Source organism: Heterocephalus glaber, unplaced genomic scaffold (assembly GCF_053883595.1).
Source record: "Heterocephalus glaber isolate CG9 unplaced genomic scaffold, H.glaber_assembly_v1.0 deba00001460, whole genome shotgun sequence".
NCBI classification, from domain to species: Eukaryota; Metazoa; Chordata; class Mammalia; order Rodentia; family Bathyergidae; genus Heterocephalus; species Heterocephalus glaber.
Genome location: NW_028258307.1, coordinates 9905488 through 10029764, shown reverse-complemented (window position 1 = coordinate 10029764; position 124277 = coordinate 9905488). Strand labels below are relative to the sequence as shown.

The 124277-nt window shown below is 49.6% G+C and overlaps 1 protein-coding gene and 1 long non-coding RNA gene across 6 annotated transcripts; one reads left to right on the top strand and one right to left on the bottom strand.

Moving 5' to 3' along the window:
* Positions 1–7992: 7992 nt before the first annotated feature.
* Lzts1 (leucine zipper tumor suppressor 1) lies at positions 7993–57871 on the bottom strand. Of its 3 annotated transcripts, XM_004848259.4 has the most exons (5): positions 57648–57871; positions 21279–21439; positions 15215–15685; positions 12625–13434; positions 7993–11292 (listed from the first exon to the last, which is right to left on the bottom strand). In XM_004848259.4, the coding sequence occupies exons 3-5, from the start codon at positions 15557–15559 to the stop codon at positions 10627–10629; spliced, it is 1821 nt and encodes a 606-aa protein (XP_004848316.1). In that variant the 5' UTR covers positions 15560–15685; positions 21279–21439; positions 57648–57871; the 3' UTR covers positions 7993–10626. The 3 variants fall into 3 exon arrangements, with proteins under 3 accessions (XP_004848316.1, XP_004848315.1, XP_087072999.1); XM_004848258.4 differs by lacking the exon at positions 21279–21439; XM_087216873.1 differs by lacking the exons at positions 21279–21439; positions 57648–57871 and adding an exon at positions 17729–17926.
* A 70-nt stretch (positions 57872–57941) lies between these two features.
* Positions 57942–82691, top strand: LOC101705386 (uncharacterized). Of its 3 annotated transcripts, XR_001183726.3 has the most exons (5): positions 57942–58132; positions 58280–58436; positions 58799–58886; positions 67290–67329; positions 71064–72567. It is a non-coding gene; the product is annotated as an uncharacterized LOC101705386 (long non-coding RNA). The 3 variants fall into 3 exon arrangements; XR_002396301.2 differs by lacking the exon at positions 71064–72567 and adding an exon at positions 81669–82691 and having other exon boundaries at positions 57942–58436; XR_205407.4 differs by having other exon boundaries at positions 57942–58436.
* The last annotated feature ends 41586 nt before the right edge of the window (positions 82692–124277 follow it).

The following is a 124277-nucleotide window of genomic DNA, read 5'->3' as shown; positions in this document are numbered from 1 at the left end:
AACTGGACCTCTGGGCAAAGTTTCGCAAGGCCCTCTCTGTAGTAGGGATCTACCGTGAGGCTGCCTTTTGTGGTTGAGCGATCAGCCCGTCCCCCTTCTCCCCTGCTCCCTAAGGAAGCCGAGCCCACTGTAACTGAGGTGCGGCCGGAGCCCTGAAGCCACATAATGAAATGGAAGGGGGATTGGGCAGCCTGGAAGGCGAAGGCCCCACCCCCGTCTGCCGCCCCTCCTCTTGGTCCTGCAGCCCTGGGGTGTAATTACTTGTGTTTGTTTCTTCTTAATCAGACGTGAACTCTGAGGGCAGAGCCTGGAGCTCATCCCCACCCCCACTTGGCTCTGCATTTGCCCGTTTAATTCGGGAGCCTGGGGCGCTTACAGCGCCGCACTGCGCCCTTCCCCGGGAGGCAGCGGTACCCAGCCTGGCTGCTGCAGAGCAGAGCTCAGCCTGTGGCCGCTTGTCTTCGGGCTGAAGCTGCCCTTCTTGCAGGCCTCGCACAAGGAGACCTTTGCGCGCTGTGCTGCCACCGTGGACCGTGGGGTGCGGTGGCCGGAATGAAGGCTGCTGGGACCCACGGCGGGTGAATGTTGCCAAGCCCTCCAGTGGCCATTGAGCCGCCCTCTTCAAGCTGCCCGCTGCGCTCCTCTTCCATAGATCCTGCAGTCAGGCTCCCAGGAGCAGAAGCAGGCTGTGGATACCCGAACCTCCGAGACAGACGCGGTTAGCACCTTGGTGGGCCAGGGGGCGTTTGCCTGCGCTCACTCTGAGGTCAGGTGTCGCGCGCAGAGTCTCTGCCTGCCTGGTCTGACCTTCCTCCTAGGCCCAGGCAGACCGGAGCACAGCGAGGGGGAGACAGGCACTGGCGCTGTTACTGGCACCTGTGAGCCGAGGGTAACAAACCTCCCGGCACCAGGAAGTCACGAGGCTCCTAGGGTGTCTGGCCTGAAGCTGCTTTAAAGACTCCACACAGTCCTGTGCTTGCTCCAAGGTCACCTAATTGGGACACAAAGCAGGGGCGTCCACCCCAGCCCCCCCCCCCCCCGCCCCTTGCCAAAGTGGCTTCCTGATCTCATTGCTTGTTAGGCTGCTGAATGCAGAGCTCCACGCCCTCCCCAGGCCTCTCCACTGCTGTGTCCTTTTGTCTCCGCCTTTTCCCTGTCCTCTCTGGAGAGCACAATAGCCTGGAAATGGCCACTTCCTCTGTCATTCTCCGCCTAGGAAAGCCTCACCGAGCAGCCCAGGGCTAAGAGCCCTGCTTGCTCATACCACCCAGGCCACAGTGGGCAGAGGGAGCTGGGTCCCTGGAGATCAAGGGGCTTGCTCAAGGTCGATGGAGAGAACCCAGAGTGGAGTGGATGGGAAGATCAGTGTCCTCCTCAGAGCCCTTTCTGCCTCAGTGCTGAGCACCTACCATGGCTGTGCTGGAGTGCAGGCTGGGCCAGCTTCCTGGGAGGCACTGAGGAACGCTAGAGTCTTGGTCTGGAACGTCTCCCCCTGTTAAGGCTTGGTGGCACTATTGGGAAGTGGTGGAGGCCAGGCTTAATGGAAGGTCTTTAGGTTATTGGGGGCGTGTTCTTGAAGGGAATTGTGGGACTTCCTGTTGTAGGGGAATAGCTTTGCTCTGACATAAGCTCCCACCATGATGCACTGCTTCTCTACAGGTCCAAAACAATGGGGCCAACTGATCATGGAGTGAAACCACTAAAACTGTGAGCTAAGATTAACCTTTTCCCTATGTTAGTTGATGATCATCTCAGGTATTTGTTATGGTGATGGAAAGCTGACTAGCACAAAGGAAAGATGGGGCCACTGCTCTGAGGTGGCTTACAACTGAACTGGCTCTGGGAAACTTCCCCAAAGCATTATAATCAACCACCTGACCTTGGCCAAGCACCTCCCTGGCCAATTCTGACTGGTCACCTGGGGACGCTGGAGATATCCCACAAATACTTCTTCTCTGCCCTGTGCTTTCCCTGAATTCATGCACCACTTTGGCTCTGGGCCGTGGGGGTCACTGCACACCCTCATTGTTGGATTTAGGGACAGGATGAGGGGAATCAGGAGGGGAACTCATACCTCAGCTGTGCCCCAGAACTTCCGGATTGGTCGTGGTGCCATCCATGGAGGACTCAGAGGGCGGTGCTGAACCCTGCACCACCACCCCCCATCAGGATGGTACAGGGTTCACAGGTAGAGGGAGACAGTAATGAGAGCACACATGGGACACAGGAGAAGAGAGGCACAGGGAGGTGGTGCAGGCCGTGGTGAGACTCGCTTCAAGATGAGGCTCTCCTTCCCTTCCTGTTGGGAGTGTAGAGGAGGCAACTCAGTTGCTTCCCTCGAGGGGTGTGCTTGGCTCCCTGGTGCAGGCATGGCCCTTCCCAGGGTGGCGCACAGGCCATGGCTGTGCTGTGGGATCAACATAAGTGTCGGGCCACACAGACCGCTCACCCCAACCTGACCTCTGTTGTGACCAGGTCACGGCTACCTCCACCTTCTGCCCAGCCTGCTGGCTGCTTGTGCCTAGGTGCAGGCAGGACAGCTCCCCAGGAGGCCACACGCCAGGATGTCCAGGCACTGTGGGGAGCTGGGGACAAAGGGAAGGTGAGGGAGGAAGTGAGCCCCTTCCCTCCTTGGGAACGTGCTCCAGTCCCTCCTGCACCCACGCACTCCCCCCACATACCCGTGTGCACTCAGGCCAGCAGCCAGGCATGCATGCACACCCACAGCCGCGTCAAACCCGCTCACGCCCACACCCACCTCCCACGTATACACCTCTCTTAAGCTCTCCTTTTCAATATCAACTCTGTAAGGCGTCTAAAACCTAGAGAAAATGAGCGCTATTTACTGTTGTGTGGGCATAAGGAATTGGTTTATTATACCTTTTCCTTTTCGATATAGCTGTGCCTGTGGGTGCCTATAAGTAGGAAAATCCTTGCCCGTCAGAGATGTCTCCAAGATGGCCATGTGCAACAAAGCCAGAGAGCAATCACTTCCCTTGGCCACCAGCTGGGGTGGGGAGGAGAGCAGGGCTTTGTGTTGGGGCCCTGATCTGGTTTCCCTGTCGCTTGCATCTTTCTGCAGTGCAATGCCAGCTCTCACTTGGAGCTGGCCAGTTGGCATTGCTGCAGCCCCTCCTGCTTTCTAAGTTTAGCCCTTGAGGCCCAGTCAGATGGCAGCGGGAGCCAGAACTTCCCTGGAAAGCGTCGCCTGCAGTGGTGGGCGGGAGGCAGGTTGAGTGCGGTAGAACTGGGAGGGCCAAGGTGCTCAGACTGCCCTCCTAACCCCTCTCCACCTTGGGCCTGGTGCAAAACGACCTTGCCCGTCACATCACTGAACAACTGCTTCCCCATCCCGGGCCACACCGAGCACCCCCAGGAATGTAGCCCAGCAATCTCTTCGTCTCTGTATGGGGAGCTGCTTCAGGGATCTACTGTATTGCTCCCCATCGTGGTCACACTTGGGAGAACTCAGCCCAAAGAGGGGGCGTTTTCAGGACTGTTGAGGGGAGGGTGGGGCTCCTCAGACAATGTCCCTGGGCTGGGCACATGGGGCGGGGCTGGAAGGAAGGCAGGCAGAAGCCACTTCCTGTGCGCACCAGGGACAGCTGGGCCCTGGGGGGAAGCAGTGAGCTCGGAGGGAAGGGGCAGCCTGGCACTGGGCAAGATCTGGCCTCGGGACTGGGTCCAGGTGACACAGTTCTCTCTGAGCCACAGCTTCCCCACATGAGAAGCACAGAGCTGTTCCACCTAAACACAGGGGGCAGGGCCGGGCAGCGCGGCCCCAGTGACCCTGGGAGTTCCTGACCAAAGAGCCAACCTGGGACAGGGACGGGGGGAGCTGGGATCTAGAACTGCAAGCACCTCACTGCAGCCCACAGCCCCAGCGGGTGCCTCTAAGTGACGCCAGGCAAGCAGGGGAGTCGCCTGTTATTTTTGGAGCAAGGAATTTAATCTGCCTCACCTGTCACGGGTCACTCTTGCTGTCTGTCGGGAGCCATCTCAGCTCTCAATTAGCTGTGCTCAAGGCTGTGGGGGTGGGGCGGGGGAGCAGAAGAGAGGACCCGTGAGCTCTGTGCACACGCACACGCGTGTGTACAAGGTCTGCCCAGCATTGCAGCATTGCAGGGGAAGAGCTGAAAGGGGATGGGGAAGGGAAGCCCTCAGGGAGGCGGGAGTGCAGTTTCAAAGCCACTCCGGGCCCAAGGCTGCTCCTCCACACCCCTAGCAGATCCTTTGGTCCCTTTCTTCCCTGGCTGTGCCCTTCTAGGGGGTCCCCAACCCCACCAACCACATTCTGAGGTCCAGAGCGGAGGGGCAAAGGCTGCAGGATGCTGGAGACAGCTGATGCACCTAAGGAAGCAGTAACAGTTTAGGAACAAACGGCAACAGCTGCAGCAGCGCTAAATCGTGGAGTAGTGTTAACAGTTGAGGCAATACCTTAGCTAGCATTTTTAAAGTATTACCTCATTTAACTGTCAAACCTCTGAGGCGGCATGGAAAGGTTAGGTCACTTATCTCATGCCACACAGCTCAGCAGCAGGGGACTCTGGAGGCGAACCCAGCCAGCTGGGCTTCTTCCAGTACGGGTTTCACCCTTGCACCGTGCTGCTGCTCAGGGTAGAAGCCAGGACTGGGTGGCAGGGTGGGATGTGGTCTTGAGCACTGTGAGAGCAAGAGGAATCCTTCACGGTGCTCGGGGCTTGATGGGGGCTGCTGGAGTGTTTTAGGGAACCCTCTTGCCCCTGTGCTTAGATTCCGGTTTGCCATGATGGCTGCTGGAACTGCCACACCAAGAGACCCTGAGCACCAGTTAGGGGACTGAGCTTCATTCTGAGGTCAATGGGGGGGCACGGGAGGCTTGGAGTAGCAAAGGGGGCCTTGTGGGAGAGGCACTAGGGCTTCACGGACCAGCGGGCAGAGCCACCAGCAGGCTCCTTAGAGCTGTCAAGGTGACGGGGTCTGTAGCGGAGACCTTGGGGAAGTTCTCTGTCCTGCTGGACTCTGCGTTTGTACATCTGTAAAGTTCAGGCAGCTGGATTGAAGCCGGCCTTGCTGTGTGCTTCTTTAGATGACCTCAGCTGGGACAACAGGTATCAGAAGGAGAGGGTCTGGGGAGGGCTTTCCAAAGGGGAAAGATCCTGGGTTCAGGCAGAGCTGGGGGCAGGGTGCTTGCCTAGCACATGTGAGGCACTGGGTTCAAGCTCAGCACTGTGGTGGTGGAGAAGAGGGTGAATCCTACAGGATTTGGGATCTGACTGCATAGAGGATGATGGACAGGTAAAGTTCAGTCACAGTGCCGGCAGGCAGGTAGAAGGGAGATACTGTGAACAACGTGTGGATTGTATGGCAGGCCAGGCAAACTTCTGCGTGCAGACCTTTCTCCAAATGAACAGCTGCAATAAACTTGTATGGACAAGTTCCTTGAAGCCAAACATTCTTTTTTATTTTTTTGGTTTTTTGAGACAGGGTCTCACAATGTAGTGCAGGCTGGCCTTAACTCACTATGTAGCCCAGGCGGGCCTCAAACTCGAGGCAATCCTCTTGCCTCAGCTTCCAGAGTCCTGGGATTGCAGGCATGTGCCACCACACCCAGCTGAAGTTATGATTGATTAATCAAGTCATTTTGATTTCAGTATTTCTCTAAGGATTTTGCCATTTCACCTTTAATTTTCATGTATGGAAGAATGTTTAATTCTTAGGGTTTTTTTTTTTTTCTTGCTGGAGATGAGACCCAGGGCCCTTGCACTGAGCTCCATCCCCAGGATCCCACCCTACCCTTTTGAGACAGGGTCTCCCTAAATTACTAAATTGCCTGGGCTGAACTTATGATCCTCCTGCCTCAGCCTCCTGGAGTGCTGGTATTACAGGTGTGTGCGCCGCCACACCTGCTTTAGTTTAGTTTTTCACAGGCCTCTGCTGGGAGGCGGTGGGTGTACCCTTCCCTTGCTTTAGCGGGGAGGAATGTGATGTTCTAGGTTGCCAGATTGGAGACATTCAGGGGTCAGCAATGTGGGAAACTGAGGTCAGAGGCTGAAAGCTGCAGTCTGTTAGGAAGACAGGTGCTGGGGTCCTGAGAGGAGAGGGGATCCCCGAGAAAGGGCTTGGGCGGCATCCGCCTTAAGAAAGGGGGGTGGCTGGCTGGTTCCCTCGTAATGCTGACATCAGGGGACACGTGTGGCTTTCTCTCCCTGTCCCAGTACCCCAGCACACCTCTGCAAACACGGCACTCACCCAGCCCGCACATACCACCCTGTTTGTGTCCTGCGCCACACCCCGTATAATGGAACAATATCTTGTTTAGTGTGAGCTCCATAAAGAGACAGGGTCTCGACTGTTTTTGACCATCTCTGTATTTCTGGTCTCTACAATAGGGATCGGCAGAAAGCAGTTCAAGAAATGCTTGTGGAAGCCAGATATGGAGAAATACCCCTGTAATTTCAGCACTTGGGAGGCTCAGGCAGGAGAATCACAAGGAGGATCCTGCCTAGACAACTCAGTGAGACCCTGTCTGGGAATAAAAGATAAGAAGAGGCAGGTGTGAGGGTGCATGCCTACAGTCCAGCAGTCCGTGAGGCTGAGGCAGCAAGACCACAAGTTTGAGCCCAGCCGGGGCAACTTAGTGACTAAGCAACACTATCTCAAAATTTAAAAATAAAAGGGGAAGGAGTGTTACTCACTGTGAAGGCCTTGGGATTGATCTCCAGCACCACAACACACACATAAGCTAACTAGTTAAATTAAATTAAAAGGGCTGGGGAGGTATTGTGTGAAGACCCTGAGTTCAATCCCTGGTACTGAAGGAAAAAAAAGTTTGTTGAATGAATGCACGCGTGCAAGGCTGAATGAAAGGCTGATATTCCAGGCCTGGCGACATCTGGGTCAGGGGGGAATTTGGGGGCCTGAAGATCTTCCTCAAATAACTGGAGCACCTGCTGTGAGGAGCCTCGAGGTCCGCCCTCCTCACAGGCACCGTTGTGCAGTCTACGGCTCAACAAAAATACCCGAGACGGTGCTGTGGAAGCAGCAGCTGAGGACTGATCTGCCTGTTGCCAGGGGAAGGAGTTCTCCCTTTCGGTTTCCCTTGTTATTAATTTTATTTTTCTAGAAGAAGAAGAAGGTTGGGGTGCTCCGGAGAGGCTTGGGTCCCCAACAGGATCCTGGAGGAAGCAGTGGGGCCGCCCAGTGGGGGCCTGGCCAGAGCCTCTGCTTTGATGGGGTCCATGGACCCCATGGGAGGTGCCTGTCCTGCTCCCTCACCTCTGCCTGCCTGACCTCCCGGCCGCAGCCACTGCCTGTCTGGCTCCATCCGGGCGCCTCCTGCTCCTGGTGCGATGCCATCTTCTCCCTCCTCCTCGCACCTGTCCCAGCCTGACCCAGGTCCTCCCCTGCTTGTCACCCCCACTCCCGACACCAACCCTGTGGCACTGGCCCCTCAAGACACTGCCACGTGCCCCTTCCCAGTTCCCTCTTCATCCACCCATTCTGCCTCCAGTTACCAGGCAGCCACCCTCTGAGCCCGGGGCCTGAGCCCAGGGGAGTAAAGAGCACATGTCAAGGTAGACCAGGCAGGCTGGTACCAGGCAGGCAGGACAGACGGCCACGGTGGTGACAGCACCTCCCGACTTGGGGCCTGAGATGTGGTGACCATGGCCACTCTGGTCTCCTGCCAAGACACCGCATGCAGCAGGCCACGCTTTTGCCGGGAGCTGAGCAGCTGGAGGTGGGAGGACAGCGGCCTTGACTTCGGAGGCACGTGTCCCCCAGCCACCTCCCTCCTGCGCCTGGGCCACCCCGGGCCCACTTCACAGGTAAGGTCACCAAGCTGGTGAGGGGCTGCGGCCTCTGCTGGACTCCGCTGGACACCAGGCCATAGTGTCCCCTGCCCCAGGTGGCGGTCGGCGGCCTCCCCAGCGCCTCTGTTCCAAAGGGAAGACCTGCAAGAAGCTGCCCCCCCACAGCAGGGGGGAGCACAGCAGCTTGAGGAGGCAAAAGTGGCTGTGAAAGGCATGAGAAATGGCATTCTTTATTCATAAATAAATCACAGAATTACCAGAAATAGTTTACATGACCAAAAAGTGACATCAAAAATAAAATAAGAAGTCACCGAAAGCAATGCAAAGCAAACCAGAAACAGAGAAAAATAACTATGTACAGCGTCTTCAAAGGGCCAGGCACCCAAAGCCAGCTTCTGCCAGGCTCCAGCTTTGCCAGAGACAGCACAGAGGGCAGGTGCCATGGCCTTTGGGAGGGCAGGGCCACAGGGAACCCCCGGCCGGAGGCTGCTGCTCCCATGGCCCAGCCTGGCTTCTCCTTGGGCAGCGCTGTCACCTGAGATGGCCCTGGCTGGGGTCAGGGACACAGCTCAGTGGATGCCTTCTGGGGAGATCTGCCAATCGCTGGCCCCCACCCTCGCTCAGTGCCATGGGGGCTAAGTGCACCTGGCTGGAGCTCACAGAACACACCCAGGAGGTGCCCGTGGGGTTTGGTAGCCCTGATACCCAAAGTGACCCCCTCCGTGGAGAGGGGGTGCTGATGCTCTCTGCGGAGACCAGAGCACCATCAGGCCCAGACCTTTTGGGGAGCAGACAGTATAGGTCTAAGTGAGCAAGCACCCCCAGGCCGCCTTGCTGAGCTCAGCCTCCCCAGGCCCTGCTTGGCCTCTGCTGCCCACAGCCTCCCTTCAGAGGCTGGGTTTGGTGCACAGGTCCAGTAATAGCGAGGGTGCTTTCCGATGGCAAGGAAGGAAGGAAACACACAGGAAGGTGAGGGGCAGCACCCTTGCATTCTGGTGCCACCTCGGCCGGGGGGGGGGGGGCATGGCCCGGGCAGGTGGATGTCTGAGATGGGCAGGGGCCACAGGGCCATGGAAAGGGAAGGCCTAGCTCCCAGTGAGTGTGTCTGATGTCTGCCCTGCCCTGCCCAGGGTACACCTGGGGGCAGGGGGCCTCAGGCCAAGGAAGAGCAGCTGGCTCCATTCTCACTCTCCATGGGATCGACTCAAACAAGGTACAGGGCATGTCTGATCCAGGTCTGCAGCGTCCCCAGTGGAGGGGACACGGAGGGGCCCTTGAGCCTGGCCATTCCAGGTTTCAAAGCAACCTGTGACTAAGAACAGTGGATTGAGACTCCAGGGGATGCCCCTGTCCTGGGAGCACAGCAGGACAGGCACGGCCTGAGCCAGGGAACAGGTGACTCGGGCCTTAAGGATGGTGCCCCACTCAGGGTAGGGCTGGATGCGAGTTCGAGCCCCATTCCTGCCCGGCCTCTGGGATCAGCTTGCGGAAAGAAGCCAGGACCGGGGACTGTTCTCGGACCACCAAGTACCTAGACTCTGGTGCATCTGTCTCTCCTCCACCCTGGGCCCTCTCAGCAGGCAGGCGTGAGGAGCAGGAATCCAGCAAGGGCTGGCTGTCCTGCCAACGGCAGCTGCAGCTATGTCAAAAATATAACTCGGAGCAGCCTGGCTGCCTGCTAGATCTGGCTTGCTTCTGAGAAGACCAGAAAAGAAAGAAAGAAAATTCCCTGAACCAAGCAACTGAGAAACTGCTGTTCTTCCCCCCTTGCTCTGGACATTTCAAGAGAAAGCCTAACCTTCCACAGGCACTGGCTGTGTCCCTGGACGGCCACTGCTCTTGGCAGGGACTCACAGCCCACGGCTCCTGAGGGCGAGAGGTAGCGGGAGGGCAGTGATAGCCCCGGCTGTCCATAAGGCTGTGTGTGCACCCCACACACCCAAGGACGCTGGGCGCCCGTCCCGACCTGGGCAGACCCAGAACTGAGTGCTGAAGATGTTGTGGGGAGGAGAGGACGCTGACTTGGGCCACAGGTGAGGGGCGAGATTCCCAGATCACAAGGCACCCTCAGCCCTAGCTGGCACATGCAGGAGGCTCCCTGGGGCAGCTGGAAGGCCAGGCCTCAGTGTCCCTGTCCCGGCACCCCACCCAGAGCCTCTGTGTCTATGGCTTTGAGAGGGGTGGTCACCGAGGCAAATGTCACCAGATGTTCAGGGGCTGCACAGCTCAGTTAGATGTCAGACCCCACTAATCTGCTGCCGGTCCTCATTCCTCAGCCCCGCTGTACCCCAGCCGCTCCCCGAGCCCCATCCCGACCCCTACACCTCCGAGGCCAGAGGAGAAGGGCTCAGGTCGTGAGGACAGATCAAGGCTTCTGGGCACACATGGCTTCTTTCTATTCCCAAGGCATCCTGAAGTGTCCGGGTCGGGGGTTTGGGGAAGTGACGCAGAAGGGAGCTTCTGTCCTTGGTGTGGCCTTTTGGCCTTCAGGGCAGGCACTCGGTTTCACGGCAGAGGGTCTCTCTCACTTGAGCAGAGGCCAAGGTTCAGGGAGCCCTTAACCGACCACAGGGACCCTGTGCCGTCCCATCTCGGGGAGAGCTGGGGAGTAGAGCCCAAAGTCCCGTGCTCTGTAGAGTTGGGGAGGAGGGGTCAGAGGAAGGAGGCGATGTAGTGACCCCTGCCCACAAGCAGCTCCAGGGGCTGAGCTCGGGAGGGCTGAGCTCGGGAGGCCGGAGCTGCTGTGCAGGGCAGATGGCACGGGGGCCTCCTCGGGAAGACTCAGCCCAGCCCCCGCCACCAGGTCCCCAGCCCCCCTCCCCCAGGTGGCCCCTCAGATCTCCGTGGCTATGATGTCCTCGTAGGGGATGTCGGCCCCTTCCAGGTCAATCTCAAAGGGCTCCCCGGCCCCTTCCCCGCGGGCCAGCTGCTGCAGGGCCTTCTCCAGGCGCTGGTTGCGCTGGTACATGGCCAGGTAGCTCTGCTGCAGCTGCTTCTGGTACTGGATCACCTTCTCCTTCTCCTCCCTCCACACCAGCCGCTCCTGCTGGAAGCCGGAGGACATCTGGTCGTGGCCTTGCCGCTCCTCCTTCAGCTCCGCCCGCAGCTGCTCCAGCTCCCTCTGCAGGGCGGGGATGTCCTCTGAGAAGGTGGGTGCAGCTCCCAGCCTGGGCCCCAGGGCTGCGCCCTCCCGCTGCAGGGTAGCCTGGGCCCGCAGCTCCAGCAGCTCTTGCTCCAGGAGGTTCACCTTCTCCCGCAGCAGCTCCGCCTCGTTCTTCTTGCGCTGCAGCTCGTTCTCACACACCTCCAGCTCCAGGCCCTTGGTGCGCAGGGCACTCTCCAGGTCCTGCGTCCTCAGCTCCATGCCCTCCAGCTTGCCCCGGGTGTCCTTCAGCTGCGCCTTCAGACTGAGGATCTCGCTGGCCTTGGCGTTCACCTCGGCCTGGGACTCCTTGAGCTGCTGCTTCAAGAGCGAGATCTCGCCTGACTTCTGGCACACCTGCGGGGTGGAGGTGGAGGGAGAGACACAGGTGAGTGTCACCCCAGGTGAAGGAACATCTGGGCCTCCTGAAGGGATCAGGCTGCACCTGACATGGCGCCCTGGCCACAGTGCCCAAGCGTGCCAGTCTGGGCAACTGCGAAGGCCAGGCAAGCCCCTCTTCGAGGCTCATTTTCCCATGCATCTTTGTTTCTCCATGCGCCCACCTCACCCCCGATGCAGAGGCCCCACCTTCTCTCCCCTCCCTGCTGGGGTCAGGCCACCTCACACAGTCCTGCTGTGCTCAGTGGCTCATCTGCCAACGCTGCCCTGCTGCCTCCCTCCCTGCCTCTTCACCACTTGCATACCCGAGGTCCACAAGTCTGGCCAGGAGCAGTGAGGAAGAGCAAAGCCACTGACTCAGAGACCGAGGCCAATCAGGCTGGCTGAGGCACAAGAGTCATGGAAGGCCAGGACCAGGGACCTGCAGCAGGGACTCCCAGAACAAGACTGGAGGCCTCTGTCGAGTTTCCTCTCCCCCCTGATCCCAGCGAGACACTGCACCTACTGCAGGACACTCAGCCCCAACCACCATGCAGGGCTGGCCTAAGAATCTTTCCAAGGCCAGGCGCTGTCATTCAGACCTTGAATGTCGCCCCGGGTCCATGTTAAAGGCCTGGTCCCGCGTCACGGACAGTGTGTCCTCAAAGGGCACTGTGGGACCCTGGCCTCCTCCTCACTCTCTCTTTTGCTTCCTGGCCACGACATAAGCAGGTTTGCTTTGTCACACACTCTTGCCATGATGTGCTCCCTCATCAGAGCCCCAAATCCAATGGGCCAATTGATTATGGACTGCAACCTCCAAGACTGTAAGCCAATCAACGTTTTTTCTTAATAGGTCAATCTTCTCAGGTATTTTGTTACAGTGACAGAAAGCTAACATCACACCGGCATTTGTTTCACGGAGGGAACAGGAGTCACGGTGGAGACGTGGGTTGGCTTTGAATCCTGGCTCCACCGTCTAAGACCTGGGTGATCCTGAATACTCACAACGGTGGCAATATGGTGGGGGTAGTGATTGCAAATGTGAGCTCTGGGCCCACACTGTTAGAATGAAATCCTGGCTCTGATCTGTAATACGCATCAGACCTTGGGCAAATCCCTTACCCCCTGGGCCTCCCTGTCCTTAACTGTGAGTTGCGGAATAGGAATACCACCTACTTCATAGTGTGGCTGCAAGGATTTGATGAACTTGGCACTTAGCAAATTCTCTACGAATTATTAGGATAGTTTTATAATGTATTTTGAGGGGAGGGGACTGGCACCACGCACTGAACCGTGGCACTGCCTCACCTCCCACTGGGTCTCCTCCAGTGCCGGAGCAAAGTTGGTCTTCTCCCGCTCGTATGACCGCAGCTTGGTCTCCAGCAGGTCCTGCTCCTTCATGAGGCTCTCGAGCTCCTGACGCAGCTGTCGCTTTTCCTGCTGCAGCTGGAGCACTTGCAGGTGCAGGACCTGCTGTGTGCGCTGGCTCTTCTGTGACGCTGCCTGCTTCAGCTTCCCGCCACCACCTTTGGGCTCCACGCCGTCCACCTCGTCCCGGCTGCGCCGTGCCCGGTCCTCGAAGGCCTGGCTGGAGGTGAACTCCTTCTCCTCAAAGCTCCGCTGCAGCTTCTGCAGCTCGCTCCCCCTCTGCAGCAGCTGCTGCTCCAGCTCCTGGACGGCACACTCGTCCGTGGAGATGGGGGAGCGCACGCACGAGGCGCCCTTGTCCACCTTGCCTGCATGCGCCAGCTTGCTGCCCCCATCAGAGAAGGACAGGGTCTTCAGGCTGGTCATGTTGCTGTCCTGCAGGAGGATGCCCTGCATGATGTTGTGGGCTGAGCCTCCGAAACGGCTGGCAGGCCCCACGGGTGTGACCAGCGGGTCCAGCTGGTAGCTGCTGCTGGTGCTGTGCGTGGGCAGGCTGGACATGGAATTGCGGCCAGAGTCAGACAGTGCCCCGGAGCACAGGCCCGGTTTCACCTCCGGATCCTTGGACTTGTCTGGAGGGGCTGGGTGCAGCTGGTGGCTGGCACTGTCTGGGGAAGAGTGCAGGACAGCTCCGGACCGCGGCAGCACCGGCTTGAAGGCTGTGGGCCTCACCGGGCCCTTCTCTGAGCCCTGGGGAGGTAAAGAACCATATTGATCCCAGATGCACCCCACTCATCCCCGCCTTGGGATGTGAGCCAGCTTGAGTGCGAGTCCGAGCCCAGAGCTCATGTGGCAGCCTTCTCGCTCAGCAGCCTTGGCACACCTTGCCCTCCTGGAGACAGAGCCCTCTGTACCCGAGGAATGTCCTGAATGGCGGCTGGGACACCGTGCCAGCCCGTGCCAACCCCCTGAGATGGCAAACCCGACCTAGGTTCACAGGCTGAGGTCAACACCACGCTCATCGTGTCTGTGTGGTAAGGGAGGGGTTTAGGTTGGACAAGCTCAACCCCTGCTGTACATCAGTCCCTTCTTCCCCTTCATGGCCTCTTCCATCAAGCCTGGAGCCAGAAAGCTAAACATGGCTTCCTCCCAGGGTCAGAGGATCACCAGATATAACCACTCATTTTGTATGTGTGCGTGGAACTAGGAATTGAACCAGAGCCTTCACACTGATCTACATCCCTAGCCCTTTTAATTTTTTTGAGCCTGGGTCTTGCTAAGTTACCCAGGCTGGGCTTGAACTTGGACCCCTCCTGTCTCAGCCTCCCAGAGTGCTATAATTACAGGTGCACATCACCATGCCCAGCTAACCATCCTTTTTAAAACTTGTAATTTCCACTGTTAAGGCACTCTGCAATTTACAAGCCCTTTGTTTGGAAAGCTGGAAGCTGGTGCCTGTGGTGGTGTATGTCTGTCATCCTAGCACTTGGGAGGCCGAGGCAGGAGGCTCATGAGTTACACCCCAGCGTAGACTACAAAGCAAGACACTGTCCCCCCAAAACCCAAAAAATTTTTAAAGAAAAATCAAAAGTAAAAGCTGGAAGCTCTGTGCAAACACAGCAGGCTCTTTTCTGATACAGGTTAAGTATTCCTAATCCAAAAATCCCAAATCTAAAATGCTCCAAAGTCCAAAACTCTTATGAGCTCTGACATGATGCCACACATGGAAAATTTCATACTATGAAATTTTGTTTTGTGCACAACCTGTTAAAAACATTGCATAAAATGATCTTAGGGCTGCGTGATATGGTGTAAATGAAACATAAAATGAATTTCCTGTTTAGCCTTGGATCCTAATGTCAAGATAACTCATTATGCATAGGTAAATATTTCACAATCCAGCCAAGTGGGGTGGCACAGGCAGGCTGGATACTAGGGAGGCTGAGGCAGGAGGATTGCAAATTCGAGCCCAGGCCTGGGTGACTTAATGAGACCTTGCTTGTCTCAAAAATATAAAGGGGTGCAGATGCAGTAGTAACCCACTGGTAGTACATCTGGATGTGATCCCCGGTGCTACACAGACACACACCCGGATCCCAAATCCAAAACAATCTGAATCCTGGCCCAAAGCATTTTGGATAAGGGATACTCCACCTGCCCATCAAAGCCTGGGCTCCTTCTCACAGGATGGGGTGTGGGGACTGAGTAGGAACAACGTTTTCACATCCTCTGGTGGCATTCATGAGTACCTGAGCTGACTTAAGGGCTGGATTTCTGAGCACCACGGACTTTGGGCTCTTTTCCGGCAGCCTTGATGATGCTAACAAAATCCCAGCCCTTATTCAGCCAAAGACACCTCCGGCCCGGATGGAACCAGGAGTCACAGCACTCCAGCAGCAAACAGCACTCGCCACCACAAGTATCTGCAGGCAGAGGCTGCTAACTCCCCCTAAATGCTCAGGCCACCCCTCCCCTCCTCCCCTCCTGCCCTTTCCTGTCCATCTGCCCTTGCCAGAGCCACTCCACTCACCATGTCCAGCTGGCTGGAGAAGGGCATGAGCTTGGGTGGAGTAGACGGGTCAAAGTCCACCCCGGCCGGGCCCCCTACGTCCCCACTGGACAGTGCCGTGTAGTCCGGGCGGTGGGAGCCCCGGCCCTTCTGGCTGACCTTGATGTAGAAGAAGTCTTCGCTCTTGCCCATTTTGGAGCTGGACTTGCCATGACCAGAGTCCTGGGAGAAGCCGAACCTCAGCAGCCCATCCGAATAGCGGTTGAGCTTCTTGAGGTGGGAGGGCTTGCGCAGCTTGTACTGCGAGGCCCGGCAGTGTTTGCTGTGGAAGCCGTGGCCGGAGATGAGGCTGCTGACACTGCCCATGGTGACAACAACACAGGGACCAAGAGGCGGGGGCCGGGGGTGGCTGTGGCAGCGAGGGGCAGACCTGGCTTTCCAAGGAGACTGTGGTCATAGCAAATCCCTCACAGAGCTCAGACAGCCATGGACCTGGAAGGAGACAGAAGACAGAAGTCAGCCCGGGCAGAGCAGGCTCTGCACGGTCCACACAGTGACTTCCGGAGTGTCACTGAGTGCTGGGGCCGGACTCGCTCATCCAGAGCCAGCTCTGTCAGTGCTGCCCAGCCCCCACTCATTCTCCACCACCAAGTGGCTGCCTGGGAACAGGCACCATTCCATGCCCTGGAGATCCGAGACCTGCACATCCACACATCAGCGTGGCCTGTACCAGACGCTACGGAGCATGGTGGGTAGGAGAGGAATCTGCAAAGGGCCTTGTTTGGTGCAGCAAGTGCTGTGCTTTGGGTGCGTCCCTGGAATTTCATTCTCAAAGTCATTATGTTGGTGGTATTTGGAGGGGAAGCATTAGAAGTTAATTAGGATTAGGTGAGGCCATGAGGGAAGGGTCAGCTTTATAAGAAGAGGAAGATCACCAAGTAATGCCCTCCACCACCTCTGGAGGCTACAGAGTCTCCACCGACAAGAAAGACATCACCAGAGGTGGGTGCCCGATCTTAAAAGTCCCAGCCTTCAGAGTCACGAGCCCAACCTAACTGTCTTGTTTATAAATTATGTAGCCTGGGGTATCCTGTTAGAGCAACAGAAAACAGACTCAGAAAGGAGTAGCAGGGTGGCTTCTGAAGAGATCAAGAAAATGAGAGGGGAAAAAAAAGGCAAGCCATGTGGGAATCCGGGAGATAGAGCTCACCAGAAGCTCGAGTCCCCGAACCCTGAGTCCCTGAGGTGGAGCATGCTGGGCTATGTGACAGCAGCCCGGGGACCAGCAGGGGTGGAGAAGGTTAGCAAGGCAGGTGGAGAAGCAGCAGTCAGGAAGGCAGCATGGGCCTGGGTGGCAACAAGGGCTTTGGCTCCACTATGGCGGACAGGAAGAGTCCAACTGGCCCTAAGCAGCTGAGAATCCCATCAGATTCTCAGGGGCAGGGACACGGGGCAGTGTTCTCCCGCTGCAGGGTGAGGAGGAGGCTGCTGAGGGGCTGGGGTGGAACTGGTGGGGCAGCTAAGTAAGTAACTCATATACCTCCTTGCTTGGCAAGGCTGGTAGGTGTGGGTTAAATTTTAGATGCAATTTGAAGGCTGAGCTGTAGGATTTGCTAAAGGATTGGATGTAAGGCAGTAGAAGAAAGAAGTTAAGAATGTCTCAGAAAGGAGAAAAATTAAAGTAAAAAGAAAAGCAAAAAAGACTAATGTTTTAATGCCAGCAATGAGAAGCAGAAATGTGCCATTTTACTGAATGGCCACAAATGGAGCTGGTGTAGGGCGAAGCAGGTTGGAGAGTGAGGGGTGGCTGGGACTGACTGAAGACATCAAGTTTGCAAAGCCTGCTGGGTATCCAAGGCGTGACGGGGAGTAGGCAGTAGCGAGCAGGGGAGGCGCTGGGGCTGCAGATCTACAAGTGAAGGATGCCAGTCTCCAGAAGCCAGCTGGGAGACCACACACTGTCACTGAGAAACAAGTGCAGAAAGACAGGAGAAGCTGGAGCACCGGCTGAGGAGCAACCCCAGGCGGTGAGAAAGGTAAGAGGGGATGGAAAAGGGGAAACTCAGCCGGCTCTGATGGTGCAGTCGGAAGGAGAGCAGGAAAAGAGACTTTTCCTAAGGGTGGTGTTAGTTGCTGTATGAGATGACAACTGATTGTTGATCAACGGATGTGGCCATTCGGAGGTCGCTGGCAACTTTGACAAGATGAATACTGGTGGAGTGGTGGGAAGAAAGGCTGTGTTGGAGAGGGTTCAGGAGAGAGAGCAGGGGGAGGCGACTGTGGCCTGACTGTTGAGAAGTACAAGATTGGCTTGCTTTGGATTCCCATTCACACCACTGCCGGTTGTGCCGTGGGAGGTAAAGATATGCAAACTCATTCTGCAATGCACTTAACAATTTGTAGAAAATAGGGTCTTCTCCTCCAGTCAGTGCTTAAGCACTAATAATCACCGTGTCATTCCCAGACAGGAAGAAGTGGAGATGTCAACAGCACACACGTTTGGTAGGGGGTAGGGTTAGGAGAATCTCTACTCACCGATAACACAATTTCCACACCTAGGAAGGTGTGCGTGCATGTGTCAGACAGAGAAGGGAGAGATTTCCCAGTCACAAGACCTGTGGCCCAATGAAAGGGAAAACAATCACCAATTTAAAAAACAATAGGAGATGCAGAAGGAACTGGGTGCTGTCTGTTCTTCCCTAAATTATCCTGTTGACCCTAAAGGGGTCAAAGAAGCCCCGGAGCGAGGGGGGGGGTTGGGGGGTTGGGGGGGGCACGGATCCTGGGGAGCAGCACTGACAGTAAGGCCGAGACAGTCAGAGCCTCTTAGACTGTCACCACCTGGACCCAAACTTGCTCTGTTAGCCTGGAGAATAAAGAGACTGGGCTACGAATAAGTGTGATCTCTGTTCCCTTTGTCAAAGCATGAGACAACCAAACTTCGTTGTGTACGTTTAATTATGTTTTCGAGTGTGTGAAGAGCTTTTATTAAATTAATGTCCTCTTAGCCTCAAGGAAACACAGCAAAGCCTGCCCCACAGACTCGCTAGAAATGTGTGCAATACCACCGTCAGATGAGGGCTCTGCTAATTGAACAGTCAGCAGGCACTCAGTAAGTGGCAGGTATTTTCACTGGCCTCCAGTTTTTCTTTTCTTTCTTTTTTCGTGGTACTAGGGGTAGAACCAAAGGCCTTCAAGCTATGTTCCCAGGCCTTTTTCACTTTGAGACAGGGTCTTGTTAAGTTGCCAAGTTGCCCAGGCTGGACTCACACTTGTGTTCTTCCTGGCTCAGCCTCCCAGAGTGCTGGGATTACAGGTGTGTGTCCCCTTGCCCAGTGCGTAGCTGCTATTTTTACCATGACCAGTGTCCTTGCCACCATTCTTCATTTCTGTGGGATCTTCAGTCCCACAGTGCACTTACCAGAACCAGTCCTCTGTGCCAAGCACCTTCCAGCATGGAATTCCCACACTGCACTTCCTAGGCGCACAGGGCTCCTCTGCCAACCTAACGGTGGGCACAGACAAATGTGCTTTTCATCCACCTAGGACACTGATCACCAGCAGGACACTGATCGCCAACTCACTGAGGTCCGAGAAGGTGAAATTCTACCTGAGGAAGCAGCTTTGGGCCAAAAGCCTCTCCTGTCCTCTCTTCATGGTACCACTGGGGCAAGGGGCTTCTTCCTATTTGTCCATTTGTGAGCACTACCATGCAGAAGCCAGGCCACTGGCTATGGAGCCAGCCAGATCTTGGTGTAAAAATCAACTTCTCTGAGGTTTTTTCATTGCAAAATGGAAATGTCCAGTCTTAAATGGGACCAGTAAGAAGATGAAACACAAGGACAGAAATAAAGTGGGATGCTCGGCCAGGCTACGTGTTCTCTGATGTGTGGGTGACAAACACAAGGGTAGACACGCGTGGCACCTTCGCGGAGCCTGTGTCATAGATGGGGTGCACCTTATGGACACTTTTATAGCCTGGATCTGGGATGCTCCCCAAACTCACGTGCTGAAGGCCTAAGTGGGTGGACGCTATTGGGAGGTGGTGGGGACTTTAGGCGGTGGAGCCTAGTTTGAGAACTGGGTTGCTTCTCTCTCTCTCCCTTTCTGCTTCCTGGCCATCATGAGCCTTTGCTCTGCCACCATGATTGCCTTACTGTAGATTCAAAATCCTCCAAGCCAAGCAACCATGGACAGTGGACCAAAATCAGTCTTTCCTCCTTTAAGTTGATTTCTTCAGGTATTTTATCACAGCAACAGAAAGCTGACTGACCCATATGCTAAACGAATCTGTTCTTGGCTCTGTGGCTTCACCGCCATCTCCTCTCACGTGACCTGAAAGAGCCTCCAAAGGAGACTTCCCCCACCTGTTCATCACACACACCTGAATGTCCAGGCCATGTCCCCTCGATGCAAAGCCTGGAGGTCTCCTGTAGCTCTTAGCATTAACAGATTCCTCCACATATTCTGGGAGCCCGAGCAAGTGGGACTTGGTTCCTGAATATTTCTCACTGCCGAACTTTAGCTCGCAAGATCCCTTCCCTGCTCCCGTGTACACGGCAGCCACACTTGTTGACGCACAAAGCCCTTCTCCACCCACCTAGAGCTTTGGCCCTCCTGCTGCCCCGCCTCTTCCCTTGGTTCCTCCTCCCCCTTACATCTCACCTCCAGCCTCACCTCCCTAAGTGAGGTGGCTTTCCCTGGATACCACAGAAAAATTCAAGCTCCTCCACTACTTCTATTACACCAATCTGTTTTGTTTTGTTCTTTTCTACAATCTCCTTGCCTTCACCTACCAGACTCTTATTTTTAAATGAGATTGTTTACTGTGTGTGTCTCCACCAGAATATGAGCTTGGTGACAGCAAAGACTTTGCATCTGCAGCTCCTAAAACAAAAACAAGGAACACAAGACACCAACTCAGAGAGGTTCAATGCTATGGGCCCACTCAACTGACCAGTGAGCAATGCAGGATTTGAACTCAGACCTGAATGCTACCCTCTTCATTCTCCAGTATGCTGCTGGGGATGGTAGATGTTTGGGCTCCTGTCCCAGAGAGCAAAGCGAGTCTCCAGGGTTGGAGAAATCAAAATCTGCTGACCCCAGCCATTTCCCTTGTGACAAATGCCAGCAAGGTTTCAGGGCCCCATATGCGCGGGCATTCTCCTGAGCAGCAGTGTGAAGGACTCTCATGCAGGGGGGCTGTGCCGGGAGCTCAGGGATTGAGAGAGAGATGACAAAGGCTGCTGAGAGTAAAGGAGAGGAGTGAGGGGAGGAGTGGCCAAAGGACAGCCACCTCTGGTCCCCTGGAGAGCATTCCTGTCTAACCCCAGATACCTGCGAGCTAACCCCAAGTCTTGACACGCACAGCTGCTCTGTGGTTACCCCGGGTTCTACTGCGGCTAAGCTTTAAGTGTCCGGACTTGTTCACAGTGAACTTGGAGAAACCACCGAAGAAAGCTTGCGGGGGAGCCCTCTCAGCTGGGCTCCCAAGCCTAAATCTTCTCACCCACCCTACCCAACTGCTGTCTCTGTCCCTTCTAAAGGTGGGGTGAAGGGGGCAGATCTTAATTTCCGTGAAGCCAATGTCCATGGGCTAGGCGTAAAGCCAGCCATGGCACAGATCTTGGAGATTCAGGAGCAGTGGCAGAGCGGGAGGGAAGGAGGAAGGGGTCTCACACTGAGGGCAGCAGAGCAGCCCACAGAGGAGGCAGGCAGAGGTAGATACTGAGTAGAGAAGAAAAGGAAGTCAAGGCCTTCTGCCTGCACTTCTCAGAACCTCGCCCCAGGGAATTCAGACACAACCTCGACCTTTTCCCCAGGCCCGCCCTGCACTGGGCAGCCACTTCCCTAGGACCATCCCTAGGGATGCTATCACTTCCGAGAGGCTCCTGCTCCCACACCCTTAGGTGGGAGCCTGCCCAGGACATGGCCCCTCACGTTCCATTCTGCATGCTCCTTCCCAGACACCAGGGCTCAAACCAAACAACACCTTCCTCTCATCACCACCTTCCGCAGCATGGAAGGAGAGGCATGGAGCTGAAAGGGGTCTGTCTGGACTCAGGGAAGTGAGAAATAAGCTTACCGTCCACTCTGAGTTCTGGGGTAATGGGAGCGACTGAGCAGCACTGGACAGACAGGGCACAGAACACGATCTCCCCTCAGCCCTGCACAGCCCGCGCAGTCCCCTCCGGTCTATTTCTGACCACGACGTGGGTTCCTTCTGGAGCTTGGATTTGTGAGTACCTGAGGATTTAATGAGACAGATCCACCCCTCCAACATTGGGAATGCACCCCTCTAACATTTTGGGTATGGCCCCCGAAGGCTCCTGGGCCTGATGCCCATCCCTCCACTGACCAAGTTTGAGTGACACGAACATTTCCTGCTCTGGGGGATCCAACGCAGACTTTGGGGAGGGACGGAGACCTTGTCCGAGGTTACTGACTGGACTTTAAATGACTCCCTGCTTCTCTAGGGTCTGCAGAGACGGCAGAGAGGGTAGGTAGTGAAAGCACAGGCAGTGAGAGGTGAGCCCAGGCCCAGCGCTCCCACTCCCACTCCAGGTGCAGCTCCGCAGCATCCCAAGACCTGGGCGGCTTTGGGACTGACTGACAACATCAAACGGGTCCCCAGGTGGTCGCTGGGAGGCCACCCAGACAGTGGACAGAGATCAGGCCAGAGCGCCTCTTCTTGGTTCCCCCAGGGCCCAACGCGCCACTACTACACCGTCCTTCTTGTGTTTAAACATTTTAAAATTTACTTTAACTTTAGTACTGGGGCTTGAACCCAGGGCTTTGGCACTGAGCTATGTCCCTAGCTCTTTTCCTATTTTTTATTTTGAGTCGGAGCCTTCCTAAGTTGCACAGGCTGGTCTTGAAGTCGCCATCTTCCTGGCTCAGTCTCCCAGCGTGCTGGGGTCACAGTGGCGCACCACCACTCCCAGCTTAACAAAAATGTTTAAAGCTGTGAAACTTATAAAAACAACCCAAGGCTGGGGATTTAGCTCAGTGGTTCTGGTGCCTGCCTTGTGAGCAAGGACCTGAGTTCAATCCCTGGTACCAAAAACAAAAAACAAACAAAAACAAAACAAAACAAAAAAACAATCCAAGCACCCGATGCAGCACTGACAATTACGACCATGTTGTGATACTGGCTTCAGACAGAAAACATCTCCGAGGTGAAATCCCCATTGCCTGTCCCTTCCCAAGCCCCACTGCAATTCCTCTCCCTAGGGGAACATTCTCATGAATTTGGTGGGAACATTCTGGGGTCATAAAACATATTTTAACACGCCCTATATGACCACCATGTATATATTATATAAATGGTATCACACTGAATGTATCAGTCTGTAGTCTTGATTGCTTTACTCAATCTTATTTCACACTGGGGACCCACTCGAATGGACAGGGGTAGCAACTCCTTCACAATACAGGGTCTGTGCTGAGGTCCAGAGAGGGGAAGGGACTTACCCAGGCCACAGCTCAAAGTCCAAGCTGGCAACTAGCGTTCCACGTGGTTACCAGTAAGACAGGGCCACCTGGGGCCCATTCCTGGACAGGGAAGAGGAAGCACTACCTGCTGTAGCCACGTGGGCCCCCATGTGGGAGGGGGCTGTGTGCACAGCTGTCTAATACAAATGGGGTTCCAGCCCATAGGGCTCACGGTGCTGCTCCAATCAGAGAAGACTGGCTTGGGGTCTTCAGAGACCCCAGAAGGCAGAGCAGCTACTGCAGGTAGCCCAGGGTGGGAGAGCTGTCCCACCTCCAGGAATAGCTGGCTGGTGGCTGCTGGGAGGCCACAGGGCTCTGTCGCAGCTCCTTTCCTTCCAGGTGGCATGGCCAGCCCAGAAGAGTTTCTCATCTGGGCCATGGGGCCACACCCACCCTCTCTACTTAGTTCTATCTGTGGAACTTGGAGGACTTCACCCTCACCACTACCCAGCACATGGTCCCTCAGACAGACCAGGGGTGACCATCAAACCCAGTTCTCAGGAGAGGAAAGTAGGACTCTCGTGAGCCTGATTCTGGCCCTGCATCCTCAGCTTCCTCTCTACAGGAAGCAGCAGCCCACTACCCAGCTTGACTCTACTCTCACTATTCTGAGCTGATGACAGGAAGCTCGCTCTGGACCCATGGGGACCTCCTGGTGCTCAGCTCACTCGACCTTACAGATAGCTCTTACAAAACTTTTCAAGGTGATGGTTCATCTCCTCAATTATCTTTCATCTTCCTTGAAGGCGGAGATGGAACTAAGGCTTCTTTGTATCAAACACACCATTGAGCACAGTGCTAAAAACATAATACATGCTCAATAAATATTAAGAAATCAGCTCCCAGGGAAGCATAAGGATTCCTGACCTATGCCCCAGACAGGAAGGTGAGGTATGCGGGGAGAATGTGCGACTTAACCTCGATCCTCACTACATGCACATACTGAAGACAAGTTGACAAAATTAAAAATCCAAGGCTCATTTCCAACCAAGGTTTCGTGACTTTAAGACTTTTGAGTCAATGGTTTACTCGGGGGAGAAGTAAATGAACCCTCTTTCCCAATAAGCAATCCTGTGAAAAGCTTTTGACCAAGATGAAGAAATATGAGCAGGGTCTCTGATTCCAAGGATGTGTTTGAGAGATACGACAGGTACAGGCACCGAAATCAACAGAGTGTAAATAGCAGCCCTAATCAGCGGAAAGCACAGGATGCTCAGGAGTTTGCCTGGTTAGAGTTCATCCTCTCTGTCCCCAGCATCTGAGTGGTTTTATACTTTTTCTTTCACAGAGAAAGAGGCGAGGGCCGGTGATTTAGCTCAGTGGTTCCGGCACCAGCCCCACAAGCGCAAGGTCCCGAGTTTGATCCCTGGTACCAAAAAAAAAAAAAAAGAGGCAAAAGTTCTTGTGACATCCTCTGCCCCATCTCTCAGATGCTCTGGTAGGAGACGCTATGTAGGTCACCCCGTTTGTGGCACTGACCTTTCATGCTGCCCTCTCCTCCTCTGCCTGCAGAGCCGCATGGCGGGGGGATGCTAGGCTGGGTGGGAGTCAGGGAACTAACGGACCTAATTCTGGTTCTGCCCCACTCCAGCTCTGGGACTCTCATTTCCCTTTCTGAGCCCGTTACAATCGCTTGTAGCTGGGAGGTTTAAGTCCCTAGGAAGTATTGCAGATAGCTAAGTTAGAAATTATCAGGCAGCTGGTCAAGGCTGTGCCCTCAGCATAGAAAACAAGTGAGGCACATTCATCGCAGGTTAACATTAAAAAGAGAGAAACTACAACACCCACCTACTTCCCTAGGGTTGAACAGCAGTGACTGATATTCTAAGCAGACCTCAGTCACCTTAACTGGGGACCCAACCATCCCTACCTAGCCCATTCCTGCCAGGAAATCCAAGTATGAGCTGCGTGAGTAACTTCCCCATTTGATCTCCATTTAATCACTATCACCTGGGTGATTTACTTATAATCTTACTGGTTGATTGCGGTTTTGTCCCACCTCAGGCCCACCTTGTGATTTTGCCGTTGGGTATTACAGGGTTGTCCCGCTTTGTACCCACCTCACCTCGTGGTTCTGCCCCGTAAAACACCTTTGAGAAGCAAGGTCGGCGGGCAGCCCACTTTCCGGTGCCCCTCTGGTCTCTCTTAGGCAGAAGCTATCTTTCTCAATAAATTTTCCCTACTCTTAACCTCTGTTCTTCCTAGAATTCACTCTTCGATTTTAGAGAAGATGAACTTGTGTTTCGGTATCGAGCAGGTTGGGAGTTACAATATTTCCCTTGTTTGGATTAGTTTGCTTATTTGGATTACTTGCTGCCCTGTATCAAGGGAACCCTAGGCACCCTGCATCAGGCCCATGCTGTCGCTCACTTTCCCTGCATCATCACATCAGGCTCTCAACAAAGGGTCACAGGTTGAGAGGCCCGTTTTGTCATGTGGCCTGATTCCACCTCTCACCATCTCTACTTCCTTACATGCTAGATAAGCACAAGCAATGCAATACACAGCCATTGTTGGGATGCAGTGAAATCAGATGTATCAAAATGCCTGCCCACTGTAAGGGCAGGACATGTGCACAAATGTCAACCAAACCCGCTGAAACTGTGAAGTAGCTCGGAAAGCTGCCGGAGCGTCATTTTTACACATCCAGTTAAAATAAAAGCACTCACCAATCTGCAGGTCTTTTGGGAAAGGGCCCCGCCCCCCTCCCAGGCCCACCTCTCCGGGGCTCACAGGGATGCGTTCAGGGGAACCTTTTCCTCAGGCAGACTGGCCTCAGCTCAGGGCAGGACAGCAGCTGGGGCTTGCAGGGATGTGAGAACAGCCCCGAGGCGCCTGCCAGCTGGGGCTGGGGGCTCCACTGCACCAGACTGGTGGGCGGGCCCCCAGCCAGCTGGGGCAGAGGTCTCTGTGGCTGAATGGGGCACGTGCCTAGGGCTAATTGAGTCCCCTTTTAGGACTACCCTCCCTGCGCCCTCCCCGCGCCCTCCCCCAGTCCATACTTAGCCAGAATCAGCTTCCTTATCTGGAGTTCCTCCCAGCCTTTGTACTTCTTGTTCTTGACCCTTCCTCCAGAGTGCTGCTCTAGACTGGGGGTCAGGGGGCCGTGGCCGGGGCAGGGGTGAGCCTTTGAGCTGGTTAATCATCTCAGTTCGGTTTGCAAGCCTCGGCTGGCCGCCCGAAAGGACTCGGTGTGAGGAGTTCGGTACACATTTTCTGAGTGAATGGCTGAAGAGGCAAGAATGGAGGAGGCCGTGTGGTGCAAGGAGAGGCTGAGGGTGCTGAGGTGCTAAAGGGGTTCAGGCTGCTGGGGTGTTGGGAGCCAGGGCCCACGCGGCACCCAATTAAGTGCCCTTGGATTCGGAGGAAAGGCAGAAAGTGAAAGCGCAATCGCTGGCAGGCTGAGTCACTCCACCGGCGACAATCGGAAGCAATTCCCCTTCCCACTGCTCAGGGAGGAATCAAAAGCCGCTCAGCCAGGCAGCCTTTGTGTGCGGGCTGTCAGCGCTCAGCTGCCGGCCTTCCTCCTTACCGGTGGGCAGCTTGTGTTTTAGCGGTGCTGATTGACAGTTCTCCCCAGGAATAAGATTACCCACCAATGCCGACCTGCCCTTCCCCCCTTCCAAAAATAAGGCCCTAGTTACATGCAAAGCCCATGCAGATTGAACCCGCTGTGAGTGCAGGCGATGCCCACGTGTGAGAGCAGAAGGCAGGCTCATGCACATTCATGACTCGGGCATGGGCCTCGTGAGCTGGCTGGGCAGCAGTGACGGACACGGGAGCTACTTCTGAAAAACTGTGACTGAAGCTAGGCAGGGCGGTGTATGTCTGTGATCCCAGCACTCTGGCTGGGAGGCTGAGGCAGGAGGATCGCAAGTTCCAAGTTCGGCCTGGGCAATTTAGTGAGTGAGACCCTGACTCACAGTAGAAAAATAATTCAAAAGTGGGACTGTAGCTCAGTGTAAAGCCCTGGGTTCAAGCCCCAGTAGCACAGTAACAACAAACTGACTGAGATCTTCTGGGAGGAAGGGGGTGAGAGCTTCCGAGGAGAGCGGGCATCCAGCTGGACTCCTTCGCAGGTGGAGCTAGAATGTCTGGGCCAGATGGTGCCCTGCCAGCCAACCCCTTCCTGCCCTGGACTGAAGCCTAAGTGGGTACCTGCTGGAAAGGGAAACTGAGTCACAGCCGAGTCTGGGTGAAGAGGCACCAGAACCAACAGGGTCTCCTCAGGCAGGACGAGAAAACAGGTTTTTGCTTACTTATCAATTTTGCAGCTCCCTGAAGTATTCTGAGGTCAACTTCAGCTTCCTTTGGGAAGTCTTGTGAAAACCATGCCATGCCCGCCATGTGGGGAAGGAGGGTGGTGACATACTGTCGGCTCTGTGATGTGCTTGGTCCAGGTACCCAAGGCTGGTACCTATCTAGTTAGCATTTGGCAAATCAGACAACCCTCCACTCGGAGGGGAGATGTCTCCAATTCTTAGGGTCTCTGACTCAGAGTAATGGCTCTCAGGCTGGCTCCCTTTCCCCCAAATTCTGGCCCTTCATGCACCTGTCCCCACGTCTACACGGAGATCCTCTTTCATACTGCCCACACAGAGGAAATACACCAGGTGAGCCAACACACACTGCATTTCATCCCAGCAGCCAGGGGCAGGGACATGTCTATAACTGTACACCTTGAACACTGAGGGTGCCGGGGCCCATCAGTGGTGCCATGGAAGCAGACACCTCCTTATTCCCCAAGGTCTGCCTAGCTGGCAGGGTCCAGAGACTACAGAGGTTGACAGGAGGAGAAAGAACTTGGTCCATGCTGCACTGTAAGAGGTCACGCAGGCCACAGGGGCTGGGTGACTTGGACCAAGCCACACAGCAAGGCAGGAGCAGAGCTGGGCCCTAAGCCAGGCTGTGGGGCTCCTCCCAGCGCTTCCCACTTCAGTCTTTCTTCAACAGTGAAGCAGGGAGGAGGAAGCTGGCGGGTGGGGAGTCACTCTCTGCTGAGGGGCTCCACTTTAAAAATACTCAGACCAGATCAGACCAAAGAAGAAACCAAGTGCCTACCCTGCACCTCTCTAACCTGTGACTTCCCATTTGACCCCAGCTAGGAATGGGGACTGGGGCCAGGTGATGGGGGCATCTTTCCCTACTAAGATAATCTGGGGAAAGCTGGAGCTTGGAAGTGTGGTTGGTGCTAGGGTGTGGCCAGGGAAAGAAGGGAGAAAGACGCAGAAAGCACTCTGCCACCTACAAGAGCCCAGGCAGAGCTCTGCTTTCAGCAGGGGAAACCAAGCAGCACTCCAGCAGGTGGGCAGAAGGCTGCGGTGGGGAAGGGTGGATGAAGATGCATGCACTGCCTGAGAAAAGCTCCTCGCTCTTCCTCATCCTCACAGCCTAGCTCCTCCTTCATATCCACTGAGAGAGAGACTGCTCTGTGTAGTAGGGACTGGGATTTGGGGATGCCCTGGCAAAAGGCACAGCTCAGATGGGGAAGGAGGTGGAAGATATTGTTGCTGCTTCAGTTATGTTGCAAACTCTTCAAAAACCTTTGAGGAGCCAGGTGTGGGGACACAGGCCTGTGATTCTAGTAGTCTGAGAAGCAAGAGGGTGACAAGTTCAAGCCCAGCCTGGACAGTTTTTAAAAAACGGTTGGGGATGTAGCTCAGTGTGGAAGCTCTAGGTTTAATCTCCAATATCACTAAAAACAAAAGCAAACCTCTCTGTGAGGACAACTCAGGCCAGAAAGCATTTCAAAGTGCAAAAACACAACTCTAACCTGCTGCACACAAACCCCTTCAAGGACACCCCGAGCAGCCTGCTCATTGTAACCTGTGACACCACAACCAGGTGGATGAGAACAGAGGGTGCAGGACTTCCCCCTTACACTGCCCCTCTTCCCTCTACCAGCTACAGAGGTTCCTCCCAGGAACAAGGAAGGTGCGGGAAGGTGCGGGTAACTGAGGCCAGCGGGATATACGTGCAGTATGAACACAGTCCTGCGCTGTCCCAGATCTCTGTGCGAACCGAGGACACTGACTTTGCAAACTCAAGCTCTCCAGGAACACGAGAGCTGTGGACACAGCGTGGGTTATCGCCAAGGCAACCAGGTCATCTGGATGCTCAAGAGTGAAAAGGGCCACAGGCTGGGCTGTCTGGTCTCCTTAGCACAGTAGAGCAGCCATGTTTCTTCTGTGGGGCCAGACCAGGGGTGAGGAGGTAGAGGAAGGTTTGACATCACCCAGCCCCTTGTCCCTCCCCTCAAACACAGCGCCAAGAAACCAGGGAGCAACTAGGAAGTAGAGAGCCCCAGCTACATGGCCCTGCTTGCCGAGTGCTTTGCCTACAGTGACACCAAGAGTGCTGTTAGCTCAGGTGCTTTCATCTGTCCTTGCAATAGCCCCGGACACACAAGTATGACAAACTCTACTGGAGACGCAGAGTTCCAGGGGCCCCAGCTGCAGGAGCTGATTCTAAAACCCACGACTTCTGGCTCCCAGGCCAGGGCCCCTCCTTCCCCACACACGGCCTTGTCAAGGACAGGCAGGGTGAAAGATGGGGCCTGTGCCAGCCTCAGTTCTGGGGCAGAGACCTGTCACTGGAGGGGTGAGCCGCTGGGTGCGCTGTGCATTAATTCAGCATTCAAGTACTTACTGAGCATTTACTGAGTGCATTCAGCAGCAGGGCCCGGTAGACAATCTGCCCGTATAGTCATGAAGTCATGCCAGAAAATGAAATTAAATTTGGCATTTAAGATTGGGTCTAAGCCTCATCTTTCTTTCCCGCTTATCTCCATTACTGCAAGCTACATGGACTAAGCTGGCTCTCAAATGATCCACAGGACAGAGGCACTGCCACTCACTCCAAGGTTCCATCGGCACCTAGGGTGACGTCCTGCGTGGCCAGCATCCCTGACCACCACTCCAAAGGCCCTTTCCCTCCTCTCTGTCTTTGCTCATGTCACCTTCTCCGGCCTGAGGTCCTACCTCCTTCCTTCCTGGGTCCGGTCCTCACTGGTTTCTCCTGCTGTGTAGTCTTTGTGGTATCAGGTAAAGCATGCTGATAGGAAACTCTCTGGAGCCCAGCTTCTGATGGGCACACGCAAGCACCATGAGCCCCTTGCTCGCAGGGACTTCCGCTGTCCTTTATTATTTCTTAAGTCCTATCTGTCCAACCTCTCCTATTCTCTAAGCACCTCCAAACCCAATTCTGCTCCCAGACTCCCTGCAGGCAACTTCATCTCTACAAGGCAGAGAAAAGGTGAGTCAGTGGGAGGGAACTTGCCCCATTTCCTGAACTCACAAACCTGCACTTGCAGGGATTTCTGCCTCTGATGTGTCTGCCACCATGAAAGAGACGTCTGTTCTCAATCAGGCTCACCCTTCCAGCATGACATGAATACCCTCAGCTCTAGACTTCTCAAGGGCTTGCTCCAAGATTATATCCTCGTCCTTGTCTGTCTTCAAGTTCCTGCTTTCCAGTTAACATGCACAAGTCTTCCCATTCAAAATCAGCATACCATCTCCCGAACTCCACTTCTCTCACCAGGAACAACCATCTTTCTTTTTTTTTGGTACTGGGGATCAAACTCAGGACCTTAGGCTTGCAAGGCAGGTGCGGGAACCGCTGAGCTAAATCCCCGGCCCCAGCCATCTTTCTTATTCATGGCCAAGTTCTTGAGACAGAAAGTGGTATGCACATGGCTCCTACTCATTTCCCACTCCTCTTCAGTTCACAGAAGCCTGGCTTCCACCTTTGCTAGAACTGCTCGCCACGGATGCTGTGAAATCCAACAGGTCTTTTCAATGCAGGTGGTCTTAATGCAGGAAGGTTCAATTTATGACAGTTCGAGTTACAATATAAAGTGGGAAGTACTCTGCATTTGGTAGAAACCAGAGTTTGCACTACGAATTTTGGTCCTCTCTTTCTCCCTCAACTTCTCTTCTCCTTCTGCCTTTCCCTCTCTCTTTGTGTGTGTGTATGTGTGTGTGTGTCTGGTACTGGGGATTGAACCCAAAGGCTTTTCACTGAGATTATCTCCAGCCCTTTTTTATTTTGAGACAGAGTCCTGCTAAGTTGCCCAAACTAGGCTCAAATTTGCAATCCTCTTGCCCCAGCCCCCTAGAGTGCTTGGATTAGAGGTGTGCACTACCAGGCCCAGCTCCAGTGCTCTCTTCAGATGCTGGGCAGGTACAGTGGACTGCAGTTCCCAGTCAGCCCCATGATCACCAGGAGAAACAACCCATGTCCTACAGTGCACTGTGCTGTAAGCTAGGATGTTCAGGAGATTTGGTATTAAATGTCTATTTAACTAGTGATAGTATGAACTTATGATGGGCTTATTGGAAAGTAACCTCACTTGAAGTCCAGGTGCATTTGTAGGTATCAGACAAGATTTCCCAGTTACTCCATCTTTGCTTTTTTTTTTTAAACTCCATTCTTGCTTCACAATGATACTACTATGATCTCTCGGTGTTCCTCCTCCTCCTGTCTCCCTGGCCTCCGCTCCTCTGTCCCCTTGGCCTTTCTCATCCATCAACATGGATGCTCTTCGGGGTCTGTCTTGGACCCTGGCCTTGCTCCTACTCTGCTGAAGCCTTCCACATGGCTTCAGCAGCATGCAAATGTTGATGACCTTCTGACCTTCAGGTCTAGAGGTACAACTCAAATAATACAATATAATAATATAATACAATAGTTAGAAATAATACATAGAAATAATCAATAGGACATATGTATTATTCCATGGAATATCCTGTTACATATATGTATACATACAAATTTATTATATTGGCTCAAGTGCTCAGAGGCTGATGAGTCCCACTGTGGCTGTCTGCAAGCTGGAGAGCCAGGGAAACCAGCAGCTGCTCAGTCCAAGAAGCTAGAAGCCTCAGAATGACAGGAACTAACAATGGAGCCCCAGTCCTTGGAGAGCTACTGGTGCAAGCCCAGCTCCAAAAGCTGAAGCATCTGAAGTCTGATGTTGTCAGGGGCTGGAAGCAGCCAAGAACGCACCAGCTCTAGAAGAGCTGAGGAGTCACACGCACAAGCTCCTTTCCCCACTTTTTATCCATTCTGGCCCCTGCAGACTGAATGGCGTGGCCTACATTCAGGGTGGGTCTCCCCCTTTGGGTATGTGATGCAAAAGCCAAGTATCTCTGGAAACACCCTCGCAGGCACACCCAGAAGTGAGCTTTCCCAGTTCTCCAGGTGTCTCTCAATGCAGCCAAGTTGACAACCAAGATCAACCATCACCCCATCTTCCCCCACCATGCTGTTCCTTCTGGGCTCCCTGCCTCAGAATGGCACAGCTGGCAGCCAGCTGAAAGTGATCCAAAGCTGTCCAAGCCTGGTCAGCCTTGATTCCTTCCTCCCCTTCCTCCTTGCATCTGACCCATCTCCACGTCCTCTCTCACACTCATTTGCCTCAAAAGCCAGTTCCCCTCCATCTCCACCACAGCTGATGTTGCTATCTTATTTCCCTTGGGATACTCATAGATCTGTTATTTGCTCTTTTCCACGCTCTCCCAAGGATTCCCTACTGCCCCCAAAATAAAGTTCAAATTTCCTACCACGATGAGAAGGCTTTCAGGACTGAACTGTGTACTGTCATATCCTGTAACATCACTGTCTCCTTTCCTGCTCTTCACCCCTCATCTGCACTTTCAATGACCAGGCTTCATTTTCTCCAGGGACCCTCCCTGGGTTCCCTACACTTCTCCCAAACCCAACAGAGGGGAAGCGGTCCTATGTCCCTCGAATTTGCAAGGCAGCCTCTCTGCTCATTCCTATAATGGGATTAACCACACCACAGTGCAGCTCCCTACTTCATTCAACATTGTATTTCCAACTTCGAGCTAGTATCTGGCCCAGGGCTCAATACATGTTTGTTGAATGAATGGATAAAGATGCAGTTAAAAATCATTTTCTATTTTATGGCGTGTGGCTTCCATGAGCAGGTACTTACAAATCTTTTCATCCTAACCCCTGCCCTAGGGGGCTTCTTGGGGAATACACCAGGCAGTCCCAGCTTGCCACAGGGAAAGCTTCTCCGTGGGGCCCTTGGGCCTCAGTGGCACCCTCTTGGGGGCACCTCGCCATGGCTGACAGGTGCTGGAGTCCGCCGCTGGACAATGGGGTCACACACAGGGCGGTGGTGTGAGCTTTCTGTACTCGACACTCAGAGGATCTGGGCTGCACACAGCAGGCACCCTCCTGATTCTCTGGGGCTGGGGGAACTTCTGGGACGTAAGACTTCAGTACCAGGAACGGGGAAAGTCGGTAAAACCTACTGAGGCCAGAGAAGTTGGGATGTGTAAGAAAGAAAATTAAATGAGTCCTCAGTGACCCCCCTGACCTGACCTAGTGGCTCCCCGGGGTGATGTGACCAAAAGTAGTCAGTGGCTGCATGTGTGAGGCTCAAAGGGGCTACCTCTGGGGGTGTGAGCTTGGGTTTGGAGCACAGAGTGCTGGATAAAGAATACTGTGCAGGGAGGGGGTGGGAAGAATTGCATCTCCCGGGGGCCGATGACATTCCCACACCACCCTGCCCGACCTGGAAGCCTCACTGGAAGACATAGGGGGGCGTGGAGGTGCAGGAGGATCTGTATGGAAGGGAGAGGGCTGAAAGGGTACAGGAAGAGAGGGAGGGAAGAGAGGGAAGCAGAAGGCATCCCAAAGGGTGCAGGGAAGTGTGGGGGAGGAGCAAGAGGCAAGGGGAGGAAGCTGCAAAGAGCTGCTAGGTGTAGCAGGTGGCAGCTGAGGGAGCGACCAAACTGGGGCTCAGGGGGAGAGCTCATTGTGATGTAAATGGAGGGACTGGCAAGGAAGTGGGCTGAGAAAGAAGGGTGAGGTGCACCCCCAAAGCGGGGCGCAGGGCGAATGTGAGAATAGAGATTGTATCCTGGCACCTGGTTATGGAGATCTGATTTCTTTTGTGCTGACTTCATGTGCAGGCTGAATTGTAAGTAAGGAATAAGAGTCAGGGTTGAGTAGCAAGGAGGTGTGGGGTTGAGTGCACCACAGGATGGGAACAAGGAATCAAGTAGTCTACAGAAATGAAGGCATCAGGATTGGAGCACTAGCTATCTCTCTGTCTCTGTCTCCATCCATCCATCCATCCATCCATCCATCCATCCAACCATCCATCCATCCGATGAATATAACACCACTTGAGTGCTAGGCAAGCACCCTATCACTGAGCTACACCTCCATCCCAGAGCACATTTTAAAGCAAACACAAGTCTGGTAAGCTACCTTACCCATTCCTCCATCACCCTCATCTTCAAATGGAAAAAGAAGATAAATATTTTTAAAAACTTCAGCGTATGTAGAAGTAGTAGAACCCTGGGGTAGAAAATATTTAATATCCTCCAGCTTATGGAGAAATAATAGACTCTTGGGGTAGATTTGTTTTGGTCGATTCATCTGAAGATACAGCAGTTTGAAGAGCAGATAAAGATGTTCCTGATAGTGGGCATTGGGACTGAATGTGGGCATATGAGGTTATGTGGTTGAGGCTGGCCTTCCCTTTTGGTTTAGGGTAGGTACCGGGGGTGGAAACCATGTATGCTGTTCCACCAAGCTATATCCCCAGCCCTTTCTACTTAGGTTTGGACAAAGGTCTCCTTAAATTGCACAGGCTGGCCACAAACTTTTGATCCTCCCATCTCATCTTTGGCATTTTTCCCAGTACTGGGAACTGAATCCAAAACCTCCATACTGAGCTATCTGTCCAAGCCTTTTTATTTTTTTTATTTTGAGACAAGGCCTTACTAAGTTGCCCAGGCTGGACTCGAACTTGTTAACATCCTGACTCAGCCTTCCAGAGGGCTGGTATTACAGGCATGTACCACCACATCTGGTTTTGACAGCCATTTGAACAAAAGAGCCCAAGAAAAAAAATGGTCTAAGAACTTGGCTTTTGCTGTGGATTTTTACCCCAAAACATACTCTATGAATTGGAAGGAGGAAGGTAAGGCACTAGACCATCCCAGCAATCCCCACAATGGAAGTGCTGGAGAGTTGTCCTAAAAGCACCCTTTTCTCTGTTTTTATCAGCACAGAGCCAAGAATTGAGTGCAGCATCTAAAACAACAGGATTTGTCAGCATCCTGGCAATTTCCCAGCGGGGCTGTCCATGTCTGCTGCCAATCTGGCTCGGAGCAGAGTCTGGAAATTCTGATACTGGAGGGAATCTGGGGAGAGACTGGGAGCTGGGACAGACTATTAATTGTGTGTACCAGGGGCCATAGCACTCAGCCCAGCGTTGTTTAGCTTGGGACTTGGCACATGAGTGGAGCTCAGTACATGTTCACTAGATGGATGATGGATGGATGAATGGATGGATGGATGGATGGATGGATGGATAGATGGATGCATGGACAAACTTCCTGCCTTATATGTCTCCTTGCTCAAACATCTACTCTGCAGAAGCTAGAAGCTTCCTACCTAAAAAACAGACCCAATTACTTCAGCTTGAGGTTCCCTGCAGCCTCTCCTCTCTGAAAGAGTTGTCTAACATCCTTCCTCAGAACTCCACTCATTCCTCCCAGCACCCCCAGACCCTCCTTGGCCTGGCTTCCAACTCCTCGCCCTCCTCTGTGTGATCTTTTCCCTTTCACTGATTCTCACTATTTCCTCCCTGCACCAGCCAGTACTGACACCCTCACTCTTGCTCAGGCTGTGGGCTCAACTGAGAATCTCCTTCACATCTTGTCCCATGGCCCCAGCCTCCAGCCTGTGAAAACCCATTCCTCCTACCCAGGTCAAGTATTGCTTGGTCGAGGAAGACTCCCTGTTGGTGCTTTGTGTGATGCTTCTCAACAGAGGCCTGAGACTTTCACAGCATAGACTACATCCCATTTCTTAAGTGCTTTGTTTTTTATCCACCTTTCCCCCTCTTTGGGCTTCTTGAAGATGAACACTGATTTATTTGCCTCCATACACCCAGCTAAACTGTCCAGAGAGGGAGGGAGAGGACTCAGGGAGACCCTGAGAGATTAGAAGAAATGTTAGTGGGAGGCTATTAGAAAAATTAAAAATGGCAGATACTACCTACCTGTGGCCTCATGAATTGCACCAAACACCCCTGAAGTCTTCTTTTCCTTATTCAGCCCCAGTCCCAAGAAGCAGAAGAGCCACTGATAGAAGGACTCATTAGCCCATCTCTAGAGGCCAGGCTTCCCCTAGGCACTGCCACCACCCTCAAGTTTATTAAGAGAAAAGACAGCTTGGATTTCCCTCCTGATTTCAGCCTTTCTTTGGAAGCACTGGCCCTGACCTTGGAACATCCCACAGTAATGGATGCTCCCTTCTGCTTCCTCTGCCCAGTAATCCTGCTAATTGGAGGGACTTCAGCTCCTCCTACAGCCTTGCATCCTCTGGATTTCTGGATGGGCATAGTGCCCCCTCCTTGGGAGCTCGCTTGTCATTCAGGCCTTGTGAAAGGCCCCCTTACAACTGGCTCATTCACTGTACCTCTTTGTTCCTGCCCATTCATTGATGTTCATGGGGATAATTCTTCCTCCTGCCACTTGCACCAGGGCGCGTGCACGTGTGTTCAAACCCTAGGTCCCATTAGCAGTCAGGACACTTGAAATAAAGGGCACCACCGCCTGCATGAGCATTGCCCTCCCCTCTAATGGCTGGGGAGTCTATTGCACTAATGTTATTTCAAGAACCACAGGAGAGTGGGAGGTGGTGGTCGCAGCAGAGCACGGAACGGGGAGGAGCCTATCGATCTTGGCAGCTCCATTCTGTAAAGCACTGTCAGGAACACTATAGGCTTCCCTCCCCAGCTGTCCCAGAACCAGCCCGCCTGGAGCTGCACCCTGGCTTCAGCCCAGCCTTCAGGGCCCTCCAGAAGACTGCGGTCTAGTAAGTACCTCCAGACATCTACCTTCTTGCCACACTGACTCCTGCTCCAGCCAGCCAGCCAGCTCTGCTGTCTGTCTCCAGCTCATGTTTTGGTTATATATTCTCTCAAGTCATTGCTTAGGAGCTGGGTGCCTGCAATGACAGGAAGAACAGGTGTTCTCTCTGAGCAACTCAACAGGAACAGCGTCTTTTCAGCAGTGTTAAGGCGATGATGGTTGACAAGTCGGCTGTTAGGACTATGAAGCAAGTCACTAGAGGAAGCAGAGCAAAAGACAGACGTGAAATAGAAGCCAAGAGAGAAAAGCACTGTGGAAGGGAGGTAGTAGACTATCATTATAGTCTATTTTCCTACTGCCCCTCTACACCTGCAGACTTCTTAGCAATACTCTCCTGGCACTTGCAAAGCCCTTCATGATGTGCAGTTTTGTTTTGCTTTGATTTTTTTGAGACAAGATCTCACTATATAGTCCAGGCTGGACTTGAACTAGGTATGTAGCTCAGGCTGGCCTGGAACACATGATCCTCCTGCCTCAGCCTCCCTATTGCTGGGATTATGGATACATGCACAGATCATAACTACTCAAAAGAAAAATCTCCTGCCTCTGTAACCTTGCAGAGCACTGGTGGGAAAGGTTGGGTTCCGAGCAGCTGTTTCCCTGAACCTGCAGGTGCAGTTCAATGTTTGTTTGTCTAATGAGAAACAGTGGAATGTGTTCTGTCCCAGGACAGAGTGGGCCTGATGGGCAGTTGTTCCCAAACATTTCTTTTTCCTGCTATGTAGCTCAGGCTGGTCTCAAACTCAAGACAATCCTCCTGCCTCGGCCTCCAGAGTCCTGGGACTACAGGCGTGTGCCGCATGCCCAGCCATAGCCAAACGGCATTTTTAAGCAAAAATCTACACTGGCAGAGGGTCTAGGGGAGGCCACTTAACTGTTTCCAACTGCAGATTTTCTTTGTGCATTTGTAAATTGTGTTGCGTGTGACTGACAAATTGGGCTAGATACCCTCTTATGGCCACACAGCTAGGCTTGGAGCTGGGGTTGCTGGCACATGCCTGTAGTTCCAACACTTGAGGGGGCTGAGGCAAGAGGACTGACTGCAAGTTTCAGAACAGCATACTGAGTTAGCAAGACCCCATCTCGAAATGAAAAATAAAGAGTTGGGAATCTAGCTCAGCTTCGAGGCCCTGGGTTCAATTTCCAGTACCACAACAAAACGACAAAAAACTCCAACATTTTGGCCAATAATGGACCACATATACAATGTGGTCCCATAATAATATCCTAATGGAGCCGAAAAATTCTTATTGCCTTGGGCCGGGGATTTAGCTCAGTGGTTCCTGCGCCTTTCTCATAAGCACAAGGTCTCGAGTTCGATCCCTGGTACAAAAAAATAAAATCTTACTGCCTACCCATGTCCTAACCCTAACAATGCAGTATAACACACAACTGATGTATTTGTGTGACACTGATAGAAACAAAGCTGCCATGTCGCCAGTCATATGAAAACATGGTACATACAACTACGTGGTACAGTCTCCTTGAGCATGAGGCTAAAGACTGATATATGCATTTATTATATTAAACTTCTATCAGTATTTCAGAGTGTGTTTCTTCTACTTGTGAGAAACATTTTGCTGTGCAACAATACGCTGTATTAGGACAGCAGCAGCCTCCTGTGTCTTGTGTTCACGTTTCATGACTGCATCACGGAGGGACTGACCTGTACTTCTCAGTTGGTGTGAGCACACTCTGTGATGTTCAAAAATGGATGATTCACCTACGGACACATTTCTCAGAATATGTTGGACGCTGGATGTAACAGCGCATGAGTGTAAGTCTTTGCTGTGAAGGGCTGTCCCGGGCACAGAGCATATTAGCAGTGTCCCTGGTCTCTACACTCTGGAGGCCAGTTGTGCTCTCCCGCCCCTCCCTTCCCTGCCCCCATAGCTGGGACATTGAAAAACATCTCTGGAGACCCAGGTGTGGTGGTGACACCTGTAATCCCAGTACTCTGGGAGGCTGAGGCAGGAGGATAGCAAGTTTAAGTCCAGCCTGGGCAACTTAGTGAGTTAGCAAGACTTTACCTCAAAGATAAAATAAAATGGGCTGGGGATGTAGCTCAGTGAGAAGGTCCTGGGTTCAATCCCCAGTACCACTAAATAAATACATCACAGGGAGCTAGAACTTTTACAAGAGTGAAAGAAACCAAGAGGTGGAGGGAAGTGAGAGAGGAAGGTATTAAAAAACAAAGAATTAAGATATGTTACGTACAAGTACCAATGGCCTACAAAGAATGCAATCATTATGTACTGCAAACTCTGTGTACTAACTAGCCAGCTAAATAAATAAAATGTCTCTAGAGCCAGGCGTGGTGTTGCACACTTGTTATCACAGAAGTAGGCAGGAGGATTGCAAGTTTGAGACCATCCTGGACTGCACAGAGAGATCCTGTCTCAACAACAACAAAATCTACACAGCTAAATATTCCCAAGGGAGTAAAGTCCTGCCAGGTTAAAAACCACTGTATACACACTTTGGGGTTTTATCTACAGATACAGATTGGATGATAGGAAATGCAAAGTGTTTGAAACAGCTTCTAGCACAACAGTAGGTGCTCAGTAAATGTAAATTCCATTTAATTTAAATAGAATATGGCAGTTTCCCTTCCAGATCACTGCCCAGGGAGGGCCCTGGGGGTCAGGAGTGGTGTGAAGGGTTCTGGGGGAGGGGTCTGAGCCCAGGTCCCCTCCAGGGGTCTCAGGGGTGAAAAGTGAGCTATCTCACAGATGCTCAGCCTTGTTTGGACCTGAGTGCTGGGAAGAAGTGGGTGTGGCCAGCTGTCTGCCTTCTGCACGCTCAAGTCAACCAAAGATTCATATGTTGAAACCTGATCGCTAATGTGATTAGGGGCTTTGGGAAATGATTAGTTCATGAGGGTAGAGGCCTCAGGAATTTGAATTGTATCCTTAGAGAGGATGTCTTTGTCCCTTCCACGTCTTGGGGACACTGCAAGAAGACACCATCGGCGAACCAGATTCGGGCGCTCGACGAACACTGAACCTGTTAGCACCTTCACCTTAGACTTCTCAGCCTTCAGAACTGTGAGAAATAAGTTTGCTATCTGTAAGGTCCCCAGTCCCTGGTGCATTTTAATTACCATCAGAACAGACTAAGACATAGCCGGGGGCCCAGACAAGGTCGTGGTTTCTGCAGTTCACATGGAGAGCCTTTTTCTAGGAAAACTGTCTGCTCTACTTCATTTCTTCTCACACCCCTGGCTGTCAGGGGAGACAGATGGCCCATTCTAGATGAGCGTGTGGCTCCTGCTAAGGGGCACCCTGCATCAGCAAGGAGTGTGTGGAGACTGCTGAGATGCTGGCCTGGCTGGGTGGGGACAGGAGGGAGGACTTGGGGCTGCAGGCTGCCATTCCAGGCCACAGAGGAGAAACTCTGTCCAGCTGTTCCCTAAGCACATCTGCCCTGAGCAGCCGTGATATCTTGCCTGCCCAGAGTCTGGCTACTCCATAGGCAGAGGAAGAAGAGGAAAGAGAGAATCCTTTGGAAGTTGCACTCCCTCCCATCATGGGATCAGTTGAATCCTTCCAAGACAACAATCGTAATACCAACTAAACACAGTAGTCCCTGGGTATCAGCGGGGATAGGTTCCAGGACCCCAAGGATTCCAAAATTTGCACCTGCTTGAGTCCCTCCATACAACCTATGTACAAATTCCTCTATATTTTAAATTTTCTCTAGATTAATTACAATACTTCATATAATGAAAGTTTTATGTTAAGTAGTTGTTGTACTCTAGGGAATAATGAGATGAAAAAGTTACATGGCAGTATAGACACAACCTTTTCCCCCAAATATTGTGATCCACAGTGGTCAAGTCCTTGAATGCAGAACTCACATATAGCAGGGCCCACTGCACAGGCAACCTCAGAGTGGCTCAAGCTATTGATGCCCCAGCCCCGCTCTGGTGGCTGTGGAGGAGCAATGACAATGGGGATCCTGGGTTTTTTCAGCTGGGCCACCAGCCAGCAGCAGCGTGGGCTTCTCAGAGTCATTCCCTCTGGGGCTTCTGTTATCATCTGCTCATGGGCAGCAGCATCACAGCTCCTTCCAGTGTAGGCACTTTGCGGGGCACTGGTGCGATCAGTGACCAAACGCACCTTGAGCAGAGAGGAAGGACTGCAGGGGAATGAACGCTCACTGTCAAGCTCGGCCTCACCCCGAGGGAGCAAGGGCGGGCAGGAGCCACTTAAGAAGGAGTCCTGGGATGAACGGGCTAAAGTGACAGGATGGCACTGACCGAAGCCAGCTGCCTCCAGGAGGCTGAGGGGGAGGGCGTGGCAGGAGCTAGGACCTGCTGCCCTCAGGAGGTGAGGCGAAGAGTCACTGGTTTTGTTTTAATCATGAGATTGGCGGAGAAAAGTTTTAAAATGGAGAACTGAGAACCCAGAGCAACATTCTTCAGGGGTATGTGTGGGATTGAGGACATTCTGTGGCTCTTGCCCTCTGGCATTTGCCTCTCTGCTCAGAGCCACATCTCAGGGCCTGCAGCATTGTCTTTGCCAGTAGTGACAGTCTCTGAGCTGCCCCACCCACCTCCCCTGCCCCCAACTATTCTGCACACAGGTCAGGCCCAATGATTTCAACAGGAGGGAGGGAGCCACTTATCTCCAGATAACCTGTCCCACTCCCTGGCTTATCTCCTGGACCCACTCTACTATCTGACAGTGTCAGAAAACCTCTCCCAGAAGCTACGAATCAAAAGGCAGTGTCCAAAATCTATCTCACCGCATGCTCACTTCCTCTCTGGGTGACCTTGACCGGGCCTCCAGAGGCCCTTTTCTTTACCTCTGAAAATGACATGTGGTGACCCCGCAGGAATTCAGCACAGATCAATGACACAGGAAATGCAAAGGGCTTCAACAACTGGAAGGGCCTTTCATTCCTGTTGTGGAACCTCTCTCAGGCCCATTCAAGCTGAGATTTTTATGGCTCTCATCAACCTCCCCATTTCATGTCTTCCTTCAGTAGTGAGCTCATCCCTGCCCTCCTTAAGCTCTTCCGGTGCACAGGTAAGGGTGGCTGAGCCCTGCTTACCCATGATGGTAATCCTCACGGTAAACACAGTAAGGTCTCTGGATACAAGGTTAACATTTAAAATGCAATTGCACTTCATGTGCTATGATATGAATAGTATCAATACATAGAAAAAGAAACCATAAAAGCATACCATGTACAGAATGCTTATGCTTGGGAATAAATATGGAGTTATATACGACCTCTACCCTTAAAACTGTGAGGTATTACTATGATAAAATAAAGAAGCTCTAAATGAATACTAAGATATGTGAGGTTCATCCATGGATCAGAGGACTTGATGTTCTAAAATATTAATTCTTTCCAAATTGCCTTATAGGATCAATAAACTCTCAATCAAAATCTCAGCATCTTATACCTTAAAATGCAGGGGGCCAAATCCATCTTGATAAAGAGCAAAGGTGGAGGGTGTCAGTTACCAGACATCAAGACTTACTATGTTTTTTTTTTTTTTTTGGTACCAGGGATCGAACTCGGGACCTTGCACTTTCGAGGCAGGCACCGGAACCACTGAGCTAAATCCCCGGCCCTCAAGACTTATTATGAAGCAACCATAATGTGGATAGACTGGCCAATCACTTGACACAGATGGTCATTTGACTTATGAAGAGGGATAGTAGCAGAACACTGGGAAAAAAACTGCTGTGGGGTCAATGAGTATTCATTTAGAAAAAATAAATCCTGACTCCTACTTTATATCACACGTAAGTCATTCTAGATGGGCTGTAGATATAAATACAAAAGATAAAATTCTAAACCTCCTACAAGAGAACGTAAGAGGGTATTTTCTTGACCTTTGCATAGGTAAACACTTCTTAGCAATGACATAAAAAGTACTAAACATACCTGGGGATTTAGCTCAGTGGTGCCACCACCTGCCTCACGAGCACAAGGTCCTGAGTTCAATGCCTGATATACAAAAAGAAGTACTATGCATCAAGGTAAAATGTTGATAAATCAAGAATTTCTTTGCAGAGATCTCCAATGAGAGTAAAAAGGCAAGCCATGGGTGGGGGAGAAACTTACATACACATCCGACAATGTCTTATATCAGAATACAAAAAAGAACTCCAATAAAAAGACAGATGTCAAATTCAAAATGAGCAAACAATCTGAACATAAGATTCATAAGCTAGGCTATGCAATGGCTAAAAAGGTCTAGAAAGATTCTCAGCATGATTAGGTACCAGAAGAGATACATATTCAGAGATCATAAATAAATACCCGTAGATAAACACTGGAACGGCCTGAAGAAGCCTGATCATGCCAAGTGTCGTCAAGATAGAAAACAGGTGAGCACCCATCCACCCCGCTAGGGGAAGACAGGCGCAGCCCACTGGGAAGTGCTGCAGGGTCTATGCAGGCCACGCATGTGCACCCCGCAGACCCAGGAGTCCCACGTCAAGAGGTTTCTCACATGGTATATAAGAAGAGGTGCTAAATTAGAGATGTCGGGAAACCCCAGTGTCTACTGACTGCAAGATAAATGATGGGTGTATGTTGCAGAGGACATTACAAAACAATGAGAACAGTGGAGGGCGTCCTAACCATTCACAAAGGAGGGCACACAGTGCAACTCCATTAAAAGAAGTTTAAGAGGAGGTAAAAGGGGCCAGGCATGTTGGTGCACGCCAACTCTGGGAGGCTGGAGCAGGAGGACAGCAAGTTCAAGCCTGGCCTGGGCAACGTGGTGATACACTGTGTTTCAAAATAAAAAAAAGTGCTGAGGATATAGCTTAGTGCAAGGGTCCTGGTTCCATTCCTAGTTCTAAAAGAAAAAAAAAAAGAGTTAAGAAGTATGGCGTCAAGATGGAGAGAATTTCTGGGGTGCTTTTAAGTCTCTCTCTGCTCTCTGTTTTTAATGAGATAGGATCTCGCTATGTAGTCCAGGCTGGCCTTGAACTCACAGCAACCCTCCTGCCTCAGCTTCCTGAATGCTGGGATTACAAACGTGAGCCCTCCATGTCAATGTACTTTATAAAAACTTTGTGCACACCCATGATTTGTGTACATTCTATCTGTATATAATATTTTTTTTATTTTAAAAAAAGATTCACATAATAAACCTGTAAGAGAATTCTTTCTTCCTAATTTACTACTGAGGAAAGGCATCTAGGGACAGAAGCAGATCCAGGATTCAAACCCATGCCACATGAGTTCTTAAGTCCCAGGGCCTGACCTTCTTTAGAGAGCTCTCATTCTTTCAGAGGCTCACTCCTACCTGGGGTTTGCAGGTCACTTGGGGTCTCTCATAGCTCTGCAGATGCTCCATAGGGCCAGAAGGGCACTGTTCCTCTCCCCCTGGCCCTAGGGCGGCTTTCTGAGCTCACCCAGACTCTCCGTTACCACTGGAGCTGGGCTGGTACCCATGCACAGCCTGGGGCCTGCTAGCTAAGCTGTGCTCCCCCAGCACACCCTGCTGTGCCCTGGTCCCTGCTCCTTCTCATCTCCCTCCTTGGTAGAACTGGTGCCATCTGCCGGGCAGCGGTGGCAGGGTGGCTTCAGCCGCGTTCACTCAAGGTGATGCAGAGGGAGAAGAGAGAAGGCAGAGACTGAACGCAGGGTGGCTCCTTCCTCCCTCGGGCCACTCTCGCAGTGGCATCAGCTCAGCCCCAGTGCCTTCCCTTCTCAGTTCCAGCCTGGGCTGCTCCCTTCTCTGTCTCTGGAAAGCTGATGGCCGCCTCCCCCGGATCAGGCAGGGGGTCAGAAAGGACCCTGGCCAGAGGCGATGCCCCAGCAGGAGCAGCAGGATGTGGCATCCAGCAGGGAGATGGCTCTCTCGGAGGCTGCCTTCCCCAAGTGCCTCTGGTGCCCGAGGCCTGGGACTAAACAGGGCACAGGAGACCTGGGGCCAGCCTCCCCCCAGGCTGTGAGGAGGCACAGGGGTCACCCTAGAAATGGCAGCACCCTGGTTTTGAACCCAGGCTGCAGTCAACAGTGCCCAGTGACACTTGGTGCGCAGTGGCTTCAGGTGCCAGCTCTGCTCAGTGCAGACCCCCCCAGAGAGGACCCCTGCAGGCCCTGGCCTCTGTCCCCTCCACTCTGGGACTGAGTGTCACCCCATTCCCCCTTGGCCTCATGGCTGACTTGCACAGCTTCCATTTCTTTGCCTGTAAACTAGAGCTCTCTGTGGTCCCTCCAGCATAGGGTTTTCGTGAGTACTGAGTGAAATCTCTCTTGTAAAGGAACCAGGATAAAATTAAGAGCTCAATGCATGGCATTTTTTTTTTCAACATATGGGACTTGGTGACTCAGGACATAGTGGGATTGCTGGGGCTCAAATTCCTGATATATTTTTCTCCAGCTTCACAGGTTCACAGGGCCCTGGACTCTATTTCTTGTCCTTCCCGGATCTAAAAGAACAGAGAACATTTCTATTTCAGAACATTTCTATTTGGGGCCTTTGGAGATTAGACTAAAAAAGATTAGCATCAGAAGTACTGGGAGTCTGCAAGATTAAGATCAATTGTTTGCAGGAATTGCTTTTTTAATGCCTCAAAATCACATAAGTAACAATGGATGCAAAGCTCCCTAAGGACCGGGCTGGGGCTGTTAGGTTCCCTGTGGTGTCCCCAGCCCTCCCCAGCCTCCGGGAAGAATGGGGGGGCACCTCCTGCCCCCCAGTCTCCGCCAAGCTGCAGTAGCTGCCCAGCCTCAGGGCTGTGGACCAGACAGGTGGCTTCCTGTCTACCTTCCCCGGGAGCCCTCATCTTGTGTCTCTGGCAGACACCCTCTTGTCCAGTGGCTGACGCTCTCCTGGCCACTGCACTCATAGGGTTGGCCACCTCCTGTCCCTGGACCCCAGCATTGCACCCAGTCCTGCACCCTCCTTGAAGAGGCCTAAGCACCTTGTGGTGGCATCTTTTCACCTGGGTCTGGACTGTGAGGGAGGAGGGCAGGGTGGAGGAATCTAGGGTCTCATCTCACCTCCAAAGCTTGGCTGGGAAGAATGAACAAGGAATAAGTACGTAGCTCAGGGTCAGTTACGGCGGTGCACACCCGTAAACCTAGCTACTTGGAAGGCTGAGGCAGGAAAATCGCAAGTGTGGTGCAGCCTGGGCAGTTTAGTTTTGTATGTTAAAATACAAAGGCAGGGCCGGGGATTTAGCTCAGTGGTTTCGGCACCTGCCTTGCAAGTGAAAGGTTCCAAGTTTGATCGCTGGTACCGGAAAAAAAACCCCAAAATACCAAGGTAGCTCAGTGCTCCCTGGCTTCAATTCCCATCATGGTGAGAGGAGAAAGAAGGGAAAGAGGAAGGAAGGTCTGCTACTGATTCTGGGTCTGCTACACACTGAATACCATGGTCTTCCGGCAAGAGAAACCCGCAGTCACCACCTTAGATAGCGGACTCCACTTTCTTCTGTCACGCAGAGTAGAAGCAGATTTGCCCGCCAAGGCTGCGCTCCCGAAGGCCCTTCTCAGGGAGAGCGGTATCGGGCAGATCCTGGTGCTCACCGCCACGCTGTCCCTAGGGTCCCGTCCTGACTGCCTCACCAACTCAGGTCAGAGCAGGACCTGGAAGGGCACCACAATTAAACCAGACCACCCCGCCTCCTGGTCCCTTGTGCCTAAGCTGCTCTGGGACCAGGCCATGGAGCACAGAGGACAGGGAAAGAGGCTGGGCTGTGGCTTCTGAGTTCCAGGCCTGGGCCGCACCTCCCCTGGGCCCCTCTGGGTGTAGACAGTTGCAGCCCAGGCCTCAGCGTAGCACATTGCTTCTCCCCGAGAGCATCTTACACCCGTGGGAGCGGAGCCTAATTCTAGGCTGGCTGCTGCTTCTTTAACAGGTTCCCCCTTTCATCAGCTTCGGAGTGAGTCTGAGGCAAGGTCCAGCGGGAGTTTAATAGCTGCCCGGACTGTGCAAGGGCAGCCCTGTGAACTGTCGGAGCCCACAGGTGGGAGGTTCCCACCCAGGCATAATTGAAGGGGCAGGGCTGACAGTGCCCGAGGGAAGTGCCACAGCTTCCTTTTTTTCTGGGCAGCCGTGGGAGATCTCTCAGATCACACTGGTCCAGGTCCACAAATGAGCTCGCACAAGTATCACAGTGATCCCAGGCAGAGCCACTGCCCTCTCCCCTGTAGATGCCAGCTGTTTGAACAAAGCAACCACCACACACTGACATACAGGTTCTAAGGTCAGAGCGTAGTCACACTGGACACCCGGATAGCTGTGTGCCTGCAGGAGCCACACCACTAACAGGGAAAAGCTGCCTCCACCGGGGAAAACAAAAAGGGCAAAGCCAGGCAGGATGGCACAAGCCTGTAATCTCAGCACTCTGAGAGGCTGAGGCAAGAGGACTGCGGGTTTCAGCCGGGCCTGGGCAATTAAGAGACTTAGTAAGATCCTGTCTCAAAATAAAATGTTAAAAAATTGCTGGGGGGGTCCAGGGATTTAGCTCAGTGGTTCCTGTGCCTGCAGTGCTAGCACAAGGACCTGAGTTCGATCCCTGGTAGCAAAAAAAAATTGCTGGGGATGTAGCTCAGTTTGGAGGCTCTGGGTTCAATCCCCAGTACAAAAACAACAAAAACAAAGAAAAGGAAGGAAATAAACATGGAGCCCTCCTGGAAGGTGCATTAAATGCCAGCCTGCCCTTTATGTGGGAAGACTCACCGATGTGGATATGTCCCCCGCAGGAAAGTGTGTCCCAACAGGACCAGCTTGGCTCCTTGGCCCACCCGGGCTGCCCCACCTTGTTTAGTGTCAGTTAGCTGAATAAACGTTTCTCAGGTTTCCTGTGGAGAATCACTCTCCAACCCGCCTGTGCGAGCACCGAGCTTCCCACTCCAGCCACCCCCAGCCCCGAAGCCCCTGCAGGCTGAGCACACAGGAGAGGTTTCACTTGATTTGTTTTCCTTTCTCTCTCTTTCCTGTCTTAGGTGCTACACAATCCAGAGAGCCATCCAGCTGGGAAAGACCTTGCCTTGGAGGCAGGCGGCAGGAGGAAGGAAGAAAGAAGCAGGAACCCCCTTCCGCCCAGTGCCCCGAAGTCTTCCTCCCCTAAGTCTGAGCACGCGCTGGCTGCCAGTGGCGTCCAGGTCTTTCCGAAGCATGGCTGGTGCTCCTCCTCCTCCTTCTCCTCCGGGCTCCAGCGTGCACGCTTGGCTCAGGCCACTCTGACAGCAGGTCCACTTCCACGGACATTCAGGGCTGCCCCAAGCACCGGTCCTATGTCCACTGTAACCGAATGACAACACAGATGGAGACCCAGGGAATCAACGCTGGACCTGATTCCCCTCCATACCGGTTTCAGTCACAACCACCTCCCTCTGCCAGAGTAAGCCAGTGAAAAGGCAGTTGTCAAGGCAGCACAGCCTGACCCTGGAGTCCTCCCTCCGGTCCGCAGGCAGGGGCCTGTGCCGAAGGCTCAGGGTTCACCTGCAAAGGCAACTAACTCAGTGTCATGTGATTTTACTTATATTGCCTCACCTCATTTCCATAAGAATGCTACCTGAGCCGGGTGTGGTGTCCCACACCCACGATCTGGGGACTTGAGAAACTGAGGCAGGAGGATTGCTGCAAGTTCAAGGCCAGCCTGGGTATGTACAGAGTGAGTTTAAGGCCACCTGGATTACATAATGAGATCTTGTCTCAAACAAATCAAAAATGCTACATGAGACACAAAACAGTTTACAGATGAGAAAACCAAGGTTCAGAGAGGCCAAATGACTTGCCTAGCATCACACAGCCAAAAGAAGTCAGAGCTGGGATCCCAACTCTGATGCATCTGATTCCCCAAACCGTGTTTTTTTTCGACTGTCTACTCCCAAGCTTCTCTACGCTGAGAAACCCCATGCTGGGCCTTTATAAAAGTTCTTAGCGTTCTCTCTGTTGGGAGGCAGGCTGCTGTCCAGTGAGCAGGAAGTCTTCCTGGAGACCCCGGGAACACAGCATGGGCAGCATGGCTGCCAAGTGGGCAGCAAGTAGAGGAGGAGCCAGCACTGCTCTGGCACTCGCTCTTCTGAGACCCTGGCAGCCACATCCAGCTCGGCACAGGGCCGGCATCTGCCTCCTGTCTGGGGATCCCTCCCTGTGTGTGCGGCTGCTCTGGGGGGGTGGCACCCCACAACCGCCCCCCCTCCATTTTGTTTGGGTTTCGTTTAAGCTGTGCACATGAGACAGAGGCAGAGAACCATTTTTTTCATTTTTGAAAAATACCAACTGGTGGCAACTGTGACTGGCATACTAAGCCTCTGCTGTCACATGATCTGGGCACATCTCAGAACACTGAGGAGGAGAGAAAAGGCAGAGGAACAGGAGGAAAGAGATGTCTAACACCCAGGGAAACAAGAAACCTGGAGACAGAGGGGACCGGCTGTCACTGCAGTCCAGGGCTCTCCTGACTTGGGTGGGGAGGAAAATCCGCAAAGACTAGAAACATCTCACTACCCATGTGTCCTCCTGTGTCCCCAGGGAAAACCTGCCTAACATTCAAGGACTGAGGATCTGGGCTCTTCAGTCCTAGTCCACAATTAGCAGTGGGGTGTGGACCAGCCCTGGAGTGGTAACTCCTGTCCTCCGCTCTGCCATTCACCAGATGAAGTAGCCTGAGCGAGTCCCTTCCCCTCTCTGTCTTCATCTGGGTTTTTTGTGTGTGGGGGGGGAATGCACCCTGCTGTGATTTCTTACACGTCCAAAGTGGGGAGGCAGGATCCACCTAGCCTGTTACAGAAATAAGTCCTGAACCCAGCACCTTGACCTTGGTCTCAGAACGTTCCACTGCTTGAAGCTGCAGCCACAGTAGAGACTTCCAGGCTACACTGCATCTCTGGGATGTGCTGTCAACCGGGAGACAGAGTTGGAGACAGAAAAGCATTCTATTAAGTCAGGTTATTTCTAGAAAGAAGTCTTCCCACCCTCAAGTCTATTCTATGTGCCACTGCTAGATTAACTTCCTTCAACCAAGGTCTGCTCTCTACCTCCCTCCCCATCTGGGAGGCGCGGGGCTCTTCCGATGCCTCCAGCCAGACCCCTAGGTTTGTCCCCCCCCAACTCAGTCCACCACACCATCTGTGTCAGTGATATGCTCAAGCTTTACATTTCCTGGGAAGGCTATACTAATTCTGTTTCCCAAAATGATTTTTAAAAAAATGTATTTGTCTCCTCCGCAATACCAGACCAGTGACTCCTTGTGGCTGATCTGGGTTCACACTCTTCTGTCTAGCACAGGGCGTGGCACAAACTCTATGACTTTAAGAGTGGAACTAAAAATAGAAAAAATTGCTCTGAGACTACTAAGAGGTGAGGAGAGAAAAGATAACAACTTGGGGAAGAAACTTTTGTGGACAGAGGAGGGACAAGGAGAGGGGGGTGTGGTTAGAACCACATTCAAGGTCTTTTCAACCCTGAAGTTCGCGTTTCTATGCAGGCTGACATTTCTTCAATGCAGGCTGTAGTTTCCTGACAAATCTTGGAACTCCAGCCTTGAACCTAGACTCCAGCTCCTGTATCCAAGTAAGTACATCATCAAGAAAAAGTTTCTAAGTCAACAAATGTCTGCAGGTACTGCTAGAGGGCTCAGGGAAGCTGAAAGGCTGGCAGATGAGAAAATCTAGTCTCAGGAACAGCCAGGCATCCTGCCCACACCTGCCCCATCAGCCACCCGCCGGCTGGGGCTGGGGCTGGGGCTGCGGAGCCTTTGAGCAGGGGCAGCTGCAGGCCTGGCAAGAGGAGGGGCCCGAGGCAGCTGGGGACGCCTTCCTGGCCTCCCTTGGCGGCCAGCTCCCTTTACAGCACAGGTGGAGGTGGGGGAGGCTGGAGGGCTTCTCTTGTTTTCCCCACCTGGCGGCAGAGAGGTTTGTCTGCTGGCGCCACAGAGGCGTTGGGGCTGGGGGAATCTGATCAGCTAGGGGGTGAGGGGTTGTCTCATCAAGGCATGAGCACAACCCAACCCTCCCTCCCTCCTGCCCTGCACTGCTGGGATATCTTTCCAGGGGGAGCAAGGGGAGTCCAAGTGTTTAAAGGTTGCAGTAAATAAGGGGAGCTGTTCTGAGTGCTCAGCTTGTCCACGCTACTGCCCATGACCTGGCTGCTCAGAGGTGACGCAGCCCAGGCACCCGGCAGACACAGGGGCCCAGTCTGCCCTCGAAGGACTGGCAAAAGGTCAAGGGCATCCTGACCCCCTCCCCTGACAGTCTCTTACAGCATGGTCCCCTCTTGGCCCTGCCTCCCTTGCTGTGTGGGGGCAGCTGTTCTCTGGGTCTTCTCATTATTGTCTTCAAGTAGAGGGTGGGAGGAAAGGAACCCGGGTTGGGGAGCACACCAGCTTCTAAACCAGCTTGAGCTGGCACTGTGTTCCTCTTCCAAACGCTCCCTGAGTGACCAAACAAATGTTATCAGTGACTTACAGAACCTTCCGTCAAGGTCAGTCTGCCCTGCCTGATGCTGTCCCTGGGGCCTGACAAGGAACCTACTCTGTTCTCCACCCCCTGCCAGCCCCAGTGCCATGCCCAGGCATTGGATGTGCCATGGGGAAAGCCCCGAGCTTTGGGCGGAGGTCAACGGGAGGCCAGGACTGTAGGCTGAACCACCCTGTCTGTCGTGTGTAACCCTTTCCCTGCCGATAGCTGCCTTCCTGGTATGGTAGATGAAGCCCTGCAAATCCCCTCTATTTGTTCTCCTCTTGCCTGCCTGGCTTCTAAGTTATCTGTCCTTGGGTAGCACAGGGAAATCCAGGATGGCCAGTCAGGAAGGGCCCCTGTGGGCCTTATAACCATCAGTCTCTGCCAACAGGAGCTGAGCCAAGATTGCATTCAGGGCCTGGTGCTATGCATCGGAGGTCCAGCACACTTTCTCTTTAGGGGCTGGAGGGAGGGTGGAGACGGAAAGCTAAAGCCCAACACAGGGGAACAAACGCTCAATAGCAGTGACAAGTGGAGACTGTAGAATTCAGGGAGCAGGTGTTCGCAGAGGGCAGGATCCTTCTCTCCCTGGCTGGCATCCTTCCCTCCTCCCAGGTCAGCATGGGCAGCCCCTCAGAGTTGAGCAGACCTCACCATCCAGTGTCACTGGGGTCACCGGCAAAGGCTCTGGCGAAGCCCCAATCCTTGCCTCTCAGACTCCTCCACTCTTAACCTCCTTCCCTCTCCCTACTCCTTGCATGTCTATACTCAATTCTCTCTTTACAGCAGGAATATAATGTTCAGCTGCTTTTACACCCACTCTCTGAATGCTGCCAGTGAATAATGACTAAGGTGGTGGGTGGAAGTACAGCAAGTTTAGACCAATTTAGCAGTCCAGGGTGCCAGGAGGAGGGTGATCTAGCAGCAAATGGCTTTGCAGCAGCAAGGGGTATGAAGCCCTTGCCGAAGCCGGCAGGCCAGTGAGCCTAGCTCACAGTCCCGCCCTTGGGCAGGGGTTGCCTCGGCCACCTACGAGTCTGCAAGGTCAGACGCATGCACACGGATGGGGCAGCTTTGAGAACAAAGCCTACCACCACCCCAGATCTCAGCTCCACTCCTGGTGACCCTTACGTGGCCCCCTTTTTTGGAGGCCCCTGTGGCTGGGAGTCCCACTTAGACTGGTCCTTCTGGCAGATGCTGCTCAGCTTAGAAGGATCTGCAGCTCTTCAGGGCTCGGGGTTACTCCAGACTGCTCTAGGTAGAGGAGAAACTGAGGTTGTGTGGGGCTGGGGAGGGGAAGCCTGAGCACACTATGATCATGGCACAGGATGCCAGCCAGGGGCCATGTGTGGCTCTCCTCGGGGCTGGGAACTGGAGTCTCTGCAGATGCTATGTGTGATGCCGGGATGGGTGTCACAAGGAAGCAGTTCTCAGAGAGGAGAGTCAAGACAGTGGATGAATGAACTGCGGTGTGCGCGTGAGTGTGCACAAGCTCTGGCAGCCGGCCCAAAGGCAGCGATCTTCTCCCACGGTGATTAACTGACGCAGAGGCAAATCTATTAGTGATCCGCAGAGGGGCAGGTACCAGACACAGACCATATCACATCTGTTCCCATAGCCACTTGGCCTGTCACTTAGTAAAAAAAACAACAAAAAAACATGCCCTTGTGCTGGACTGATGGGAACAATTAGCTCTAGCTGTCGGCTAACACGTGCTTTCCCTCTGTTCCCTGTGACCTCCTCCCTCTCCCTTTGCTACCTGCTTTGTCCTCCTTCCCTCAAGGCTACCCAGGCCTGTCCTCCTCTGGGGGAGCCTGGCCTGAACTCAGGTTCCGTGCAGGGCTTAAGGTTCACACCAAGAGTGGGCTGTGCAGTTTTAGTTTGGCACTGGGCTGTTTATGGAGCAAGAGAAATAGATTATAGAAGCAAGTTTGTTCAGTATGTGATTAATTCAGATTCTGTGGAGAGAAAATCTGCTCTAATTTTTATCTGGAGTGGACTAATAAACCTTATGAATTGACTAACTCTAGAGAAAGAACTGACATATGTCCAATCTCATTCCTTAAAGCAAACCCCACGTACCACTGCCCTACATATATAATACATATGTATGAGGCACAGAAAAAGTGAAGAAAATTATCATGTCCCCATATGCTTGAATTACAGTAATTATGAAAGTAACTGAGTTCTTATAATTTTTTTAAAAAACTCTTCCTTTTAAATAATTAGCAACTCAGTGAACACAGCCTGTTTAATTTATAAGGCACAGAGCAGGAGATGTAGCTCAGTGGTAGGGCACATTCTTAGCATATTCCAAGACCTGGGTTCAATCTCCAGCACCAACACCCCCCAAATGGAAAAGAATCAGTAAGGCTTGGTGGACGTAGTGTGACTGGGTGTCAGGACAACTGGATTTAAGTCTTAGCGTTCCTATGACGACTTGGTAAACGCCTTCACCTCTGATGGGTTTATCTGCCAAATGGAGTCTTCTCAAGTCTCTGTGAGATATTAATAATGACGATATATCCTTTTTAATGTGTAAAGTCCTGTGCAAATGAAAAGGGCCCTTAAAAACATCATTCCAGCCAGCCTGGTGGTACATACCTATAATCCCAGCATTCTGCAAGGGTGAGTCAAGAAGGTCACAAGCTTCAGCCCAGCCCGTCAACTTAGTGGCTTAATAATACTGTGTCCCCAAATAAAAAAATATGCTGAGGAATGTAAGTTAGCATGAAATGCCCTGGGTTCAACCACCTGTACCACATACACACAAAAGCATCATTCCAGGCAGTAACACAGAAGTGACTTTGGCAAATGGCCTGTGAGGCCAGCCTGGCCAGGCTTGAGCTCAGCTACCATGTCTCTACCCACTCTTGATCCTTTTGGAGGGGAAGCTTTATGGGGCAATCGGCACATGGGCTGGGCGGCATAGTGGTGAGTTACCTCCCACTTGTCATTCACCAGCTCTTGTGAAGGGAGGTGACAGACTCTCCCTGGAGATCCCCTAGGTGGAGAATTCCCTCAGCTCGCACTTTGCATCTTTGGTCTAGACCTCGGTGTTTGCTCCACCCACTCCCTACTCTCCTTAGGTTCGACTTGCAGGTTCAACCCACAACCAATCCACGACCTCCTTCCAGTGTCTCCAGTTCAACCTCCCTCCTGCTGGGTGGCTGCCTCATCCAAAGTTAGTGCGACAAGGGACTTGTCACTGATTCATGTGTGCAGGTTCTTTTTTCTAATTAGCATCACAAATTTTAGCTTCAAAGTATCATTCAGCCTTTTGTTAAAATCACCCATTTCCCTGGCACCTCACATAGAGAAGATGTTTAATAAGCAGTGAAATGCGGAGTTTTTCACACTTGAATAATGATCTTTGAAAGGAAAGCTAAATTCATCACTGACCCCTGAGAGGACCTGGGGCCACTGCAGGATGGGAAATGGTGAGATGAGGCAAAGACACATGAAGAGATCCACCAGAGTGTGTGGCTGCGGAGGGATCATGGCCAGATTACTTCCTCTAACACGGCAGCAATTCATGCTCTACTGCAGTGCATAAAGGCCCATTCAAGAGCAACCTCAAAGAGCAAAGATGAAAATCCCTATCCAAGTCCCTCAAGCACTTGGATACTTCTTTGTTGGCAAAACCCCAGAAACACCTCATCATTACCCTGGAACCATCTGCCCTTGAGGTCCTGAGTACACAATTAAAAACCCCAGGTATAAATCATGTCTAGCACCTTCCCCTTCTGTAAGTGTACTTCTAGTGCACAGACTGCAGAGGGAGGGTAGGGGCTAGGTTCCCTCCTGCTCCAGAACTGTTGGGGGAAGGGCTGGGCCTAGAGCAGCCCTGTCTAGGCAGAGGCCCTCGGACAGAGGACAGGAAGTGAGAGGCCACACCAGCAATGTGTGACCAGACAGAAGTGACCCTGGGAACAGTGCTGGCTGCCAAGGCTCTGGTACAGCCCTCTCCTCTTTCCCATCGCTTTTTTAAACAAGTACTCACTTGGGCCCTGCTTGGGGTAGCCAGACTCTGTATTCTGAGCTGGGAATTTCTGGCATCGCCCCACCTCTGCAGTTCACGAGAAGCCAGTGACATGGGAGAATGCTGGTAGGAACTCAGAGGAAGGTCCCTAAAACTAAGGAAAGGATGGAGGAAACTTTCTTGGAGGAGTTGATCCTCATAGTTAAAACCAAAAGTGCATGTGGGAGCTGCTTAAGGGGAGAGGGTCAAGGGGCCGGGCAAGAATATTCTACACAGAAGGAAGAATGTGTTTCTTTGTTCAGAGGCAGCAGGAGAATCTGGAAGGAGCCAGGGTCTGAAGTCTTACTGCCCTGAGTTCAAATCCCCACCCCTTCATCATCCAGCCTAGCTAAGTTATTTAATTCTCTTTGATGATCATAGATGCCCTGCAGGGCTGAAGTGAGAATTAGAGGAGATAATGAATAAAAGTACTGGGCACTCAGTGTACTTACTGGCTGGTATTAAATCTCATTACAATATTATCCATGACACTAGTCTATATGCTGCTTAACCACAGGTTTTTCATCATCACCTTAGTCATCCTTGTAGCCTCATTGCTTAGCCCAGAGCCTTTTGATTTGCAGGCACCAATGAAAACGGATTAAATGAATGTTGAATAAGCCCAAAGGCCTATCAATAAGTTCTCAGGATTAGAGAGCCATTTGCAAACTGCTGGAGCCCACCTGTCTCTTCATCCACACATGCAGACCCTTGGCTTCCGAACAGTAAATGGTGAATCTGGTCCTCACTCACCTGAAAAGCACCAGCACTCTCCAGAAACACGCCATTCAGCACCCTCCTCGGATGGCAGCCCCTGCTACCATCTACACATAGACAGACAGCCACACAGTCAGACAGGGCACCACCTACAGACACACAAACGCACACCCTCAAGTGTTACAGCCGCTTAACTTCACCAAGTGCATAGTGACTGCTGTAAATGCTAACTAACCACCTGCATCCAGAGCAGACATCTGGTCTCCCCCTTGCTGGCACACAGGCTCCTTCCTTCTTTTCCTACTGTTTTTTTTTTTTTTTCTCACCTCCAGCAGGGTAAGCACTTCACACTCCTTTGTATTCGGCTGAGCCCTCTTTCTGGGACTCCTGCAGCCTGATTTCACTCCCATTAGCCCTGGGAACACCCTTCCCTTCTGCTGTCTCGGTTCCTTCACTGGCAGACAGAGAGTAAATGGTCTCATGCCAACCTGGTAGTTATGTTGTGAGGACAAAGGAGATAACAAATGAGATAATGTCTATGATGTGTAGAAACCGCCTCAGAAGAAAGGTGCTGGATAAATACAAGGTGCAGGGCCACACCGGATTAGTGGGGATGCTCTGCCCACAGACTCCTGCCCACAGATGATTCTCCAGGCTCGAACACAAACACTGTAAACGCTAGCTCTAATTCTCTTAGGGACACGTCCTACAAACACCTCCATGTTCCCTCCTCCTGCCTGAAGAAAATTGTTTTTGAACTTAGAGGAAGCTCAGGTTACAAACCCTGTGTAGCTCCTACCCAAAGCACAGGAAGGACTGCCAAGCAGGCAGCTCATCTCCATAGCAGAGCTCCTCTGGAGGCGCCCGCAATTAGGAGGCTGCACTTTCAGTAGAGGGGACCCTATCGAGAGCAGCCCACTGTCCAGAACTCTGTGCTTTCCCACTAGCTTGCCAGCCCTGGGAGACCAGAGCGAGCGAGGGGCTGAGAGGAGAGTGGGTAGGTGCTCCAATCTCTATGCATCCCTTAATCCTGGGAGACTCGGGAGTCTGAAGCCATCAAGTCTGTCTGCAGCACTTTCCCAAGGCCTCACCCTCGTGGGCGAGCGGAACGCTCCTGTGCTCGCTCCACAGTTCAAGCCTTTCCACTTGGAGCAGGAAAGAGAAACATCCCCGGCCCTTGCGGTGTCAGTGCCTGTTGCTGCCCAGTTTTGCTGCAGGGAGTTAAGCCAGGGGGTGAGGGGCTGAGCGCCTCTGGCGAGGAGGGAAAGGAGTTCCTGAGACACTGCCAGGGCCGACCCTGGGAGACCTACAGCTCCGGGAGGCCCTCCCGTAAGACACCCTGGCTCCTCTTCTTCCTTTCTGACGACCTCATCTCCATGTGACTTACTCCTTCAGGAAAGAATGCCAACCCTCTAACTGTGTCCAAGCCACCCGCGCGGTCACAGCCCATTTCCAAAGTTCCGGACGACGGAGTTGAGTGGCCGCTCCCCAACTGCCCGACAGAGCTCCTCTCCCGGGGCCCTGTAGCCTCACTCCCCACCCCACTCCACCCCTGCTTCCTCACCTCCGACACCAATGTCACTCAACACTCAGGTCCTGGAGATCAGACTCGGGGCTGGGAGTGGATAACCGTGTCTGCCCGAGACGGAGACAAAGGCAGAAGGACTGACTGACGCACCATCCTCCCCTCCGGGCTCGGGCCAGGTCGGCGGCACCCACGGTGGCAGCAGAGGGTTAGACCCTGACAGCCACACGCAGAGACAAAGACACCCGGACAGACGCGGACCCCGACAGACAAAGACGGAAGGACGGACGGACGCTTGGACGCACGCCCGAAGAGGCGGGCGGGAGCGGGTGCAGCTCCCCGAGCGCGCGGACCCCGGCCACCGCACCTTACCTGCCCCCTGCGCCTCGCGGCTGGCTTGGGGTTTTGTTTCCACTGTATTTTGCTGTGCGATCCTCTCTTTTTGCGGAACTGCTCGGCCGGGCAGGGCCCGCAGCTGGCGACGCCGGCTCGCAGGACGAGGCGGGCGGAGAAACTTTCCGCCTCCCCGCGGTGCGGTCCGCAGCCACCCGCAGCCCGCCAGTTCGCAGCTCGCCGGCCTCTGCTCTGGGTCCAAAGCCGCGGGCGGGGCGGGGCGGGGCGGGGCGGGGCGGGGCCAGGACCGGCGCCGCTCATTGGCCGGCGCTGCCGGCAGCCAGGTCCCTGGCGCTGCGCGGCCTTTGTTCCCGGCTGACAGCTGTGGCCCAGTGGACCTCCCCGCCCACGAGCGCTCCGGCCCAGCGGCCCGGCTGCCCGGCTGCCCGGCTGCCCCATCTCTCCACGCTGGCTTCGCTCAGACCCCGCCCGGCGGCCCTGCGTGCTGAGTCTGTCTCGCCCTGGTCTGACTTTGCCTGTCGTGCTCTTTCCTCTTTCCTTACCTGCACTCCCTTCTTGCTCCTTCCGCGTTTCCTCTCCTGCTCCCCTTTCTCTGCGACCCCCTTCTTGATACCCCTTTCTCTAGCTCACCAGTTTCTTTTTCCCAATAGATTCCATCTCCCCACCCCCTGCGCTCGCTCGGAAAGGCTGGGCTTCTCGGGTCTAGGACCTAGGTGGGGGGTTTCTTCCCCACGTCGGGGACCCCGGCACTCCTGTCCCCGGTTTCAAATCAACTTTTCCACCTCTGTCACAGGGGCAGAGTTTCAGGTGAGGGCGAGGGCCTACTTCCTGTATAGCTGTACATCCCACCCAAGCTTCCAACCTCATTTTCTCTTTCACCATCACTTAATGTCTAGCAGTGGGGCCAGGAGGGAGCTTACAGGTTGGGGCCTGCGGACAAAGGGTTAGTGAACAGCGGGTGGGATGGGGGGGGGGGTCAGGTGCTGCCGGGGCTGAGCCCAGAGCTGAGGCTAATCCACCAAAACCAAGGGTTAAGGAGGTGGCAGCTCCACATCAGGGTTGCGGTTATGGAAACGGAAGAGAAAGGGAGGGAATAGATAGAATGGGGAAAGACGGGTCAGAGGGTGAAGTCATTTTGTTTCTGCCACTTCCCTCTCAAACCCCCACAGGAGATCCTTGCTGCCTTCTGGACCGGACCCCGAACCTTCAGTTCCAGGCCTCCTGGAAGGCAGTGCAGCAAAGGGTTTAAAAACACAGGTAGACTTTGCTTTTTGTTTTCATTATTTATTTATTTTTTGGTACTGGGAATTGAACTCAGGGCCTTAATACTGAGTTATATCCTCAGCCCTTTTTAATTTTTTTTTTTTAAATTTTGAGACAGGGTCTCCCTGAGCACTAAAGGTGGGCTCGAGCTTGTGATTCTCTTGCTTATCCTCTCAGGAACTTGATACTCATTATTGAAGGCAGTGCTTTAATCTCCCGTACCCCAGGTTTTTCATTTGTGAATCAAGGTGACACTTCCCAGAACATAAACTCCTCGGGGGCAGGGATTTGTTCTCCTCTGTTCACGTAGGAAGACTTGGTCTGTTTTGTTCATAGATGTCTCCCCATCACCTGGGACTTGCACATATAGTAGACCTCCATACATTTTTTGTTAAATGAATGAATTCCTAGATTATGGATTTGTTGTGAGAATCCCTGGCTTATGCTAAGCACCTACACATGGTAGCAATTACAGCCCTACAGTTTCCATGTCAGCTGCAGAGTACTCAGCCTTCGCTGCAGGACAGCACTTCCTCACCTGCACCTGAAGAGATTTCCCCCTGCTCTGGTAACTACCTCCCAAAGTCTGAGGCCTAAAGTACAATCTCCACACACCTTCTCTGATCATCCTTGGCAGAATACCTCCTTTCTGGAAAGCCCCAGATGTCCTTGTGTCCTGATCACCGACACGGGCTGGGTGTGCTTCCTCACAGTGACGTGAGTGTCTCAGGAATTTTTGCTGAATGAGTGGACACAGATCCAACATTCTGGCACACCAAGGTAACAGTACAGTAGAGGATCGGTGGGCCCCAGACTTCAGTCAAACTCCTTTTTGTGCCTTTTGATGTGGAATTTCATGGAACCAGGCAAAGGATCCTGGGTGTCTTCTCCTGGTTCTGACCCTATCACTGGTTGTTTATTTAGATGTTTTGGACAAGTCATATCCCTGGCAAGGCCTCAGTTTCCTCATCTGCAGAAGGAGTGGCTAGGATGAGCTGCTCTTCAAGGCCCTCCTGCTGGGTGACATGCCTGTCAGAGGTGCTCTGGTAGGAGACTGGGCATGAGCTGAAGCATTCGAGTGACTGAGTCAAGCTGGTGTGGGCAGTGTGCTGGTGTGGGCAGTGTGCTGGTGTGTGCGTGCAAGGCAGACCTGGGATATACTAGAGATAACAGAAACACCCTAGAGAAGGGATGCTTCAGGGCCAAAGTGGGGTGCATTGAGATTGGGGATGGGAGTGAGGATGCACAATGAAAGGAGGAGGCCTGTGACTCATAGTATGGCTCTTGTGTATTGTGATCATGTGTACGTGTGGGGACACGTGTGTGTGAGCAGAAAGGCCCCAGGAATGTGATCTCCAGCAGGACAAAGCCATAAATACCGCCGGATTCAGCAGTGGAATATGGTACTGCAATGAGTGCATGTCTAGTCCTCCCCTTAACACACACACACACACACACACACACACACACACGCACTGGTGAACTCTCAACATAGCCCCTCCCCTTTGCGGTCTATGAAAGTGTGCTGCCCTTTCTGGGCATCTGGCTCCTGAGAAGGTGTCCCATGTGGGTCTCTGCATCCTTCAGGCTCTCCGTTGCCTGACTCAGGTCTAGAAAGTGTATTCTTGCAACAATCCCTGACCCGCCTCATCTAGTCATCACTGGAGTTGCATTGCCTACTGCTCTGGCTCGTAATCTCCTTCATCCCTAGGATGAAGGCTCCTCAGTAAAAGAGGCCTAGTAATATTTACACGATGTATCTTGTGGCAGTGGTGGGTAAGGAAAAGAATTAAGCTGAAGGTGGTATGAAAAATAGAAAGTGTCACTTTGTGTGTGTGTGTGTAACTGGGAATCCAACCCACCGTCTTCTCACTGAGCTACATCCTGAGTCCTTATTTATTTGCTTCAGCCTGGGCAACTTAACAAATTATTCAGATCCTGTGTCAAAATAAAAATTTTAAAAAGAGTTGGGTATGTAGCTCAATGAGAAGGCTCTGGATTCAGTCCCCAGCACACAGACCCACAAAAACAGCAGCAACAACAACAACAACAAAACAGTTCCCTAGGATTTGTCCTGGCTGTGCAGCTCTTTAACCAGAATTTAATTTTCAGACCTGTAAGTGCTGGGGCACCTCACACCTCCTGTCTGTGAGCTTTGGTAAACTCTGCTTTGAGTGGGAGAAACACCTCTTCCCTGCCTTCTCCCAGCATTCTGAGGATAAAGGAGATAAATGCAAACAGTACTTCTAATTTCCTAGAAAGTATTGCCTGACTTCAAGGAATTGCTTTGCATCATCACTAGCCTTATTATCAGTAAATTCATTCTAGGAACTTAACTGGAATCCAGGCTAGAGAAGCCCTAGAAGGAAGAAGCACTCTTAGGTCCTGGGAGAACTTGCTAACATCAGAATTTCTATCCCATGATGACTCCGCTCCGCTTTGATGCTCACCCCACCTTAGGAAATATGTCCACCTTACTCTTCCAGTGCAGGAAGGCCTGCCACAGAGCAAGATGAGCACTGGCTCAGAGTGGAAGTGGTGCACATGCCTTTGCTCCCAGCACTCTGGGATACGGGGGCAAGAGGATCAAAAGTTCCAGCCCAGCCGGGGCAACTTAGCAATTTAGTGAGATCCCTGTCAAAATAAAGAAACAGGAAAGGAACTGGGAATGAAGCTCAGTGCAAAGGCCCTGGGTTCAATCTCCAGTACATACAAAGCATTGGTGGGGGTCGGGGGGCAGCTTCACTGGAGCTGGGATACACCAGAGTTTAATGGCACATGTCCCAAGGTTTTGTTTTGTCCTCCAAAGCCTTGTAGCTGATGCAGTGTGTGACTGTGGTTGAATTTGGTACCCCTGGCCGCAGCAGGCAGAGTATAGTGACCCAGCCGATTTGTCCAATGCAGTACCAGGGCTCAAATGGCCGTCACAGACTCCTAGCATGGACAGGCTTTTCCCCAAGACTCCTGAGATACTCCTGGAGTCTTGAACTAAAGTAGTTTTGAACTAGACTAAAGAGAAATATTTAGGAAGTGTTTGGGATTGAAACCCCCACCCCCTTTTGTAATGGCTATAAAAGACCATTTCTAATTCAACATCCAATCTTAGAAAGGTCCAAGCCTAGTATCTGTTCTCAAATGCATCTCTTTTGTGGTTTTGACAGGCTGCCCTAAAACTGTGAATCATGAGGCTGCTTCATTTATAAGTAACAGAAAGGCCAGCTCAAACTGGCTTAAACTATGGCAAAACAGATCTGCAGAGTTAAGAACTTCAGAGATCAGCTCCCAAGGGTGCTCGTACCTTGGCTTCACAAGAGCATGGGGCTTGGGTCTTTCTTCTTTTTTTTTGGTACAGGGATTGAACTCAGGACCTTGTGCTTGTGAGGTAGGCAGTGGAACCACTGAGCTAAATCCCCAGCCCTAGGGTCTTTCTTTCTCTCTGTTCAGCCTTCCTGGGAGCACAAGATTTGGCCTCAGGATGGTTGCTTCATGATAACAAATTGGAGCTATCAGTCCAGATGTCACACCCAGAACCAGCAGTGGACTGAGGAATAAAGGTTCTTTCTGCATTTCCTTCCTCACAGCAGAAAACCTTTCCTGGAAGGCCTTGAACTAACACGGAGTAGGCCCGGCCATGTCATCCAGCAGCCATCGGCAGATTCGATGAAATCACCTTCCTTGGTTTGTGCAGTTGCTTGGGGGTAGAACAGATGTTGGGATGCACCTGTGCATCTCACCTGTGAATGCAAGAAGGGGCAAGTCCTGGAGCTGGGGTAGTGGCAAACGCCTATGTCCCAGTGCTCTGGAGGCTGAGGGAGGATGATTGCAAGTTCCAGCCTAGCCCAAGCAAATTAGTGGCTTAGTGAGACCCTGATTTAAAATATAAAACATGAAAAAAGACCTGAGGATGTAGCTTAGTTTAATGGCCCTGGTCTCAATCCTCAGTACTCTGACAACACACACACACACACACACACACAAAGAAGAAAGTGGGGAAAGGAGGAGGAGGAGGAACACCCTGGAGAGAACTAACCGTCACCCATTTCTGATGAACACTACCCACAGTATCTTATTTAACAATCATAGACGTTACAGTTTAGCATGGCTAAATAATTTGCCCTCATTCCCACCCTTAGTAAGCAGAGGTGGAAATTCAGGCCCACCTGACCCTTTGCTCTCTCTCCCTCTAGCCAATCTCTCCTGAATCGACTCCCATCTACTCTACCCACACTATAAATGAGAGTCTTCCAGAGCCACTGGAAGCACAAATACAAAATAGCTTCCCTCTCTACCACCGCATTTACACTGCTTCTCAACTCTCAAACACTTCCCACTTGCCCAGGATGGGTCTCTTCCGGTCACGGTCAGCCCCGAGCACCCCACTGTCTTCCCAGGCCCACCGAGGCCACTTCCTCATTCATACCCTCACCCTCCTTCAAGCCAGAACTTCAGAATTGTCTTGTAAGACTTTCTCCAAGCCCTGGCTGGCCCTCCTTTATGTCCTACCGCACTCCACTGATGTCCTATTGAATAGCACACCCCTGTACTGTTCTCCATTCCTTTCTTGTGCAACATGTAGCTTGTGTACAATTATTTCAGGTGGACAAATCTTACTTTGCTGTAGATTAATAGCTCAATATTCAGCACATGGCAGGCGCTCAACAAACATTTAATGATAAATTAGGGCAAAGACCATCTCTTATTTTTCTGTATCCTTAAAAACACTCAGCCTGCTCTTGAGCACATGGTTGGTGACTAATGGACTAATTGACTTCAGGCTAATTCCTCCCCAGGGCTGGGGAAAGGCAGGCATACAAAGCAGTTGGCATGACCCTTTGCAAATGGGCCCTGTTATGCTTGCATTTGCTCGAAGCCCTAAACTCCTTTAAACAAATAGACCATATGAGACCATGGCTTCTGGGAAACCACTTGGCTCCCCTATGGGGAATGTGGCACATTCATTTCCTCCCCTGGGTGGCAGAGAAAAATAGCAGAGGCTTTGGAGACCCTGTGTGCTGCAATTTAATTTACTCATTTACTCAGGCCTGGTGTCTCGGGAGCTGCTCCTGGAGTCCTAGGTGGAGAGGTGATATTGTTTCCTGAGGGTTGTAGGTCAGGGGCTGGCACTTGGGAGGAGGGATTGCCATGGCTGGGGCTCCTGCTGGCCTGCACAGTTTGCTAACTGAGCCCTCCAGATTCCCAGATTTGCACTCCTCGGCCTCTCTCCAATCTTCTCTGCAGCCTTCTGGTGTTAACTGCACTCTGTCTACTCAGCATCCCCAAGTCTCCATTTGGTAATTATATATTTCACTTGGGTTCCCAACCTGAACTGTCATCTCCACCACATGGACTCAAATGATGGCCTGCAAAATCAGGGAGGAGCAGAAGGAGGCAGTGTTCGAGTGACAGGTCAATGCCTGAGGTTGTTCTCAACATTTTCCCAGCAATTTTAAGAGAAAAGACTCTGAAGAGGCAAGTGTGGCAGCCAGGTTGAGTAGTCTGTCCAGGAGAGGCTCTTGGTTAAGGTTGACTGATTTTGCCTTCAAGGTTCAGTGGAGACAAAATTGTGAAGTAGCATCAGTTTGCTTGAGGCTTGCTAGTGATAATACTGTTGTTCTTGGGTACCTGCAGCTTCAATCCCTGGATTGAAAATATTTTAAAAAGTTATGGGCTTGGGGTATATCTCAGTGATACTGCACTTGCCTAGCAATTGTAAGTCCCTAGATTTGAGCCTCAGCATTGAAAAAAATATATATCTGTATTGTACATGTACTGATTATGTTTTCCTGCTATTATTTCCTAAACAATAATGTATGAAAACTATTTCCATAGCCTGTACATTGTACTAGGTGTGTAAGTCATCTAGAGAAGGTTTAAAGTCTACAGAAGGATGTGCCAAAGCTATATCCAAATATTATGCCATTTTATGTGATGGACTTGAACATCTATGGATTTGGTTATCCTGGAATCTTGGAACCATTTCCTGTGGATTGGAGAAATAACTATACCTGCCTCAGTACTCTGTGCTGGTCAAATGGTGTGATGGTGTAAAGGGCTAAACAGTGCCAAACAGCAGATAGAAAACCTCCCTCCCTCTCTCAATCTCTCTCTCTCTCTCTCTCTCACTCTCCCTTTCTTTCTTTCTTTCTTTCTTTTTTTTTTTTTTGACATAGGGTCTTGCTCTGCAGTTTAGTCTGGCCTTGAACTCACTGTGTAGCCCAGGTTGGCCTTGAACTCACAGCAATCCTCCTGTCTCAGCCTCCTGAGTTCTAGGATTACAGGCATGCAGCACCACAACAAGCCTGAAAAACCTTTTCTAAATGTTAGTTGTTAGCTGGGCATGGTGACATACACCTTTAATCCCAGCCCTCAGGAGGTTGAGGCAGGAGAATCGCTGCAAATTCAAGGCCAGCCTGAACTGCATAGTGAGACTCATCTCTGCCACCCACTTTTCCAAATCAGAACCCTATTAGAAATGACCTCAAGATTTGGCCTAAAGCCCACCAGCATGATGTAACAGAAAAAGCACCATACTTTGAGCCTGCAGACCTGGAGTGTGAGACATAGATTTGAATTCTACTCTGTATGTATGTAGCAGCTGTACAACTGTGGCCCAGTCTCCTGCCTCTTAATGCTCTGTCTCTTGACTTCTTGAATGATATTAATGATATCATTCCAGGGGATTGGACAGAGGAAAAAAATAGGGTGGACTAAAACAGCACCCACCACAATTCTAAGGAGCGGTGATTGCTATAAAATCAAGCACTTCCCACCAAGGTGTGCAAGATTCTGACAGCTCAGTGTTGCCGCCTTCCCAGCTCCATTCCACCCCTCCCCAAGCTCTCTGGATTTGATCAAAGGAGATAATTCATCTAAATGAAAGAAGCTGGCATTCATAGAGGTCAAAGCAGGCTCTTGGCGGGACAATAGGACTTCATTTTGTCCTTGAAATCCCAAGGTTAAATTTAGAGCAGAGCGGGCTACCAAGCGGAGTGCAAAAGCCTTAAGTAGAAGTTAGAGGGAAACAGCCAGGGGAACTCATCCAAAATGGCAGCTTGGAAGGAAGTAGCCAGCTGCTTGTTCTGGAACCTCTCAGAGCAGTGTTTAGAATGTTCTCGCTCATTAATCCTATTTAAAGCCTAGTTGCTGAGAGGGGAGGTGGGGAGTCCTGTTTCAACTTGCAGCAGTGAGGTTCCCTGCTGCCACCTCCCACCTCTGTTGCTCTGCTGCTGCAGGGCTAAGCTCAACCCTGGGAGGAGCAGGGGGCCTGGGGGCCAGCACTGCTGGCTGTCACCTCCTCCTAGGAGCTACTCAGGCTCTCCTTTCCCTTAGACCTGCATTTGACTGCCAGGATGATGGCCTGGGTCTCTGCTTGCTAAGAGGGCCAGAGGTGTGGGCTGGCAGGCTGGCTGCTGTGGTAATGAAGGGGTGCTGGGGAGAAGTGACTCTCCATTGAAGTGCAATGGAGGTGGGGACATGCTACAGTGCTTTTGGGGAAAGTCCTTCTTCCTCTGAGCACGAGGAGCTCTCTAGCTGATCTTTAAAGCTGAGAACAAATATTCCCAGCTTCTGTCTCTGGGATTCTCTTGGAAAAGCCAGATCCAGGGAGGAGACACCTTTCCCTGGGAAGGCAAATGTGTGAGCCAACCTGTTATTAATAATGTAGGTTTAGCCTTTGGCAGAAAAAGAATAATGGATAGTGTTGATCTCTATGGTATTATTTTTGGGAGGTCAAAAAGGGACTTCTTTTTCTAAGCATCTCCTTGTGATGGAGAGTTAATGCTTGAGATTCATCTAAGAGCAAAACACAATCTCCCAGTGTTGCTTACAGACCAGAGTTCTCAGATAGCTAGCTCTAACATTTACTAGCTGCATGACCGTGGATAAATCATCCGACACTAGCTGATTTAAAGTAGAGTACCAGCCTCATCATATATATCTATATCTCACTGGGTTTTCGTCAAATCCAAATGAAATGAACCTACTTTAAGTCACTGTGTACACAGGGAGAAGCACTTCATTCAGGGCCTCCTCCTCCCTCCTGCCCTTGCCCCTCAATATCCCATAAGCTTTAGGGCAAAACATTCACGTTGCACTGGGATAAGCTTACCCTTGTGGTTTCTTCTTCCATGACCAAGGTCAGAACCTCTCCCAGCAAGGGTGGCCGGCTGTTGAGCGACCTCTATGCCATGATCAGGAAAGCACCTTGGGAGTAGAATCAACCTATGAGAAAGGTAGAATCTTCAGCAGCAGGTGTACTATGGCAACAGGAAACCAAACTCACTAAACTCAGGACCCATCCTGGTCCAGCCGAGTGGCCTTTGTGAAGGCACTTAATTGTTTTGTATCCTGGTTTTTCCTCTCAATAAAATAAATCTCTTGTCTCCATTTGGCTTGCAGAAAGGTGGCAGGAGACTGAATGAACCGCTGCAAATATAAGGTAATTTAGACCCCTGGGGTTGTCAGGCTGTCCTTGATAAACACTCATTTGGCGGCATTCTTGTTATCTTGAAGCACAGCCAACTGCACTGTGATTTGCATTAAACTCCCACAATGCCAGGCACCATTCTCATTGCCTTGAAAGCAGTAAAGCGTTTGGGGGAAATATGCTATTTTAGGACTTAACATTGAAAAGCAAAAAAAAAAAAAAAAAATCAATGTGCACATAAAGGGATAATTTAACAGGATGTTGCTGCGAGGGAAGGGGAGAAACAGTATATGTTAACTTCTAGTCAAGTGGAACCTGACATTTATGCAGCAAGTAAAATCACCACCACTGTAAAAACAAGTTAACAGCCCAATTATGACCAAGCAAGGACAGAGAGAGTGCCTCAAACTATCTCTGAGTTGTCTCAGGGGTTTGAGAACAAACACTTGTTTCAGACAGACAGAATCTTGGCCTAGGCATCAGGAGATGTGTCCTGTGTGTTTCTTTTCTTCCCAAGAGTAGAGGCAATAATTCATAGAGCACTTCATATGTTCAAAGTCTGAACATTCTCTCATTTGATCATTGGCAATATTAAAAAAGAGCAGGTGTCAGTATTCCTACTTAGAAGGTGGGCCAATTGAGGCTCTGTAAGATTAAGCCACATATTGAGCCACAGAATTAAGCAGAAATCACTTTTTTCTTTGGTTTTATATTCTTGACACCCCAACTGAAACACACTGACTTTAATTAGAATTGATGGAGCTAAGTGTCATCCTGACCAGCATCTTACCCAATGCAAGAATTCTCACCACAGCATGCATAGCAGGTGGTTACCCATCTCTGCTTGAAGATTTACACAGACATGAACAAAAAACCCTGCTTTCTGAGATAAATCATTCTGTCCTTAACACCTGTAAATGTTGGGGAGTTTTGGTGAGGTCAAATTAATAATCTCCCAGCAATGACTACCCAACAGTCAATAGTTCCTTGTATGTTGAAGCAGGAGCAGAGTTTAGAAAGAATGCAGTGATGACCCAAGTCTAAGTGGTGGGTCCAACTTGAGCTCATGGGTGAGCTTAGGCCTCTGCCACCAGGGTGATTATCTTACTCCACCATGTCATGATTCTGTCCATTGGAGCAATCCTAATAAGCCTACTCCCTCTTCCACTTCAAAGTCTTGCAGATATTTGAAAACCACAATCCAGGCTGCTTGAGTTTCTTCTTTTCAAATATAAGGTTCCCACTTCACTTCACCATTGCTCACGTGATGTAATTTGTTCACTCACTCAACAAATGTTTCAAGAGAATCAACTTTGCTTGATACCATGCTAGTAGCTAAGAACAGAGTAGAGAGCGAGACAAGATTTGTCATTGTTTTTGTGAAACTTCATGGGACAGTTTGGTAGAAAACACAGTCATTGAACAAATAAAATGAGGTGTAGTGAGTGAAACACTATAGCAAATAAAGTGAATGAAGGTTTATGCAGTAGCAGGTGCATGGACATCTAGGTCATATCAGGGAAGGCACCTGATCTGCGACACCACCAACCATCCTTGGTGCTTCTTAAGATCTCCATAAAGTGTTGGCTCTTGTCTCCATAAAGTCTGGGACCCCAAAGAGGTCACATTAATCCAAATATTTGTTCAAGACAAGCAGAAGTCATTTCCCTTTCCTTCTCCCTCTTCTCCCACACTAAACTATTGTGGAGGCAAGTGAAGGCTGAGTTTACTTTTCCACCAGATACACTGTGTTGCTAGCTTCTCGCAGTCTGTGGACACCTAAAATCCATTATGATCTACTGTCCATTCAGACCTGTTTAGTGCTTTTAATGGAAATGAAGCAAATCACAATTTACTCCTCTTCCATTTCATCTTTTGGGCTTGGGTCCAAGATGTAACATTCTCTTCTTGTGTCTGTTTCTATTAACAAAGCTATGTTTGCAAGACCTAGAAACATGCTTGGGTTATCTTGGTTCATGGGAGTTTATTGTTAAGGACAAGAAGAGCTTCTGCAGGGCCCAGGGAGGGATTCGAGAGAGGGTACTACTGTTTGTACCCAAGGAGGTGACCATGGCAGCTGTAAAATGGGAATGACACTGGGCCCATCTGCCGCGAAACTATTCTCCCTCCTCTACCTCTTCTTCTCCCTTTTCTGCTCTTCCTCATTCTTTTGCCTGTGGTTTCTTTCTGTTCATGACTTCTCCTTGTTGTCTTTTCTCTGTGTCTTGCAGTTCTACATTATCTCATCAGCTGCACTTTCCACTTCTGAACACCCAGAAGATCTGATAAGCCTTCCTTATCAAGAATCTTGTGCTTGCATAGCCCAGACTATTTGTATCAGATACTGCCCCTGATCTAATCAGCTGTGGACAGGACGGCAGCATCATGTCGAAATACATATACTCATGAAGCACAAAGAATCTCTCCTGAGAGAGGTGTGGATGTGCAAGTCTCAGAGCACAGATTCTTCAACTCACCAAACATGTTTGGGGTCTTGATAACTAGCTCTTCATTCATATCAAGATTTCATTCCCTCAAGTACTTGTTTTATATTTTCTGGGTCTTGTCCCTTTGTGTCTTAGTTTCAGACCCAGTACCTCCCTCACAAAGTGAGCTGTTTCACTTTTCCTCTTCATATGTGTACTGAAAGCAAGAAACATGACCCCAGCCACATGTCACTTGAAGCAGAGATTTATTGCCTTTAATCTAATTGATATAATGCTTGTTATAACAAGAATGTCTTATGCATCAACAAAGGTATTGTCCAAACTTGTAGTGGAATTGGCAGTCATTCAGTGTCTCGCCATGTACCTTTTCTTCTTGTTTCTATATCTAGCTTTTGATGAGCAACCAGGAAGGGAGACTCAGAAGCTGCTCTCTGAAAGGGTAGAGATATATAGATCTGTGGCCCTGGTGGTCAGACATTCTGGCATCATTTTTTTGTTTGGCAGAGCTTTATAGGAACTGTGGAATGAGAAGGCTGCCATTCAACACGACACCTGACAAGTGTTCATTGTCTACTCCCAACTACACACATGGAATCCAAGTACTCTCTCAGTTGCTTGCAAGTGGAGTCAACTAGTGCTGGCCTCCATGAATTCTGAGCTCGGCTCTAGTCACTACAACATAAGCTGGGATCAGTAAAGAGGATCTCAAAGTATGAAATAGAAGCTTAGTAGTCCCCCTTATCTACTAGATATGTTCCCCAGTAGATGCTGAAACTGCATGCACTGCATATAGAAAATATTCTTCTTATCCATGCATAGATATGATAGAGCTTTATTCATAAATTAGGCATAGTAAGAGATTAACAATAACTAGTAATCAAATAGAGCAATTATAACAACATACTGTAATAAAAGTATGTCAGTGCAGTCTCTCTCTTTCAAAATATTGTATGGTATTGTGCTCACTTTTCTTCATCTCCTGGTGGTAAAGTGAATGATAACAATGCCCATGTGAAGAGACGAAGAGAGGCAAATGGTCTAGGAATTATGATCTAGCATTAGGTCATATATGATGTAAAGGCTCCTTGAACACAAGTGCTGTGATACCACATCAGTCCATCTGATAACCACAATGGCTGCTAAGTGACTAACGGGAGGGTAGCACATACAGATGAATGTGCTAGGCAAAGAGATGATACATGCCTGGTGGGGGTGAGGGTGGTGGAATGACATGAGATTTCATCACACTACTTAGTACTGAGTACAATTTACAATTTGTGATTCTGTTTTTTGAGACAGGGTCTCACTGTGTAGTTCAGGCTGGCCTTGGACTCACTGCATAGCCCAGGTGGGCCTCGATCTCTTGGGAATCCTCCTGCTTCAGCCTCCTGAGTGCTGGGATTACAGGCATACACCACCATGCCCGGCTCAATTTGTGAATTTTTTAACGGAGTTTTCTGTTTAATATTCTTGAATATCAGTTGACTTTGGGTAACTGAAACTGCAGAAAATGAGAGGGAAAATGTGAGGGACAAAAATATTTGGCTGCATGATCGATATACCCTTATTGTCTACTCTGTGATTTTTAAACTATGGGGATTTGTTAAAAATGCAAAGTCTCTGTAACACCTCCAAGCTACAGAATCCAAAACTCAGGGTGGGACCCAACCATCTGTGTTTTAGCAGGCACTCTAGGTGGTTTTCATGCCTCTCAATTTGGAGATTCCTTGCCTTCAATTTGAGAAACCAAGGTTATTTTTACTTCTTACACGTGACTAACCAAGGTAAAGGGCAAGTGACGTGCGTTCTAAAAGTTTAGAATAGCAAATGACACAATTTTGTATATGTAAATGTTTCTGTATTTTATATATAAACTTCATATGTGTATATGTACTTATGTATTACATACTGTATGCATAAACATGTGAATATACCTTGTAAACTACCATGCAATTTAAAGATTCTGTTCTTTTGAGAGTTTCTTTTCTGCTTTGCACTCAGAACTAATTAATCAAGGGACAAAGAACCAGTGGAAGTGTACCCCCCCCCAAAAAAAAATCAAAACACCACCTTTATTACTCACAGACTAGGTGGCAGGGATAGTTAGTGGTAGCTATCCCAAGAAAGCCACTTGTGAGGAGACAGGGAATCAGAAATGCCACACATCACAGGAAAGGAAACATTAAGAACAAGTAAGAAGCATTTTTCCATAGCAACTCCTGGACGCTTAACCCTGTCTGGTCATTGAGCCAAGAGCCAACCAAGAGTGTGGCTCCTCTTGTGGCCGGAGATCCACACTAAACCAGAGAGTGCTGCTTCCCCCACTTCCTGGGCACTGTCTGTATCTTTGGTATTTTCCTGGGGTCTCTTTACGACAAGGTACCCTGGAGGTTCTGAAATGGGTCATAATAGTCCACTAGTTAAATAAATTCCAAACCACTCTGTACCCATGGTTAAAAACTAACTCCCTTCCTCATCCCCAAATTATGTCTAAACACATTTTCTAACATAGCACATCAAAAGTTCTTCAATTGGCCGGGGATTTAGCTCAGCAGTTCCGTTGCCTGCCTGGCAAGCTCAAGGACCCAAGTTTGATCCCCGGTACCAAAAAAAAAAAATAAAGTTCTTCAATGAAATGAAATGAACTGCTAAGAGCTTTCAATTATAAACTACACAAAGACAAATCAATAATCAAATGCATACAATTTGGGCACATCCCCAAATAATATAAAATATATTAACTATAAATTCCTCCTCACTGTTGGATTCCCAGGGAGAATTTAAAATTCAAAGACTTAAATTCCTTCACCAAGTCAAAGTTCAAATGCTCTAATCTCCACAATCAAATTCTCTTACTTTTGTGAGTTATAGTTCAAGGAAATGAAAGTCTGAAATTTATCCTCTTCAATTTCTTATTCTGCTCAGACTCAGCCAGAGGAGATCCTGATGGTCAGGTTGAGCTGGGATTCCTTCATTTCCCACAAGCTGGGCTTCTGCTAGATGGTGTAATTCCTTCAGGGGCTCAGAAGTTTTATTAATGCAATGCCAAGTCTCAGACACCTCATTTTGAAAGGGCTTGATCAGTTAAGAGGACACATAAGATAATCAGTACAGCTTCATGTACTCCCACACTGCCAACTAAGTCTATTAGACAACGTCCAGCACTTAGCCCAGGCGAAACAATCTCAGGCTCCAACATTTAGTGCTGTCTCAAGCCCATTCTTGGGAAAGGACCTTGGCATCCACTTCACCACCATACCTTTCAGCTGATTTCCAATTTTCTGGAATCCACAGCTGATGAACTTAATCCCAGTTGGAAGAAATCTCCTAGCAATAGGTTATTTTTGGAGCCTTGTATTATTTTCAGCACTATGAATTTACCTAAAAAGGACTGAGATGCCATCTGTGTAGAAGGTCTGTGCTCTCTGAGGAGGGCATAGAGGTACCACCGCCTTCTTACAGAACTTGCAAACCTGCATTAGTGTCATCCCTCCGCCCTGAGTTTCTGGAGTCTTTGTGCTTCATGAAGGGTGAGCCTTGTCGGGCAGCTCCAGCCTCTGCTCTACTGAGTGAGTAGGTTTTTTTCAGTTCTGGATCACAGAGAAAATAGCTATGCCGTTTGGTTTTGTAAATTTTTTTAGGAGCAAGAATCTTATAAAGAAGGTTTTATTTTATTTTTTAATTTTTTTGGTACCAGGGATCAAACTCAGGACCTTGTGCTTGCCTGGCAGGCGTGGTGCTCCTGAGCTACATCCCCAGCCCAAGAAGATTTTAAATTTAATTTAAAAAATGGGAACAAGATCTAAATAGCCATTTCTCCAAAAAGAACACAGAAATGCCCAGAGACACGTGAGATGATGCTCAATATCTCTATTAATTTGGAAATATAAATTATAATACAATGATATGCCACACTCACCGGGACAATGATAATAAAAGACACAGTGTTGATGAGAAAGTGGAGAAATCAGAATCTTTTGTATTGCTAAAGGTAACTTAAAACGACATAGCCATTTTGGAAAATAATCTAGAAATTTCTCAAACACCTGTACATAAAGTCACCATATGACCCAACAATTTCATGTCTAGTTACATACCCAAGAGAAAACAAAGTTACATCCACCCAAACATTTGTACGTGAATGTTTGCAACTGCACTCTTCAAAGAGGTTGAGAGGTAGAAAGAGCCTATGTCTATGGTTGGTTCTGGGTAATGTAAATGTGGTATATCTATACCTTGGAATACTATGATTCAGTACAAAAAGGAATGAAGTACTGATATGTGCTGCAGCACAAACCTTCCTGCTAAGTGAGAAAAATCAGTCACAAAAGACCACATATTGTGCTACGGTTTAGATCTAAAATGTTCTCCAAAGGGGTTATATGTTTAGAAGCTGGGCTTTTGGAAGCTGATTGGATCACTGGGGCACTAAACTCTTCAATGAAGAGCTCAGGGCTGAATGTGCTGTAGCTGGGTAGGTCTGAAAGGAAGAAGTGGATCACTGGGGGAATGATCTGGAAGGGTATATTTCTCTTCCTGGCTCCTCCTTCTCCTCTCTCTGCTTCCTTGCTGCCAGGACCTGCCTGTCTCCCTTTCGCTATGCCCCTCTGCCTTGGAGCCAGCCTACTATGGGCTGAAACCTTTGATAACTGTGAGCCCAGATAAATTTCTCCTCCTTTAAATTGTAGGTGTTGGGTATTTTGTCCCTGCAACAAGAAAGTGACTGAGACATATTGTGTGATTGTGTTTATGTGAACTGTCCAGGGCAGGCAAATGTATACAGACAGAGATAGACTGGAAATTGCCTAGGGCTGGGGACCAGGGATGGTTTGAAGGGAAATAAGGAGTGCCTACTAATTGGCTGGAGTGTTTCTTTCTGGGATGATGAAATGTTCTAAAGCTGACTGTGGTGATAATGTCACAATTCTGTGACTGGACTAAAAAACACTGAAAGGCATGCTTTAACTTGGGGAATGATGTGGTTTGTGAATTATATCTCAATATAGCACCTAAAAAATGAAACAAACTGAACAAAAATTGCATGCTTCTTGAAGGCAGAGACCATGTTTTATACTTCTTTATACAGTGAAAATGAGTAAAGGTGAGTAAGGAGTGGGCTGGACTGATTTTCCTGATAGTTGGGTTTCTACCAAGCAAGGCTCGGTAGCATTGAAAACAATAAAAGATCCCCTTTCCCTCTTCCTCTCCTCCCCTTTCCTTTCCTTTCTTCCCCTTCTATTTCATTCCTTCTCTCTCTCTCTCTCTCTCTCTCTCTCTCTCTCTCTCTCTCTCTCTCTGGGTATTGGAGATCAAACCCATGGCCTTCACACTGAGCTAAATTGCACCCCCTTTGTAAATTTTGTGACAGGGTCTGGCTAAGCCTCTAAGTTCTAATCCTCCTGCCTCAGCCTTCTGGAGTGCTAGGGATGCCAGCATATGCCATCCTCCCCCAGCTGAAGGTTCCATTTCTTAATGATTTTTTTTCTGAAGATCACACTGGGTAGAGGTAGAGTTCATCTCTCCAGGATCATCCTCCTCCTTTGCAATTTCTTAAGGCATTTAGAGAAGGGTGGCTCCAGAAATACCAAGAGAAATAGGCACCAGAAAGCCAGTTTCATTCTGTATGTGCTTGTGGCTGCTGAACAATCCATCACAGCTGATTGCCCTGACCAACTCCTTCACTGTCAGTCCCTTCTTATTGTCAACCTTGCTCACTGTGGTGCAGGGGCTCTGTGCAGGTCCTCAGTCTACTCTTCTGTCCCAGAAGTTAGAGTGTGTTCACAGCTCCGGACCAGGAAAGGGCTCTCCCAGGGCCTGTGTCTGCTCTCTGGTCCTGGAGAGTCTTTGTCCAGAACCTTCTCTGTGCACATAAAGATACACAGGAGAGGCCCCATGCCTGTGTGCTGACTCCCAGCCTAAAGGCCAACTCTGGGGAGTGAGTTTGATCCTGTTCTAAAGCTGAGGCTCTCACAGTGTTGGACCCAGATCCTCAGCCCTCCTGCCCTCTGCCTCTGTTGTAACTCTCCCTCTCCTCCTTCTTCCTGGGGTTTCTAGCTTCTGTTCTGGCAAGTCCTATCAGCACAGAGGACAACAGCATTTGTAGTTAGAAAAAACCAATCAGCTTCTCCCCTCCTCTTCTTGTTTCTGTAAATTTGGCTGAGTCCCTTAACCCTTGTGAACCTTTACTCCCATCATTAGTAAATGGAGATAATTACGGCTCCCTGGGGAGTGGGGATGGTGGAGCAAAGATTAAATAAGATAGTGCAAGCATCACATTTGGTGCAGTGTCCAGCCACTGGGAAGTGGTCTGCAATTGGGAGCAGCTGTTCTTATTTCCTGCTTGCACTGGGCAGAAAATGCACCCTGGACAGTGGGGTGTTGAGGTGCCCTCGCGTGCTGAATCCCCAGCCTCTTGTCTCTGCTGTCCGGCATGGTCCCAGTTGTCTGGACTCGAAACCTCTTCCCTCTCATCTTTTCATGAGTCGTCTCCCCTGAGCCCGGTGATAGGGGAGAGACAGCACATTCGATTGTGCACACTGCCTTGGCGCTTCTAGGTTTGTTCCTGAGTTGAGGCTGAAGGGGAGAGGAAGGGGCTGTGCAACTGTGGCTTTATACATTCCTTCTGCCTTGCTTCTTTCTGAGAATACATTTGGTCCACCACACTCATCTACACCCTCCACATCATTCCAACTCGGAGAAGGTCAGTTTCAACATGGGAACAAGTTTAAATGCATGAGTGCACTGAGGCCTCTTGGTCATAAATGCTTTCTGGCAACCTCTGTCCCAGGCCTCTCCCCACCCTCACGCACTCCAGCACAACCCAGGTGATCTTTCTCAGGGCTAGACGCCTTCTTTAAGGAAGTCGGGGCATGACAGCCTCACCAAGTCCTCAAGCAGCTCTCAAGCTTTGGGCTCTGGAGTTTCCTCCTGTTTGCCCACAATGCACAGTACTTGGAAAGTGCTCAGCCAGTATTTCTTGACTGGCTACTCAGTGTGGGCTGCTTTCCTTCCCTTTCCTTCCCGAGAGCCCAGCTGAGTACAGAAGGAAAGGGAAATGAAATAAACATCTCAGGCCCTGCAGCCCACCAGGGTCACAGTATTCACAGCGCTGCTGTGAGTCAGAGCTGGCCCTTTGTCACTGACTGAGGCTCTGGAACTAAGAATATAAACAGAGGCAGGAGAGGAGGAGGGTTTGGGAGCAGAGGGATTTGTCCCTTGGTAACACTTTATCGAAACTCACAGCTTTCAACAGTCTACCTCCAGTGGGAACTCTTTGGAGCCGGAGTGTGGTTTGTGAATTCTCCCTCACAGAATCACACTAACCCTCATAAGCCCCTGCCAGGGAGGGCTTTTGACAAGTTAAAATTGAGCCATGAGCAAGTCCCCAAAATGATCTATTTCAGTTTATTTTCAGGCAGTCACACTGCATCAGAGAGGAGGCATATGGTTTGTCTTTTCCAATATGCAAGCAGGGATTGGGAAAAGGGAGCAGATGTTACCCCCATTAAGTATCTATATTAGACAGCCTAGGGTCTGGCGCTCAAAATTAGGGTTCCAGTTTTGGCCACCAGCACTAAATGAAGCAGGGTGCTTCCTTGGGGACTGACAGTGAATATTGAATTTTAACCTTTTCCTTCTGCGGTGGTTGGGTTAGAGTGCTAATTTGATTGGTTTGGAGGCATTGGTAGAGTGTATTTCTGGATGGGTCTGTGTGGGTCATGGTGGTATGGCCTTGGGGTCTATCTGACCCCTCTTTTTCTCTGGTGCTGCTCCCCTTCTCTGCATTTTGGTCTCCATCAACTGAGCAGCTTTGCCCCACCAGTCTTTTCCACCGTGATGTTTCCGCCTTGCAGCCAGATGACCAGGGACTGAATCCACTGAAACTGTGAGCTAAATTAAATCTCTCCTCCTTTGAGTTGTGGGTGCCAGGTACTACATCCCAGCCATGGGGAAGGTGACTAATATACCTACTCACCCTGTCTTACAGATGCCCCAAACTAGGGCATCCTGCTCAACACAATATGGTGAGTTAAAGTCAATGGAAAGACTGGACTGGGGTCTCCTGATTTCCAGTTCATCCACTTTTCAGTTCGTCAGGCTGCTTCCTCCTTGGTCTTAGTTCCCTCCAAGTTCTGTGTGTCAAGAATATAAAATGTTTGTTTGTCTCTGCTCAGTGGGAGGGGCATGGTGAGGTAGCTCAACTCCTTGTTGTTTGGCACTGTGGGTGGGATAGTCACAAAGGAATGCAGATTAAATCATCTTTCACAGTGAACTTTGATGAACTCTATTTCTGAGTCTTGGCAAATGGGTCAGAAATGCAGGGTTCTGTTGATCTGCTTGCTGCCAGTTCTCTATAGCAAAGAATCCCATGCAATAAGTGATTCTTTTGGACCAGGTCTATGAAATATTTTGTAATGCAATACCATGAACGTTCGAGCTTGCACCCAAGAAGATGCATTTGCAGCCTCCGTCACTAAGCGGGCACGGCCATCAGTGCCTCTGGTGTGTTGATCTTTGTGTCCTAAATAGATCATCACTTCTTGACTGCAGGGACTTTTCCTCAAACTTCTTTGTATTTCTCACAGTAGCTAACAACACTGGACATTGTGAATTTTGTATTGTACAGAGCTGGATTTTGTTGCAGAGTAAATGCTGAATAAAAATGAAATAAATGGCTTATAAAGAGAGCTGAGATGTACTCTCTTGTGTCCCACTATCAATTTGTGCTACTGATGCACTTCCCTTACTCTTCTCTACCTCATACATCCCAAATGCAAACCACTATCTAAGGATCAATTCTGAAAACCTTGAGCTAGGTTGGAAGAGGAAAAAGAAAGCTAAGGGCTATCTATGGAGATTTATAGACTTAGAAGATGTTGGAGGTTGAAGACCCCATAGAGAACATCTTGCTAGGTGCTTCTCAAATATTTCTCTTTTTTTTTTTTGGTACCGGGGATCAAACTCCAGTCCTTGAGCTTTCGAGGCAGGCAGCAGGACCACTGAGCTAAATCCCCCGGCCTCAAATATTTCTCTTGAAGACAGATGTCTTCAGAGGAGTGTCATAGGTGAATTTCTTTGGGTCCGTGTGCTCTTTATTTTAAAAATCCTTGTGTGTATACCCATTGTTCCACTCCAACTACTGGATCATAGGACCAGTGTCTTAGTTTGTTTGGTGTTGCTCTACAGAATACCTGAAACTCATTGATTTTTAAGGAAAAGAGATTTATTTAACTCACAGTTCTGGAGGTCCAGGAGTAAGGTGATGGTGTCAATTGACTTCTCATGAGGGCCTCATGGCAGATGGCATCACAGTATGGGATCACGCAAGAGCACGAAAGAGTAGCAAGCAGTACATATGGAAGACAGCAAAACACCAAGGATAAACTTGCTTTACAGCAGTCTGCTCTAGTGATAACTAATACAGTCCCAGGAGATCTAGCTTGCTTCTGACAGACTTAACTCAGTCTCTAAAGAAAGACATTAATCCATTTAGGAGGGAGGAACTTCTACAGCTGGTTATCTCTTAAAGGTCCAACCACCTAGCTCCATCATCACACTAGGAATCAAATTTTAATATAAAGTTTGATGGAAAAAAACCTTATCCGAATCATAGCAGCCAGCATCTAAGAAGCCTTCTTCCCTTAAGTAAAGCATTGGCAGACCCATTGCCCAGGCAGCATCAAGCAGATACCCTCCATCAGGGGCTTGGGATTCAATCTGAGGCAGACTAGGAGTTAGAGCTATAGAAGGAGAAGCAAAGGCACTCAGCTCACCTGTCTCCTCCTCCTGCCAATTCCACCTGTTCAGGCAGTGAAGGCCCCCAACATCCTGCCAACACTTGCCTTTCCGAAATTTTTATTTTTGATGAACTTGCAATAATTGTACATCTTAATGGGGTACAGCATGATATTTTAGCCTATGCATACAGAGTGCGCTCGTCAAATCAGGGTAATTAGCATTTTTCTCTCCTTATCATTTTTTTATGTTTGGCAACTTCAAACATTTCTCTTCCAGATCATCATAAAATAAGCTAGCTTGGCTCGAGTGGATGCACATTTTTTGCATGTACAGGCTCTTTAACAGATATAAGCCTGTTTTACACTCAGTTTTCCCACATGTAGTTATCTGTGACAACATTTTTATTTAATTAATGAGAATCCTTTGTTCCAGATTACTGTAGGTATATCTTTGAATGGAATGATGTATTTTGTAGAGGGTAGTTTGGATTAAAATGGTATACAGAATGTATAAGTTTGAACCATTTGAAATTCCTGATAGCTATTTTTTTTTTTTGGTATTGGGAATCGAACTCGGGTCCTTGCTCTTGTGCAGCAGGCGGCGAAACCAATGAGCTAAATCTCTGGCCCCAGCTATTTTTGACCTACAGCTATTTCACATGGTTTAGATGAATGCATTTTAAATTAACTAGCAGGAAAAACAAGGAAGATAAAGGCGTGCAATCATTCACTCACTGGTCCCCTCCATAACCTTCAGTGCCCACTCTTATGTGCAGCTCCATGGCCTAGATACTTACACAGCCATAACGACGTATCCAGTACTGACTCTGAGGCTTCCTGGAATTGTTATAAGGCACACAGTGTTACATATAATAATAAGGTTCAGAATAAATACAGCGAGAGAAGAAAGAGTTCTTCCAACTAAGCATAGGAAAATTTCCATGAATGTGATAGTGTTAGAGTGGAACATTTTGGGATAGGTGATGTTTTTATGTTCAAATATTTGTGAAAAGGAAAGTATTTTAGGGAGATGGAAGAAAGCATGAGCTGAGACAGAAGGAAATTCTAGGTCATGCACATTAACCAGAAACAAGTCTTGGCTGGAATGCAGTGAAGGAAAATCACGGGACAAGACATTGGAAGAGAAAGTTAGGGCCAGATTATGGGGAGTTTTGCAGCAATAAAGAATTACAAAGGTTTTCCAACTAGAGAACAATATAATTAGATTTGAGTTACAGGCAACATTAGCAAACTCGAGGAGTCCAAAGTGGAGTGGGAATGACTGGTGGCCACAGCCTGGGAGTAAGGTGGTAGAGAGAAAGCAGGGCGGCAGCAATGACACACTCTTGATTTAACCAGCCCAAGCAATCACACATAGTGCTAATTGTCTGATAATTAAGAAATGAAGATTGGTTGTATCTCCTCTGTTCTATGGGATCTTTATAGAGAAGGGGATTGAACCTCGGGCCTTCACACTGACCTACAACCTCAGAACTTTTTAAAGAAGTTTTTTGAGATAGGGTCTTGTTAAGTTGTTAAGTTGTCCACACTAGGCTTGAACCTGTGACCCCCCTGCCTCCGCCTCAGAGTGCTGGGATGACATGTATTACCACCGTGCCTGGCTAGCTTGATATCATTTTAAGCATTTATTTTTCTTTTGTTATTCTTGGACCTTTCAAAATGTTAAGTATTTTGTGTTTTATCATTTGTGCTATCAGGAAAAATAATATAGAATTTGTTGAAGAAAATTTGGCATAGTATATCAAAAATAGGACTGGGGATTTAGCTCAGTGGTTCCACCGCCTGCCCCATAAGCAGGCAAGGATCCGAGTTCGATCCCCAGTGTCAAAAAAAATTAAAGTCATGCACACAAATACCAAATTCATTTCTAAGATCAAATTGTTATGAATTACCTTTTTCAAATTGCCATAATAATCTATAAAGAAGTTTCCACAATGGTGTTTATAAAAGCGATATATTAGAAACTACAGTATGGGAAGGGATTGAAGAAAATGAATTCTGGAGTATATCACCTAAAATAGTGGTGATTCATGGGATATAGGGTACTTCTAATGAAAAGATTTAAAAATATTTACAGTATATGTTAAATGAGTCTGTAAAACCATATAATTAAAATATTTTATTTTTATTAAAATGTAATTTTTAGCCAGGTATGGTGGCGCACACCTATAATGGAGGACCACTGCAAGTTCAAGGCCCGCCTGCACTATATAATGAATTCAAGGCCAGTCTGAACTACAAAGGAAGACTCTGCATCAAAAAGAGACGTGATTTACATTTTTTAAAAGACTGAATCATATGCAACAAACTACTCATAGCAAGAGTGACAGGTGATTTTTTCCTGTTTTGGGCCATGTAGATAAGTATCAGTTAAGAATGTTCTTATCTGCCCGCAAATCACAGAAACCTGACCCGAGTGCTTCATTTAATAGGGTCCCGCATCATTCTCTAGAGGTGTGGTGGCTTCCTGACCTGAATGCTTCATTTCATAGGGGCCCCCATCATTCTCCAGAAGTGTGATGGCCTCTGGTTCAGGGTTTTAACAGTGTCAGGGGAGATGGCATTTCTGGGAGGATTAGGGCCTTTTCTTTATGCTTGTCACATTAGCCACAAGATACCACAGTCCTAGCCATGCTGTCTGCATTCCAGCCAGAAAGCAAGAGGAAGGGGCAAGAGTCAGTGTGGCAAATCAGTCTTCGGTCTTACTGATCAGAATTGGAATGTGTGCCCTCTCCTCCCCAGGTTTAGGGGATGCTGGGATTGAGCACCTTAGTTTTTCTAGCCTTGTAGCTAGGGAGGGGCAGACAAGGGAAAAATTGTGGAGAATGTTGGGTAGGGTCAACCTCTGGCGTCCAATAGAATATATACTAATTTGACAATAGGATTAATTTTTAAAAGAAGTTGTTAATAATCAATAGATTATTTTAATATAGGCCAAATAAATACTGTAGACAGTAAGTATTATACCCATGGATTATTCTGTTAATAATATTCGCCATATGTACAGCACTTTACAAGGTCCTTGTAGAGGAAAAGGGGATTTGTGACATAATCAATCATCAGAAGACTCATAGTCTAGTGCAGACAACATGTCCCGCATTCAGAAAAAAGTACAGGATAGAACACAACTGGGAAAAAAGTGTCAAAGCCAATGGCAGAGGCAGGGATTGCCCTGAAATACCAGCAAGGACAGGTGTGGCCAGAGCCACTCCCTGGAGGAGATAGCACCTGTGTGTGGTTTTAAAGGATACGAAAATTCAGAAGGATGGACACCAAGAAGGAGTCTTCAAACAGGGCAACAACCAGGCTGAAGCCCAGAGGTGGCAATGGATGTGCCACATGTGGACTACTGCAGAGACTGGGTGAACCTGAGGACTAGAGAGTGCCACAGTGAACTTGACTAGGCTTTCAGACATCAAAGTCTTTTCCTTCCAAGGTAAGGGGAAGGCCACATGTCCCTCCAGGGAGCTCTGAGCTCATTCCTGTGACATTTGTCTTGCTGAGTCAGCTCCTCTGCAGGCCTGTTCCTGTTGTTTTTAAGGTGTCTGGATGCCAAGAGTCTGGTTCCTGCCATCAGGCACCTGCCTGCACTTTCCGTCCCACCAGGGGCTGCCCAGCTCAACCCCCTGCCTCCCCACTTGGTGCACCTGCTTTGCTAACTCCGTCATTTGCTTTTAGGAAGAGACTTTGCCTGTGCCTTTGTGACTCGAGGCCACCTCAAGTGCCAGCATCTGCAAATTAAGACTTGTGATACATGGCTGGGATGCTTTGAGAGATGCTTGGAGAAGGTGATCCTAGGTCCCCTGGATAGAACAGATGAGTGACAGGTGTAGTATTAGCCCAGGAGGTGTGAGGAGAGGCCGTGTGGATGTGCCCTGGGAACACTGCCAATGGACTTGCATGCAGGAGGACCCGTGGGTCAGGGCTCCTTGATGATCACAGAAGGAGCACTGGATGGGGAGCAGACTCTGCCACCAACTTGCCTTGAGACTTAGGCCTCGGAACCTCTGAAGACCTCATCTGTTGAGTGGCAACTGCAACACCTGCCTTCCCTCATCCTGGTTTAACTCTCCGTATCAACTGAACACACTGTGTGCCATACCATTTCTACCTAAGGAAAAGACTGAGAAAACTTCAGGACCACAGACTGACACACGTCCATGCAGAATGACCTTCCCCTGTGGGCCTGGGTGGTGGATCAGGTGACTGTAGGCAGAAGCAAAGCACAAAGGTCAATGAGCCCTGGGTATCAATTAATCACAGATGAGGCAGGAGTAGGAAATGTGGGGTTTCTCTGCAGAGACTCACCTCAGAACACAGAACCCACCCTTCCCATTCCTCTGCATTCGGGATGCAACTCTGACGGGACCTGGGGTCTGCTCTCAGCTGCTCACAGCCCAGCGAGCAGGCAGACACATTTAGATAATTACAACCTAAGTGACAAGCACGGAGACAGCTCTAAGTCAGAGAGCAAGGGAGCGTGGGCATTCCGGAGGGCTCCCAGAGCGGGTGATGTCTGAGCAAAGACTACTATGAGGGATAGCAGAGCGGTGATCAAATCAATCCCACAGTTTTCTTGAAAATAGCTGCCAGGGACAAGGACCATTGATCATTCGCTCTCTGTGAATTGTCCTACTTTGCCTCTTTCGTACTAGTGGCTTGTTTCACACCTAAGTGAGTGGAAAGAGGATGAGTCATGGAGCTTAGATTCTTTTTTTTTTTTTGGTACCAGGGATCGAACTGGGGACCTTGCACTTCTGAGGCAGGCAGCGGAACCACTGAGCTAAATCCCCGGCCCTGGGGCCTAGATTCTTATTCTGTCACTTACAAAGTGACCAGAAGCATTTACTCCATCCGTCTGGACCACCACTGTGTGTGCGATGGTATGAGGAGGACAAGGACACAGCCATTGAACCCATCTCCTGTTTGGGAAACTTCCCTTCTAAAGAATGGGGGTCAGAAGCAGAATCCCATCTCACTAAAGAATGTGAAATATGCATTTTCCTGCCCTGCTCTGCAGCCAGGGTGGAGACTGTGACCCATGGTGTCCCAATCAGATGCCACCAGTCAATGGTGAGGCCTCTGGAGGTGAATACTGTCACACCCAGGGCTGCATCTCTCTAATATGCAGTCACAGAGCCCAGGGTCCATGAAAATGGCAGTTGTTTTCTCACCTGCCATCTTATATGGCCTGTTTCTGGGCTTTGCTCCTAAATGCTGGTTCTTGGGCCCTCTCCCTGCCCTTTGGCTCTGACTCTTTCCTGGCTGAATTAAGCCCATGCCAGTTTCTGTTGCCTGCAACTGAGCACCATAATTGATATGAGGGCTCAGGCCAGCTGCTATGCAAGCTTCTTCTACCTCAGGGACCTGTGATTCCAGTTTGTGATTAGATTGGTGAGTGCAGTGCTGGACCCGGCATGGATGTTTACTAAGTGACAACCTGTGTAGCAGGATCCTTGCCCAGTCTTTCTCTCTGCTGTGCTTTTCATTATCTGTCCCAGGGATCTAAGAGACACCTACAGGGAGGTAGCAGGAGCCACTTCAGCGAGAAGGAGAAATGTTCCACACTGCCCTCTGGTTTTATTTATTTTCTGACAAACGATCAGGGCAGAAGCACCATCTCCCTGCACGGTATTCATCTGCAGGGGGCCGCAGAAGATGTGGAAGGTATGTTTCCTGACCCTAGAACTATAGTCTGACTCGGAAGAACAAACTAGCATGTTTTAACCTCTTGGTACTAAACAGTGTGGAAGAGACATAGGACTCAGAGAAAGGAGAAATTGGTGAATAGATGGGAGCAGGTGGAATACGGAGTAGGAAATGTGGTAGGATGTAGATAAGCTGAAGGGCATTCATATTTGGTGAGGACAGCACCAGCCAGCACTCAGAGGCAACAATGAGGGGGAAACAGGTTTGTGGTTGGGGGGCTTTGGACTTGCACAGGGGAGTGGCAGGGATAGAGGTGCAGCCTTGTGCTGCAGGCCCTTGATCACACCACAGGATGTGAGGAAGGAAGAGCAACTTCTACAGCTTTCTTATAGGTTTAAAAAACAAATTCACAAACAGCGTTATTAACAACAACAGCAGCAGCAAAGACAGAAGTCACCAGCTTGGTTCAGAAGGTGTCTTAGTCCACTTGTGCTGCTTTAATCAAATAGCCCAAACTGGTTAATGAACTCATCATCCTGCAGACTGGAGAGTCCCAGAGCAAGGTGCTGCTGAGTTTGGTGTCTGAAGTTCAGTGCTCTCTGCTTCCAAGATGGCTCCTTCGCCCTGCATCCTCACGTCAGGAGGGACAGAGCAGGTGAGCTGGCCCTGTCAAACCTTTCACAAAGGCATTAATCTGTTCCTGCGGGCTCTGGCCTCATGACAATATCAAGAATGCTCATTTATTTTTGTTCACTAAGTTTATTGGTACATTTTTAGGTATACATAATGATCATATCCATCATTGGGAATTTGTACCTGTACATGATATATCTTGGTTCTTCTTTTCTCCCCAGTCCCTTCCACCCCTCCGCCTCTCCCTATTTACAAAGTCTTTGTCTCCATTTTTTCCTTCTTTTCTATTTTTTTTCTTTCCCTTCAAGAAGGCCTCATTTAATACTATCACATAGGGGCTTAAGTTCCCACATGGAACTCAAATGCTCAAACCTTAGGAGAAGGAATCTTGCAGAGCCTAAGGGGAGATCGTTCAATCCCATTAGTATTTTGAGTGCCTACTATGGGCCAGGCACGTGTAAGGCAGAGAGACACAGCAATAAACAAAAGGCAGTCTGTTCTCACAGGACTTGAGCTCCATCAGGATCAAATGGATGATACATACACATGCACACATGTTTATATATACAAATACAGATATTGGGTGGTGATAATCATCTTGAGATACAGAGCAGGGCTGAGAGTACCCAAGAGAGTGGGTCTGAGCGAGCATGCATTGTTTTGGGGGCACTCAGGGAGATCAAGGTGATGGCTGAGCAGAAACGAAAAGGAAGAGAACAGGTTATTTGGCTATCTGGGGAGAGGAAAAAGCAAGTTCAAAGGCCCTGTGGCAGGAGCATGCTTGATGGATGCTTCAAGGGCAAACAGGCCGGTGTGGCTGAAGCAAAATGGGCCAGTGTGGCTGAAGCAAAATGGGCCAGTGGAGAGCAGTGAGGGAGAACATCAGGGAAGCAGCTGTGGGGAAGGGAGATCCTGAGAAGCCACGGAAAACACTGGAGGAAAATGACTCACATGGTTACCAAAGAAAACGTTACTGACGACAAACCCTCCTGCCCTGCCTTTGGGTGCTTCCCAGGGGTGAGCTGCATTTGCAGCAGTTGAACCTCAGAAGGGCAGGAGGGTGCCGAGAACTTGGGGCACTGATTGTGGCCCTTTTGGTGTGGAGCCGTCCTCAGCCGTGCCCTAGGCAGCTGCTCTTTAATCCTGGTCCCATAGCATCTGGTCACGAAGCTGCCTGGGGCTCCTGCTCCCTCTGAACTTGGGCTTAACTTTGACTGCATACAGTAAGTGCAGACCTCTCACAAGCAGCTGGAGCACTAATGCTGAAGTTTCTCCAGGAATTATGCTTTTGGAAGTCAAGTTGGGCAGCGCTGACAAGAGTGGGAGAATCTCCACTCTCACCGGCGTTTGCCGGTGTCGTTCTTGTGTCCCGTTCATTCTGCTCCTTGCTGCTCACTTGGCTGTGTCTAAAGGCAGTAGCCTAGCACCCGGCCTGCATCAGTGACAGCACCAAGCCTGACTTTGAGCCCAGCTCTGAGCTCTCCCCTTGCCCTGTTTAGGAGCCCCTCCGAAGTGCTGTTTCCCTCCAGATCAGGGGAGGCGGGGCCCTTGCCTGCAGCTTCCATTTTCTCTGCAGCTAATGCTGCACATCATCCCCTTTCCAGTGGTGTCTGACTCTCTGGTCCTTGCTGGGCTTCTCCCTCTGCATTACCACCACGGAGATGCCAGCAGACAGAGAACACAGACTCTGCAGTGGTCACTGTGCAATCTGAACGTAGAGGCGTGGTCTTTGAAGATTTTACAAGGTCAGTGCAGAGCAAAGTTGCCCTGGAAATGAAAGGGTGGTGTATTAAGGTTCTCCCAAGAGCCAGGACCCATAGGATCAATTGATGAATGGATAGACGGAGAGATGAAAAGGGATCTTTAGGGGAATTAGCTCATGCAGTTATGGAGGCTGAGAAGTCCCGTGATATTCCAGGTGCAAACTGGAGACCCTGAGAGTCTGGTATTGTGGCTTAGTCCAGGTCCAGAGGCCTGAGAATCCAAAGACACCAACGGGATGAGTCCTGGAATTCAAAGGTCAAAAGCCTGGAGCTCTGATGTTCATGTCCACCTTTGCTGAGAGTCCAGCTTCCCCACTTAGACACACGCCAGTCTCCTCTGGAGACACTTCACACACACACACACACACACACACACACACACACACACACGCACATGCACATGCACACCAATAATGGCTTAGCAGTTATCTAGACTCATTAAACCAGTCAAGCTGACACCTGAAGTTCACACCATCACAGGTGGGTTTTGCAGAAAGCAAGGATTCGGTGTCCTGGGCCTGGTTAGTTATAGGCTGAGTTCCAAAGATGGCTTTGGGAGAGGCTCAGGATGTTCTTGCAAGGAGAGGGCTCTCAGTGGGCAAGGCAGAGCAGGAGCTGGGCCACTCCAGAGGATCCGACTGAGGAGTAGCCCCCTCCAATCTCTCCTGTCCCCAAGGTCCCTCAATGAGTCCTTCCCTGGGTCTCTCCAGCCTCAGACACACAGTGGCTATGACCTGAGCCTCAGGTCACAGTGGGATGCCTCACTCAAGGTCCTGGCAGGCTTCCCTCCTGATTCTGACTCCCTAGCACGGGGCCTGTTATCTCTCTAAGTCTCAATTTCATTATCTGCAAAGTGGGGGTAACAGTGGCTCCCACTTTGAAACACAGTTAGCAGTTCCCCAGGTATGGATAGCCAAAGGCAGCATTGTACTGTACCCTCTACATGGGTGAATTATATCGCAATAACCCTGTGTTTCTAAAGGAGGGCTTATATATGTAAAAATACAAAATCTCTTAGAATCATTGATGTACACAAAGTGTCCAGCACTGATTATTGATATAAAATGACTCCACAGGATTTGTTGGCTCTATCTCAAGATATGAGAGAGTCTCTCAGGTTTTTGCCAACCTCTGGCAAGAGTCCTTCCAGCATGATTTATGCCTGTGAGATGCAGGCATTCCCCTGTCCTTGAAATGAAAAAACAAATAAAGGAATAAAAATAGGAAACCTCAAGTCTGTCTTCAAGCAAGTAGACAAGTCCTTCTTTATACACATGTCTTTGGAGCTATAGCTCCATTTCGCCTCTACGTAGAAGAATCTCTAAGAGGAGAGTTTAGGGTGAGAGAGAGACAGGAAAATGGCCACGTGCAGATAGAGACCCCCCCCGCCAACTAAACATGTACTTGGTCTTGTACCAGACCATGAAGGAGATTTTAAATTAAACTAGGTATGATTTTTGCTCTTTAAGAGGTTCCAGTCCTGTTAAAAGACAAGGGGGTGGGGGCTGGGGATTTAGCTAAGTGGTTCTGCTGCCAGCCTTGCAAACGCAAGGTCCAGAGTTCGATACCTAGTACCAAAAAAAAAAAAAAAAAAAAAGACAAGGGGGAAAACCAAGGAGCTGCATCACAAGAGGAGTTTAAGAAGGAGGAGACAGACAGGGTTAGCAGATCCTAGGGAAATCTTCACTGCAGAGTGGCACCTTGGGAATGGGAACATGAGCAGGTGGAAGGGAGTTCCTATTAGGGGAGCATAGGCACTGTAGGACGGACAAATGCCATCTATTTATCCACAGAGAGAGCCAGAGCAAGCACCTGTCTCCAGGCAGGTCCCAAGCCCAGGGAAGATGCGCCAATTCTCTGTGTCTACCGGCCTTCCAAGTCTGGGTCTCCAGGATACTGCAGAACTCTTCACAATCCTCAGATGGAAGCACAGTACAGGTGGCAGGTTTGACACGGAGGTCAAGGCAGTATTGCAGTTACATGGATATTAACCTTATCCTCCTCCATGGCATGCTGGGGCTCTTTTTCCTACATGTATTCAACCCAGAGAATCGGGAGGTCACAGGGCTAAAGCTGTGTATCCAGGATGCAGGCCAGAGGATAACAGAGCTCAGCTGCCCTCCCCACCACACTGCCTCAGTGCCCCAAAGGGTGCAGTTTCACTTATTTCAGGAGGGGAGAGGGCTTTAGGGGCGCTCCTGCTACCCACGGGTGGAGACGCTGTCACACAAGGACAGGACTATCTTCCACGCAATTCTCTTGTTCTCTCATTTTCCCTTCTCTTCCAACATAGAAGAGTATTTGATAATAGGGAAACTGAGGTACGGAGCTATAGGGATGATAAAACCATGCTGACGGAGCTGGACAGTGAATGGCCACAGAAGAAGAGGAGGAAGGAGGTGCTTTCTGCCATGAAAGATGGTATGTCACCATACCATCCCCTCTCTGAGCTTTGACTCTGGCATTTTGCAAAATCAAAGCCTTAGACCAGCCTGTAATCCCAGTGCTCTGGGGGGCTGACCAAGACCCTGTCGGAGAAAAAAAAAGGGGTGCCTCTAGCTTGGTGTGAAAGTCCTGGGTTCTATCTCACCAAAAAATAAAAGGGGTGGGGTAGGGGGGTGGGGGAGCTTAGGTCCTATTTTTGCTCCAGAGTCCTGTGGCGATTTATGGTCAAGGTGACAGTGGACCTGCAGGACCCTATTCTTTGCTCCATGTCCTCACTGTTAGCTGACGCCTCTTCTCTGAGCAGGGAGCTGGAGGCATTTTCCTGCTTCCTGTCCCTCACCCTTCCTTTTCATCTCTCTGGTGTCACCAGCCTGAATTGTCTGGGTACGGGAGCTTCGAAATCAGCAGCCACAAGCTTCTTTCTCTCTAGCCATGGGCTGTGCTTTCCCAGGGTGGGCTGCAGGAAATCAGCCTGGCTTGGCACTTGCTCTCGGTTCAGGCAGGTGGGGAAGGGAGGGGAATCGCTGGTTATTTTTAGTGTCACGGGCTGTAGGGGAGGTGCGGAGGACTTGGCAGAATCTCCTCACAGCTTGGAGGCCCCTGTAGGCCCGGGGCACTGCTGCCCGATTCCCAGATTTCAGTTCAGGCACAGATGGTCCCCATCAGCCCTTAAACAGGGGCGGGGTTGTCACCCTGTGAGTCTCCTGGGAGGGGTTTCCAGAGAGAGGCCTGGCTCAGCTGGTGGCTCCTGGCCGAAACTGTTCAGTGCAGGGAGGGGGGAGGGAGAAACACCAGATGGGGCTCAGCTTTGGGACCTCAAGGTGCAAACTCTGTCCAATCTCAAGTCATCTTGGGCAGGGAAGAGGGCACCCTTTATTGGGCAGGATTTGTTTGGCGATTAACCTGGGGGCTTGGAGAGGTCTCAGGATTGATGCCAGAGTGGGGCGGGCTCTCTGCTGCTGCTGTGCTCTTTGTGGGGCTGGGAGGAGCCTTGAAAGCAGGCAGTCTTGGGGCAGTGGAGACCATGAGCGGGGTTCTGTTGTAGATGAGGGACTTGCTTGGAAGGGATGTGCTGGGGGTGAGGGAAGACAAGGGCTGGGAGCCAGCACCCTCAGGACTTCCCCAAATGCCAGCATTCTGGTCCCAGACTCCAGGAAGCTCTGTGCAGCCAAGTCCAGTCCGAGAGACACCGCTCAGGGCTCAGGCTGCGCTGGCCAGGACTCTCTGGCAGCCTGCATGCTCTGAGGCAGCCATTCTCACTGCCCAGAGGGCTCGGGACAGGAAATGGAAAGGGACCTGTCCCACCATCCCAGGGGCTGTCACTGCATATGGCAGTGACATGCGGTGGGAGGCAGCCTGTGCTACCAGAGCAGCCTGAAACTCCCGGGGGAGGGCAGTGGAGCGAGGACAGCCACCCTCCTGCCACAGCCGGGCTCACTCTCCCATGCACGAGCCGAGCTGCCTCAGGCCAGCTGCTCCAACCTCAGGGAAACTCAGCTTCATGGAGAAAATGGCGGGAATGATGCTCACCTTCTTGGGGGCCGTTTGAGAGGACTGAAGTCAATGCGCTGTGAGAACTGTCAGGAATTTAACAGGTGCCTATTGCTGCTGGGTTGTTTGTTGTCAAGAGGAGAAGATCTGGTCAGAATACCTTAGGGACCGCTGTGAGCTCCCCAGGCTGAATGAGGCAGCCAGGAGGACAGGGCTGGGCAGTGCTGTTGGCTTCCATGGGTATTTAGCCTAAAATAAACAAGAACAGAAAAGATCCACCCTAGAACCAGTTCTCCTTGGTCTGGTAGGTGGAGAGAGTAAGGGATACTTAGCCGTGTCCTCAGTCAGCCCCAGGCAGGCCCTAGGGATATCCGCGTGAGTTATTGCAAGGGATTTTAGTCTCATGGGGAATTACTATTTAGTGAAGTAAAAATTAGTGAATTACTGATTAGTGAAGTAAAAATTGATTTTAAAATGTCAGAGTCCCTGGTGGCCTTGGGGTTTGAGCAGTTGGTTTGGTGGGGGTGCTGGATGATACAAAACTTGTAAGAGACTGGGGAGCACTACAGAAGGGAAGAAGTTCTTTACGAAGGCAGACATGACCCATTTGAGTAGAGAGGGGCCAAGTGGAGAGTGCAGGGATTGGGTGCTAGGGGTGGAGGCTCACTGATGGGCTGCAGAATGCCAGGAAGCCACCACAGGAAGAGCCTGGGCTCTGGGCTCAGCCTGGGCAGCTTCAAATCTCAGCTCTGTCCTTGTATTGGCTTGGAGTAGCAAAGAGGCCATGCTTGGCACTGTGGGCTTCATAGAATACATGAAGATCAAATGAAATATTGTTTTAAAGCCATACAAACCTTGAAAACGTGGGTTGAATAATGAGAAGATGGCGTATCGGCCAGCTTTGCTGTTGCTGGTACATAATGTCTGATATACACAACTTAAAGGAGAAAATTATTCATTTAGTTTATGGTTTCAGAGGTTTCAGTCCATGGCTGACTGGATCCAAGGAGCAACACCATACCAGAAGGGTATGGTGAAGCAAAGCTGCTCTCTCTGTGGTGGGCAGAAGAAAAGCACAGGGCAAGAGCACCAGCAAGACATATCCCACAAAGGCCCCCACTGACCCACCTCCTCCAACTGGACCCCACCCCCTAACAGTGCTGTCAGCTCTGAGCATCAGTGAATTAATCCATGGATGGGTGCAGTATCCTGATCCAGTCACCTCTCCAGGGGTCTCTGGATCCAATCTGGTTGACAAAGTTAGCGAGCACAGATGGCATGCCTTTGCTGACAGAATATTTTCCTCCTTGCATTTTCTCTAGTCTACTCTTCTTTAGATGGGGAACTCAGAGGAGCAGGTCTAAACTTAGAAGGTTTAATTAAGAAGAAAAAGGATCTATTATTATTTTTTCTCTCTAAGAAGCAGAGAAAGGGAGGAACAGCAATTGCTTCACCATCCCTTCTCCTTTCTTGAAAGAGGATACTGAAGGATGATAAATGGATTTTCTGGCTATGTCTGGGTTGTTGGGGTGACTGTTGAACTCCTAGATGAAGCATCTCTGCCATTATCAGGAACCCATCAGGGTCAGCCATTTCTCAAAGATGGGCTGCCGTCCATCTCTGGAATGGAGTCCCCCGCAGTGTGACTATGTGAGTGAACGAATGAGTGATTGGAAGGACAGCACATGCTTGTCTTGACCCTGCTCTCTCGCACTCCTTGGAGATGCTAGGGATTTGGAAAAGTCTCTCTCTCCTTCTCCTGCCTGCTTGGTCACCCAAACCCACTGCAGATGCCAATCTCTTTCTCAGACATAGGCCCTGAAAGCAGGATGATTAGGAGGAACACTTTACTCTGCACGGCCCTAGGGCAGGAATCTCACATTTGAGAGGGGGCTGGCATCTTTGAGAGAGGAGCTGACATATCTCCGGCAAAGTCAGCCCTCTCCCCTCTCCTTTCTGTGCTTTTTGCTAACTCGAGTTCAATTTGAAAGAAAGAAAAAGAATTGTGTGTTAACCCAATTCACACCAATGAACATTAAGGTGCTGGTAACGTGGAGTTAGACCTCCCAGGGAATATTTGCGTTTTAACAGCATAATCTTAAAGCCATTGAAGCTCCAATAGAAGGAAAGGTTTTTTGATTGGAATCTGAATATTTGGTCCCATTCTACAAGCAGTCCCGCCCTTGAATGCACATCCCTCTCTGGCAATCTGCTCAGTTTCTTCACCCTGCAGATTTCTTAAAGTTGGCCTAGATAAAGCAGCCAATATAGCAGAGAATGGAGTAGCCTATGTATTTTTTCCACAATTTTATGTGAAATGGACTATTCACACTACCATTTTATAGACAGGCAAACTGAGGCAAAGAGAAGTTAAGTACTTTTTCTAAGGTTAATCACTGCTGAGGAGCAGAAGCAGGATTCAAACCCAGGCAGTAGGATGCTGGTATCAACCTACCTCATGCCATTCAGCCTCTCTCTGCCACATTCCCTCCAATCAATGGTCCTCTGCAGCTGCAAGAAAGCTTGGTGTGGGGTGCTCGCGGAAGGAAATCCTGTGCTTAGGACCGAGCCCGGTGCCTTCTCTCCTCCTCTTCCCTTCTCCCTTCTCCCCACCCCTAGACTGTACAAGCTGGTTGGGTGGTTTACTAGACCCAGAGGTAGTATTTATGGACTCCTGAGAGGCAATGGTCTCCTGACCGCCTCTCACACCCTCTTCGAAGGGTCAGGTACCATCTGCACATCTATGGATTTGGCAGCAACAGTTTCTGCCTTATAGATGGCAATAAGTTTCATGAAAACAAAGACCTTCCTCAAATCCTCTAGATAAAAACAGTTACTGGCTGGGTCTGAGGGTCCCTGAGGCTGAAATGAGGAACTTGGTCCAGCCTTTTGTAGCAGGTTTGCTGACTCTTGTTGTGGAAAGAGTCAGTAAGAGACAAGGGTTTATTAGGCAGAGATTTTAGAACACACTCAAGATTGGAGTGCAGGTCCCCCAAGAAATGAGGTGCACTGCAGTTTGGAACTTGGAATATTTATACCTCTCTTGAAGGGGTGGAAAGGCCTGAAAAAAATTCCTCCTCAAGTGTATTAGCCCCTTCTACAAGTATGCGTGGTTTGTTTGTTTTTAACAGGTAATTTGGATGGTTTTTTTTTTGGTTCACCCAGCCTGCTCTTTTATCTTGGGATCAGGTGCCTTCTCCTTACTTTCTCAATTAAGCCAATTTATAGGCTTTTAGTATTCCTGAGGAATTTTGGGTGTGATGTGTCTGGTAGGGAAGTCACCCAAATTTAACCCGAAGAATGCTGATATGGATGCTTTGGGTAATTTTTGCTGGTTCCTGGAAGTAGTAGTCTTCTTAAAACTGTAATTTTTTAGTTACAATTTCTTTCTTTCTTTTCTTTTCTTTTTTTTCTTGCCAGGGATCAAACTCAGGACCTTGTGCTTGAGGCAGGTGTGGTCCAACTGAGCTAAATCCCTGGCCTTTAGTTACAATGTCTTTGTCTCCTTTCTGCGTATCTTTTATATCTTCTATCCTACCTCAAAAACTAAATAATAATGTACAATATATTGGTCAGCTTTTCAGTTGCTGAGAGAAAACACCTGATGGCTGGAGCATAAAAGAAGAGAGGTTCATTTGACTTATGGTTTCAGAAGTGTCAGTCCATGGCTGGCTGGCTCCAAGGCAGAAACTTGAGGGTGGAAGGTCATGGCAGAGCAAAACTGTTCAACTCCTGGCATCTAGGAAGCAGAGAACAAGGAAAGAGCCCCAGAGAAGAAGGGGTCAGGGACCAGTTGTAGCCCCCAACAAAAGGCCCCATGACCCACTTCCTCCAACGCAGCCACACTGCCTAATAGCCCATTAAGCTATGAACTAATCAGTGAGTACTATACCAATTGATGGGGTTAATGCTCTCATCATCCAATCCCCCCTCCAGGACTCTCTTAATCCCTCAAGTTGACAATCAAGATTAACTAGCACATGCACTAATAAAAAATAATAATAAACTATGAAATGGTAGAATGGAAATAAAAATGCAGTTTCACATTAGATATGCTAAGAGTGGGAAACAGAGATGCATGCTGGGTGGCGGCTCTCTGCTCTGGGTCCTGGGGAAGGGGGTGGGAAATGCTCCTTCTCTGGCTTCCAGTGCTTGGCTGTGGGTGGGAGTGTGGATGTGGGTAGAACTGGGCAGAGATAGGGATAAGGGGGGTGAAAGAGGGAGGGAAAGTCAAGCTCCTGGGAGATCGGTGGCCAGTGTTGGGGATGGTGTTGTGATGAACTTGAGCATAGGTTGGAATTCCAGAGCCTGGGGGATCCCAAGCCACAGAACAAACTTGTGGTTGGAAGGGAACAAGCTGGGCAACATGAGTGAAAGGAGGAGGAGCATGAAAGATGTCTCCTCCCATGTGGACCTCTTCAGACCGTGGTTCCTGTGGTCCGAGCTGGGTCCAGGGTGCCAGTCAGTGTTCTAAGTGTTTATGCCACTGAAGTCCTGAAGCTTAGCTGTTACTGTCTCTGCCTTGGGGGGACCCAGAGAGCACAGGGTGAGACACCCGCTCCTGCCTACAGCTAGAGCCTGTGTGTAAAGTGGGCCGCTGCGCAGGTCCCCTCTTTTGTGATGCAGGGAGCAGAGGGAGGACAGTAGACATTAGAGGGATTTCCTCTGTGCAGACAGCTGAGCCCAGCTCCAGAAGACCTAAGCTGGGTCATCTGGTCCTTAGTCCAATCTAAGAGGGGAGCTGGGCTTGTGGTGCTGAATGCTGAGTTTCATCCACTCCACCTACTCTCAGCCTCTCCTCGTGAGGTCCAGAGCTTCTCAGGAGGTGTGGGCAAGTTGTCTCTCATCTTTCTGATATTCCTCTCAGCAGGCCTTCTAAGTCTTTCCCATAAGTCAGTTGCCATTGCTCCAGCTGCTTGGAGCCTGCTCTGTGACACATTGTGACATGTATATACACCCATGAAGCCATCAGCACAACCAAGACGGTGACTATGCCCATCACTCAGGAAGCTCTGTGCCCCCTCTTTTATCTTCTGCACACCTCCATGTACCCCAGACCTGCTTTCTGCAAGTCTAGAATGAAGGTGAATAGAATCATGCACAAAGCATTTTTCATCAGCTCCTTTCATTCAACATATATGATAACTTCAAGTGTTTTAGTTTTGGAAAATAAGGTATGCATTTGATTGCTAAGAAGTATTACAATTGGGTCTACATCAGAGAGTGCAGTCCTTACTGTGGTTGCTACTAGCGAAGAACACCTTATTACTTTGAGATTTCTCCCTTCTGAGGTATACACCTATAAACCTTCCTTTTGGCTGAGTGTTCCACTCTATGGATGGACCAGTGAGCCACCTAGTCATGTCCCCTTGGCACAAGACAGACCGCAGTATGTCTCTGTACAAGCTTATACTCTCCCCACACCTGTTCACTGAGGGAGAAAAGCCCGACCAAATCTCCTGATTCACCTTTGGAACCAAATATAAAAGCTAGTGGGTACCTAGGGACAAATAAATTCCTGGCTTGGGCTGAGTCATAGCCCCCCCCCCCCCATTCATATGTGAAAGCCCTAACCCACAGTACCTCTGATTGGTATAGTACTTGGACATAAGACCTTTACAGAGGTAGTTAAATTAAGATGAGATCCTTAGGATGGGTCTTAGTTCAATGTGGCTGGTGTCCTTCTAAAAAAGGCAATTAGGACACAGACACACACAGAGGGACAACCATATGCAGACACAGGGAGAAGATGGCCATCTATGAGCCAAGGAGAAAAGTCACAGGAGAAACTTATCCTGCCGATTCCTTGATCTTGGGTTTCCAGCCTCCAGAACTGTCAGAAATTTCACTGGTTTAGGCACCCAGTGTGTCACATTTTGCTGTGGCAGCCAGAGTAGACTATTAGGACCCATAGCTTAGTCGTGTCATTTTGCACATCTGCAAAACGAGGCTCAGATGAATGTGCTGACTGGCTTGAGACAGTAACATGAATATAGATTGTTATGGATTAAGTGTGTCCCTTAAGGTTTCCTGTGGCAAAATTTAACCCTCATTGAGAGGTATTCAGAGGGTGGAGACTTAGCTGGATGTGGTGCTATATGCCTATAATCCCAGCACTCTGGGAGGCTGAGGCAGGAGCATTGCAAGTTCAAGCCCAGCCTGGGCAACTTAGTGACTTACCAAGACCCTGTCTCAAAAAAAGAAAAAAAAGGCTTGGGGATATAGCTCAGTGCAAAGGCTCTGAAGGAAAGGGGAAAAAAAAGAAAAAAAACCAGAACACACACACACATGCACACACACACACACACACACGATGCTCTGTGCCACTGAGTCTCTGCCATTATAAAATCAGGACCAAAACTGAGCCAAAACCAACCTCTCTTCTTTAACTTACACAGCCTTTGGCATCATATTACAGGCAACAGAAAATGAACCAATACACAGACTTTCCTTGAATCATGATGGGCTTATGTCTCAACAAACCCACTGTAAGTTGAAAATGCCATAAGCCAAAAATATCTTTAATGTACCTTACCTCTTGAACATCATAGCAGAGCTCTTCCTAACTAAAGTGCAAGTACAACAATTGGTGTGGCCAGAGGATGCTGACCACCATGTATAACGCTGCTCAGAAAGAGATCAAGTCAAAATTCGAAGTGTGGTTTCCATTGAATGTGTATTGTCTCACATCATGGTAAAGTTAAAGACCATAAATGAGCCATTGTAATTTGGGCTCCTCTTCACTCCTTTTGCCTCTTTCTCCCAGACATCACAGGCTGAGCCTGTTTGTAAGCTGTGAGAACAGTTTGACATTGTGCCCTGAAGAAGGAGCCAGGAAACCTAAATGCTGTTCCAGCCAGACTCTATTCTTACAAGTTTTGTGTCCTCTGGCTTCACTCGGGCCTCGGTGAAATGGGCATGATTATCCTGTGCAACCTTCTCCACTGCTGACCATGCAGACCAAAGGAGATGACACAGGCCAAGAACCACTAGGAGGAATAATGATTAGGACAGTACAGGCCCCGGGGCAGCCTCCTGGGCATGGTCCCAGATGTGGGGCTCCACCAAACCTGCTGCACTGTGTGTGTTAATGACATGGGCTGGCACAGTCCTCTGAGATCACTGGTGACAGATCGAGGCACCGGAGCCCCTAGCTGCAGAGGGCATGACCCTCGTGACGTTTTAAAGAAGAGGTATGTTTTGTGTCTGCCTCTAAAGTGTCCCTGATAGCTGTGTGACCCTCCAGTCACTCACCTGTAGTCAGCCCCCAGCAGGGCTGATTTTGTGCCAACCTTGCCAGGTCACAGTGCCTAGATTTTGTTTTTGTTTTTGTTTTGGTACCAGGGATCAAACTCAGGACCTTGTGCCTGCGGCGGTACCACTGAGCTAAATCCCCGGCCCACAATGCCTAGATTTTGATCAAACACCAGGCTAGATGTTTCTGTGAAGGTAGTTTTTAGAGGAGGTTAACATTTAAATCAGTACACTTTGAGTAAAGCAGATTCCCACTTGCCATGTGATGGGCCTGGTTCAATCAGTAGAAAGCCTTAAAAACAGACTGAGCTTCTTCAAAAAAGAAGGAATTCCGTCTTAGCCTGTTTTCAGATGTGAGTTGCAGCACCAGCTGTTCTCTGAGGGTCCACCTTGTTAGCTACCTGCTGAATTTGGCCATTTCAGCCCCCACAATTGCAAGAGCCAATTCTTGAGGATAAATCTGTCTCTGTACTCTTCTCTTAAATACTATAACACACACACATCCTTTTGGACGTTGTTTCTCTAGAGAATGCTAATATAGCCCTTGTATTAGTTAGCTCAGGTTGCTATAATAAAATACCGCTGATTAGGTGGCAGAAACAAAAGACTTATTACTCATAGTTCTTGAGACTGGAAATGAAAGATCGAGGTGCCTGCAGATTCAGCTCCTTGGAAGGGCTTTCTTCCTGGATTCAGGCAGCTGCCTTCTTGCTGAGAGAGAGAGAGAGAGAGAGAGAGAGAACCCTTTGATCTCTCTTCTTCTTCTAGGACACTAAGCCTATCACAGTCCCTCTACCTTCATGACTTAACCAACTTACCTCTTAAAAGTCTACCTCCAAATGCCATCACATTGGAGGTTAGGGCTTCTGCATTTAAACTTTAGGAGAACATAAGCATCCAGTTTATAACACTTCCTTATCTCCATCTTCAGTGAACTCTCATCTATTGAGTGCTTACTGTGTTCAGCAGACCTCGTTCTAATCTCTTCATATATGTTAATCCATTTGATTTTCAGGGCAACCATATGAAATATTATTGTCCCTATGTGACAGTTGATCACACTTAGGCACAGACAGGGAATTTATCCCAAGCCAAGAAGGTGGTCTGCTGTCAGGACTTTTGTGCCAGGCTGCCTCTCAGGTGCAGAGCCTCATACCTGAATACAGTAGAGCAAAAAACGAGTATCACACAGCTGTCCACAGAGCAGAAACGGTGCAGCTTCCTAGGTGAGGGCACTGGTGATGTGGGTCACAAGAGGGACACGTTCCCGTGATGTTATCACTTTCCTGTTCAAGGATATCAGTTGAAACAAGGGCTCCTCCTGTCCTGCTCCTGCTCCTGCCCTTGGTGATGCATGGTGGCTGGGATCATGCTGCATGGACACTGGCCCTCAGGGGCTGCCTGTGGGCCATCCAGCAGGTGGCCTGGTGGATACTACCAAAGCAAACCTAGTGCAGCCTCCCATGCAGGCTTCCATATGGGGAAGAGAAGCAGGCCCTCTATAATCTGAAAGATTCTGGCAGGAGCCTGAGTTCATGCTTGCCTCCTGAATCCACTGAAAAGATGTCAAAGACAGAGAAAGGAAAGCAATCCATAATTTTGCTGAGAACAGCAGGGGCGGCCCTCTGTGCCCAGAGATTCTGGTGAATTTCTGAAAGACAAGAAGTAGACAGGAACATATGGGAGGATAAACTGGGGAGGAACAAGCTACAGCTTGGAACATATTCAGCAAAGTGCTGCAAAGGATGTAGGAGCAGAGTCCCCTTAAATACTGCTTGAAAAATATTTATGCCATGTGTAGGGTCACTTTTCTGATGATGACGATAAATATAAGAAATAATGTATTTCTCATTTTGCTCTGCGGGGAGCCACCTTGGTGACATTCAGACAGTCTTTCTGAAGGTATGGTGGCCAAGCCCCGGGCTGCTGTTGTCTGGTCCCATTGGCAGGTGTCTCCCACCTGGGGATCTACAGGTTTGCTGGAGGTGCACAGATAACCCTGGAGAGGCCAGCAAGCTACTGAGGTCCTATGCAAATGCCACTGCTTCTGTGAGCATTTTTTTGGGTGCATCACTTTGTTCAGATTTGCAAAAATCTGACCCATGTCTGTCATTCCCTATCAGAGTTTTAGGATGATTTTTCTCATTTCCCAAGCTGGGTAGCTGATGGCTGAGGAGTGGTTTCTCTCAGCACTTTGGATCATGCTTTCTGTCCCTACGACCAAAATTTGCCTCATGGAATGTTTCTGTGCACGCTGTTCCATAGAGCCTCACAGTAGCCCAAGGAAAAGGACAGAGGACATATCATAATGCTTACTTGAGGAATGAGCAGTCTCAGGCAGTGCAGTTCAGAGTTTACCCAAAGTCATGCGGCAAGGCCGTAGTGGGGCCATTGTGGGGCTTAGGGCTCAAGGCTCCCGGGCCATGCTCTTTGCCGCTTCCTGTGTTCTCATAGCTGAAAGGGACGCATCATTCTCTTAACAAGCACAGCAACCCAAAGTAGCAGTGTGTGAAGATGCCTCAAAAAATGTCCAGTAACTAGGGTGTGACCTCAGAATAAATTCTCTCCAGATTCCAAATCTTTCCCAAGTCCCTGTCCCCAGCTGTTATTACAAAGGGGGTGGCAGAGGCTAAGGAAATCCCACTTAGTTCCTTTCCCATTGCCTTTGGCATCCCGAGCATTTTCTGTCTGCAGTGTCCAGTAAGAGGTGAACTTCTCCTCCCTCCCCGAGAGCCAGTGTGTCCCACAGAGCCCCTTTCCTGCTTTAATTGATATCGCTGGGTAATCCTTAATGACCTCCCATAGCCACCCAGCATGTAATGAGTGGTTAGCCAGGGACCCTGGGGTCCACCAGCAGGCCTTACCTATCAAAGCTGTGCCCAGGGAGAGCCAAAGCTGCTCTCTTTCTCTCTGCCCACCCCTTCTTGTCTTGGAGCTGCCTCCTGTGAGAGAGATTTGCCCTACAGCAGGACGCTGACTCATGGAGGCTGTCAAAGCACATCTGTTGGGTGTCCCTGGCCAGAAACCATAGCAATCAGCTGAATCGGGCTTAATTGTCTATTCCTTGTCTCACTCTACGGGCACATCTAAAGATTTGGCTTTGGGAGGTTCCCAGCTAATTGGCTAACAGCTGGTTTTTGGACAGACAGCTGTCTTTTGTGGTTATCTCATTCCTGGTTTAGGTGGACATTTTCAAAGTCCTTTTGAGTTTTAAATGACTCACCGGCATTTGGTGGGAGTCAAGGGGAAATTATCTATAGTGCTGTTTTTGCTGCAAGTTCCCATTTAAGGCAGCTTGGTGCTGGAGGAAGGGCATCAGCTCTGGATCAGACAGACGCTGGCTTGTTTAAGCGCTAGGAATCCTGGCTGTCCCACAGTAAGCCGGCTGGGTATAAATATCATCATGGAGCTTAGATCGTGGGGCATAGCTGTAGAGCATGGGCCGTTATTATAAGCCTAGGTCAGAAATTTCCCAAAGCAAAAATTACCCCTCCCCTTTACCCTGAACTCCTAGTCAAGCTTGTGCTCTTTGGAGACAGGTTAAAAAGTGCAGAGCTGTTGGGGCAAAAGGCCTGAACTCCAGGTTCAGCTCCGCCATTCACTGGCCACAAGACTTGGGCCAAACTACTTTCATCTTTTTTTCCTAATTTAAAAAATTTGTTATTAGTACATGCTGGCAGTAGATATGATTTCCTCACAAGAGATCTTTTGTCGTATTTCCCTCAGGTGGATTAACCAAGGACCCTGTATGGGTTAGAGTGCTCCCCAAATTGAGGTCGCCTCAGAACCTCAGAATGTGGCCTTAGTCCGAGAGGGGCCATGCAGATGTAAACAAGTTCGGATGGGTTAGGGTGAGCCTTAATCCAATATGCCTGGTGTCTTTCTAAGAGGAGGAGAGGACACGGGTGACTCAGAGACAGAAAAGTACCCAGAGAGAGGCCTTGTGACAACAAAGGCAGAGACTGGAGTGACAGGTCTTGGCCAGGAACGCCGAAGGTTGTCAGCAATCACCGGGAGCTGGAAGAGGCCGAGAGAATCCTTTCCTAGAGGCCCCAGAGAGATCAAGACCCTCCTGCCCCTTTGCCTGTAGACTTCTGGCCTCCAGAACAGGGAGGGAATGAATTCTCATACCCAGAGTTTGGAACTTTGTTTCATTATCTCCAGGAAAGTAACACAGGCTCTAAGAGCCTTTTGTCTCCAGGACTAATTTATTGTGGCATAGAAAGCTCTCTTTCCTCACTTGACATTATCAGCTCGCTCTCACTGCCTTGATCTCTGAAGGTACCTTAGACCTGGCCTGTCCCCAACAAAGCGTAGAAGGAAAGGAGGCAACCCTGGAGATGAGTGGGGTAGGATGGAAGCACAGGTCACAGTGCCAGAAGCAGCACTGTGGAGCTTGAAAAGGTGGGCTGGACTGCAGGGCCCGCATGGCCAGTCCCTCTTCCCTCAGGGGATCCCTCTCAGGGGCCAAAGATCCTTGGGAACTTCTGCAAGTGGATCGGTTAAGTGGGATAGAGATCCAGGGGCCTCACAGTGTGGAGAGGGCTCAAGTTTTGTCAGTAAATCAGTTGTGAGGATCTGAGGGTGCTTTGGCCCTGATTTGCTGTGAGCTTGCAGGGAAACGGAAGAGGCAAATTTGTATATGAGAGGCAGGAAAGGAAGTAACACTGTGTCCCTAAAATATACACTGGACATTGTACTGGACATTTCAAAACATATCATTTTCCCATTAACTCTTAAAAGTAGCGGTATGGTAGTTGTTAGTAACGTTAGTTTGAAGATGAGACTCAGCTGTGAATTACTTTAAGGTCTAATAGCTTGTCAGAGACTCACCAGGAGCAAAATTAAGGTCAATCCAACTATAAAGACCAGGCTCCTGGCATTCAGTGTCCCGCTTCCCTTTGGGGGCCCACTGTCCTTTCTCCTCTTTCCTCAGACTCTTATCCACACTTTCGAGCGCTCGGCTAGGGATTGTCACTTGCAGAGAAAAGGCCGGGAATAAAACTTGCCCACCTTTTAGTTTTCGGAATGAAGAAATTCTTCCCACCTCAGCTTCTCTAAGGAGAGCTGTCTTTTCAGTCCTTCAAATCTGTCTCAGTCTCTGGAGAGGCTGATTCTCCAAAGCCATACAGAGAGGAAGTGCCGAGGACATGGCCTGCCTGGATGAGCCAGGCTCCAACACTTCCAGAGACCACACCAGTGCGGGGATAGCTCTGATCAAAGAAAAGCCAGGAGCGCAGGGCTTTCTTCTGCCTCCCTCAGATTTTTAGGACCCAGATGAAGTTTTTTCAACTCCTTCTCTTTGATGAGAAAATGAAAAGAGACACACACAAAAGCTAACTTTGCCTACCTGGCCTACACCAAGACACAGAAAGCAGTTTCTGGGCATGGAGTGTACCCGTGTCCTAATCTCACTCACTCATTTAATTATAAATTCATGATCAAAATGTCATTTGTTGGCAAGAATCTATTTCATTGGTGGAGCACTTGCTTAACATGTATAAGCCCTCTCTCATCCCTTAAGGTCCTGGGTTTGAGCCCTAGCGCTACAACAAAAATTAATTAAATTAAAGATCACTGATAGGGCCGGGGATTTAGCTCAGTGGTTCTGCTGCCTGCCTCTGCAAGGGCAAGGTCCCAGGTTCGATCCCCAGTACCAAAAAAAAAAAAAAAAATCACTGATGTCCAGAAACATTCATCAGAGGCAAGCCAGGCATAGAATGTTCATTATTTTGGAAGGGGGATTTAAAATTATTTTGTAACATTTTGAGATATTGATTATTCACAGTAAATGATACCTATGTACATAAGAGCACCATTTAATGAGTTCTGACAGATGAACTGTATATGCCTGTAAAACTGTCACCACAATCGAGAGGCCAATCATTTCCATCCTCAGCTCCCAGAGATACCCTGATGCCCATTTATAATTCTTAGCTTTACTTCCAGGCAATCGCCAATCTGCTTGCTTTCATTATAGATTAGTTTTCATTCCTTAGGGTTTTTTAAAAAAATAAATTCATTATGCAGCATTCTTTTTTAATTCTTTTGTACTCTTTTTTACCCAGCAAAATGATTTAGTGTTTCATGCATTGTGTTGTCTGTATCGATTGTGTGTTCCTTTTTTTATTGCTGAATAGTCTCCAATAGTATGGACATACCACAGTGTGTTTATACATTTGTCTCAATAGGCTCTGGATTGTTTCTGGTTCCGCTGTTGTTTTCAGCATACACCACCGGACACACGTAACACGGGTCTTCCCTGTGGTACCTAGGTGTGGCAGAGCCTCTGACCAGGCACTCTGATTGACCTCCGGCTAACACCACCAGGACACCATTTCCCAGGTCCCAGAGAGCCGGTGGTGCAAAGTCCCCTGGCTCTACCTAGAAAACTGGAGTCAGTGCTGGTATGAGCACATGATGAAGCCCACGTGAGAGAACCAGGACGAAACGACTCTATCACAACTTCAGAGGGACTGAAACGAGAGGATCGTTTCTTCCTAAATCCGGAAACTGGAAAGCCAGCCAGAAAGGTAATTATTTCCCAAAGTTTGTTTTTAAAAAGTACTCTTTCCTCAGGATGATAATAGATGTTTTGCAGACAAAAACAAAAGCAAAAGCCCTAGATTTTTTGATTACATAAATTTTAGGAGCGCTGTGTTAAGCGAAGTTAAATAGTTTCTTTTTTGTAGGACTTCTTTGCACCTTTAACACGTTAATGTTTGCTGTAAATTTTAAGCAAAAGTGACATTAATCTTTCCAATGCATTCAATTAGCGAATCCTCTTTTCCTTAAAAATTTGTTTTCTACAGCCCAATTTGAAAAATACTCTTTTAGTGATTTAAACATCCTCCAAACAATTTTAATGTAAAGAAAAAGGCAAATACACAAGAAGACATAGAAATTAAGCTTGCATTCAGGGATCATGGTCCTTGGAATTCCTTGAATCTTAAGTAGATGGCTGTCAGTGCCTACATGCAGTACAAATGTGTCATCTTCCTTTTCTAAGTCGATGGTTCCTATAAGAGCCCAATATTTGCAGCATTTTTTCTCCTCATAAATGGCTTTTTGGGGGATTCCTGTCCATATGGTCTCAGAATTGCCACCGGGGTTGTTCTTCACTGTTGCAGGTGGGTGGCAGTGGCACTGTGGGCCACCCCTCCCTGGATGCAGGGGCCACCAGGTGCATTGGTGATGTGACGTCCAACAGGTGTGTGCTCAGAGCTGAGAAAGCGCCAGTGTTCATGGGGTTCCATAATGCACCATCTTTTTGCTTCCTGAGCTCTCTACCATAATCCAAACTACATAAATGAGCAATTCCTTTGCATAATGAACGGATGAGGCTGTTTTATGCACTTTTATGTGGTTCCAAGTCTGTGGTTTTACTAAATTTCCACCTCAAAGATATGTAATTAGAGCCTCAGCAATCTGCCATCCTGGCCCTCCCCACCCTCCTCTGGAATCCACAACAATCTTGCAGGCTGGTTTCCAATGGGACAAACACAGCGTAGGGTGTGTGTGTCTGTGTGTGCAACCACGTGCATATGTCTGTCTATTGGTCTTGTGTGGGTAGAGGGACATGGGGATCTGGTCTTCTAAAAAGTGGGATGGGTGGGGCTTGAGTACAAGTCTCTCCCTTTCGCTGACTTCTGGCTTCCCAGTCCACCAGGAAGTCATTTAGTGCTCTGCCTCTTAGGCCTGGCCTTCAGGAATCTCTCTTGTCACTGTCCTCGCTTGTACCTCATCTTCACTCACTGTCTTTGCACTGTGGGGGTTTGGGCAGCTTCTTCCTCAGGCCCAAACACTTCTTCCTTGGAAGCCCAGCTCCAACTCCTATGTTCCAGGGAGTCTTCTGTTTCCCCTCCTGTTCTTAAGCCTCTTTCTCTTCTCCTCATTGTGCCACAAAGCTCATGTTTTGTGAATATTTATGTCAACCAAAGGTTAAACCTTCTTGGACTGGGGACAAGGTCTTCCATTTCCCCACAGAAATGCCCAATCATCCGAAAGCTTTTGGTTTGTGAGGGAAGCCCGGAAGTAGGCTTCAGAAAGGGGGCTCCCGATTCGGTACTCCCTTATATATCTTTGCGAGCTGGAATTATACAGCAGCTCAGTGTTCTAGAGGAAAGCGACTCGGGATGAAGCGGAGCTGGCCCAGGTCCTCTCCATCATGAAGGTCAAGCAACAGGACGAAGCAGCATTGCTCCTGGCCGGCTCCTTTTGTAGTAGCCCAGTGACCCAGGTGCTCACTGGGTCTCCTGAGCAGAGGGCCTCCTCTACGTGCCCTTGGCTCCTGACGAAGATCCTGGCAGGAAATAGAAGATGGTGCCGGTGGTGGTATGGCTGAGTGGGAAAAGGTCAGGAGTTTTGGAGTCAGATGAATTTGGGTTTAGTTCTTGGCTTTGAACTTCCTAATAGTGTGACACTGGGCATTTACCTCTCATTCTGGGCCTTGATTTCTTCCAATTTAAACTAATGTCTCCAGTGTAAGGCAGCTGGAAAAAGAGACCCTCCGTGTGGGCTGACTGTCACCATTATCAAAGGGTGGTAGGAAGAGAGGGAGGGCAGAAAGAAAAGGGATAATTTGTCCCTTCCTTATTCCCATCAGAGGCACATCAAGACTAGTCATCCTCCCTACAGCTACTTCTGAGGCCTCCTCAGAATCCTCTTATAAAACATCATCTCCTGCAAATTCCGGCCAGAGCTTACTAGGAGATCACAGGACACACACCAGGCTTGGGAGACACATCAGCACCAGCTGTCCCCGGTCAGCCTTCAAAATGTGGCTCTTGTGCCAACATCCTGCCTCTGTCTCCCCAGCTTCACAGTGTGACCTGGTGGTCTCATCCCCCACTCTGAGTCCTGCTTCCTGCCCTCGGAGGGAATCACCGTCCTTATCATTCTGCATGCTGTAAAACAATCTTCAAAGGAACCTCCCAATGAAAAGGGTTAAAACATTCTCATAAATGTCTCTGATTATTTCCATTCAAAGACAGCCCAGGAAAATGTTTGGTCCCAAACAACCCCAAGGACTCAGGGAATGCTTTAGGTGACAGAGGGCTTCAAGGGTATCTCACTAAAGCTGCCACTCACAGATAGGGAAACTGAGGCTCAGAGGGACATCTGATCGTGCTCAAGGACAAAGCTAGTGAGTGGCAAACCCAGGACTCCATCTGCCATTGCCTGGATTCCAGCTCCCTTCCCCAGAGGGAAGACCTTTCCCACACTTTGAATCTTTCGTACATCCCAGAAGATCTAACAGGTGGGGCCTTCCTCTACATCTGAAGAATGAGGTGAGTTTCTCTCAGGTCCTGGTTGCTTTTCTCTCTTGCTGAAAGAAAAGACAGAGAAGTAAAATCAGCTCTACCCAATGCCTGGGTCAAGTGATCAGAAGGGAAAATGTAAGAGTGGACTAAATTAGGGTTTTACACTTTCAATCATTGATTTACTCAGCCAACAAGTCCAAAGCTAATGTGTACACAGCATCCAGTTATGCATACACAGAAACACACACACATGATAATCTTAGCTTTGTACCAAAACCACCCCAAAACTTGGTGGCTTAAAACAATGGCTTTATTTCTTCACAAGTCTATGGGGGCAGCAGTTTGGGTTGGGCTCAGCTCTGGAAGAAGAGCCTATCAGGAAGTAGAGGAGCACTGGATGGTGCTGAGGGTGATGCCCGTTCTGGAGCTCAAGAGCACGGTTGCAGTCATTGCTGAACCAGCTGGGTCAGATGGTCCAAGATGGCCTGGTTCCTATATTTGGTGGCCAGTGCCCACTAGGTTCCAGGCCTCTTCTCTTGATCATTCATTCTCAAGAAGGCTGGAGCAGCCTTCATCATGCACAGGGCAGAATTCTAATCTAAAAGAGGAAGAGTTGAACCTACCAGTCCTGCTGAGACCCGAACTGGGAGTCACATGAGGCCTCTTCTGCCATATTCCCATTGCCATGTCTAGTTGTGAAAGCAAGTCACAGGGCAGCCAAGATTCACAGAAAGGGAAATAGCCTCCACTTCTTGATAGATTCAGGGGAAAAAGTCATATTCAAAGGGTATATATGCAATGATGGGAAGGATTGTTCTTGAAGCCTCTCTCTCTAGATCTGTATCTATGTCTGCACTCATATGGCTATCTATAGATATGGACATAGACATAGGTGGGTAGAGAGTTCTATATTCTCGAGTATATAGATACTCATAAACACACACATGTTCTTGATCGTGTGAGGCTTATGGTCTGGTTGCACAGACTCAGCTTGATATTTGAAAAGTGGCTAGAAGAAGGTAACACATAACCAAGAAGCAAAGTGAGTGGAGCCCCTGGGTGCTGCATTTGGGGAAGGGAAAGCTCTCTGTGGGCAGAGGCAGGTGGGAGAGCTGCAGGTACTGGGCTTGCTTTCTGGCACACACAGGAGGGGGGAGGCAAGATGTGCTAGGGCTGACCAGACATTGGTGGGCACATTGGCCTGGAAGAGGGGAGGGAGATGTGTAAAGAGGGAAATAAATAAGAATTGAAATTAAACTAGGTCAAGCCAAGGGGGAAATTCCCATGATGGCTGAGGAATTCAGGCTTGGATAAGTGGGAGCCATTGAAGGATATTGAACAGAGGTGTGACTCTTTCTTCCATTCTTTCTTTCTTTTTTCTTTCTTTCTTTCTTTCTTTCTTTCTTTCTTTCTTTCTTTCTTTCTTTCTTTCTTTCTTTCTTTCTTTCTTTCTTTCTTTCTTCTTTCTTTCCAACAAGATTTTAGATGATGCTTTTCTTTTTCCTTTGCACACCTACCTACCCTCTTCCTCCCAAACAAGCCTCATGCCTCAGGGAAAAATTCTTTCCCATTCCTTTTGTAGAAGGTTGACCACTAATCCTGGCTAAATCAGCTGAAAGTGTCCATTACTGGAGCAACCTCTGGGTTGCCGAAAAGCCCAGCTCTTCATTGGTCCAGAGATCTGAGAGTGGTCCATCAGTCTTACTCAGCTCACATATTGTTTGTCAACTCTTTATATTTCCTTATTTAAGACTCAGAACAAACATCACCTTGACCTTGATAAAGAAATTGAGGTCTAAAGAGCTAAGAAACTTGTTCAAGTTCACATAGCAAACCTGGACTTCAGCTCCCCTACTCCACCCCAAGGCTAAGCTCTGAGGAGCTGGCTCTGCGGAGCAGAGTTTCTGGGATCTCAGAGAGCATCAGGAGAGAGCTGCTGCTGAGTGGGTACTGTCCTGGTGTGTTCCTGGGGCACCTCAAGGGACACTGGGCTCACCTTTCCCTTCCTCTCTCTACTGTGGTGGCCTCAGCTTTGGCTCCAGCGCTGCCTGGGCTGCTGTGGGATTGAGCGTGGGGAGGCCCATCAGCTTAGGAGGAGGAGGCTTCTGGACCCTGAGGAGAACCTGGACAGCATTTGGCTAGGTGGCATGGACCTGAGCCGGGGCAGAGATAAAGCAGCTACAAAGAGGCTGATGGGCCAGGCAGGCTGGGTGGGGCTGAAGGCGCGTTCTCTTTTGAGGACTCAAGTGTTAATTTGACCCGGTGTTTGCATTTTCCTTTGCTATGGCTTGGGCCTAGATGTCCCCCCCAAAGCTGCATGCAGTCATAGGTGGCTGAATGTAGGGTGTGTGATGCTGGGATTAAGGGTTGGTGCACCACCCTAATCTCTCGGTAGCCAAGATATAAAATAAGGGACTGAAAGAGGCTTGTCTTTGCCCCTCATTGCTTTTGCTATTTTCTGCCCACCCTGAACTCTTTCTCCTCTGCGATGCCCTTCTGCCAGGCCACCCTGCCTTGGAGCCAGCCAATTATGGACTAAAACCTCTACAAACTGTGTCTAATTTTGGGTGTCGGGTATTTTATCTCAGCAACGAGAGAAAAGTAACTAAGACAACCCTTCACAGCACCTCTACCTGTATTCTTCTTTGCCCTTCATAATATCCTGAAACCAAAGCTGACTTGGGCATATCGTTCCCATTTCCCTGACCGAGAAACTGAAGAAGAAAACCAAGAAATGGCAGAGACAAGGGAGAGGGAAGTGGATACAATAAATGAGCAGCTATTACGCACCAGTGCCAACAGTAACTAAACCTTCTCAATGAGGCCATTTCAAGGATTAGAAGACAGAGGGGTAGAGAAAGAGGCAGCTCCTCAAATGACAGTAAGCTCGTTAGTTTCAAAACCAGGGCAAAGAATGAAATCCTGTCATTTGTGGCAACAACATAGATGGAACTGAGGGAGGTTGTATTAAAAAAAAAAATAAATCCAGGAAGAGAGACAAATTCCACATGATCTCATTCCTGTGTGGAGTCTGAAAAAGCTGAGCTCACAGAAGTTGAGGGTAGAACGGTGCTCACCAGAGGCTGAGGGATGGGGGAGAAAGGTAGTTAATGTGTAGAGAGTCCAGCTGGGCAGCAGCAGTGGGTTTTGGTTTTCCAACGCAGGAGAATGTAGTTAATGATATTGCATCATATAATTCAAAATAGCTACAGAGAGAATGTGTAATGTTCCCATCACACAGAAATGATAAACGTTTGAGACGATGGATAGTATAAGGTCCCTGAGTTGATTGATACAGTGTATAATCCAAACATTACATTCTACCCCGTGAAGATAGACACTTACCATCTGCCAGTAATAAAGACAAAAAGCAAACCAGGGCAAAACTCAGGCCTCAGGCACCTGGACTTTGGCCTTTGCCTCCTCTAGGCCCTGCCTGGGGGTTTTGTCTGAGGGGGCTGCCTCCATCCACACAGGGCTTGGGGGTGGGAGAGGGCTGCTCTGCCTGTTCAGGCTGTGGACACACCTGCCGCTCCCTTGGCAGAAGGCCCCTCTATTTATAGTACTCCCACCTGCTCCTGCCCTCTCTCCTCCAGAGTGGCGCCTGTCTCCTAAAATCCCATCTCTGCACTGAGGAGGAGCCAGATGCTTCTAGCTCACAGGAGGCTCACTAGCTCACAGGCTCCAGGCTCAGGGCTAGGGCTTTCCCGGCTGGGAGGCCGCCCTCCTTCCTGCTCAGGATTGAGACCTGCGCTGCCCTTCCTACAGGCCAGAAGCTCTCTGGTTGCTCTGCCCCAGGGGCTGAAGTCTCCAAGTCCCAGAGTTCTGATAACTCAGATCCCCAGACACTAGGCCTGCTGTGGCTTTGCAGGAAGATCAAAAGAACCTTACCCTCAAAACTTGTCAAAGTAACAGAAAAGAAAATGAGATCAAACCTAGAGAGATGCCATTCATTCTACAAGCTTTTCCTGAGCATTTACCTGTTAGGTAGGAGGCTACCTAACACTGCTCTGTGACAGACAGGAAAGCTCCTTGCCTTCAGGAACTTGACAACATGCTGAAGAGATCAAATATCTGCACAGATGATAGGAATACAGTAAAGAATAAGTGGTCTTATCCAGCTTTCTATTGCTGCAACTAAATACTTGAGACAAAGTGATTTATAAAGGATGGAAGTTTATTTGATTATGGTTTGGAGGCTGGGAAGTCTAAGAGCATGCATGGCAGGGCATCTGCTCAGCATCTGATGAAGATCTTCTTACCACCTTGTAACATGGTGGCAGGCATCGTATTATAGACGGGTAAGTTAGGTAGAAATATTATAGGCCGTCAGACAGGGATAGGCTCTCCATGGAGTAGGCACATCAAGATAAAGACAGAATGACCAGGCCTACATACCTTCCCAGGAGATAAGATAAGTAGTATCATCTGGTCCAATAAAGTCTAGGTAGACATCAGTCACCCAAGTGTGGATGACAAGGACCTCCTGATCCATTCCTTCCTAAAGAAGGTCTTTGTTCTTTTCATGTACACTTGCCACGTGACCTGCTTCCTCATTGGATCAGTATTACTTAAGGGGCTATACTTGTAATCTTATTGGTTGATCATAGTTTTGACCCAGATTGTGACCTCATGATTTTGCTCTATAAAACTTCCTTTGAGAAGTGGGCTCGTTGGCAACCCACTTTTGGGTTCCCTCCTGTCTTTCAGGAGCTAACTCAATACATTTGTCCTACTCCTAACCTCTGCTGTTCTTTCAAATTCATTCTTTGATTTTGGGGAACATGAATTTGGTGTGTCTGACATCTAGCAGGTTGGAAGTTATATTATTTCCCCTATATCAATTTGGTGCAACAAAGCAGGAGTCCTAGCTTGAGTGTCTTTGCCTCTTCATAAGGACTACAAATGCTATCATGGGAGCCCCTCATGCCTACATCTGATCCTGATTACTTCCCAAAGGCCCCATCGTCAAATACCATGCACATATGACTTTGGAGATTAAGTTTTTGTGAAATATTGGGAGACATATTGAAACCATAGCCCAGGTCTTCTTCTACCATCTCATCAAATAGTCTTTCACTTCCTTCTCTTTTTGAATAGATCCGGTACATTGTTTCATTCATTCATTCATTCATCATCCATCCATCCATCCATCCATCCATCCTTCAATCATTTGTGGAGTACAAAGTATAAGGTCCTAGTCTAAATACTGGCAATATGAAGAGGCTATGACATAGAACTTGTCCTGGGGAAGAGAGGGCTGACTAGGTAGTGGAAGGCAGCAAAATGAAGTACATTAAAAACCCTTGTCCTCAGGGAGAATGGAGACTGACCCTCCCCGGTCTCCGCTGCAGTGTCTGTGTGTGTCATCCCTGTTCTCTGAGGCCTTACATCATAGGTTCAGCAACCCTATTGCTTAAAACCCTGCTGGGCTCAGTTACTCAGTCAACGCTGAATGCAAAATAAGTGGAATGAAGCAGAATGCCGTAACCCCTCTCTGTCTACATTGTCGAGTGAGAAAATGGGTGTTAGTGACAGCCTGGTAGAGATAAAATAAATTCAGCACTGTGTACGCCTAGAGGGACACAGCATTTGGATCAGACAATGTTTCCTTTTGGCTTCCTGCTTCACCTTAACCCACTCTTTCTTTTCCCACTCTGGACCTGTTTTTTTTACAACTCTACAATGAAGGGGAAGGACCACTATTTAGGATCCCGACCCAGTTTGAGTCCATACCTTGGATAATAATCCAGTACTTGGCGTTGTTCCTGAGGAAGCCTCTGCTGTGCTTTTCATAGCTATTATGCAGCATTCACTGCATATTAATTATCAATTAAATATGACTCATCAGTGGATTGCTTAAGCTCCTCAGAGATCATACCTTAGATGCCTAGAAAAGCAGAGTAGGAAATTTTCCTAACAGTGAACATAACACCCACAGCAGACACCCCCCCCCCCGCCTTTTCCTTTGTCTGACTACAGACCATTGAATTTATTCTTTGAAGTACAGCTTTTATACTATTGTTCCAGCCACAGACCCCAACCCAGAGATGCTCAGATGAGATTTTGGTATTAACCAGTATGCAGGGAAGGGACTTGGTGGTCCAAGATGGCATTTGGGGGCCCCCTGCTGTTGGTCACTAGGGTTTTGGACAAAAAGCCTTGGTACTTGGTCTACATTGCCCCCTGGTGGCAATATTTATGTTTGACAGTCAAGACAAGCCATTTGGGGCAGAAGGGTTGTGTTCACAGGAACTGTGAAAATAGAGGGCACACAAGTTCAAGTGAACTTGCTGAGTACTTGTAACAGGGTCCCAGACACTAGGTGGACGTATTTGAAGGAGTGGGAGCCAGTCCTGTCTCAGGGAATTTGTGCCCTTGCCTTCTGATCTCTGGGAGAATACTTCTTTCTTCTGGACCTGTCTTTACTGTTTGCTTGTTCACAGTTTACTTAGCACTGTCTGAATTCCAGGCACTATACTGAGTGCTGGGTTTACAGGATAAGCAGTCAAACAAGCCTCACCCTCAGGGACCTTTACTCTGGGATCCCACAGTAGGGCCTGCCCCTCAAACTCACAGTCCTATTATTTCTGGAAAATTTGGCTTTTTTGTTTTTTGAGACAGGGTCTGTCTGTGTAGTCCAGGCTGACCTTGAACTCACAGTGATCCTCCTTCCTCAGCCTCCTGAATGCTGGGATTACAGGCGTGCACCACCACACCTGGAAATCCTGGTTTCTAATGGTGGCCAAGGCATCTCATGGTTCGAGTTCAGGACAGTTTCTTTCTAGGTGATATTTAGTGTTTGATCAAACAGAACTTCAAAAGAGAGAAACTTCAAGGGGAGAAAGGGATGTACCACCAATGGTGGAATTTCAGGTATTATATTGTAGTTTGAGGGTGGAAGATTTAGGGACACAACAGGAGAATTCTTTGTGTTCTGGAAAATACCCCTCCTAAACCACTTCCTGGCTCTACTAGCTGTGGTCAGGGTAGGGCTGGGGTCAGCTGTGGGCAGTGGGACTGAGCCTGACCCTGGAGTTCAAGGATTTCTTCCTGCAAAAGGAAGGAGAAAGATCCCAATTTTAATTATTCCTAGCCGGCTTCAGTCCTCTGGGAGTTTCTGAGAGGAGAGAGAAATTTCCTACAGGTGGGAGGTGAGTCGCAGGGTCTAGTGGAGCACAGGTGAGGGCAGAAGTTCTGAGTAGAGGGGCTGTGTACAGCTGGAAGGCTTGGGGGGTTCAGCAGGGGGGTTCCATTCGTTACATCGCCCTTTGGAAAAGGCAGCTTCATGCTGGAGATAGCTTGTACCTAGAGCAGATCAGTGTCCCAGCCCTAGCAGTGTTCTCGCGTGACCGCTGCAGATGCGACAGGAATTGCTGGTCTAGCAAAGCAGAGTTCATGCACAGTCCCACTTGGTGGCCCCTGGACATGGGGTAGGTGGGGGTCACTGTGCTCAAGGTCACTGTGCTTGATGCAGAGCTGATCGACGGAAGCCTCGAATTTCTATAAAACCCGCACACCATGGTACAGTCCACTCTGTGGCAAGTTCCTCCATGTCCAGCCTTCTCCTTCCCTGGGTATCTTCCATTTGCTGTATTTCATGGCTGGCAACATGGTGAGGATTAGCTTTTTGTCTGGGAAGAACGAGCACTTCAGTTCCGTGTCCTGTGCTTTGAAACTGTGTCAGATTCTAGGGTACAGGCAAGGGCTGTGCATGTTTTGGAAATTTGGAAAAGTGGGACACCTGCGTTTTGGATGGATTATTCACATTTAGAGTTTACAGTTGAGGTTCTAGAAGGAACCACACTCAGCCTCATGAAGGGTGACCCTAGCTTCCCTGCTGACGGATGAAGCCCACTGACACAGAGGCCTCATTCTGAGATCTCCCAAGGAGATGGCACAGGGAGGAACAAGACAGCAGCCTTTACTGTACTGAAAGTGTTCAGTGTCCTGCTACCTAAGTGATACTAGGTGCCTAGGTTGACACTTGTCCTTTCCCTTGCCCCAGGAAGCTGTCTGGCCACAGCTCTTCTAGTGCACACAGCAGGCCAGAAGCGTGAAGATGGGGTTTCAGGGGCTGGGGGTATAGCTCAGTGATCAGTGCTTTTCCCTTGGGTTCCAACCCAAACACCAGAGGAACAACAGACAGGGCCTGGTCACACAATGGCCTTTTTCCTCTCACTGGAGGATTGGGAGCAGACAACAGAAGGGTCTACACCCTTTTTTGAACCTATGCCCCATGCTCCAGATAAATCTTGCTTTGGTGTATCTAGGAATAGCAGGGCCCATGCACATGGCACCTGGGTGTTTGAGGTCCCTTGAAAACATCAGGAGAGGAAGGTATTTGCCAGGTGCAAGCAGGCATGCCCAGGTTCTCCTTCACCAGGTGCCCACATCCTTTTTTCTAATGTGCTGTGATTGGAGTCTGTCCTTGACTCAGGGGTCCAGACCCCTTAGCAAAGTCCTTTCCTGGTCTGTCCCCAGCTGAGCACACCTCGTCCATCTCCCATGCATTGCTGTGGGCCACAGGAACTGCAGAGATTCCTACACCTTTCCCAGGACTCCTCCAAGATGTGCTGCTTCTTCCTCTTGGGACTTCTTTATCGCTAGTTTATGATTGGGAAAACTCTTCCTTTCAGTTAAACCACAGCTCTGCTACACCAGCTTGGACATAATGTCTCTACCTGAGCAAGCCTGAGTTGGGCCCCTTGGGTTTGTACAAACTCTGTGCTGTACAGAGTTTCAGCAGGTGTCATGGCTTGTATCTAGATGTCCATTCAAAGCCTTGCACACTCCTAGGTGGGGCTTCTCAGAGGTGGCTGGATCTAAGGTGTGTGAATGTGGATTAAGGGTGTGGTGCAGGGATTAAGGGTGTGTGGTACTTGATTGATCCACTAATTGGTTTGTCATACTTCTGCATGTGGGCAATGGGAAGTCCCATTTGGGTTTGGGTGGGACTGACCAACCAAAAGGTTTGTAGCCTTGACAGCACATAAGGGCAAAGGAGGCTTGCTGCTTTGCTGCTTGCCTGCCTGCCATGGACTGTTTCTCTTCTGCGGTGCCCCTCTGCCATGCTGCCTTGCCTTGGAGCCAGTTGACTATGAACTGTGAGCCAAAATAAACCCTTCCTTCTTTAGCTTGGGGTGTTGGGAATTTTGTCCCAGCAATAAGCAAAGTAACTAAGACATCTGGGTGCATGGCTGTCTTTCTCTGGAGGTCAGGGACTTTCATCTTTCGTCCCTAGGTCCTAGCACTGTGACTGAGTCATACGAGATGCTCCATAAATACTCTGGGAGGGGTTGGCTGGTGAGTGTGTTGCAGGCACATACGTGGCATTCTTCAGTTGAAGGGCAGTGCAGTGGGAAGGAACATGCTTGGTCTCTGGCTCTTTGTCAGGATCCTTGACACTTGTGGCAGAGCCTGAAAATAAAAATCCGAGAAGCAGAAATTCTCCTTGGAAAACCAAACTTCCACTGACCATGCGCCTAGCTCCTGGCCTGGTGGGGTCCCCTCAGCAGGAATGGTTATTATTTAGAAGCCGTCCAGTCTCTTTCTCTCTTTTAAATTAATGTGTGTTAGTAACACAGAAGGCTGAGTTTTGTTTTGGTAAATGCATTGAACATGTCTTGATCATTTTCTATCCCATTACCCACCTCTGCCTTTTCTCCTTCCTCTCCCTGATCCTCTTCCTCATTTCTAAAAGTTTACCTTTTCTAGTTTCCTGCTATCTCTATTTTATGTATGCATTAATCAGTTTAAGTTTCTCTGATAAGAGAAAACATAACATTTAACTTTCTGAGCCTGCTGTATTTTGCTTAACAGGATTCAGCCATAAAGAAGAATGAAAGCATTCCAGTCTCTGTGGACTGAGAGAGACCTGGCCTTTTTACAGCTGCCTGCAGGCTGCTCCTCCCCACTCTCAGGCTGTGAGGCCACAGGTGTCCACCAGAGGCTGCTGCTGCCATTCCCTGGCTGCCATCTCCTCTCCATCAGGGAGACCTGGCTCAGAGCCCACCGCCTTCTCCTGTTGCCTCTGGCCTTCCAGTGGCCAGATGATCTCGTACTGACCTGCTGGGGCCCGTGGTGGCTTGGGGAGGTGTCTTCAAACTTGTGGATTTCTGATTTTTTTCCCCAATGGGGAGGAATTGAATTCCAGTGGGGCCTTGAAGGTGAAATAAAGAAGGGCTCCCTCTTCCCCCCTCTGCTGAGCCCCTCTCCCTGCTCACTGAGGGCTGTGAGGTGGTCAGATCGCTGACCATCAAGGAGGAGGCTCCAACAGACAGGGCCTGGTCACAACATAAAACTCTTCTTGGATTTGGAATCTGCCTGAAGGAGACAGAAAGGATATGCATTGGCCCAGGGCACGACGCCACCTGCCAGTGAAGACCTGGTGTGCCACCTGCCCACTTCAGCAAGGGTTGCTTGGCTGCCTTGAGCTTGTCACTCGCTCCCACGTCACTGTCCCTTCTCCTGCCCTGGCCTGATAGCCAGGCCTGGGGCCTCTGGATGGCTGTGGTCAGAGTGATTCCCAGTGGGACCCAGGTTTGTGGCATCATATCCTTCCGGGAGGGGGTAGCTCGCTAATCTCAGTGCTTGAACTGCTGTAACTCTGTCCTATTTGCTACCTTGCCATGTTGGGTCACCCACCTTGGGCCCCAAACCATCCAAATACAAGGCATAAATCACCTACTGGCAGCTTGTGCAGCTTCCCTAGATGAGACCCCAAACCACTGCCTGCCTTCCAAGTTGCTCCGTAGTCTTCTCCTGTTTTGGTATTCAACCAACTGTATCTCTGTCCTCTGCTTTGCCAGCACAGACCTCTCTACACTTCTGAACCTCCTACCCCTGAAAAAAAATCCCAGCACTAGAACCCGACCCAACCCAACCCAAACCCTACAACATATCAGAGTAGTTTTTATGTTCTGGTCTAGCAACTTCCCTTGTGTTTGTTTCCCTATCCCAGTGTTGCTCAATTTTTGAGTCAAAATCTCACCTTTAGACAATTTATCCATAAGCACATCTTTTCCATGGTCCAGAGCACTTTCATCTGCCCCAGACATGTTGGCACGTAATTATTATGTTCAAGATGCTGATGTTGAATTGTTTTATACTCATTTATCCAATTGTTCAGTAATCATCCACCAAGTGCTTATTATTATGTCCTGGGCGTTGGGCTCATTCATCAGTCTAGAAGTCAGCCCTGCCATCTTCCTCTCTCCCCACTACCAATCTATCAAACAGTTGGAGAGTTGCTTCCTGAATGTGCACTGTGCCTGGCCAGGTCCCTCCTCCTCCTTCTCCTTCTGCCTTGCCTTCCACCTCTTGCCTGGACTTCTGAAATCACCTTCTGTTAGGGCTCCTATGTAGATGTCCTCCCAAAGCCTCACACGCTCTTAGTTGGGGCTCTTCAGAGGTAGCTGGATCAAGGGGTGTGTGATACTGGGATTAAGGGTGTGATAACTAAATGCATATAGCATAATTCTGGGTGTGGATAATGGAAGACCCACCCTGGCTGTGGGTGGCACCAATCAATAGGCTTGCAGTCTGCGGCTGTTGCTTGCTGCTTTTGCTGCTCCGTGCCTGCTACGCCATGAACTGTTGTTTCTCCACTGCGATGCCCGTCTGCTATGCCACCCTGCATTGGAGCCAAGGGACAAACTGTGAGCTGAAATGAAGCTTTCCTCCTTTAACTCGTGGGTGTCAGGTGTTGTGTCTCAGCAATGAGACAAGTGGCTAAGATACCCTCTAACTTCTTTCCTGCTAACTTCTGGTAATCTATTGTCCATACAGGGTAATTTCTAAACAGAGCAAATCAGAGCATGCGAGTTGATTACCTTGGTTAAAATCTTCCAATGGTGTTGTATTGTACTTAGAATAAAACAGAAATAGAAGTCCCTTGGCTGCCACCCACCTTCATGGCCTCAGATCCCACTTCTTTCCTGGTCAGCCTCTGGGTTCAGCCTCCCTGGCTTCTGCCCACCACTGGTGTCCCCAGGTCAGGCCAGCCTTTCAGCTTTGGCATCTGCTATTTCTACCTGGGATGCTCTTCAGATGTTCATGCCTCTGACTCTGCATCCACACTTGGGATTTAGCTTAAGTGTTACCAACCTCGAGAGGCCTTCCAGAGATTGCTTCTTGGTCAGCCTTTTATTTCCTTTGTAGCACTTGTCTTATTTCTTTGTTGATTTTGTTGGTCCCCACCCTCGCCCCCTTTAGAACGTCAGTTCCAGGGAAGCCAGGCCCTTGCTGACTTGTTTGCTGCCTCACTGCTGGTGCCTGGCACCTGGGAGCCCAGTGTCTGCTGAGTCCTGGAATGAATGGGTGAATGGATGAATGAGAGATTCAGTGATTGTGTGAATAAATGTCTTTAAGATGAATGAGCGCAGTTTCTGCCTTCAAATAGTTTACAGCACATTGATAAAGGAAAGACGTTAATAAACATTTCCAACTCAAGGAAATAAAAGTTATAATAGAGATATGCATAAAAGCACAAGTATTTGAACACAGATGAGGGAATAATTAAATTTGCTTCATATAAATGGGTGTTATCTCTTTGCTTCTATGGTAAACTCCTTAAGGACAAACTGAATCTTATACTTTTATTAGAGTCCCACTGCAGTTGTTTCTAAATGCCAGTCCCTGAATGAGCTGCAGTAGAATCACCTGGAGAGCTTAAAAAAATAATCAAAGATTTCTGATTGTGCTTCTGCAGGTCTGAAGTGGAGTCCTATGATCTGTCTTCAAAAGTTCTCCGGGTATTTCTGAAGCTCACTGGCTTAAGGCTGCAGTGCTACACTGTCCAACATGGGGCTGGGCACACTCGGAGGGCCCATACGACTGGCTGAGTCAATGTCCATCCATCTCTGCTACCTCCCTTCTTCCCCTGACCAGTTCCAGCTGCCCCCAAATGACTATGTGTGTCTGAGGCTCCCGCCAGGGCAGAGAATGTGAGAGAGATGAGCAATCATTCCTTTTTCCTAGCATGACAGCTTTAGTGTCCCTCATATCTCTTCACAGGGATGGTTATTACCTGCCTTATGGGTCATTTTATTTTTTTAACTGAACAGCACACCGGTATTCTCCTATTAGTCCCACCCCCTGTGAAGAGTCTTGCGGCAGCTGAGAGATATAGACTGGAGAAGGCTTTCCTGGGCTGCTTGAATCTCGTAAGCCATGGGCCCCAAGGTGAAGGGAGTTCGAATGTCTGTGTTGATGTAAGAAATGTCTGAAGCCTGGGCCACAGAAAGGATTTGCTGGAGCCCTGGGCAGCCCGGCAGGAAGGGTAGGTAGGAAGTGACCTCCCTCCACAGTGGGAAATCTCGTGGGATTGGTCTCATCACTGGGAGGATGCCATCCGAGAGTGGCTGGAAGCCAGGGACTGGCCAGCAGGTCTCTGGAATGTTGGGGGTCCAGCACTTTTATGGAGAAGAGGTTTGGGGATGGTGATATTAAAGAGCAGAAAAAGGCTTCTTCTAGAATTTGTATTTTATAGCAAGCACGCTGCTTTTGCTTAGAGTTGTATATTGATTAGGGACACATTAGGGGTCTGGTGGAGATTCTGGGGAGAGGACATTAAGAGTTTTCCCCACTATCCCATACCACCTGCTCATGTCTGTCTGTCTGTCTGTCTGTCTGTCTGTCTGTATCTTTCTTTCTCTCTGATGTCACCACTACTCTTAGGGCTTAATCATAGAAACAGAGTTTCCCCCAATCTCCTCCTCTTCTTACCTCTCCTTTACCTTCCTCACTTTTTTACTCTCTTGCAGGAACTGAGATCCTCACAAAAGCAGCTGTCCTGTGTGTGTGTGTGTGTGTGTGTGTGTGTGTGAGGACTCAAGCTGAACAGCAGACTTTACATCCACTGCCTGGAGCATGAGCAGAAACAAGGAAGGCCCCAGGGAAGGGGCCTCTCGGAGCAGCGACGTCTTCAGTCCAGGTACTGAGGCTCAGGTGCTTCCTCAGAGGGATGCTCCCATCCCACACGGAGGGGCAGAGGGGCACGTCCTCCCTGTCATCTGCGGCAGCCTTCAGAGAGAGCTCAGGTAGAAGAGAGCAGAGGCAGAGGCTGCCAGGAGCAGGGCTGTGTGTGTGTGTGTGTGTGTGTGTGTGTGTGTATGTGTGTGTTGGAGAGAATGACAGACGGACGGACAGGCAGGCAGGCAGGCAGACAGGCAGGCAGGGGTGTGTGCTGCCAAGTGAAAGGTACAGGGGTCTAGGAACCAAAATACCCAGGTTCACACTGGTTTTCTACCTGTAACTTCCCTGGTGGGCTTGGGCACATCTCTGGGACTCAGTTTTCTCATCTGTAAAACCATAGTAATCACAACCTGAAATACCACTGTCTCTTATCAAATGAGGATCGAGTGTGGATGAGGTGCTGGCTTCTCATTTTACCCACTTCTTCAACACACACACACACACACACACACACATACACACTTGTTTGTTCCAAAACACCTACTTGTAAAAAACAAAACAGATTAATTTTCCCTCTTAGATGCCATCATGCTTTGTATGGTTTATCCAGAATACAATGAAAGAACAGAAAACAAGGCTGGGTATAGAGCTCAGGGGAAGGGCACCTGCCTAGCAGGTTTAAGGCTCTGGGTTCAATTCCCGAGTTTTGAAAAAACAAAACAGAACAGAAAACAAAAGAGGAAGTCCATGATAATGCCATAGGAGGGGTTCACTCTGCAAAAACTCAGGAAAACGACACATTTTCTCAACATAAAAACAAACAGGTGAGAGAAAAGTTTAAATGCCATGCAACACTTTTTTGTTTGGTAAAGCAGGGAAGTATATAGTGCTTTTTATAAAGATTTCCATGAAAACTGTAAAAATATACAGAAGTTCTAGCATTGGATGCTTTGGATGATTCACTTGGGTGGAAATGCTCATTCCCCCCTGTGTGCTCTTGTGTACCACTTTTACTACTAAGTTTACAACATGTTCACCAGGGGAGAAGTGAAGCCACTGCAGGTATGCAGAATAGATATCAAAAGCCACTGGCAAACTTGTTCTCCCCAGTTCTCTTCATCAGCTGGAGCAGATATGTGTTGTTCTTTGACTTGTATCCTCTTCAGTTTCTTTACTTTAATATTGGCACCTTTCTTTCCCTGAGACTGTCATCACTTTGAGTATTAGCTAACTTAGCTAAATGGTGCAGCCTTCTCCACATCGTTGGCTGTCTCTGCTCCTGGGTTGACTTAGTTTCTTCAGGGCATGGTGTCTAGCTTTGGTAATTCTTGGAGCTAGGGAGCTCATTCTGTGTCTATAGGGGGAGGAAAGGGGGAAACTTCTCTCTGTTTTGGAGAGATGGTTGGACACATGGTGAAACTTCTAGAACCAGAAGCAGGAGTCCCAGGCTGGAGCTGGGCTGGTTGGTCTTCCATTTCACACCTCTGTGTCTCAGATTTCTCCTCTATAGAATGAGGCAGCTGGGGGAGCCCATGCTCAGATTCCTTCCAGTTCTTATGTTCCTGGATTCTGAGGTTCTATACCTGGTTGTGATTTGTCTGCTACTGTTTGCCTACAGTGGAACTCAATGTTTTATCCTTGTTCCTATGGCCAGGTTCTCTGGCCTTTTGAGACATAGATTCAGCCCCAAGTGTGGGCTCCATCTACCGGGACCTCACCCCTCTCCAGATGTTTATCCATTTAACTACTGGAAAAATACAGAAGACTATACTATGAAGGACCTAGGGGGCCCAAAGCTTTGGCCACTTTTTCATCAAAAAGATAGGCTTAAATTAGAAGCTCTAGGGGTTTAAGATAGGTTTAAATTAGAAACTCTGGGGGTTTTAGAAACTCTAAAATTATAGAACTTGAGCTAAATGTTTCTAGAGAGTTTAAAAAAATCATTTTTAATTTTTTAAAAAATTACAAAAACAATAAAAATGAGTTCCAACAGTATTTAGTGTTATAAAATAAAAATTTCCTCTAAGCCCACCTTCTGTGCCCTTCCTAAGTCCCTGCAGAGTTCTTTAGGTATTTGCTGAGAAATTTCCTGTGGACAAGTGCACATTCATAAATGAGGAGTGATCAGAATATATGGTGAGTGTTTAAGTTAAAAAATTATTATAATAAAAACTCATTGCTAGCAATCCTCATCAAAATGCCCCTCCCCCTATTTTGAACACACCCCACTGTTCTTGCCAGTTTTTGAAGCAGCTCTGGAGGTCTTCTTTTGTGAGTCTTTTATAAGTTGTGATAAAAAACAAAGGGAACACTGCTGCTGAGTGCCATCAACTCATAGGC

Excerpts from the sequence above, each read along its gene's own strand:
- Lzts1 (XM_004848259.4), bottom strand. The coding sequence starts at position 15,559 with ATGGGCAGTGTCAGCAGCCTCATCTCCGGCCACGGCTTCCACAGCAAA. Across the intron at positions 13,435-15,214 it reads TCTCCAGCCAGCTGGACATG|GGCTCAGAGAAGGGCCCGGT; the intron begins GTGAGTGGAGTG and ends TTACCTCCCCAG. Across the intron at positions 11,293-12,624 it reads TGGAGGAGACCCAGTGGGAG|GTGTGCCAGAAGTCAGGCGA; the intron begins GTGAGGCAGTGC and ends TCCACCCCGCAG.